Genomic DNA, 134,376 nt, shown 5'->3' with positions numbered 1-134,376 from the left:
GCCAGCTTTGGCCTTAGCCAGCGAGCGGCGGAGGATGGAAAGCAGCGACGAGGCGGCGGTCGAGAAGTGCCGCGTCCACTTGCGCCCCGGCACGCTGCGCGACGCCGCCCGCGCCACGCTGCACCTTCTGCCCTGCGAGGTTCTGGTTAACGGGCCCGCCCCGGTGGAGCGCTTCTTCACCCCAGCCATCCGGCAGGGTACCGATGGTGAGTGCTCAGCTCCGGACTACGGCTCCCGGCAGCCCCCGCGCCCACGCCGCGCTCTCCTCGGCGAGGAGCGGCGCGAGGGCTCCTGGGGATGGTGGTCCAGCGGAGGTGTGGGGAGGGCCCCAAGGTCTTGCCCCGCAAGGCCGGAATCGGGCCCTCGCCGAGACCCTGCGCCTACCTCCTACAGGACTCGAAGTGTCGTTTCGGGGCCGCAGACTACGGGGCGAGGAGGTGGTGGTGCCGCCCGGCCTCGAGGGATACGTGATGGTGATGGAAGAGAAGGGAGAGGTGGTGGGGAAGGACTTCTCGGAGGGTTCGTCGAACCTGCGAGAGGAGCAGGAGCTGGCGGCACCCCCAGAGGCGCTGGAGCGGGACTTTGTGAGCACGGGGGGGTGGGGTGGGGGGTCAGGGCTGGAGGGGGGTGCGGGCGGCAGCGGCGGCCCCGATGTTGAGCCGGGCCCCTTCCTCAGGACCGATTTATCGGAGCCACCGCCAGTTTCAGCCGCTTCACGCTGTGGGGCCTGGAGACCATCCCCGGTCCGGATGCCAAAGTGCGCGGGGCCCTCACCTGGCCCGGTCTGGCTGCAGCGGTGAGTAGGTGGTGGGCCTTCACTCTTCCAGGCCCCATCCATTAGTTACCCTGTGATTTCACGGTTATTCCCTGGGTTATCCAGAATCTTGCCCGAGTGGATTTGGGGCTTCGGGGCTGGGGAGTACAATAGGGCAGATGGAGCTTGGGTCTGAATGGAGGATTAGACTGGTCAGGAGCATGTGGCTTCCCCACCTCAGACCTGTCTGGAAGGGGCTCATTCTGAGTAGCTTGGTCCCTCCGAGAGTGTGTGGGCTACCCAGTCACTGTGTGTCAAAAATCCAGTAGTGACTCCTGTTGCAGATTCACGCACAGGTGCCTGAGGACTGAGAACTGGAACTTGACATTGAAAGCCACCGGTCCCTCCACCCCAATAAACCAGCTCTTCGTTCTGGAACCACTGACTGATTCCATCACCCCCGAATAAACACGCTCTTCACAGCACCTGTGAGTCTGTGGGCACCTTGGGAGTCCCTAAGTTGGCACTGCCCCTTCTCCCACAAGAAACTTCCATGGCTCTGGCCTATAGAAACAATTTATTGCCAAGGGGCAGTGAGGGCAAGAGAGGCCAGAACTTTGCAGCCAGTACCCACCCCCCCAACTCCTATTTTACAAAAGAAATTTTTACAGCCACTGGCCCTCTGTCCAGCGTGCGCCCCCCGCCCACCCCCCCCCCGGTCCCCCCCATCGCACTATACACAGCTGCCTGGCTCCGTAGAGTCCCTGGTTCATAGCAGGCCCAGACCTGCAGCCAGCTGACCTTGGAGCTGACCTGAGCCCTGAGCTCACCTCGGTGCTAGGCACCAGCCAGGCCCTACCAGGCCTGTCCTCTCCTTATGGAGCTGTCCTCAGCCCCACCTCCCTTGGTGTGCCTCTTGGGGGCCCCGATAGGGGTGGGATGTGCTGTCAGCCCCAGTTCTGCTTTGTTGCCACTGCTATGGACAGTGTCTGGTCACCACTTTCCCCTCTTGCTCCAGTCCTTGGGAGTGAAGTGCAGACACTTGGAGTCGATTCGAAGGAGCCGCTTGAGCATAGCTCTTTCATGTCCATCCACGATGTCCTCCGACAGTGTGAGGATATACTGGCCCTGGATGGGAGATGGGGCCAGGGCGAGTCAGCCCGCGCAGGGCCCGCACTCTGCAGCCCTACACACACCTGTCTCCCCCTGCCTGCCTCCCTACCTTGTAGTAGTTGATGAGGTTGAGGTACTGTAGAGTGGAAATGACATCCTCCTTCTTGATGCTGGTGATTTCACTGATCTCGCTGTGGGAGGGCAAAGATCAGGTCCTCTGGAAGCCTTCATCTCCGCCCCAAGCCCCCAGGAACCCCAGGAGTGAGGATGGACCATGCCATGCACCCCCAGGGTAGGAGGTAGGGCCAGGCTCACTTGATGGTGATCTGTGGCCTCTCCCCGCTCTCTGACTTCAGCCCCATCAGGATTTCCAGGATGGTCTGGGACCAGTAGCTCCGGTAGGACAGGAGGCCAAGGTCTGAGAGGGGCTTCTCAGGGGTTCCCGTTTTCCCTTCCACTTTGGAGAGTTCATAGCCTACAGCAAGGGAGCAGGAGGGGGTGGGTAAGCGATCACACCTCTGTGCAACCAACGTTTCAGAATATGAGTTAGAGAAGTAAACTGCCTGGTTTTCATTTCGGCCCCACCGTGTGGGAGTCTGTGCCCTGGCACATGGGGCTTGTCTGCTGCGTCTGTTTCCTCAAAAAGAACTATGGAGCATTCATTCTTCATCTCTGTGCTGTGGAGGGTTCTGAGAGAGCAGCTATAATCCACCTGGAGGAGTACTCAGGCGCCAGGGGAGTGCAGAGAAAATGACACGAAAGGCAAGTGCCTCTGATTTTCATCATTCCAGACTCTGCCTGGGTCTGTGAGAAGGCAGGCAGACCCCCACGTGCGGTCTAGGCCTGAGAATGTTTGGATTTGCAGTCAAATCAGTCCCCCTAGCTGTGACCCAAGGAGCATCAGCTGCTCCAGGACCAGGCTGCCCCAACTAGGTGTTGACAGGAACCAAAGAGAGAGGCACCAATGCACTTCCCAGGTCAGAAGGCGGCCATTCCTCACAGATAACTGACCTCTCCAGGGGTTCTCTCTCTCTGCTCCGCTCTCCTCTACCCTGACTTCTGGCCGCTGGCAGACAGTTCCCAGTGAGCCCCTCAGGCCCTGCGAAACCTTATATAGCTTTGTGTCTTTTGGTAGAGTCTTCATTCTCTCCCTCAGGGTCCTGGGGTGTCTCCCATTACCTCTAGAAGCCCTTCTCCCTCAGTCATAACTATGTTGGGTCACGGACCTTTCTGCCCACCCCTCCCAATCTTTACCAGCCAGCCTGGCCCAGTCTCCTGCGACTTCCACCAAGCAGCCTGGCTGGGAGCAGGACAGAGAAGCTGCTGCTTTAGAGAAAGGCAGCACGGAAGGGGAAGGGGGCACGGCTGGGTTCCCACTCAGCTTTGCTGGGCCCACCAGTGCGTGTGGAGTCCTGACAGATCAGCTGGAGGCCACACACTCGCCTCAGCAGGGAGCTCCCGGCCCCTCCCGGGCAAATATCTACCTGCCCTCAAGGACTGCCTGCAATGGGCACTTCTTCTGGTATACCTGTACGCTCCTGCGGGGCAGGACTGAGCATATCACACTGGTGACCTTGCCCATATCCTGTCTCCACTGAGGTCTGAGCTTCCAAACTTAGATTAATTTTAAGTATCTGCCCATTCTACCAAGCTGGGGGCTTCCTGAGGATGGGACTCCACCTCGGCCTCATTCTATTAATAAAATTCCTCAAATGGACCATGACCTGGATCAAATCAAGCCTCTATGTCTTCACCCAAGAGTTCAGGCTCACTCCTGTCTCTCAGGTCAGAACTTGATTATCCCAAGGGTTCCGTTAAGTGGTGAGTTGAATGGAGTGGGGTAAGCTGCTGGGAAGCAGAAGGGGGCCTTGCAGTTGGAGGACACAGAAGAGTTCATGTACGAAGGGGCAGAGTCGCTCGTGGGCTTCATGAGACGGACCTGCCCGAATCCAAGGAGCAGAGGCTAAAATCATATGAGTCAGTGCTTCTTGCTTTTGCTGAATTAACAGCATTTTAAACATCCACTGTGTGCAAGGCTCAGGCCACAACTAGGGAAACGAAGCACTGGTCCTCACTCAGGAATTTGTATGATGGCCCAGAACCAGACAGATGAGCAACAGGGGCTCACCTGGCTTCTGCCCAGGGCCCTCGGTGGGAGCATAGGAGTCAGACTGGGAAAAGTTGGGTGGTGCTTAGAACCTTAGCCAAGGAAGAATGAGGGGCTGAAAACCTAGCCCACACGAGCAGGGTGGTCACCCTGAGCAGGGAGAAAACCTTGGGAGAGTCCCAGCTTTCTGGCCAGCTCACGTGGTGGTAGGGCTGACAATCACAGCAACCCAGCATGCTATTATGGGGGAGGTGCGATGGCAGCACCGGCCCCGGGCCTGGGCCTGCAGGTGCCGGCCCCCGGCCCAGCGCGCAGGTACTCACTGAACTCGATCAGCAGCTTGCCATAGCCCCGGCGCTGGTAGGGAGGCAGGGTCAGGATGCATGCCACATTGTAGTCTTCTGTGGATTCCTTTTCCTGGAAGACGGGAGTGGTGGGTGAGTGAGGAGGGGACATGGCTCGGGGCAGGGCTGAGAGAGGGGGTCCAGGTGAGTGCTCACCTTGGAGAAGTAGCCCACGATGTGGAAGCCCTTGCAGTCATACTCTGTCATGACATAGAAGAGGAAGGGGTCTGTGTCATAGTACAATGTCTTGTGGTCGAGGAAACACTTGGCCAAGAGACACAGGTTCTGGGAATAACTCTGCAAAGGAAAAGGCCTGTCACCACTCTGGGTACCCTGTCTTAAATGTGGCCGTTATTGTGGTTTCTTTACCGGAGGCTGATACGAGACGAGCCTTCCTCCCTGGGGCCTGACCCATTCTCTCAGTCAGGCTGTCCCTGCCACACAGGCAGAGCTACTTCTCGGTGTTAAGGAGCTGGTGTACCAGCTCCAGGATAGCGTCTGACCAGCAGCCTTGCTGGGGAGCTGGGGCAGCTTCACCCGTTCCCCGCACCTCCACCTAACTCCTGCCGGGGGGTTGGGGGGGGGCTTCCACTGCCCTCTGCTGTAGCAACAACCGTCAACACATTGTGGCATGTCTCCAGGAAGACAGACTCTGCCAAGATTTAGGAGAGCAGCTCTACCCTGGTGACAGTCTAAGGATCAGCATGTCAAAAACCACAACAGTCTCCCGCCTACAGTCACACCTACTGGAGACTGATTTCCTGTCCTACAACGGAGAGAAAGTATTCTGAAATTGAAAGTAACAGCCTTAGGGGCGCCTGGGTGGCTCAGTTGGTTAAGCATCTGCCTTCGGCTCAAGTCATGATCCTGGGGTCCTAGGATTGGGCCCTGCGTCAGGCTCCTGGCTCAGCAAGGGGCCTGCTTCTCCCTCTCCCTCTGCGTGCTGCTCCCCGTTTGTGCATGCGCTCTGTCAAATAAATAAAATCTTAAAAAAAAAAAATGAAAGAAAAAAGAGAAAGTAACAGCCATAGGGGTCACCCCAGCAAAATGATTAATCTTGCCGCTTTGCTTTACCTCTATACATATGTTCTCCTACACATCAGACATGGCTTTTTAACCAGCCTGCTAGGCCCTGCCATCTGGATGCCTAAGTCCACACTTAATAACAGGGCAGTGGTGAAAGCAGCAGTATCTCCCTCAAGCTTCCTCAGCACCCAGGCCAGAGCGCTCCCCTCGGTTCAGGATGCCTCCCTCTCCCTCACTGCCCTCCATGCCCCAGGGGCGGTCTCATAGTCTTAGCTGAATGCATCTACATTATTCCCTTCTTCCTCCCTGCAGCCACAGACTAAGGCAGCTTTGAAGCCCAAAACCTGCAGTGACCCCTGCTCTTCCCCCAACTGATCTTCTTCTCACCAGCTGAGCTCTTGTCTCTTGGAACCGCCTCACCTCCCCCTCTCTGCCTTTAAGCCAGAATGATCTTTACCTTTCACACCATCTGTACATCCATGCCTGCCCTTCAGAACCCCACTGCGTGGGATCCCCTTACCCACCTTATCCTTCATGTCAAGGATCAAAGATCACCTCCTCTGGGAAGCTTTGTGGGCCATCTCCAGGTCCTCATAACCCACCCTTTGTTTCATGACACTTAACCCTGGGATCTGAGTGGATGTTGGCAAATCTGTTTTTTCTGTGGACTGTGAACTCAGAGATTTTGTCTAATTACTGATCATCTTTATACCTCCCATTACCTGCCTTACGGCAGGAACTGAACAAAAATGGGATGAACTAATCTGCGGGCCAGACTACTCAGTGTTTTCCTGAACAGGGAAGAGCTGTTCATTTCATTTCCCCCAGACCACCAGTGCCGATGACTCCCCACTGCCCCTCAGCCACAGACCTTGTTCTTACGGCCGTCAATCTCAAAGAAAGAGATGGTGCCCTTGCGGTAAATCTCATTGCCCGGAGGATGTCGCAGGTCACACTTGGTCTGAGGAAGAAAAGAGGATCAGAGGCAAGGGCAGGGTGGGGGGTGGTAGGAAAGCAGCCCCCTGGGGCCCCTCATACCAAGTGACGCTGCAGACACTTGAGGCTCCGGCCGTATTTGAGGCAGAACTCACAGAGGTAGAGGACGGGCAATGTGGTGAGCTCCTGTGGGTACGGAGAGAAGTACCATGGCTTCAGGCGGTGCCGGCCCAGCTCGATGCACTCAATGTTCTTCATCCGGGTGACAATGTCGTCGTGGCTCCGGTCAGACACCAAGCTGCCAGTCATGCGTGGCGCTGACGGTATTCCATCTGAGCTGTCCTGGGAGTCCTGTCCAGGGCCAGTGGAAAATACCAGGTTACAGGAGACAGCTCAAGCAGGACACCTGACAGCTCGCATAACCCTTCCATAGCTTTCCTTGTTTGAGCCTAACCACCACGCTATGGTGGGGCGGGGGGGGGCTGGTACTGTATTATATCCCCCGCTTTCCAAATAAAGAGAAGGAAACTAGGAAAGTTCTCAATTGCAGTTTGAAAAAGATCACCCAATGACTGACCTGAACCAGCTCTACCTGGTTCCTAATCCTACCAACAACCATCACTGCCTACCACCGCTTGTTTATTTAAAAAAAAATTTTTTTTTATTAAAGATTTAATTTACTTATTCATCAGAGAAAGACAGCAAAGCAGACAGAGAGAGAAGCAAGCTCCCTGCTGAGCAAGGAGCCCAACGCAAGACTTGATCCCAGGACCCTGGGATCATTCCCTGAGACGAAGGCAGATGCTTAACTGACTGAGCCACCCAGGCATCCCTAGTTTATTTAATTTTTAATAATCTCTACACCCAAGGTGGGGCTCGAACTCACAACCCCGAGATCGAGAGTGGCACGCTCTTCCGACTGAGCCAGCCAAGTGCCCCTTCTTGTTTATTTTTAAACCAATCACTGAACTCTCCATCCTGCCTATGTTCCCTCCCCTTTTCACCCATCTTCCCTTCTCCCCAGACCTACCTCGTCAGTGCCCAAGCAATTTGATTTTCGCTTCCGTCCTGGCTGAGCTGCCACTGCCCTACGGGCTGATCCATTCTGCAGGTAAAGTGGTGAGAACAGAAGGGAGGGTGGTGAAGGGAGCCTGAAAGCGGCTGCCAGAGGGGAAACAACAGGAAGAAGAAAAGGGTTTGGGGGACTCACCTGGGGAAAAACTGAGGCTGGGGCTGTCTCGCTGGGCACTGGAGTTGCTGGTGAAACCACCTCCACCTTCCGTTTCTGCAGAGAGAAACCAAGAAAGGTGGGTCAGAAGGTAGGGAAGGTGGGACCTCAGAGGAAAGCAAGGTCCCTGGAATTGCTGAGGGTACCGTTGAGCGGTGGTTGGGCTGCAGGCAGGAGCTGGAGGAGAGCGGCTGGTCAGGCTCGCCACCGGGAATGGCCTCCCGCTCCTTGGGCAGGTTGAAGCGGAGTGTGATCTGGACCGGGATTGGCAAGGTCTTCCCGCTGGCCTGGGCGGAGGCCGGCTGTAGAGATAGGTCCAGGGTCTTCCTCTGGGGTGGGGATGGTGGTGGGATGGGAAAGGGGAGCAGGGGCCCCTCAACGTGGAGTAATCAAGCCCCACCCTCTGCCCTCTCAAGGACATAGGAATAGCTACTGGACTCTGGAAGCTACAATTTGGCCCCCATCCTTTGCAAGCTGAAGCCAGAGTGGAAGGGTGCAGCCTTCTACCCATCCAAAAGCCCCTGAGGCCAAGAGATGAGAAAAGTAGGAGGCAGGAGAGAAAAGGTGAAGCAGGGGACCTACTCACCACCTCTCTCTCTGGAGAGCCGGGGCGAGACCCAGGAAGTCCGTTCTTGGTGGGAGTCTTGGCCTCTTTCTTGGGGAACTGAATCTTCTTTAGGTCCAGCCGCTCGTGGGTCACCCATTCATCCAGGCGTTTGTTGACTGCAGCAGTGGGGATGGCTCAGGAAGGAATGCCAGAGGCTGTCTCCCAACCCCACCCTGCAGCCCTACCTCACCCCAGCCCAGGACTCACAGTCAATGTAATGGACGTAGAAAAGCTTGCGACCACTGATGTCCTTCACGCTCAGGATCTCGGCCAGGGCTGTGGGAACAACACAGGCAGGAGCCTTAGTTGAGCCAGGCGATGAGAATCCACCCTCCTGAGACCTGATCTCCACCCCCAGGCCGGATCCCTAAGCCCCAGCACTTGGAAGCTTTCGCCCAAACCCCCTGTAGTCACCAAGTGCCGCCCCCTCTCCAAGCCCCGCCCTGTTCTTCGGTGCGGCAGAAAGCCATGCCCCTCGGGGGGTATCTGCGCCCCGCCCGCCCCAGGATTATAGAGGCCCCACCCCCTCCCGAGGGTTCGGTTGGCTCCCTCCCGCCCCTCGCCCTCAGGTTCCTTAGCCCCGCCCCCCGACGTCACTCACGCCACTCATCTTCGTTGTCCTGGTTCCGCCGAAGCACGGGCAGGCGGCAGCCCTCGATTATCTCCCCCTGGGGAGACAGCGCGGCGCCAGGGTCGGCTACTGGGGGGCCTCGGGTTCTACCCACCTCCCCTGGCTCCCTCCGCCCCGCCCCGGGCACCGGACTCACCACCTCCGCCATCTTCCCTCCCTCCACTGCCACTTCCGGCCCCTCTGGGAGACGTCACTTCCGGGACTGAACGCGCTGTAGGCCCGCGTCTCCTGAAGCCGCTCTAGAAGAAGATTTTTGAGAGACACCGCTGCCCAGCTGGAAGCAGGCAGCCGTGCCTTTTGGCTGGCGGGAGAGTGGGGTGTTTTAAGTTTCTGTCCGAGTCCTGGGCGGAATCCCCGAAAGGCGCGCAATGATTGGAGGAAAGCTGAGTCCGTCACGTGACGCCCACCGGGTGCGACGCCGGTCACGTGGCTACGGCGCGGGTCACGCGGGACCAGGTTTGTGCTTGGAGGACGGCCGGGATCGGGCGTCGTCGCCAGGAGGAACTGCGCGTGCTTGGCGCCGGGGCCGCGGTGGGGGGGACTGGGGGAGACTGGGAGGCTGGAGAAGTGGGCGGGACTGCGAACCGACGTTATGCCTGGCGGGTTTGTTGACTTCCTTCCTTGGGGACGGGGATGCAGATGCTTCGGCTTGTTTTGTATATTAGGTTTCTCAAAAAATAATATTCATGCATGCATTCAGCAGACATTTAGTGATCCTCTAGCATGTGCCAGGCATTATTCTAGGAGCCTGTAATACATTAGTGAATATGGTAAAGGAGCCTGACCTCATGGAGCTTACAGCCTTGTGGGTTGGGAGGAAAAAGAGAGGTATAGATAACAAGTGTATTTAAATTTAAATTATTTAGTATATAAAAAAGTGATACTATGAGAACACCCTCCCCCCAAAAAGTGCAAGCCAAAGGAGATGGGTAAGGAGGTTGCAGTTTTAAGTAGAGTACTCGGGGCAAGCCTGGCTGTAAGTCTATTATTTGAGCAAAGCTTTAGAGGGGTGAAGGAATGAGCCAAGCAGATATCTGGGAGGAAACTCTCCCCCCAAAACAGACCACGATAAAGGGGAGAAAAGTATGATCATCAGATCATCAGAAGAAAATGTCTATGGTGAACATTTTGGTTGATTGTCTTGTAGAATAGGGGTGGGCAAACTGGCCTGTGGGCTAAATCCAACCCTCTGCTCGTTTTCCTACAGCCAGTGGGATGGTTTTTATATTTGTTAATGGCGGGAAAACATCAAAAGAAGAATATTTTGTGATACATGAAAATTAGGAGATTCGAATATTCCTCATTTATGTTTTATCTATGAGATAGATAAGACTGAATAATTGTGCCTGGGATATGGTCCACAAAACCTAAAATATTTACTGCCTGACCCCTTACAGAAAATGTTTGCCAGCTTCTGCTTTATAGACTGTTGTGTTGTCTGTTCAATTCAAAAGTAGGTTCTTGATTGTGTATATTGTGCTGTTCCCAGTTCATTTGCTTAGCAACATAAATTGAACACTTGTCACTAAATGCTCTGTAGCAGTACTTTAATGGCTACATTGTGTTTTGTTGTTTAGATGCATTTTAGCTGCCATTACTAATTTACTGTTGTTGAATATTCCAAGTTATTTCCGATTTTCCCCTATTACAAACAGTGCTGCAAGCATCCTTCTTTATATGTACAACTTTCTAGATATTCATCCTAGCATGATTTGCGCAGAAAATGTAAATGGGGTAATGATTTTATCTGCCTTTTGGAAATATCACCCTGCTGGCACTGTCCTTGGATTGAAGGAGGTAAAACCAGAACAGGACAAATTGGAAGACTGTCAAAATTGGCCATTCGCTGATAACAGTCAATAAATCAATAAATGTTTATCCAGGGCCTGCTATGTATCACAGTTAGCACTAGTTCAGTCCCTGCTGCCTTGTCAGAGTCACAAGCAACCCATGTTAATCCCATGGCTGCTTCTTAATCCTCTTGGCAGTGGCATTTGGCATGGTTGGTCATTGTCCCGTCCTTGAAACACTCTTGTCCTTGTTTCCAGGATACCAGACCCTCCTGGTTCTTATCCAACTTCCGTGGCTGCTCCTTATCTCCTTTGCTGGTTCCTCTTCCTGTCCATGACCGCTAAATGTTCACGGGCCCCAGGTTCAGCCCTGGATTTCATGTCTGTTGCCACACTCTCCCTTCAAGATCCCCTGCAGGCTTGTGGCTTTAAATACCATTCATGTGCTGAGGTTTCTCAAATTCATATCTTCAGCTTAGATCTCTCCCCCCAACTCAGCCCTCACTGCCCGTTCAGCATCTCTACCTGGTTGTCTAGAGATCATGTCCAAAACCAAACTCCTGGTCTTCCTTCCCAGCTGTCTCCTTCCACTATCTTTCTTGTCTCTGTCAGTGATGCTTTATCCATCCAGTTTCTCAGACCAAAATCCTTGAAGTCGTCCGATTTTCCTCTCACAGTCAGTCAGCAGACACTCTAGGCTCTATCATTTCTCTCTGCCTTCACCACTACCACATGCATGTTACCACCATCTTCTCCCAGAACTATTGCAATAGCCTCATCCACAGGAAAAAGAGGGATCATTCAAAAATATTAATTCACACCCGGGCGCCTGGCTGGCTCAGTCAGTTAAGCATCTGACTCAGGTCATGATCTCAGGGTCCTGGGATCTAGCCCCTAGTCAGGGAATCTGCTTCTCCCTTTGCCTCTCTTCCCACTTGCGCACATGCACACACGCTCTCTCTCTAATAAATTAATTTAAAAATATATATATATATAAAATTCACACCATGTCACCCTGATGATCAAAATCCACCAGTGGTTTGTCACTCAGAGTAAAACTCAAAATCCCTGTATAAATCCAATCCCATTACCACTCTGCTGCTGCTTCTGCTGTTCCCTCACTATGTTCTAGCCACAATGGCCTCCCCATGTTTCCAGGACATAGCAGGAAGTTCCTTTCTCTGGTCCTTTGCTCTTTCCTACCTGCAACATTTTCTCCCCATTTATCCACCTGGCTCAGTCTCTCACCTCATGCAAGCCTTTGCTCAAAGGTCACCTTCTCAGTGAGGCCACCTCTTACCTCCCCAGTTAAGCCTGCCATCCCCCACCCACCTCATCACCCTCCTCCTTTGCTTGTTGTCCTATATAGCCTTGATCACCAGCTGTCGAATCATGTTTTTCTTACTCACTTGTTAACTATCTTTCCTTCACGAGAATGTAAGATCCATGAACACAGTATTTATATTGTTTTGTCCAGTGCTGTTTTCCCACCTTCTAGAATAGTGCCTGAATCATAGTAGGCATTCGGTTAAAAACTGTCAAATGGATTAAGCACATGGTCTCCCCAGGGAGCCAGAGATGTGAACTGATACTTACTGCAGAGAGTGATTGGTCTGGTGAGGTGGGAAGGAAAGCTAGGGCTCAAAGGAGGCACATCCACAGAGGGATCCCAGAGCATCTGATATATGGCCTACAGTTTAGAGGATGAGTAAGTGTTGGCCAGAGAAAGGACTTGGGGATATTCCAGGAAGTGAGGACAGCAGCAACAAAGAGAGTAAAAAAGGAGAAAAGAAACAGCTCGTGAACAGCGCATCAGGCATTCAAAAACATTAATTGAGCACCAACTGTGTGCCACACTGTGCCGGAGCAACTTGAGTGAAAACAGAGGAGATCCCTGTTCAAGGGGGATGGACAAGAGCAGTTCACAAAACAAAACGAAAATAATCCCGGTGGAGGTTGGTAAGTGTCCATGATAAAGCAGTGTGATCTGGCCAAGAGTGAGGCCCGGCCAGTGTGGGCCTCTCTAAGGGCTGTCAGTCAGGATTTCTACCGCCCAGAGTCTCACTGTGCCCTGCTTCCAACTGGTTCAGTGAGGAAATGTCTTGGTCCATGTGGCCCAAAGGCATGCAGGGCTTGAGGATGGCTTCACTGTCAGTGTCCTCAACAACGAAACTTCCGTCTTCCCACTCCAGCCTCCTCATGGTTACCTTCCTCCAACATCAAGGTGGGCTCCTCTCACCATCGAAGGACAGCAGCCCCAGCTGTAGGGCCTACCTGTGTCCAAGGCCATGCCCAAGGAGAAAAATGTCTTACCCAGCTATGGAAGGAAAGTCCTAGGCTTCCCTCAACGTGAACCATCTTAGGGCATGTGTCTCTGCCTCAGCCAATGCCTCTGGCCAGGGGGATGGAATTACACTGGTTTAGACAAACCAGGGTCCATCCATCCAAGCAGCACAGCAGCTGCAGCTGGGAGAGGATAGAAGGGCTGTTGAGGCAGCCAGGATGGCCCCTGCAGGAGATGACATGTGACCTGAGACCTGAATGAGGAGACAGATGAGTGGATAAAGAAGACAGGGTACAAACACACAACGGAATATGACTCAGCCAGAGAAGGAATGAAATCTTGCCATTTGCCACAATGTGGATGGAGCTAGGGAGTATAATGCTAGGCGAAATCAGTCAGAAAAAGACAAATACCGTATGATTGCACTCAGATGTGGAATTTAAGAAAGAAAACAAATGAACAAAGAGAAAAAGAGACGGACAAAAACACCGACTCTTAAATACAGAGAATAAACTGGTGGTTACCAGAGGGGAGGGGGGATAGAGGTGGGGGGGTGAAGAGCACACTTATCACAATGAACACTGAGGCATGTACAGAGTTGCTGAATCACTATATACCTGATGCTAATCTGACATTGTAGGTTAACTATACTGGAATTAAAATTGTAAAAACGAGGAAGGACAGCCATAGAAGATCCGGAGGAGGCTTGTTTCAAGCAGCAGGAATGGCAAGTAAGGAGGTCAAGTTCAGTGTTCTCCAGGAAGGAGAAGCCTGTGTGAATAGGAGGGATGGTGATCTAGGAGTCAGAGAGCTGGCAGGGCCCAATCACAGAGCCTTTTATGGCACATGTATGAGGAAATCAGGTTTGGCTTTAAGTGCCATGGGAAGCCATTGAAGAATTTGAAACAAGAAAAATAAGGTATCTGATTGAAGTTTTAAAAGTTGACTGAGGGGGCGCGTGGGTGGCTCAGTTGGTTGGACAACTGCTTTTGGCTAAGGTCATGAGCCTGGAGTCCTGGGGTCCCGAGTCCTGCATCGGGCTCCCTGCTGAGCAGAGAGTCTGCTTCCTCCTCTGACCTTCCCCCATCTGGTGCTGTCTCTCACTCTCTCTCTCTCTCAAATAAATAAAATATTTAAAAAATATATTAAAAAAAAAAGACTGAGGGAATGAAGGTTGCTGGGGACACGACGCACAAGTAGCAGCCTGAGTACAGCTGGCTCTTACTGCCATGGAGGCAGGGACTGAAGGTGCCTGCAGACTGAGGTGTGGCCAAAAGCATGGTAGAGAAGGCCGTGCCTGGCAGGGACCCGAAGACAGGGGCCTCAGTCCTGTTGGGGGCTTGTGGTTCTCCACCCAGGCCCCAAATCTCTGGGGGTCTCAGATCCTGCAGGAGGAGGATCCTTATGCCAAGAACTCATCTCTTCAGAGGAAATGAACATGGACTTGTGTTTTCCAAAAGCGTGCACTGTAGTTATGCCTCATGAGATCCCAGTCCACTGAAAGGCTTGCTGAACTCAAAGTGGCGGTAAAGGCTGCTTGGCACAGGATCCTAGGCTGAAGGCTTAGGTCTGGGAATCACCAGTGTAGACAGGAGCAAGGCCAAGAAAATGCCCACTGGACTGAATAGTTCAGGAGGGGCTCTTTGCTGAGGTGGTGGTAAGTGAAAGCTAGATTGTAAAGGGGTTGAGGAAGAGGAAGCAGCAGACACCCCTTTAGGGTAGTTTGAGCTTGAAATGTTGGAGAAGCTTAAATGAAAAATGGAAGAAAATTATATAAAACAAACAACTATGAAATGTGGGGCTGAGCCTAGGTGGCTCAATTGGTTAAGCGACCGAGTCTTGATTTCAGCTCAAGTCATGATCTCAGGGTCATGAGATCAAGCCCCGCATAGGGCTCCACGCTGGGCATGGAGCCTGCTTAAGATTCTCTCCCCCCCCCCCCCGCCCCGCGTCGTGTACATGCGCACACTTGCTCTCTCCAAAAAAACAAAAAACGAACAAAAAAACAAATACACTATGAGTTTTTGTTTATTTTTTTGTAAGGAAGATAGTGGTTGGGGGGGAACCAGAGGGGGCTGTAAGGACGAGAAAGGAAGTTTCTTTAAGACATGCATCAATTGGACACTCTTGGTTGTAAATAACAGAAAACCAGGAATAAACTGGTTGAATAAACTGAGCTTCTTACCTCCTTGGAGGTAGAGCAGCCCCAAGACTGCTTAACCCAGTAGCTCAAAGATGGCACCATCACCCCTAGGGTCTCTCCAGACCACCAACTCAGTGGGTTGGCTTTGTTCTCTAGGGGATTCCCCTTAAGGTGGTAGGATGCCTACGGTAGCCACTGGGCCACGGACTTTTGCTTTTACACCAAGCATTTCCACGCAGGAATTCCTTCTCAGCATTTCTCAGGAAATGTGTTTTTCTGAATCCTGAGCAGGGCCAATTTCATGGGTGTGTGGACCTGTGCTGTTACATAGGGCCCAGAGCTTAGAAGGGTCCTGCACTTAGTTTAATGTTCTGTTGACATCTTGAAAATTCTTAATAACTTTTATACAAGGGCACCACAAATTGTGTGCCTGGTCCTGATCCATCAAAAAATCAGGAAAAACGGCACGCCTGAGTGTCTTAGTCAGTTAAGCGTCTAACTCTTGATTTCGGCTCAGGTCATGATCTCATGAGAGATCTTGTGAGATTGAGCCCCACATCATGCTGGCATGGAGCCTGTTTGAAGATTCTCTCTTTCTCCCTCTCCCTCTGCCCCTCCCACCCCCCAAAATCAGGAAAAAGTCTTATAATTCTCCTACAGTGGTTAAAGCTTAGCAGTCAACATGGGCACATTAATGCTTAATGGGCAATCATTAACCCACTGATGCCAAGTCAACAGCAAATGCAGAAATAGGAGTACAAGAGGGAGAAGTCACCATGATGAAATTAGTTTCACTTATAGTTGCTTCCATGTTGCAAGTATGGGCTCGTGGCCCTGTCTCTGCTAACAGTGAGGCATTCTTTTTTTTGTTTGTTTGTTTTAATTCTGGTAAAATATACGTAACATAAAATTTAACATTTTAACCATTTTTAAGTGTACAGTTCAATGGTATTAAGTATATTTACGTTTTTGTGCAACCATCACCACCATCCATCTCCAGAATATTTTCCTCATCCCCAATAATCCCCTATTACCCAATAACTCCCCATTCCCCCCCTTCCCCAGCCTCTCATAACCACTATTCTACTTTCTCTCTCTAAGAATTTAACTGCTCTTGGTAACTCATGTAAGTGGAATCATATGGTATCTGTCTTTTTGCATCTGGTTTACTTCACTTAGAATAATGTTTTTAAGATTCATCCATGGTGTAGCAGGTGTCAGAATTTCATTCCTTTTTAAGGCTGAATAACTTTCCATTACATGGATAGACCACATCGGTGAATCATTCCTGCAACTTACATACTAATAAGTCTATATGCAGAGTATCCTTCATACAAATCCTATGAATGGTGTTCCAAGAGCTAATACCTTTTGGAAGTAAAATAAGTCCTTAAATTTGTCATTTTGACATGGGGTTCCATGTAGTACTGCACATCCTGCTAGGAGATCCAAATGTTACATTATTCAAATACCACCCAATAATGTTCACTGGAATATTCCAGCATTTAAGTATCAGCTGTAGGTGGGGCACCCAGCTGGCTCAGTTGGTAGAGTGTACAACTCTTGATCCCTGGGTCCTATTTGAGCCCCATGTTGGGTACAGAACCTGCTTAAAATAAAATTAAAGATTAAAAGATATGTATATTAGCTGTAGGCTACAGTTCCTTGCAAAAACTTCAAGGGGAGAAATGCAAAGAGATAAAGAAGCAACAGCAAAGCCAAAATCAGAACAAGCAGATAAAAGGTTCTCTCTGTTAAAAAAGGGAAATGGGGGGGTGCCTGGGTGGCTCAGTCGTTAAGCTTCTGCCTTCGGCTCAGGTCATGATCCCAGGATCCTGGGATCGAGCCCCGCATCGGGCTCCCTGCTCAGCGGGGAGCCTGCTTCTCCCTCTCCCACTCCCTCTGCTATGTTGTCTCTCGCACTGTGTCTCTCTCTGTCAAATACATAAAACCTTAAAAAAAAAAAAGGAAATTGACTTATATGAAGGATATATGCCCAAGTTGAAGTTGCTTGCGGACGCCCTTTCAACGATTTGATCAAGGTCAATGTAAATGAAAGAGAGGTTTTTACATCTAGAATATTTGTCAAAAAAATAATTGTCAAGACTATCAAGTAGGCCAATTAATGCTTTGTATGTTTTTTTTAAAAGATTTTATTTATTTATTAGAGAGAGAGAGCACAGAGGGAGAGGGAGAGGCATGCTCCCTGCTGAGCAGAGAGCCCCACACGGGGCTCGATTCCAGGACCCTGAGATCAGGACCCGAGCCAAAGGCAGATGCTCAACTGACTGAGCCACCCCCAGTGCCCCAATGCTTTGTATGTTTTTTTTTTTTAAAGATTTTATTTATTTATTTGAGAGAGAGAATGAGATAGAGAGCATGAGAGGGGAGAGGGTCAGAGGGAGAAGCAGACTCCCCACTGAGCAGGGAGCCCGATGCGGGACTCGATCCCGGGACTCCAGGATCATGACCTGAGCCGAAGGCAGTCGCTTAACCAACTGAGCCACCCAGGCGCCCTGCTTTGTATGTTTTACATTTTCATTTTAAGAAGTGGTAACTTCTAAATATTAAATACTTGTCATATTTAATTCTCAGTAATTGGCTTTTAATTGGCATTGAACTTGTTTCCCTTTTTCTAAGATTTTATTTGAGAGAGAGAGAGCACGTGCATACCTGCACACAAAGAGGGGAGGGGCAAAGGGAGAGAGAGAGACTCCCCACTGAGCAGGGAGTCTGACATGGGGCTCCATTTCAGGACCCTGAGATCATGATCTGAGCCAAAGGACGCCTAACCGACTGAGCCACCCAGGTGTCCCTAAATAAATTTTTTTTTTTTTAAAGGAAATGAAGAGTTCCTGGGTGGCTCAGTCAGTTAAGTGTCTGCCTTCAGCTCAGGTCATAATCCTGGGGTCCTGGGATCAAGTCCTGCATTGGGCTCCTTGATCATCGGGGAGCCTGTTTCTCCCTCTGCTGCTCCCCCTGCTTGTGTGCACTCTCTCGGACAAATAAAATCTCTTAAAATTTTTTATTTATTTATTTATTTTAAAGAAAGAGATTGCATGAGAAAGAAGGGCAGAGGGAGAGGGAGAGAGAATCTCAAGCAGACTCTGTGCTGAGCGTGGAGCCCAGTTCGGGGCTCCATCCTATGACCTTGAAATCACAACCTGAGCCAAAACCAAGAGTTGGATGCTTAACTGATGTGCCACCCAGAGGCCCTTCATTTCCCTTCTTTTAATCTTTTCTCTCTTCAAATGTCTGAATCAGATGGAGATTATTTTTAGTTGTCATTGACATATACAGTCTTGTGATATATTGGTTCATAATGATAAATCTTTCAATTATTATATCTTTTTTACAGAAAGCTCTGAATCTTTTAGTCTATTACAGGAAATGATTCAGTGTTTCTGTTCAATCATTTTTATTTAAAAATATATAAAATATTGGGGCATCTGGGTGCCTCAGTTGGTTAAGTGTCTGCCGTTGGCTTGGGTCATGATCCTGGGGTCCTGGGATTGAGCCCCACATCGGGCTTCTTGCTTGGCAGGGAGCCTGCTTCTCCCTCTCCCACTCCCCCTGCTTGTGGTCCCTCTCTCGCTGTCTCTCTCTCTGTCAAATAAATAAAATCTTAAAAAAATAAAAATATATAAAATATTGTGAAAGATACAGAATGACTTGTGGGTTTGGCAGGATCATACATGGGAAGGGAGGAGTACATAGGTGAGAGAAAGAAAGAAGAGGGGGGTGGGAAGAGAGAGAGGCCCCCTAGAGGCTAGAGATAGGCAAGGGTTGTTGCCTCTCACAGGAGGTCCAGGACACTTCCCTTCCCACCTGGAGTCCTTCCTCTGACCTTTCTCTGCTCTTCCTCTTTGCCCCCTTGATAGTGTGATAATGCTTTCTCAGCTCAGATGACTCTTCCTCTGGACCTCATGGCCCAGGTTGCTTGTCATCTGGTGACATGTCTCTTTCCCTCCCCACCTTCCCAAACTCAGGCTCTTTGGGGCCAGGGACATTTCTGTGTTGTCTGTCCCTATTTCCCCAATGCCTGCAAAAAGGAGGCTCTCAATGAACATTTGCTGGAGAAATGAATCTGACCCCACAATTACCCTCAAATGGGGTTAGGTGCTGTACCCCTTTGACAGGTAAACCATGAAGGCTCAGAGTTTGGGACTTAATGAAGCCATAGGACCAAGGATTAGCTGAGACATCATTTGAACACAGACACTACCTTCCAATCCTCTGTCCAACCCACTGCCAGCCCTGCTAGGAAACCCAGAGCAAATGGGGCAGGGACCCCGGGAGCACAGACCCCACCTCAGCAGAGAGTCTCGGGGAGTTGTCTGTGTGGCTACAACAGTGGCTGCTGGGCAGGAGATCCTTTAAGTATTGTCTGTCATCTTAAAGTTCATGTGAGATTTTCTTACCCTAACTGAACAAGTTGGACTTTCGTTGTTGTTATTAGGAAGCATTTATCTGGTGCTTGCTCCATTTGTCCTAATAAACACACTTTTGCATGTCAGGTGGTCTTCTGAGCCATAAGGTTGACTTGGGCTCTGCCTAGAACCCTCTTGAAGATGGAGGGTTCAGGAATGCTTTTCAAAAGTTTTATTTCACCTCATGGGTGCTTGGGTAGCTTAGTCAGGTAAGCGTTCAACTCTTGGTTTTGGCTCAGGTCGTGATCTCAGGATCCTGGGATCAAGTCTTGCATCGGGCTCCACACCCAGCATGGAGTCGGCTTGGGGTTCTCTCTCCCCTCTCCCTCTGCCCCTCCCCCGTGCGCTCGCTCACACGTGTGCTTTCTCTCTCTCTTCCAAATACATAAACTAATTTTTTAAAAATTTTTATTTATTTATTTGACACAGAGAGAGCGAGCGAGATCACAGGTGGGGGGGGCAGAGGGAGAGGGAGAAGCAGGCTCCCAAGGAGCAGGGAGCCCAATGCGGGGCTCGATCCCGGGACCCTGGGATCATGACCTGAGCCAAAGGCAGATGCTTAACCAACTGAGGCACCCAGGTGCCCCCATAAACTAATTTTTTAAAAAGTTTTATTTCACCATAAATATACTTTTTGCTTAAAAATATTTCTATTCTTGGGCGCCTGGGTGGCTCAGTTGGTTAAGCAACTGCCTTCGGCTCAGGTCATGATCCTGGAGCCCCGGGATAGGGTCCCGCATCGGGCTCCCTGCTCGGCGGGGAGTCTGCTTCTCCCTCTGACCCTCTTCCCTCTCATGCTCTCTGTCTCTCATTCTCTCTCTCTCAAATAAATAAAATCTTTAAATATATATATATATATATATATATATATATATATATATATATACACACACATATATTTCTATTCTTGGGGCACCTGGGTGGCTCAGTCGGTTAAGCGTCTGCCTTCAGCTCAGGTCATGATCCCAGGGTCCCGGGATCGAGCCCCGCATCAGGCTCCCTGCTCCACAGGAGCCAATGCTTCTCCCTCTCCCACTCCCACTGCTTGTGTTCCCTCTCTCACTGTGTGTCTGTCAAATAAATAAATAAAATCTTAAAAAAATAATAAAAATAGTAAAATATTTTTATTCTTGGATGATCCACAACCATTATAAAGCCTGGTCCACCTCCAACAATGTTACCCTCCTGTTGGTTTTGTTTCTCTGGAGAACCTGATGAATACATGATCATAACACGTGTGTTTTTATGCCTATATAGGATTGTAAATATGTGCCAACGTCTATACACAGGATGTGTTTTTGCTTGGTTTCTTAGTCATTTTTAGTGCTTTGACCAAATGCACTTCCCTCACTCAGCAGTACCTCGTGGGACCCCCTTCAAGCCAGGTGCTACGGCCCTGCTTTACTCTGTAATGCCTGCAATATCTCACAGGTGGAATTCAGCTCTCTGGGGCCTTTTGCTTTGTTCTTGGCCTTATGCCAACATGAACACAGCTACAAAATATCCCTTGGTGTCTAAGGGATGGGTTCCCATGAGTGGGATTGCTGGGTTGAAAGAATTTTCAGTTTAACTCAATATTCGCTAAATGTGTGGGGTTCTTTTCAAGCAATGAAAAATGTATGGAAATTCCTGCTTCCCCATATTCCCATCAGCAACAAGTCTTAAAGGCCTTTTTAATTTCTGCCAGATTGGTGAGTCAAGTGATGCAGTAGCATAACTTGAATTTGCATTTCCCAGCCTTTTGTCAGTTGAGCATCTTTCCTTGTGTTTGTTGGCCACTGGAGATTCTCTTCTGTGAGTTGCCTCTCTATATGCTTAGCTCATTTTCTGTTACGTTGTTTGTCCCAACCTTGATTGGTAAGAACTTTGCTTTGCAAATATCTTTTCTAAATCTATCCTTTGGGGTGCCTGGGTGACTCAGTCATTAAGCGTCTGCCTTCAGCTCAGGTCATGATCCCAGGATCGAGCCCCGCATCAGGTTCCCTGCTCCGCAGGAGCCAATGCTTCTCCCTCTCCCGCTCCCCCTGCTTGTGTTCCCTCTCTCGCTGTGTCTTTCTCTGTCAAATAAATAAATAAAATCTTAAAAAAAATAAATCTATCCTTTGTCTCTTTACTTTGTGGCTGACATCTTTGGCATGGGTACATTTAAGGGTTTTTTATTAGGTCAAAGATGGCAATCCTTCCCACAATAACTTCTGGGTTTGCAGCCTTGGTTAGGACGGTCTTCTCATCTTTTCAAGTTTCTTATGAGATTTTTATTATGTTATTTTTAACATTTAAGTGTTTGATCCTTCTAGAATTTATTTTGGTCCAGATTAGCAGTGAGCTGTGTGCCGGCATCTCTCATTACATAATTCAACTCTTTCCTGCTGAATCAGAATACCCTATGTGTCATATATTAATCCTAAAAATGGATTGGGACCCAGTTCTATGTCCCTGATTTGGTTCCATAAATTTGTTTGTCTACTTCTTTGCAAATACTATATGGATTTGATCATAGTATCCTTTTTTCTTTTTTTTTTTTTAAAGATTCTATTTATTTATTTGACAGAGAGAGAAAGAGCACAAGCAGGGGGAGCAGCAGGCTCCCAGTGAGCAAGGAGCCTGATGCGGGGCTCGATCCCAGGACCCTGGGATCATGACCTGAGCCGAAGGCAGACACTTAACCGACTGAGCTACCCAGGTGCCCCTGATCATAGTGTCCTTATAATGGCTCCTTTCTGGGAAGGCAAGGCCCCCTCACTATTCTTTTTTATATATTTTGACTATTCCCAGGCTTAGTATTCTTCAAAATAAGCATTAGGATCATTTAAACCATTTAAAAGAGAAAACTTGTTAGAATTCTAATTTAAATTGTATGAAATGTATCTATTAATTCGGGGACACATGACCATTTTATGCTATTTTGTCTAGCCATCCCAAAACCTGAGATACCTCTTTGTTCCATTTTTATTTATTTATTTATTTTGAGAGAGTGGGAGGGAGAGAGAGAGAGAATTTTAGTGCATGGGGGGGGGCAGAGGGAGGAGGAGAGAGAGAATCTTAATCTTAAGTTGCTCCACGACCAGCACAGGGCCCGACGTGGGACTCTGTCTCACCCCCTGAGATCATGACTTGAGCTGAAATCACGAGTCAGATGCTCAACCAACTGAGCCACCAGAGTCCCGTGTTCCATTTTTAAAGCATCTTTCAATGTGATATTATAATTCTGTTCATATTGGTATGTGCTTTCCTTAAAAATTTAGATTTATCTTTGATCCATTTTGAGTTAATTTTTGTACATAATGTAAGTTGAGGGTCTGACTTCATTCTTTTGCATGTGGATATTCAGTTTCCCCGACAGCATCTGTTGAAAAGACTGTCCTTTCCCCGTTAAATGGTCTTGACACTTGTTGAAAATCCATTGTCCATATATGTGAGAGTTTTTTCTGGGTTCTCAATTCTTTTTTTTTTTTTTTTTTGAGATTTATTTCTTTATTTGAGAGAGAGAGCACAGGGAGGGGCAGAGGGAGAGGAGACAGAGAATCCCCAGTAGACTCTACACTGAGCTGAGCATGGAGCCCTGCTTGGGGCTCCATCCCATGACCCATAAGATCACAACCTGAGCCGAAACCAAGAGTTGGACGCTTAACCTACTGAGCCACTCAGGAGCCGCCTGGGGTCTCAATTCTATTCCAATCAGTCCATATTTCTGTTTTTATGCCAGTATTACATTATTTTTGGCTGGTTTGGTTTTTTTTAACCTAATCTCGTAATTTACCTTTTATTGCAAGCATTTCAGTCCCCACGTTTAGTGTAATGAATGATATACTTAGATTATATCCTGTCAATATTACTTTATGGTTGGAATTTATTTTACACTGTTATTCTTTTACTTTTGTTTTTTTATTTAAAATAAATCTTATCTTTTTTTAAGATTTTTTTTTTTATTTTATTTGACAGAGAGAGACGCAGCGAGAGAAGGAACACAAGCAGGGGGAGTGTGAGAGAGAGAAGCAGGCTTCCCGCCAAGCAGGGAGCCCGATGCGGGGCTCGATCCCAGGACCCTGGGATCATGACCTGAGCCGAAGGCAGACACTTAACGACGGAGCCACCCAGGCGCCCCAATCTTATCTTTTTTTTTTATTTTTATTTATTTATTTATTTATTTTTTAAAGATTTTATTTATTTATTCATGAGAGACAGAGGAGGAGAGAGAGAGAGGGAGAAGCAGAGGGAGAAGCAGGCTCCCAAGGAGCAGGGAGCCCGATGCGGGACTCGATCCCAGGACCCTGGGATCATGACCTGAGCCGAAGGCAGACGCTTAACCATCTGAGCCACCCAGGCGCTCTTATCTCTTTTTTTTAAAGGATTTTATTTATTTGAGAAAGAGAGAGAGAGCATGAGCAGGGTTAGGGGCAGAGGGAGAGGGAGAAGCAGACCCCCAGCTGGGCAGGGAGCCCAATGCGAGACTCGATCCCAGGACCCCGAGATCATGACCTGAGCCGAAGGCAGATGCTCAACCAACTGAGCCACCAAGGCCCCCCAAATCTTATCTATCTTAAAAATGTTTTAACGTACTATTGAGTAAAAGTGATGTTTCAGAAAGAATCCCTGCTCTGCCCCTTACTAGCTATCTGATTAGATAAGTGATTTAACTTCCCTGAGCCTCAATTTCCTAATCTATAAAGTGTGAATAATCATACCTCTTTCAGTCAGTAGTTGTGACAGATAAATAACTATCGAATGTAAAGGTCTCAGTAGAGTAAGTACACAATGATAGTAGCTAAAATAAATTTGGTTGTTGGGGCGCCTGGGTGGCTCAGTCAGTTAAGCGGCTGCCTTCGGCTCAGGTCACGATCCCAGGGTCCTGGGATCAAGCCCCACATCGGGCTCCCTGCTCAGCGGGAAGCCTGCTTCTCCCTCTCCTACTCCCCCTGCTTGTGTTCCCTCTCTTGCTGTGTCTCTGTCAAATAAATAAATAAAATATTAAAAATAAAATAAATTTGGTTGAATCAAGGACTGCATGGTTAGCTTGTGATGTCATGGGACCTTAGCACTGCTGAGGTCTTGTGAGGTTTGAGAACTTCTTGCTTGGTCTCTTTTTTGGGAGGGAGTGGGAGACCAGGTGCTTTGTTGAAGGTGTGCATGGGTGTAGAGGCCAAAGGAGGTGTGGGTTTGGAGCAGTTGACAGAACTGGAGAGGGAGCTGTCCAAGGGGTGGCCTGAGATCAGGATGCAAAATGACTTCACTGTGGCATTCAGGGGGCTTCTGGGGTCCTCAGAAGATTGATCAGAGGGAGTAGGGACTTTGCTGGGCAGAGCGTGGAGGACCTGGCCAGAAGAGGATGTGTGAGAGAATCTGGAAGAGTTGCTAGCTGAGAATGGTTTAGAAGTCGAGAGAAGCTGCTGCTGGGGAGGAGGCTGACAAACGGGGAACACGGGAGGAATAGATGGATATTCTATCTAATGTCACAGACAAAGGATAGCTTTGTCTGTGACATTAAAGAGCATCCATCCATCTATCCATCAATCCTTCCATCCATGCAGTAATCCCAACACTGTTGAGAAAGCAGAGAACCTTTATTTTCTCCACAATTCAGCTGAATCTTTGTTTTGAGATCCATCGTGCCTGGAGGGTGGGGAAGCTAATCTCAGTAATTTTTGTGATGTGGACTTGAATCTAAGGTAGAGATGGAGGGAAGAGGGGCTTACCTGGAGCCGTGATGTTAGTCATTTGACCTGGCAGTTGAGTGCTATACTTCTCTTTGGAACAAGAAATACTACCAGGGATAAAGAGAGACATTTTATAGTTGTAAAGGGGTTATATCATCAAGAAAACATAGAAGTCCTAATTGTATGCATTCAATAAGAGTTTCTAAATACATGAAGCAAAGGCTGACAGAACCAAAAGGAGAAACAGAAAAATCCACAATTAGGTACTTCAGCACTCATCTCTCAGGAACTGATAAAAACAGGTACAGAAGATAACAGTAAGTATATAGAAGACCTGAATAATACTATTGACCACCTTGACCTGACTGATATTTATGGGCCGAAGATAGTGTCTTTTCCCACGTCAGAATGAAAGACTTCATAATACATGGGACATTGGGTCCTAGATGGGTCTTGCCTCCGTAGTGAGGAATAATTAGCCCCAAACTAAATGCTGCTCTGGTCTTAGATGCTCACATCTAATAGATCTGTGGTATAATCAAAAATATATATTTAGTCTTTGTCCTGGTTCCTGGCACAGAGCTCATAAACCCCTTGTGATTTACTGAATGATAGGAATGTCTTTTGTTATTCATAATGAGTCCTTAAAGTGATACTCAAATTTGGGCTAACGAGGTGACTATTGGTGGGCCCCTTAATAGCTTCAGGATGGGAGCTGGTAGCCAGAGGAACCAACCATGTGATTAGAGGATTAGAACTGTTAGCCCCAACCCCAACCCTGAAAGAAAGGAGAGGGTCTAGAGGTTGAGTTAATTACCAATGGCCAATGATTTAATCATTCGTGCCTACATAGTGAGATTTCCATAAAAACTCCCAAACAACAGGATGCAGAGTTCTTCCAGAGTGGTGAACACCCAGTGCTAGGAAGGTGGTATGTCCAGAGAGTGCGTGGAAGCTCTTTAACCCCCATACCTTCCCCTATGCAGCTCCTCTATTTGGCTGTTCCTAAGTTATGTCTTTTATGATACACCAGTAATTCTAAGTAAAGTACCTTCCTGAGCTCTTCTGAGTTCTACTAAATTATTGAACCTGAGGGAGGGGGGCCATGGGAACCCCCAAATTTGTAGAAGGCCAGGCAGAAATGTGGGTAGCTTGGGCATCCCATCTGCAACTGGCATCTGAAGGGGAAACAGTCTTGTCAGACTAAGCCCTTAACCTGTGAGGTCTGTGCTAACTGCAAATAGTGTCAGAACTGAAATGAATAGTTGGACATTCAGTTGGTGTCAGAGAATTGGTTGGTGTGAGGAAAAAAAACTCAAGAAATTTTAAAAGCAAGACTCAAAAGGATCAAACCATTTCAGAGTAATTTAACTGTGTCCCAAAACACAAGTCAAGTATATTTATAGGGATACAAAAATACTCTAGTGCCCAAAAAGTAAAATTCATATGCCTGACATCCGACAAAAGATTACAAACATGCAAAAATGTAGGAAAATATGACCCATAGGGAAAGAAAAATCAGTCAATTAAAACTGACCCAGAATGAACAGATGTTAGAATTGGCAGATAAAAACATTTAAAAATATAACTATTCCATATGTTTAAAAAGCTGAGACATATAAGATACAAAAATTCCCATATCAAATTTACTGGGATGAGAACTACAATGTCCAAGATGAAAAATATGCTGAATGGGATTAATAGATTAAACACCGCGGAAGAAAAGATTAATGAATTTGAAGATACCAAGTTTTATATCTTTATATCTTTGATAAAAGAAACAATCCAAGGGCGCCTGGGTGGCTTAGTTGGTTAAGTGACTGCTTTCGGCTCAGGTCATGATCCTGGAGTCCTGGGATCGAGTCCCGCATCGGGCTCCCTGCTCAGCGGGGAGTCTGCTTCTCCCTCTGACCCTCCCTCCTCTCGTGCTCTCTCTCTCTCATTCTCTCTCTCAAATAAATAAAATCTTTAAAAAAAATAAAAAATAAAAAAAAGAAACTATCCAAAATGAAACAGAGAAAAAGAATACAAAAACTGAAAAGTGCATCAATGAGCTGAGACAACTTCAAGTGGCCTGAGACGTGTGATTGGAGTCCCTGAATGAGGAGAGTGAGACAGAAAATATTTGGAGAAATAATAGCTAAGGATTTTCTAAATTAATGAAAACTGTAAGCTCATAGATCCAAGAAGTTCAACTTCCCTCAAGCACAAGAAACATGGTGGGGGGGAATCTCAAAATCAAGTCACATCATAATCAAATTGTTCAAAACCAGCGATTAAAGGAAAAGCTTGGAAGCAGTCAGGAAAAAAAAGTAGATTCGTTATGTATAGAGAAATAAGGATAAGGGTGGCAACAGATTTCTCGCTGGTAACAATGCAAGCAAGAAAACAGTGAAGCAACATCTTTAAAGTGTTGAAACAGAAAAGCTGTCAGCATAGTAGAATTCTGTACCCAGCAAAAGATGTTCAAAGATGTTGACAAAGACTTTTTAAGACATAAAATTCACACCATAAGAAATGTTAGGCAAAAAAATGTTAAGAAGTCCTTCAGGTGGAAGGAAAATGGCATCAGATGGAAGTGTGGGTCTACAAAGAGGAATGAAATACACCAGAAATGATAACTATGTGGATAAATATATAAGATTTTTTATTTAAATCTTTTTAAAAGATAAAAAAAGGGGGACGCCTGGGTGGCTCAGTTGGTTGAGCGTCTGCCTTCAGCTCAAGTCATGATCTCAGGGTCCCGGGATTGAGTCCAGCATCCAGCTCCTTGCTCAGCGGAGAGCCTGCTTCTCCCTCTCCCTCTGCCTGCTGTTCTCCCTGCTTGCACTCTCTCTCTCTTTCTGACAAATAAGTAAATAGAATCTTTAAAAAAAAAAAAAAAAGATTAAGAAGGATAGCAAATAAATATTCTGAACACTTTATGTTAACATATTCAGTGATCTATGTGAAATGGACAAATTAAAAGACACAAATTACCGGAACTGATTCAAGAAGAAATAAAAAATACAGAATAGTCCTATGTCTATTAAAGAAATTGAATCCATAAACTAAAACCTCCCCACAAAGGGAATGCCAGGTCCAGTTGGTGAATGCTATCAAAGCTGAGGAAGAGAGAATACCAATCCTACACAAATCCTTTCAGAAACAGAAGAGGAGACACTTTCCAGCTCATTTTATAATGCCAGCATTTCCGACACCAAAACCATAGCTATCACAAGGAGAGAACACGTGAACCAGTATCCAACATGAATAGATACAAAATTTCTTAACAAAATGTATCAAATAATCCCTTTTCTTCATTACACTTATCTCTACTTGATATATTGCCTCTGAACTTGATCTATTACCTGTATCTTCCAAGTAGAATATAAGTTCCCTGAGTGCAAGGACTTTGTTTTGTTCCTGGCTATTCTTCCCACACCACCATCCCAGCATTTAGAACAGTGCTTGACCAATACTAGATGCTAAATAAATATCTGTTGACTGAGAGATGGACTCCCAGGTGATTTCAAGAGACACATTGTTGACCTCGTGAGCCCAAATACAAACTAAGATAATGGGGCACATTTTTTTAACCTTTTTTTTTTTTAAGATTTTTATTTATTTCACACACACACACACACACAACACAACACAACACAAACGGGGAGTGGCAGGCAGAGGGAGAGGGAGAAGCAGGCTCTCCGTGGAGCAGGGAGCCGGATGTGGGGCCCAATCCCAGGATCCTGGAATCATGACCTGAGCCCAAGGCAGACGCTTAACTACTGAGCCACCCAGGTGCCCCAATGGGGCACATTTTAAAAGGATTAAAATAGGGGCGCCTGGGTGGCTCAGTCGGTTGGGTGGCTGCCTTTGGCTCAGGTCATGATCCCAGGGTCCTGGGATCAAGCCCCACGTCGGGCTCCCTGCTCAGTGGAGAGTCTGTTTCTCCCTCTCCCTCTGCCTGCCTCTCTGCCTGCTTGTGCTCTCTCTCTATCTCTCTGTCAAATAAATAAATAAAATCTTTAAAAAATAAAAAAATAAAATAAATAAAAAGATTAAAATGAGGAACCCAGTTCTGGCCCATGCTTATACTATTCCATTTTTAAACATAACTAAATATATGCCATTAATTTATTAATAAGGGTTTACTTTTTTATTTTGGTAAAATATACATGGCATGATATTTATCAGTGTAACCATTTATAAATGTACAACTGAGTGGCCTTAAATGCATTCACAATGTTGTGTAACCATCATTACTATCCATCTTTTTCATCATCCCCAACATAATCTCTGTACCACAAACAGTAATTCCCCATTTCCCTTTCTCACCCCTGGTAACCTCTATTCTATTCTTTCTGTCTCTAAGAATTTCCCTATTCTAGGTACTTCATATAAGAGGAATAATACAATATTCGTCCTTTTGTGTCCGGCTTACATCATGTACAATCAAGTCTTCAAGTTTCATCCATGCTGTAGCATGTGTCAGAACTTCCTTCCTTTTTATGGCTGAATAAAATTCCATTGTATGTATAGACCACATTTTGTTTACCCATGCATGTGTTGATGAATATTTGGGTTGTTTCTGCCTTCTGGCTACTGTGAATAATGCTGTTATAAACACTGGTGTACACCTCTCTGTTTGGGTCCCTTCTTTCCATTTTTTTTGGATATATACCTAGGAGTGGAATTGCTGGATCATATGCTAGTTCTGTATTTAACTTTCTGAGGAATCACCAAACTGTTTTCCATAGTGCCTGTACCATTTTACGTCCCTACCAGTGAAGCAAAAAAGTTCCCATTTCTCCACATCCTCACCAACACTAATTTTTTAATAAGGATTTAAGTTTAATAATTATTCAGATTACACTGTTTGGTTGCCCCATGGCTACAATTCATAATTATATATTCTAGAAATTTGATTAAAATGTATACTGTTGGAATGCCTGGGTGGCTCAGTTGGTTAAGCGTCTGCCTTTGGCTCAGGTCATCATCACAGGGTCCTGTGATTGAGCCCCGCTTTGGGCTCAGCAGGGAGCCTGCTTCTCCCTCTCCCTCTGCCTGCTTGTGCACTCTCTCTCTCTCTCTCTCTCTCTCTGTCAAATAAATAAATATCTTTAAAAAAATGTATATTGTTTCTAAGCCTTTCATTTTGAGAATGAGATTCAATTTTATAGATTCGGAAAAGAATCTCAATCAAAATTTCAGCAGGCTTTATGGGTAGAAATTGAGAAGCTGATTCTAAAATGAATACAGAAATTCAAAAGGACCTAGAATAGCCAATGTAACTTTTGAAAAAGAATGGGATCAGAGGACTTAAAACACAGTGTAATATTAGCGTAAGAATAGAAACATATATCAAAACAGATTTATGGAACAGAAGAGAGTCCAGAAATAGATCCACACATATACAGTTAATTGAGTTGAGACAAAGGAGTCTGGATAATTCAATGAGGAAAAGACAGGCTTTTTAACAAATGAAGCTGGACCAGCTGGACATCTGTTTGGCAGGGGGGAGGAGGGAAGGAGCTTTGATCCTTAATTCTTAACCTATACAAAAACTAATTCAAAATAGATCATATAGGGACACCTGGGTGGCTCAGTCGATTGGGCATCTGCCTTCGGCTTGGGTCATGATCCTGAGGTCCTGGGATCGAGTCCCACATGGGGCTCCCTGCTCAGCAGGGAGTCTGCTTCTCCCTCTCCCTTTGCCTGCCACTCCCCCTGCTTGTGCTCTCTCTCTCTGACAAATAAATAAAATCTAGAAAAAAATAGATCATATACCTAAATGCGAAACTACAAATATTAAAGTATAAACTATAACTATAAAACTTCTAGAAGATAATGCAGGAGAAAATTTTTGTGACCTTAGGGGTCTTTGATAGGACATAACAAGCATGAACCATAAAAGAAAAAAAATGATCAAATAAATAAAAATCCATTCTTAGACATCATTAGCAAATGAAAAGGCAAACCACAGCCTGGGAGGAAGTATTTGCAGTACTTGTATTGCAAATTCAAGACTTGTATCCAAACATATAAAGGACCCTAAAAACTCAAACAAATAAGGAGCAAAAAATTGAATGAAAACTTTACAGTAGGGGACACATGAAGGCAGATACAAAAGAGTACTCATCATATTGTATGATTCCGTTTTATGAAATTTTAGGAAAGACTAATTGAATTAATAGTATCAGAAAGCAGATCACTTAGGCCTGGGGCATGGGATGGGTGTAGAAATTGGGAAGAGGCATAACGGAGCATTTTGGAAAAATGGAAGTGTAATGTATCTTGATTGTGGTGATGGATACATAGATGTGTATGTTTGTCAAAATCCATTGAACTGCACACTCAAAATATATGTATTTAGTGAATGCAAATATATCTTAATAAAATTGATTTTTTTTAGTGAAAATACCTGCCCTGCCATTTTTGTATTGTGTCAAGTGGGTGTCTTCACCTCTCTGTGCCTCAATTTGCTCATCTGTAAAATGGGAATAATAGTATCTCACAAGGTTGTTTTGAGATGTAAACGAGCTCCATTCACATGAAGTGTCACATTGTGAACACTCCACAAAGGCTAGGTAATGTTATTATTGGGGGAGGGCATCCAGCCCCTGCTGGCACCTATGGGAAGCCCACTTGGTCCCTTCTGCATTTTTGCCCTCCCTGCCCTGAGGTCAGGGCCACTCCAGGTCTACCAGCTCTTGACGCCAAAACCATACAACTCTTGGTGGCAGGAGTTCTATGCCCCATTCCTCTCGATGCCCAGGGACTCTGTGAGATCCCTTGGATCACTTTCCAGGCTCCCACTGACCATCATCCTTGAGGACATCCTTGACCCTGGCTCCAGCCCAGAATCACGACACAGGCATGGGGCTGTCAGCAACCCAATCTCTCTGGATCCTGTTTTTATTTCTGTACCTCAGCCAGGGTGGGGGCTGGTGGGGGGGTGAGATACAGAGGGAGACCCCAACTTCTTGGATCCTTTCTGAAACCTCTGCTGTTTGTCTTCTCTGCTCCTCATCTTCTCGTGATTCTCCTCGGTGGGCATTCATTCTCCGACATCTATTGTTAGGACACTGAAACCAGAATCATGACTTCTTTTGTTCCAATGTGTCCTGAGTCAGTGACGAGGGAGAGTCACGGGATAAAAGGAAATGTGTGTGTGTATGTGTGTGTGTGTGTTTGACCTGGATTCTATCACAGATGTCCTCCTATTCCAAATACCCGTTGGAGTAGCACTGGGGAGGTGAACAGGAAGGGTGTAAGTCTGAGGGAACAGTGCCAACACTTGATGTTGGGCCATGGCTGAACTGGAGAGAGATTTGGGAGGTGGAAGAGGCCAGAAGACTGGGGGAGGGGAAAGGGGGCTGAGACAGGGAGTGGGAAGTAGTGAGAACAGGCAAGGAAGCTTTGGGCTGCAGAAGCTCGGAATGTGAGAGGAATGTGAGATTAGTCGGAAGTTCCCATGCGCTCTGGCTAGGGGAGGAGCTGGGGACAGGTGCAAGAGCTAGTTGGCAGGGGCAGGAGTGGAGACTCTGGAGTTTGGAAGAGGGTAGGGAGGCCAATGAATTGGGCCTGTCCTGCTGCCTGCTTGTTTGGTGTATGGAGATGGGGAGACACAATTTTCTTTCCTTTATTGCCAGGACTGGGACAGAGTAAAACTTTGGGATTACCCTGGATCTAGGGCCCCTCCAAAGGCTGGAAACAAGCCAGAACATCTTGCATGGGGTCATCACAGCCAGCTCCATGACCTTGTTCTTTGTACAGCTACCTCATCTGTACAAATTTACAAATCTGTACACATTTTCAAAGGACCTTGAATCTGGAAAGCTGGAATAATCCAGAGAGACTAGAAGGGTGTGTGTGTGTGTGCGCGCGCGCGCGTGTGTGTGTGTGTGTGTGCACGCGCGCGCGCACGCCAACTCCACCAAGGTTACAACTTTGTCTTGTTCACTGCTCTGTCCCAGGCACACTGTGGGTACACAGTAAATATCTGGTAAATGAATGAGTCAAGATCTGAGGGGATTCCCTAGGGTGGGGACTAGCCTAATGTCTTCTTTAAGGCCTCATAGGGCAAAAGGCTAACCATCTAATGGAAGCCAAAGGGAGGCAGATTCTGACCTTACATCAGAAAGGACCTTGAAAATCCAGAGCTGCTTCGAGCATCCTCTTGCTTGAGGTGACTGAGTTGGAGCCAAAGGTAGACATGGAAGGACACTAGGGAAGAGACTTGCTTCAAAGCCGACCTGAAGGGCCCCAAGGGTCCTTCCAGCCACTGCATCTGGGACTTGGCTCCCTGGTCACACTGTCGTAGGTAATTGCGACAAAATGTCAGCTCTCAGGTCAGACAGAACTGGGTTTAAATCTTGGCTTCTCCAGAAGCTATGTGACCTTAAGCATGTTACCCGGTGTCTTTGAACCTGCTACTTCACATGTAATGTGGAGGTGAATGGTACAACACCTAGCTCAAAGACTGGCTGTGAGCATTAGATTCAAATGATCACCCATGTACGGCATTTAGCTCAAAATCTGACACACAGTCAATGCGCAATGTTAGCTATTGTTATAATGCTGGAAATGGGCCAGGGGAGCTGGTTCCCAGGGCCCAGTGAACTAAGACAAATCACACGTAAAGTAAATCAACTGGCTGGTGGCCAGAAAGATGTAAAGCAGTGATTTCTTTACATATCCAGGTGTACTTTTCTAGTTTGATACAATTTCAATTCATACATTCCCAAATTACCACTGGGAGGAAAATCCAAGAGATAGGGAAGATGTCATTTTTTTTAAAGACTTTATTTATTTATTTGACGGAGATAGCAAGAGCAGGAACACAAGCAGGGGGAGTGGGAGAGGGAGAAGCAGGCTTCTGCTGAGCAGGGAGCCCGATGTGGGGCTCGATCCCAGGACCCTGGGATCATGACCTGAGCTGAAGGCAGATGCTTAACTGACTGAGCCACCCAGGTGCCCCTGGAAGATGTCATTTTTAGGAGAGTTACAGAAACAGATATTAAATCCATAACCGGTGCAGATATTTCCATATGTGTCAGAAAAACTGACAGATAACTTGTTTCTAAGTTCCTTATTTAAACTGGGAGGTTTGGGGCCCCTGGCTGGCTCAGTCGGTAGAGCATGTGACTTGATTTTGGGGTTGTGAGTTCGAGCCCCACGTTGGGTGTAGAGATTACCTAAAAATAAAATATTTTTTAAGATGTAATTTATTTATTTGACACAGAGAGAGAGAGCACAAGCAGGGGGAGCGGCAGGCAGAGAGAGAGGGAGAAGCAGGCTCCCTGCTGAGCAGGGAGCCTGATGCGGGGCTCGATCCTGGGACCCTGGGATCATAACCTGAGCCGAAGGCAGACGCTTAATGACTGAGCCACTCAGGTGCCCCCAAAATAAAATCTTTTAAAAAGCAAATAAATAGGGGCAACCAGCTCCCTGGGTGCCTAGCTGGCTCAGCTGGTAGAGCATACGACTCCTGATCTCAGGGTCATGAGTTCAAGCTCCACGTTGGGTGTAGAGCCTACTTAAAAAACAACGGGGCACCTGGGGGTCTCCTCGTTTAAGTGTCTGACTCTTGATTTCAGCTCAGGTCTTGACCTCAGGGTTCTGAGTTCAAGCCCTGTGTTGGGCTCCATGCTGGGTGTGAAGCCTACTTAAAACACACACACACACACCCCAACAACACCACCAACAACCAGCTCCAACAAGAAAACTATTTATATGGTTTTATAGACAATATTTACATTGTTTTATTAAACTCTGTGTTCATATTTGTGTTCATCTTTGTATTAAACTTTGTATATTAGTCATTTCTCTGATGGCTGTTATGCTGAGCATCTTTTCATGTGCTTATTTGCTATTTTATATCTTTAGAGAAATATCTGCTCATTGCCTATTTTTGAATTGAGTTTTTTGGTGGTGGTTGTTGAGTTTTAGGAGTTATTTATATATCCTGGATATGAATATTTATCTGATCATGCCTTGTAAACATTTCTTCCCCTTCTGTGTTGCTTTTTTACTCCGTTGATAGTGTCTTCTGATGCAAAAAAGTTTTCAGTTTTGACAAAGTCGAATTTATCTATTTCTTAAAATCTCTTTTCTTTGTTTGCCTGTGTTGTTGTGTCATATCCAAGAAATCACTGCCAAGTCCAATGTCATGAAGATTTTCCCCTCTGCTTTCTTCTAAGAGTTTTATAGTTTGGGACACCTGGGTGGCTCAATTGATTAAGTGTCCGACTCCTGATTTTGACCCAGGTCATGATCTCAGAGTTGTGAGACTGAGCCTGGCATTGGGCTCCACGCTGGGCATGGACTCTGCTTAGGATTTTCTCTCCCTCTCCCTTTGCCCCTCCCCCCACACTGTGCATTCACTCGCTCACTCTCTCTCTCTCCCCCTCTAAAAAAGAAAAAAAGAGTTTATGGTTTTAGTTCTTTAAGTCTTCAATTTATTTTGAGTTAATTTGTGTATATGATGTAAGGTAAGGGTCCAACTTTATTCTGTTGAAAGTGGATATCCAGTTTTCCCAGCACCATTTGTGAAAAGACTGTTCTTTCCTTACTGAATGGTCTTAGCACTCTTTTCCAAAATCATTCAACCATATAGGGACGTCTGGTTGGCTCAGTCAGTTAAGCATCTGCCTTTGGCTCAGGTCATGATCCCAGGGTCCTGGGATGGGGTCCTGCATCGGGTTCCTTGCTCAGCGGGGAGCCTGCTTCTCCCTCGGCCTGCTGCTCGCCCTGCTTGTGCACTCTCTCTCTCTCTGATTAATAAAAAAAAAATTTTTTAATCATTCAAACATATATATGAGAGTTTATTTTTCTGGGCTATCTATTCTATTTCATTGATCTATATATCTGTACCACATTAGTTTGATTAGTATTCTTTTGTAGTAAGTTTTGAAATCAAGAAGTATTAGTCCTCCAACTTTGTTTTTCTTTTTCCAGATTGTTTTCGCTATTCAGGGTCCCTTGAGACTACATATGAACTTAAGAATGCATTGTTCTATGTCTGCAAAAAGAGAATTGAGTTGTGTTTTTTTTTTTAAACACAGGAGAAATACATAAGATAATTGAGGTTAAGTTAAAACCCTGTGGTCCTAAATTTGAAAAGGAGATATCAGGGGGCGCTTGGATGGCTCAGATGGTTAAGCATCTGCCTTCAGCTCAGGTCGTGATCTCTAGGTCCTGGGATCGAGCCCCACATTGGGCTCCCTGCTCAGCAGGGAGTTTGCTTCTCCCTCTGCCTCTCTCCCCTGCTTGTGCTCTCTCTCTGTCTCTCTCTCAAATGAATAAATAAAAAATCTAAAAAAAGAAAAGGAGATACCAGTGCGAACTCCTGATGCATTTATTTTATATATATAGCCTGTTTATTGAAAAGATGTACAATGACTCACCCAGTATCGATACTTATTGATACTAGCACTAAGACTGGGGTCTCTAAATACCATTTCCCACTAAGAAGAACCAGGCTCTTCAGAAAGCTTTCCAATTCCAGATCTCGGAATTGTGGAATTATGTCAAAAGTCCTGAAGAACAGAGTTGAAAAGATTTCCACTGGTCAGAGATGGAACAATTTGAACTTCAATAAGAATAACAATAGATCAGGGGTGCCTGGGTGGCTCAGTTGTTAAGCGTCTACCTTCCACTCAGGTCATGGTCCCAGGGTCCTGGGATCGAGCCTCGCATCGGGTTCCCTGCTCCGCGGGAAGCCTGCTTCTCCCTCTCCCACTCCCTCTGCTTGTGTTCCTGCTCATACTATGTCTCTCTCTGTCAAATAGAATCTTAAAAAAAAAGAATAACAATAGATCAAATATTAACAGATCAAAGCACATCAAATATGTTTAAATCTATGCATTCATTAAGATTTTTTTAAAATGCCTAGGCACCTGGGTGGCCCAGTCGGTTAAGCCTCTGACTCTTGATTTTGGCTCAGATCATGATCTCAGGGTCATGGGATTGAGCCCTATATCAGGCTCAGCACTGAGCTCAGAGTCGGCTTGTCCCTCTCCCTCTGTTCCTCCCCCTGCTGGTGCTCTCTCTGTGTCAAATAAATATATAAAATCTTTAAAAAAAATTTAAAAATTTAAAAATGCCTATTTATCAATTTTGGAGAATATGAGAGAACTAAGACCTTATTTAGAAAACTGATAAAGGGAAATTCTATACCCTAATAAATCACTTTTGGGTATGTACCCCTCAAAAAAACTCTGGATACATGTACAACAGGACACATACACAGGAATGTTCTTAATAACACTGTTTATAATAGCAAAAAAAAAAAAAACCACCACAGAAACCCATGTGGCCATTCTCAGGATGAATAAACAAACAAACCATGGTATATTCACACAACAGAATAGTATACAGTAGTAAAAAGTGAATGAACAATGGAACAGATGAATCTTAGTAATATGTTGAGTAATAAAAGCAAATAACCAAGGAAAAGTAGTATGATAAGTCTCTTCATAGAAGTTCAGAACTCATCAAAACCAAACAACATATTGTGTAGGCCTGTATATGTGAGTACTTCTTTTTTTTTCTTTTAAAACATGTCAAGGCAGTAACACAGACTACTGGGTGATGGTGCATGGGACGCCAGTGTAGGGGGATGAACAGGTGGTGGGTGGACACAGTCCTGGTGGTATTCTACCTAGCCCCTTAAGTTTTGCAATGGGCACAGTGCAATTCCACGTGTTAAGTTATAAATATATGTGAATTTTTAAAAGAGGATCATGCAAGGATCACTAATTGTGTCATTAACCAAAGATTGTAATTAATCCATTCTGTCGACCTCAAGTCGGCCTCCTCAAAAAAAAAAGTGAGCTGACTCTTCAAATCCGGGCCAGCCAAAGGAGAAACTGAAATGAGTGGGAGGGGTGGTTAACTGTTTTCACTTTTCTCTTCCTGTTTTTTCAGAGCCTGGGAAAGCAAGTCAGAATTTCCAATCTTTTCCAATTCCCACATGATTCCCTAATTTAGAACGAAGTCAGTCTTTCTCCATTTGGGGAAGAATCCGCAGCCTGCCACCGGGGCATCTTCCTTTGGGGATGAGCAAAAAGCCTGGAGTTGGGGGTACTCCAGCCTCCTCCCTCACCCCGCATACGCATATGGGCTTGGCCTTGGGGACGATACCCCGCCCCCCGCCGAGAGGTCACTTGATGGGTAATTAGTGGAAATGTTCTGGTCAACGGTTGGACCCTAACAGTAGGCCCTGGGGAGATGGGCGGGGGAGAGGGGGAAATGACCCTGCCGGTTTAAGCGGCACCAGGGGTCCGGGACCTTCTAAGACACAGACATCTGGCGGCAGAGAGGAGGCTCTGGATATTTACCCCTGTCCATCCATCGTCCCCCCAGGACCCGCAGTATGGATGAATCGTAAACGCATATGCATCTTTTTTTTAAAACTTTTTATTTATTTATTCATGAGAGACAGACAGAGGGGGGGGGGCAGAGGGAGAAGCAGGCTCCCAAGGAGTAGGGAGCCTGATGCGGGACTCGATCCCAAGACCCTGGGATCATGACCTGAGCCGAAGACAGACGCTTAACCATCTGAGCCACCCGGGCGCCCAACGCATATGCATCCTAAACCTACGAGCCCTCCGGCCCCCTGGCTAGCGGCAGCCGACTCAGCGCGGCCTCGGTCGCCCCTGGCGTGCAGCCCGCTCTGCGAAGCCCACGGTCCAAGCACTGCCAGGTGGAAAAGTCCGGTCGTTCCCTTTTGCCCCCGCTGCGTTCAGATTGGGGTGGATGGCAAATTAAAAAGTGCTTCTGCGGCGACAACTACCATGAAGCACCTTTGGCGATTAGGAAACCGTGTGTTCAGCCACCTGGCCTTTGCAGGCGAAGCAGGCCCGGGCCTTTCCCTGCGCAGGGAAGGCGGCCGCAGCCAGCAGCCCTGGCTGGGCTCCAGACCGGGCCTGGTGACATCACCAAACTCCTCCGATCAGCGGGAGGGGGCCCCCGAAATCCCCTAAAAACATTGTGAGTAATCGTCGGGCCCGCCCTCCAGGCGGGGCCCAGACCAAGGAAGGGAGCCCAGCAGCCCCGCCAGCCCCAGAAGCGGCGTCGGGACGAGCAGCTTCTTAGTCCCCCGAGCGGCGCGCACTTGTTCCCAGCCTCCGGCAGCGGCGGCGCGCGCGGCCTCCAGTCCTCGGCGGGGCGCGCACCTGGCCCCGCGCGGGTGCCGACGGCCGAGTCGGCGGCGGCGGTAGCGGCGGCGGCGGCGGCGCAGCGCGCAGGCGCGGCCGGATTCCCGGCAGTGACGCGGCGGCGGGCGCGCGCGGCGCATTTCCGCCTCTGGCGAATGGCTTGGCTGTAGCGCGCGCTGCGGGCCCAGCTGCGACCCCGGCCCCGCCCCCGGGACCCCGGCCATGGACGGTGAGGGCGCCCTCTGACCCCGCGGGGTGGCCGCGTCGGGGCCGCGGGGACGGCGACGGGAGACCCCGCGCCGCCTTCCGCCCCTTCCTGCGCCGGGGCGCTACGCAGGGAGCGGCCGGCCGGATGGTGGCGCGGGGCGGGGCGGGCTTGGAAGGGTCTGACTCAGTTTCCCCTTTGGGTGGCGGGGTCTTGACAAAGTATCCTCCGGGGAAGGGGGGCGGTGAGCTTTGACTCCGTTTCAGCCCGGGGCCATGGGGGCAGTTCTGACTTAAGTTTCCTTGTTAGGGGAGAATGTATCTGACTCAGTTTTCTCTCAGGGTGAGGTGTGGGGAGTGCCCTCCCTTAGTTTTCCTTATGGAAGTAGAACGGGCCCTGACTCCGTTTCCCTCAGTAGGGAGAGGACGCTGTACCCAGTTTTCCATCAGGAAACAGGTGTTTCTGCCTACTTTGCCCCTTCTCCTTAGTTTCACCGCAGGCTTTCCAGGGAGCAGGCCCTGACTCAGTGCCCTTGGGAGGGAGGGAGTCTGGCTCCATCGCCTCTCCGCGGGGCAGCAGGCCCACCGTGGTAAGGATGGGAAGTGGGCTTGTGCTGACGCTTGTCTCCCTCTCCTTTCAGACCTGTTTCCCCTCATCTTCCCGTCTGGTAAGTGGACCACCCTTTCTCAGTGAGTCGGGAGGAGCTCCCCGGGGGTTCGGGACAAGGAGGGCAGCCGCCTGATTGGGGCTGGTCGGCGTCTCGCCTGCAGAGCCTGCCCAGGCCTCCGGCCCCTATGTGGAGATCATCGAGCAGCCCAAGCAGCGGGGCATGCGCTTCCGCTACAAGTGCGAGGGGCGCTCCGCCGGCAGTATCCCGGGCGAGAGGAGCACTGATACCACCAAGACCCACCCCACCATCAAGGTCAGCATGGCTGTTAGTGGTGGTGGGGGGGGCGGGGGCGCACAGAGTGGGTTTGCGGGAAGGAACTGCGGAACCCCAGCAGGCTCACCTCCAGGCCCTGGGTGCAGTCAGCGTCTGGGAATTGGGACTGGAATTCCCAAGTCTCTAGATGTTCTCTGTACTTTGAACAGATCAATGGCTACACTGGGCCAGGGACAGTTCGCATCTCCCTGGTCACCAAGGACCCCCCTCACCGGCCTCACCCCCATGAGCTTGTGGGGAAAGACTGCCGGGATGGCTTCTATGAGGCTGAGCTCTGCCCAGACCGCTGCATCCACAGGTGAGCTCCTGACCAGCAGGGTATGGGGGGTGACGTCGGGGGACAGGAGGCAGGGCCGTTATGTAGCTGGACACGGGGCAGAATCCCTCACTCCTAGCTCTGCAAGCAGATTCTCTTTGCCTTGAACTTACCTGTTTGTGCATCTCCACTGTCAAGTAGATATGAGCTCCATGGGATAGGGATGGACCCCGTAATCACCTCTGAACCCCCAAAGTAACCTCACTGATGAAAATAAAAACAGTTTTAGGTTGGAAGAATAGCCGACTGGTGGAGGGGAGGCCGGGGATTGTCAGGAAAGGCCTCCCAGTTAAGGCTTGAATAGTGAGAAAGAGCAGAGAAGCATGGAAAAAACATTCCAAGCAGAGTGAACAAATGCAAAGGTCTCAAAGTGGGGGGTGAGTTTAGTGTGTTTGGAGAACAGAAAAGAAGCTACTGCGACTGAGGGGGGGGGGGGGTGGCCAGCAGGGACTGTGGCTAGGGCCAGGCCGCAGGGCACAGGTGCTTGTCAGCTAAGGTAAGGAGTGGGTTTCTTTGCAGCACCGTAGGAAGCCATTCGAGGGGGTGAAGCACAGTGGTGATCTGGTGAATGGGTATGGGAAGGAGGGGCAGACTGGGCAGAGACAAGGGGACTTATTCCTGGCGGGGGGACTCAGCTTCCAGAACCTGGGGATCCAGTGTGTAAAGAAGCGGGACCTGGAGCAGGCCATCAGTCAACGCATCCAGACCAACAACAATCCCTTCCAAGGTGAGGGGTGAGGGAACAAAGGCTGGGACCTGCCTGAAGGACCCCCACCCTCTGTCATCCTTTCGGAGCCACCTTCCTTGCATCTCTCCCTCATTGGCCAAGACTCATAGTACAGATGGAATTTTGCTGCCCATTCAGTACACACTCCCATTTTACCACTGGGGAAACTGGGAGCCAGTGAGGGGACATGACATCCAGGGTCCCAGGTGGGTCACCCAGGTCAGTGATGGGTCTAGAACCTTCTCTCCCTCCTCCTTTAGGACTCCTACTGTTTGACACTCACTCAAGCAATCCCCCTGGCCCAGAACTCCCCACCATACCTCCCGATCCCCTGACCATCTATTTTTGTGACAGTTCCCATAGAAGAACAGCGTGGGGACTACGACCTGAATGCGGTGCGACTCTGCTTCCAGGTGACAGTGCGGGACCCGGCAGGCAGGCCCCTCCGCTTGTCACCTGTCCTCTCTCATCCCATCTTTGACAACCGTAAGTGGCCAAGGAGCCATGGGAAGGGGAGAGGGACGAGCCTGGGAGGAGGAAGGGGGTTGGCTGGGAATGGCCTGCGAGAGGAGCTCTGGCTTCATTCAGGCATCTTGTGTATTTGTCATCTCTTCTATGTCCAGCTCTGTGCTGGCTGAGGGGACAAGGCAGAGAAGACCCTGAGCTGCCCTTGAGGCATAGTTTCCAGGCTGGCAGGGAGTCCAGTGGAAGACAGGCACTCTGAATAGGTGATGAGAGGATGGTGTGCCCAGAGCTGTACTAAAAACTCCAGGAAATGAGCTCCCAGGAACAAGATGATTCAGAGTAGTAATTCAGTGATGAAAGCTCACGGGAAGTTCACAGATGAATTGGGCCAATGTTGATCAATTGCAGTCTTTTAAATTATGTAACCAGCCAAGATGAATGAAAATAAAAGGGATAGGAAACCAGGATGAAGTTGAAGTCAGGAGGGGTTTGTTGCCAAGCATACTGGGCCTTGAAGGTTGCTTGGGTGTGGTGGAAAGAGAGGAGGTGTGACCAGATTGGTTCCCCTGGACTATAAGCTCCATGAGGTCAGAGATGTTTGGGTTTTGTTGTGTTCTCTGTGCCTAGAACGGTGCTGGGTACATAGTAGGTGCTAGTACGTAAACAGTTGCTAAAGAAGTTGGGAGCGAGGAGCCATGGGATCGGTCGAACCTTGGCTGCAGAGGTGTGGTCAGGAAGCTCTGGACAGCCTTGACTCTGGGATGGACAGGGATGTTGCATCTCCTGCGGGCCAGCACTGGAGACCTCTGATGGTTCTGGGCTTCCTTCCTTATTCCCACACCCTCAGGTGCCCCCAATACCGCCGAGCTCAAGATCTGCCGAGTGAACCGAAACTCTGGGAGCTGCCTCGGGGGGGATGAGATCTTCCTGCTGTGTGACAAGGTGCAGAAAGGTATACACCAGGAAGAGGGCTGGACTCTGGAACAGGAGGTGAGGGGCAAGGCTAAGCAGAGATGGTGAGTGTCAGGAGACTGGCTTTAAACACTCCCGCCAACACCTCGGGGGCAGCAGAGTGATGTATCTCAGGAAACAAGTCTCAGCAATTGTGGGGGGCTGGTGAGCTGTGTGAGTTGAACACAGTGACCCACATTGCTGCCCCATCTCCTGCAGAGGACATTGAAGTATATTTCACCGGACCAGGCTGGGAGGCCCGAGGCTCCTTTTCTCAAGCTGACGTCCACCGACAAGTGGCCATTGTGTTCCGGACACCTCCCTACGCTGACCCCAGCCTGCAGGCCCCCGTGCGTGTCTCCATGCAGCTGCGGCGGCCTTCAGATCGGGAGCTCAGCGAGCCCATGGAATTCCAGTACTTGCCAGACACAGGTACACAGCTGGGGAGGGAAGCAGCAGGGCTGTCGGACTCCCGCCAGTGAAAGTGAGGCCAGGGCTAGACGTGGCTGTGGGTGAGGGTCACACACTGGAGTTGGGCAGGGATTTATGCAATAGCCAGATTCTCTTGCTTGCCTCAGTTCATAGTAAGGGCACCCAAGACACTGAGCCCTTATTACGTGTTTGGTCCTATTCCAAGCATATCAGTGAATTACCTGATTTTAGAACATGGTGTCTAACTTGCCCGAGGTCACATTGATAGTCGCAGAGTTAGTATTTAAACCCAGGCTCTCTGGCTCTAGGGTCCTGTGGGCATGCTGTGTGTCTCTTGTCACGACGACATCGTCATGATTTGATACAGGCTTTTGGGCACCTGACCACATTAGGAACAGCCAGAATGAACTTCAATCCAAAGCCCATCATCTAGCCTGAGGGTGTTTTCTGCCCTCGGGACAGTCTAATAGAGTTTGGAAAGCAACCCGTGAAACAGCCATCGGTTCTTTCCACAAATAATTACCGAGAGCCCAGTTGGTGTCAGGGCCCGTGCTAGGGAGTATGAATACAGAGGTGACGGAGATGTGTTCCCTGCGCTCCAGAAGCTCAGTCACATGAGAAAGATAAACACGCAGAACAGATTCTTAAGTGACAGAATGACGTGTGAGATGGAGGGAGGCGTGTGCAAAGAGCTGGAGATGGCCACGTGGAGCAGGAGCATTTAAGGTGGAGAAAGACCCAGAAGTGCATTCTGTAGGCAGGCGGACAGGCACCTGGAGGTGCAGGGGTGTTGGAGGGCGCCCACTGTGTTTGGGGCAACCTCGCGGGAGCTGCCAGTGAGCAGCGAGCCTTGAGTGTCAGACTCAGGCATTCATCCAAGATTTTGTCCTAAAGGTAGTGGGGAGCCACCGAAGGTTTAAGCAAGGAAGGGGCACCAGTGGATCTGGAACCTCACTCTGGCAGGGGTATGTAGAGGATTGGAGAGGAGAGACTGAAGGCAGGGAGGCCATTGCAGGGAAGATGCTGCAGTGGTCCAGGAGATGTGCTGTGAACCTTGTGGAGCGAATGGCCAAGTTCCCCTCCACCGCTGGCCTCCCTGGGTCCTCCCCAGGACCTGCTCTCCAGCTGTTGTCTCGGCTTGAAATGCTTCGCCCCAGATCCTCACACGATGGGCTCACACCAGTGCTTCCGTGGCCACCTCAACTCTCCAACCTCACTTCCGGTTCTGTTACATCACCCTGTGTCTCTTCCTCAGAGCTCCTATCACTTGTGTATGGTTGTGTCTCTGCCCCCCGTCACTAGGGTGTCAACTTTTGGGGGAGCAGGAGTCTCGTCTGCTTACTCACAGCCATATCCCCAGTGGCCAAAACAGAGCCTGCATGTGGTGGGTGCTTGGTAAATGTGTTGTCAAGTTAGTGGGTGGTGGGAAGTGAGAGAAAGGAAGATGTTGAGGACGATCTCAAGGTTTCTAGTTTTGGTGACAGGGCAGATGGGTGGTGAGGGGACCCTGGAGGAGGAGGAAGCAGATTTTGGAGGTGAGATGATGAGGTTGGCTTTGGACTGAGGGCTGTGGAGTTATCCACGTGCCACGGTACGTCGGCAGTCTTGGAGGCCCCGGGCTGAACTAGCCAACCGTCCGAGGTAAGAGTGCGGGTCTCTCGTTGGTCTTCCGCAAGCCTGTCGTGCCGCAGCTGCCCCAGAGCACAAAGCTCTTGGCCAGGCCTGGATCCAGGCTGGGAGTGAGCTAGGATGTGGGCGATGCCAATAAGCTGGAGACAGGGTCCCCCAAGGGCTCCTGCCCCCCCCAGAGCTTGGCCCCTTTACTTGGAGGCGTCCATGTGGACTTTGGGGGTTGCATTCAGCCAACAGAGGCCGTCTCGGAAAGCTGTGGGATTCTCAGAATTGCTGTGTCTCACAGTGTTGTGCGGCTCTTCTCATTGGCGGGGAGGGTTTGGAGAAAGGGTCTTAAGGAAAGCTTTTCTCATCATCATCTTCCTCCTGAGCGTCCTTTGAAAGCTCTGAGGATCCAAGCAAGCTCTGGGGGTCCAGCTGAAAAGAGCAAGGCCCACTTCTCCCCATTTCTTTTCTAGATGATCGTCACCGGATTGAGGAGAAACGCAAAAGGACATATGAGACCTTCAAGAGCATCATGAAAAAGAGTCCTTTCAATGGTGAGAGGGGTAGTGGAGAGCATTAGAGAGAAGGTGGTGGACGGGGGAGGGAGACTACGAGGGAGCTAGGAACTGGGAGCTAGGGACTGACCCAGTCTCGCCCCACAGGACCCACCGACCCCCGGCCTCCACCCCGGCGCATTGCTGTGCCTTCCCGAAGCACAACTTCCGTTCCCAAGCCAGGTAAGGATTTCCTGTTGCCCCACTGGAACTACAGGCTCCAATCTGTTTGGCCTGTGGTTTAGACACCTGGGCTGGGGGGACAAGCAGTCAGCTTCCCCAGCAGGTGTCTGAAGCCTGCTCTCTGTTGGGCTCATGTTTCCCAGGGCTTGAGGCCTAGTTACCTACATCCGAGCCGTTAGGGAGTGGTGAAGATGTGCATTCCTGGGTCCCGGTCCCATCACTGACCTGTGCAATCGGAGGCTTCGGAAGTGTGGCCCAGCCCGCTGATGCCCTTACCAATGAGCACTGCGGGCTGAGAACCACTGTGTCAGCTAAATCCCGTATTGGATTCCTTGGGAAACAGTTTAAAAATGCACTCTTTGCCTTCAGCTTCCAGTTGAATTAGGGAATCAAAATTTCCTCTAAGGTAGCAGAACGTACGTGCTGTTCTGTAGCTCAAAAAAGAGTAACGAAGTGCCCTGCTTCAGGCCACGACACTGGATGCTCCTTGGTCTCGTGGTCTCCCGAGGTTTCGTTTTCAGCTGTAAAGTGCAGTTGTACCAGCTGATCGCCGACAGCATCCCTTCCTCTAAGAAGCTGGGAGAGCTGTGGGGGCTGGAGGGGGTGAGGACAGAACCGCGTCGACCAGGCAAAGGACGGAGCGGGGTGCTGGCAGAGAGCTCCTGGGGAGGGGCTGGTGCACAGACGGGGTGGGTCTCTGAAGCTCTCTCTGACCCCTGACTCTGTCTCTCTCTCCCCAGCTCCCCAGTCCTATCCCTTTACGCCGTCCCTCAGCACCATCAACTTCGAGGAGTTCTCCCCCATGGTCTTTTCTTCGGGGCAGATCCCAAACCAGACCTCTGCCTTGGCCCCGGCCCCTGCCCCAATCCTGGCCCCAGCCCCTGCCCCAGCCCCTGCCCCAATCTTAGCCCCAGGCCTTGCTCAGGCTGTGGTCCCCCCAGCCCCCAAGACCACCCAGGCCGGGGAAGGGACGCTGTCAGAGGCCCTGCTGCAGCTGCAGTTTGATGCCGACGAAGACCTGGGGGCCCTGCTGGGCAACAGCGCTGACCCTGCCGTGTTCACAGACCTGGCATCCGTTGACAACTCTGAGTTTCAGCAGCTCCTGAACCAGGGTGTATCTGTGGCCCCACACACAGCCGAGCCCATGCTCATGGAGTACCCTGAGGCAATAACGCGCCTGGTGACAGGGTCCCAGAGGCCCCCTGATCCAACTCCTGCTCCCCTAGGGGCCTCTGGGCTCCCCAACGGCCTCCTCTCAGGGGATGAAGACTTCTCCTCCATCGCAGATATGGACTTCTCAGCCCTTCTGAGTCAGATCAGCTCCTAAGTGGGTGACACTTACCCCGCCTGGAGCACTGGGTTGCAGGAGATTGAAACCCTCCCAAAGCGAGCACTTATGGATTCTGGGGGGGAAGGGGTGTGCTCCAACTGCCCCCAACTTCTTTGGGTAATGTCTTCTGGGGGGGTGCATTTTATTCTTTTATTGGCAGTGTCTATCTCTCTCTCTTTTTGGAGGTGCTTAAGCAGAAGCATTAACTTCTCTGGAAAGTGGGGAGCAGGGAGGACTCAAACTCTTCCCCTATCCTGATGTTCAGCCCCTTTCTCTTTATAGGGAATTCTGGGGGCTCCCATCCCTACCCTCCAGCTTCTAATACTCTCCTAGAGAGAGGGACAGGCTGGAGCTATGGCCTTTGAGGCCACAAAGCCTTATCACCAAGTGTCTTCCTCAAATCCTGGATTATTCCCACCTTGTGCCAAAATAATGACCCTTACCAGCCCCTCTGTGGTGCTGGCATTGTCCTTGAACTAACACCAGCATTTGAGGGCCTGGCCTGGCCCCTCCTAGGATCCAGGGAGGTTCGGTCTGAGACTCCTCTGTTTCCCCTTTTCTCAAGTGCCTTGATAGTAGGGCTAGTTGTTTGGAGAGTAGGGGGGAGGGCAGGCTGGCAGCTCTCCAATCAAGAGGCTCAGTTTTTACTGAAGAATCGAAGCAGTTGGACTCTTGCTCTTTCTACTCTGAACTAATAAATTCATTGCCAAGCTGGCTGGAGATTTCCCTTCTTTCAGCAAACAGCACACTCTTTGCTGGTCATGTCAGGCTGGACATTAAGTGATACAGAGCTGGATGAATATTTGCATTGCCATCTAGAAGCCTGCAGTCTGAGGATGCCCTGGGAATGAAATGCGGGGGCATGAAAGCAGGCAGCTGATGTGGATGGTGTAGTGTGAGGCCAGTAGGGCCTATCGGCTGTGGGGATGGAGTAGTTTCCGGAAGGGCGTCACAGAGGCCCTATCAGCTTTAGGTCTTAGATCAACAGAGCAGGGTGAGTCTTTACAGAGCGGCTAGCAGCGTTTGAAAGTGAGGAGGGTAAAAGAGGCAATGTTGGAAAGGTTTGATGGGGCCAGGCTATAAAAGATCAAGGATACTGGACTAAAGAGGTTTGAATTTCATCTCTCGGATGGGCAAGGGAAAGTCTGCATCTGTTGGGGAAGGGGAGATTCCAGGTAAAGGCCTATGCTGTGACATCCTGTTCTGCGAGGGCCGAAGAAAAAACTTGCAGCCCAGCGAGGCCTAAACAAAAGCTGGGCCACAGCCCGAAGAGGGGGAGTTGGACGTACTTCCGGCTTGGCCCGACGCAGGCGCAGTAAAGCAGTCTTCGTGAAAGGCCTTGGCCCGCAAGACCCTGCCTTCCCGAGTGCGCACGCGCAGAGATAGCACTCTGCGAGGGGCGGGGCAGGTAATGCGCCGCGGGGAAACCCCTGTCCTGAGTCCGACGGCGTCTAAGCTCTGGGCTTCGCACGGCTGCGGAAGGGTGAAGGCAGAGGCCTGTGGGGTTGTCAGTGGGGCTTGCTTGGAGCGTGTCCCCTGGGAACAGCAGGCCCTGGCTGCAGACTCCGATGGACTGTGCCTGCAAGGAGGACGCCAGCTGGCCGCGGAACGTCGGGGTACCAAAACACGTCTGGAGAGCCGAGCTTGCGCTCCAGCCTCTTGCCCGGGGGGCGGAGTCAGGGGTGGGGCCCGACGCAGGTGGGCCACTCAGGGACCAGGCCAAGCTGCGCTTCCGGCAAGAGACTGGCGCCCCCCCCCCCCCCACGCCCCGATCGTAGTGGCCAGGTCAGGACCCCTGCGAACAGGCGGGATGGCACCCGGAGAAGCGGGGCTTGATGGAACCCCCGCACCGGGGGCGTGGCTAGGGGGCGCCCCAGGAGGGACCCGGAGGGGTGAGAAGGGGGGAGAAGGCTCCTAACCGGAGGAAGCGGTCGGCTTAGCTAAGCGCAGTGTGCCCAGCCTGAGGCCCCAAGGGGTACGAGTGAGCCCTAGTTCTCCCGCCCAGGCCACGCCTCTCCCTTGGCTTCCCCAGTGTCATACAGTCACCTCTTGGGGTCAAGGGAGCGCCGGCCTACAGAGAAGAGATGCGGCCTGTACTGGGGGGCAGCGCCTGGAAAGTGAGAGGGCCTTTATATCCGGCATAGTCAGGCTCTCGTTGATCCCTAAACTCCATCCCTCCCCTGCCCTGCAGGTCCACCTCTGTCCCTCTGCCCCTGATCTCCGTCCCTCAGGTTTGGTTCCAGGGCAAGGCCCGGGCTGGGCCTGGCTCCCATAACAAAGCAGAGTAGGTGCGGGTGTGTGTGACCACCTGCTTCCCAACAGACCAAATAAATGGGAGGGAGAAGCCAAGGGGTGACCCAGCTTCAGAGAACCCCTCAGTGAGTGCCAACCTAACCCTGAGCGAATGTTCCAAAGGCCTGTCCTTCTAAGCGGTCCTGGGAACTTGGCTGGAGCCTCTGGGGGCAAAACTCCTTCCCCGGTCATATCATGAACAGCCGCACAGACACAAATAGTGGTGGCTTCTTTACTCCCTGAAGTCCCCTTTTCTCCACAGAATATTTACAAACAGGGACGGGGTAAGGGCGACTTGACCACCAAATAATGGGCGGGGGAGTGGGGCAGTGCTAAGACGCGCCTCCAAGCGCAGGGAGCGTTCCTGAGGTGGGCCCAGGGCCCTGCTGTGACCCAGACACCCTGAAGGGCCTGAGCAGTTGCGAGCAGGTCCACAGCCAGGCTGAGGCTGGACCAGCCGGCTCAGGCCAGGTCGGTGGTGGGTGAGCCCAGCTGCTTGGAGGCCAGGAGCAAGCGGGTGGCTGCGCTCTCCGATTCGGCCTGCAGCCTCCGGTTGTTGTGCCGCAGGCTCCGCACCTCCTCCTCCAGGGCTGCCCTGTCGGCCTTCTCCTGGGGGGGGGGGGGGGGGCGGCAGGTGTCACGGGGCTGGCTCCTTTCCCAGGGCAGCCCTGTAACTCCCTGCCGACCCCCAGCCCACCCCGTCACCTTCTGCAGGTCCTCCTGCAGCTTCCTGAGCATGGACTCCAGGTGAGAGACCTTCTCGGACAGGCTCCCCGGTTCTGGTCTGAGGACAGAGGGGTCAGGTCACGGCACCAGGTAGGCCGCAGCACCCCTGGCTGGCTCCCGGACCCACTTAAATGAGACGGGCCCAGCCCCTGTGTTCACAGACTTATATGTCGGGGAGAGCAGAGCCCTGCCTGGGACAATGCTTAGCTCTCGTGTATGGGCACCGACGGCGATCACACGCGTGCACGTGATCCGCACAGGGAGGCTTACTCAGCATCAGCCTTTGGAGTTCCCTTGGCCTCTCCATTCTCCGGGATGGGCTGTCCTGTGGGGACACAAAGATCATTTGGGCAGGGAGGTAAAAGGAGAAAGAGCCCCACCCTATCCCGGGTCCGACACCCAGCGCCCTGGTGGCCTCACCCTCCCGGGACAGTGACTCCAGGATGGTGTTGCAAGTGGAGGCGATCTCCGAGATAGACTGCCACTCGTCTTCCAGGGTCTCACTGCCTGCCTCAGACATGACTATGGGCACAAGGACGTGGGCTCAGCCAGGGAAGCCCAAGCCAGCCCCTCTGAGCCCCCCACCCCCCCACCCCAAACCTTGCTCTAGACTCACTTTTGCTGATGGAGTTCCGCAGAGACAAGGTTCGTGGCAGGAAGGAGGCCCTCAGCTCTGGGGCCGGGTCGTCCCTGTCCTCACAACCACTAGGGCTGACTGGCCCGTCCTGGGGGGTTATTAATGGGTACGGATACAGTGACGTCCGCCATCACCACTGTGCCCACCCCTATTCTTTGGGCTCCAGAGTCTTGTTTCTGCTCACCTGGGTGGGGGGTGTCTCTCTGCCAGTACTGGGTGCTGCCGGCTTGGCCGTGGCAGCCAGGAGGAGGTCTGGGGTGGTGTTGGGCAGGACTGGAGCCTCGTCTGACAGGGAGCTGGGGAGATCAGGGACAGCTCAGCAAGAGAAGCTGCACGCCCTGGCCCCTGCTTTCACGGGCCTTGCCTGTCCAGCCTCCCTGGGCTACAGAAGAGGGAAGGCCGAGAGGGGGGCACCTGCGGGGTGATGGTGAGTTCTGGCTGTGCAGGAACTCAGTCCTCTCCTCAGCCAGATCCCCAGGGCCTGTGGGACTGCCACCATCATGCAGGCACACTTGCAGCAGCTGCTTCGGCACGGGCAGCAGGGTCATGGCCCCTGGGGCCTCATCCTGCGCCGGCTCTGGGGCCCCCCGCCGGCTGGGCTCCTGCAGAGAGAGCGTGTACAGCTCCGAAAAGCTCCTGTGGGGAGGAGTGGGGGCAGCGTCAGGCAGGAGGCCCCGGCCCCGTGTCCTGCGTCTCCAGCCCCACTCCCAGCCGTGCCCCAGGCTCACTTCCAGCAGGAGAGCTCTCCGAACTCCCTAACGGTGAAAAATGTTTGCCTGACTACTGGCCATTTTTCCAGCCCCAGGGCTGCCCCTGTGTGTCCTGGGCAACTCACTCGGACACCGATTTCTCCAGCTGTGAAATGGGGATAACAGTACTGATTCATAGGTTGCTGGGAGGCTTTAAATACTAACACAAGTAAATCCCTTAGCATCAAGATCTAAAACCTACTGCCCAAGAACCAAATCCAGCCCGTGCCTCTTTCTGTTTTAGCAGGTGTGACTGTTTCCTGTACTTCTCTGAACCAGGAGTGGTTTTTACATTGTTCAATAGTTGAAAGAAATCAAAAGAATATTTCATGACACGTGAAAATCAGGAGAATTCAAATTTCAGTGTCCACAAATAAAGTTTTCGTGGCATAAAGAAAACTCATGCATTTACAGATCGTCTGCGGATGCTTTTGTGCTACAGCAGAGCTGTGTACCTGCAGCAGAGACCAGAGGGCCCAGAACACCTAAATATTTACTACCTGGCCCTTTACAGAAAAAGTTTGCATATCCGGGCTTAACGCAGCAAGTAACCTGTGGATGATCTTTAAAGAAAAAAAAAAAAAGATGGGGCTGTAGGGGCGCCTGGATGGCTGAGTCTGTTGAGCATCTGAATCTTGGGTTCGGCTCAGACCTGGATCTGAGGGTTGTGAGATCCAGCTGGCATGGGCTCTGCGCTCAGCGGGGAGTCAGCTTCAGATTCTCTCTCTCCTCTGCCCCTGCCCCTCCCCCGGCTCGTGCTCTCGCACTCTCTCAAAATAAATAAATAATTTTTAAAAACTAAAAAAAAAAGATGGGGCTGGCTATTAGATCCTGAGCAGTGAAGACAGCCTGCTTAATTGGCCTCACTCTGCGTACGTGACTCAGAGAGATTACGAGACACGGCATTCTCTCTCTCGAGAGCCTTCCTCACGGTTGGTATTCTCGGGAGAACGCTAATGGTGACCCGAGAGGCACAGGCTCCGCGGTGGCCAGCGGCCAGGTCCTCCCACCTCCCCGCGTCCCGGCCCTGACCTGCGCGGCCGGCCGCTCTCGTCGGGGGGCAGGACGGTGACGCAGACCTTGGGCGCCGAGCGCAGCAGCTGGGCGGCGGCCTCGGAGCCCAGCGTGGGCAGCGTCTGGCCGCACACGCGCAGCAGGCGCGCCCCGGGCCGCAGCCCCGTCGTCTCGGCGAACGTGAAGCGCTCCACGTGCGTGACGAAGCCCTCGGCGTCCACCTCGAAGCCCAGGCGGCCTTGGCCGTCGCGGGGCAGCGCCAGCTCACGGGTCTCGCAGCCGCGGCTCACCAGCTGGGGCGGGGCGGGGCGTGAGCGGGGGCCGCGCCGCGCCACCCCCACCCCTGGCCCGGGTCCCAGGCCGCACGGACCTGCCCACACCCACCCGGCAGACGAGGGCCTGGGGCTCAGAGACCGGGAGTCACCTGCCCGAGGACCTCCTCCCTCCCTCCCCCCGCCCCGCCCCGCCCCCAGTTCCAGCTTTGCCAAGCGCCCCGGTGTCCCCTTTCTTGGGAGAGGCGGCGGGAGCGAGGCCTTCCACCGCCCGCTCCGCCCCCGAGGCGCGGAGGGACCCGGCGGCAAGTGCCCGCCCTGACTCCCGGGCCTCACCTGCAGGCGCGCCACGACCTCGCCTACGGCTTGGCCGGGGGGCCCGTCGAACCGCAGCGTGATCGCCTCCCCGCGGCCGTGGTAGAGGTCGAGCCGCTGCTCGGAGAAGGTCCAGGCCAGCACGTCGCGACAGGCGCAGTTGAAGACTACGCGGCCGTCGCGCGGCGCCACCAGCACCAGCGCCTCAGCCGAGATGCCCAGCAGGCAGGGCACCTCGGCGTCGTCGGGACCGCCGGCCTCGGCCCCGGCCCCTGCCGCGCCCCGCGCCCCCGGCGCCGCGCGCACGCCCCACACCAGCGCCCCCGCCGCCTGCAGCTCGGCGCCCGGGCCCCGAGGGGGCGCCCGCCGCCTCCCGCTCAGGGAGGGCAGGCCGAAGCGCGAAGCCGAGTCCAGCGACGTAGTGGTCACCTCGTTGGTGGCCAGGTCCTGCAGGTACTGCTGACGCGTGCGCGTGGCCATGGCGTGGAACTGGCGTGCGTGGCCCGCTGCCTGCTCGCCGTTGAGTGCCTTGGCCAGCAGGAAGGCGCGGAAGTCGGCGTTGGCCGCGAACGGGCCTCCGCCCTGGGGCAGAGCTGGCCCAAAGGCCGGGGTGTCCTGGGTGCGGCTCACGGCCACCCTGAGGGGAGGGAGGCGGGAGTTAGGGGCAACCGGGAGGGCCCCTGACAACGGCAGAACTGGAACCGCCCAGGCACCCACCTGTACGAGGTGTGCGGCGTGCAGGGCGCGTGAGCCCGCACCACTAGGAACACGTGCTGGAAGTGCGAGCGGATGGTGGTGGGGCAGAAGGGCTTGCTGCCGGGTTCCTGGAACACTATGGTCACGATGTCGTTGCCGATGTGGCGTTTCCGCAGGAGCTGGGAGTTAGATGGTGGGGGGGGTGTGAGCTGGATCTGTCTGTCCCCCAAGCCCCTCCTCATTCAGTCAGGGCAGAGCCTGGGCGTCAGTGGCTCCCCCACCTGCCCCTGGTGAAGGTCGGGGTGTTTGTCTTTGGGGAGAGTTGTTAAGGCTCAAGAGAACTCATGCCAAGGCTCAAATGCCACCGCCCACACAACACCCCTGCAGGGTTCCCCAGGAGCCCTTGGCCATCCCCCAGCCCCATCCTAGCCCCCGCACACCTGCTGCTGGTTATTGGGGGTGTAAGGCAGCATCGTGGACACGTGGAACATGATCTCGTGGTCCTGGTACGTGGTGTAGAGGGAGTGCGTGCCTGTGGAATCCGCTGTGGCCAGGGAGTTGGGGACACAGAAGGAGAGGAAGGGGAATCTGCTGGAACTTGCCATCCGTACCTGCAGCCTAGAGCTCCCGTGCTCCCAGCCAACAGGTGGACAACCCCTTCCTGCCACTGGGCCATGAAGTCTAAGGGCCTCAGCCTTGGCTGCTCCCCTCCCCTCCCCACCACAGGCTCCAGCCTCCAGCCTCAGGTCGGAGTGGGGGTGCTGAGGTGGAATGAAAACCAAAATGAGGAATGGCCTGCTATGAGGGAGGCGGGGGTGGAGGTCCCGGGAAAGGACAGATGTTGGCCCCAGCACCAGCATGCGGGGAGCAGCTGAGTGTGGGAGGCAAGGGGCCCTGGGGTGCTTCCAACCAGGGAGGCAGGGGTGCTCCCCACGAAGCTGGGCTGGTGGACTATGTGTGTGGTGTGGGGAGTGGGGTGCCCAGAAACACCGTAGGTGTCCAGCTCAGGCAGTAGGGCATCAGGGCCTTGGGGGACAATCCTGGTCCCCCCTTCCAGCCTACAGCTTGCTTGGCTTCTGCAGCCCCTGACCCGCGTCCTCAGCCTACCCAGAGAACTCTGCAACCCCGAGCCCAGGCCCAGGCCAACACGGGACAGAGAAGTGACAAGGCAGTTGGTTCTCACCAAGGCTGTCTGCCCCCATATCCCAGCCCCCGGGCCTCACTTTTGGTGTCCAGCTGGGCCCTGTAGCTCTCAAAGCCTTTGAGCCGCACCACGTCGCCCAGCAGATCGAGGAACTGCATGAAGGCTGGTCCCGCCTCCTGGTTGTTGTACATCTCCTCCTCCGAGCCCTGGCCCGCGCGGCAGTACAGGATGCCCACCTTCCGCTGGAAGCTCAGCTGCAGGGGGACGCACAGACGGAAGGCCCAGGCCTCAGTCTCTCGGGCCTTGCGCCCACCGGGTCTTGGGGAATGACTTGGGGGCCGGGCTGTCTCTACATGCGGCCCTTAGCACCACCCTCCCTAAGCCTCCTCTCCGTTTCCACGTATAAGAGGGTTTGGTAGGTCCTGCTGCCAGTGCTCGGGAGGGCAGAGAAGTCACAGGTGGGAAGGGACCGGGGGGGGGAGGGGTTCTCATGTGACCAGAGAGGAGGTAACTCGTGGAAAGGACTCCAGGCAGGGTGTGCTTGACCCCAGCAAGCGTTCACACTCATCCTCCTTAGCTCAAGGCTAGCCTGTCCTCCCCTCCCTCGAATCCTAGGCACCGCCAGCCCAGCCTAGCCTCTGGAGGCCTTGAGCCCTGCACCACCTTCGCTCACCCTGCTCCTGGCTCCTTCGGCTCCTTTCCATCGGGGGTTAATCGTGAAGAGCTCAAGGTGCTCTGGCCCTTCCAGCTCTGGCCTCCTTCCTTCATAGGAGACTTGTCTACACCCACAGGCCCCACTCTGAGTTCATCCTTCCGAACCCCTGCAGCCCCCCTCCACCCCAGCTCCCCCTGACAGCCCACGGGCATGGCTTCCTCCTGGCACACTCTCACCGTAGCGGGCACTCGGAACAACTGGAACTGCACTTTGCCTGAGACCCTAGCGACCCCACTGTCTCTGGCCTGGGCCTCTTCTCCACCATGGTCTTCGCCCTCAGTGACTGCAACAGCCGTCTCCATGGGAACACGCTCCAGTCTCTGCCTCCAGCCCAGACCTTTCTTCTGAGCTCCAGACACACTTCTCCAGCTGCCCAGATGTCCCATCCCTCACCTCATCTCCTCCCTGGATGCTTCCATCCCACCCTCTACCCCTGGACTGTCCCCTCCCCTTCACCTCTGCCATCACTGCCAGTCTGGCCTGGATGACTGCAACAGCCGTTGGCCTGGCCTCCCTGCCCCCATACTGCAACCAGAGGGCTGCTCTACCTCTCATATCTTCCATGGCTCCCCAGTGCCTCCACCACCAAATGCAAGCCTTCCCCACCCCTTCCCCCCAAGCACGACTCCAGCCACACAGAACTGCCTACAGGACCCCAATGTGGCCTGCTCTCAGTCTCTAAGCTTTCACATAAGTCATTCCTTCTGCCCAGAAAATGCCTGCTCTTCCTGACTCAAATTCTTACATTTCTACCATGATGCTAAGCCCCTAGCCAAGGCAGGACTAACCTTGGTGCCCCATGGAGCCTTTAACATTCCCCTTTCACTGCTCCACGATCAACCACGATTCTCTGTGGGGCTCCCCCCACCCCCCGCGGGCTCTGAGCTCCTCAAGGACAGCACCTGGTCTGGACAGGTCCCCAGCATCCAGTCTGGGGCCTGGCACCAAGGTGTGAGGAAAAGTTTGTTGAATGGCTGACAGACTGAATGACACAGAGAAGGAGAATCAGAGCCAGTGGGCAGCTTTCAGCACAGGCTAGGGAAGGACTTCCACTGTCCCACAGTGAGATAGGCAGCCCCAAGGCGTAAGCACCCCACACCGAGAGGAGACTAAGCAGCACCTTGCAGGGCAAGTGGACAGGGGATGAGAGGGGCGTGCCCAAAGGGGAGCCGGTGGTCAGAACAGTGCTTCTCAGCTGAAATGTACATAGGAATTAACTAGAGATCTTCTTAAAGTACAGCCTCTGATTCAATAGATGGGGGTCAGGGCCCAAAAATCTGCATTTCTAACAAGTTCCCAGACAATGTGGCTGCTGCTGGTCTACAAATTATCCTTGGAGAGGCAAGGTTCTGGATGACCTCTGCTGCCCTCTCTGAAAAGCCAGCTCTCCTGGGTCACCGTCCAGCCCCAGATCAGGGTCAGGGCTACGCAGCTGGGAGCTGGACAGACTGGGTTCCGATCAGGTGTAGCCACTGGGCTGGGGCGGGGTGCTCCGCGGGCCACTCACCACTTGCTCGTCCAGCGTGAGCAGCGTGCGTGGCACCTTCGGTGAAGCCGAGCCCAGGCGCAGGCAGGTCGGGCTCAGCCGCGGAGCCACGTGTTCCAGAAGCTTCCTAGGGGACAGGCCCCGCGGGGGCCCCGGCGGCAGCGCATCCTCCGAGATAGTGCCGCGGAGGGTCCGGAGCTGAGGAGGGGTGTAGGGACGCTCAGAATCCATACAGGCTTCGAGGAGGCCATCCGCGATCTGATCCCATGACCCCGGCCCACCTGTGTGGTCCGCACGATGATGCGGTAGCTGTGCAGAGTGCCCCCTCCGCTGCCTTCCTTCTCTTCCCGCCGCAGGCTCACTGCCACCGGACCCAGCACCTCGTCCAGTCCAAAGAAGTTCTGATGTTCTAGAGGGGAGGGCCCCCCCCGCCCCCCGGGCCGTAAATGACCGGGTCCCCGCCCCCCCCCCCCCCCGGGAGTCCCACCCGGGCTCGACCATGCCCATCGCTAAGCCCCGCCCACGCCCCATCTGATCACCTAGTGCATAGCCTGGACTAAGGCCCACTCCCTCCGCTGCCCCGCCCACATCCTACCGGGCCAAATCCCTTTCCGTGCGGGCTCCCTGATGCTTGGCCCTGTGCCCCGCCCCCTCGGCGGCTCCGCACACAGCACATCGTGCCCCCGACGACGCCGGGGGCCGAGGCCCGCCTGCTTCCAGGTCTAGATCCTGCGAGGCCCCCACACGCCACGCCCATGTTCCGCGGCAGGATGTATGCGGCCCTCCCTCCTGGCCACTGACGAGAACAAGGTTCCCACAAGGGTGAAGAGGCTTTCAGACCTCAGTTTTCACCTCACAGAAATGTTAGTAGGAAATCTCTCCCCAGCCCGGAGGGGTAGGAGGATGAATCTGACGGAGGCCGAAGGCCTTGGGAAGGTGGCTAAAGCTAGGCTCAGCAAGGGCAATCTTGGCCCCAGACGCAGAGCATGATCCTTCATATGGCCAGGAACTTAACAGGGAAAGGACAACTCATGAGCCCTCCTGTGTGCTCCTCAGGTGACAGGGGCTGCCGCCCAGCCAGGCAGCCCCCCCCCCCCCCCCGCCTTACCTTTGCCATAGAAGTATTTGCGGTAGTAACCAGCGCCCAGGTCTGCATGCTCCAGGCTGTAGGCTGAAGTTCGGTTCTGCGGCTCCTCCAGGACGGACACGGCGGCGTTGGGCAGTGCAGGGGGCACGGGTGGGGACACGGGCCCACCCAGGCCCAGCTCGCCCTCACCCCCGAGCTCACTCACAAAGCCAGGCGCCTCGAGCAGCAGGTCCGAGCTGGCAGATGGGTCCTCGGCAGAGGCCGGAGTCCCAGAGCCGGCCTCTGCGTGGCCCCCTGTCCCCCGAGGCTTTGGAGCCCAGTCAAAGAGCAGACTCTGCACGTCATAGTGGGCAAACCAGTGGGGCTCAGGCACTGGCGGGAAGGCGGGCTCCGGCTCCTCGGCCGGCAGCCCCAGCAGGGCCAGCGGGTCAGTGAAGAGCCGGGTGGGGCCCGCGGCAGGGCGGCTGGCCTCCTCGTGGCTGTGGGCACGGGCACGAGGGCTGGCTGGTGTGGGGGGCCGGGCCTCGCCGGCATCGCTGCCACTGCGCAGGAGCGGGCCCCGGGCTGGCCTCGGCTCGAAGGTGTGCGGTGTCAGCGGCGGCCGCGCAGGCTGGCGCAGCTTGCGGGCGAAGAGGTCATCGGTGGGCGCAGGGGCCGCGCCCCGCCGCGGGCTCCCCACGCCGCCGGCCCACATGGGCTTGCTGTGGGCCTGGCTCTCCGGGGGCCGGGTCGCATTGGCGGGCACGGGTGGTTGGTGCCCAGGCGGCAGGCCAGTTCCTGCCCTGAGGGAGGAGGGGTCTGCTCAGAGGGGCCTGGGGAGAAAACAGGAACCTAGGCCCCCAGCCTGGTCCTCCACCACGCCGGTTGGCTTCCGGCCCCCTCCGCAACCATCAAAGCCGCTTCCGCTTTCCTGGCCACTTCCTTGTCTGCCTTAGGCTGAGGTTTCCAGCCCCCTCCTCCAGCTAAGCGCTGGGCAGGGCCAGGGGCTGGGCTGTCCCGGCCTTGGCCCCGGGGGGTCTTGGAACCTGGGCAGCACTGGGGCTGCCAGGGTCCCTTAGTACCCACTCACACACCTTGGCTTTGGCCTGGGCCCAGATGAGGGTCCCCATCAAGTCCTGGGCCAGTCAGATGGATGATTTGTCCCAGCACGGACGGGAAACCCATGGGGCCACTGGTGTCTGGGTCCGGCCCACTTGACAAAGGGAGGACGTCCTGTCCCCAGAGACCTTCCTCCCTGCCCCTCCCACTTCCTCCAGTGTCCCTGAGGAGCTGAGCACCCAGAAGTCGGGTCTCAATGCCCTGGCCCTCATGGCCTCAATACCTCAAGGACACAGGGGTTCCCAGGGGGCACTGGCAGGGCAACAGAAACGACAAGAGGACTTCCTTCGGTACAGGAAGTGGCCCCAACTCTGAGCCCAGCCCCCTGCTCAGCCCCATATCCTGAGGAAGGTTCTGGGGTCACACCAGTGCAGGCACGGGACCCGTCACCCTGGCCTGAAGGACAGGCCCAGCCAGGCCCACTCTCTGCAGGTGACTGTGGCCATGCCTGGGGGCAGGGGAAGGAGTCACACGGATGGAGCTCCTTTATAGGAACTGGGACCATGGGACCTCCGCCTACCTGGACTCACCGATGCTGACGGGGAAGTCTGAGCCCCATGTGACAAATGGTTAAATTGAGGTCCAGATAAGGGGAAGCTCTTGCCTGAAGTAGTTCCACATTACAGCTAGGATTTGAACCTGGGTCTGTCAATCTCCCAGGCCTAAACAGTGCAGTACCTGCCCACTCCTGTCCCTGTGTGTGTAGTGTAGGTGTGAGGTGAGTGGGGGTTGGGCTGAGGCTCAAAGTCTTACAGGATGTAAGACTGAGACACCCAAGGCGCCAGGGACCTGCTAAATGCGGAAATGTGTCAAGACCAAGGGCAGATGCAAAGGGTGGTGTGAGAAAGTGGGGAGGGGAAGCCACCCCAGGTGAACCCAGGTTGGTGTGGGCAGGCAGGGCAGGGATGTGGGACCCTCCACTGGGAACAGAGACAACTGCAGGCCGGGCTTCGTGCATCCTCCAGTGACACTGTGTGTGGCTGGGCTAGGACAGGGTGGGGGCAGGGGCTCCGTGCAGCCCTCATCTAAAGCTCCAGGACCACGCAAGAGTAGGCCTCCAAGCTCGGGGTGCTTCCTCGCCTAGTTTCTCCTAGGACAACGTCTAGCCTCTGTTCTCTCATCTCTAAAATGGGGTTAAACCTTCTACCCTTTGCCAACACCACTGGGAGACTGAAAGGAGGTTCAAGAGTGTGAAGCTGGCCACGTGTTAAGTATGTGGTGGTGAGGCAGGCGGTCCCTTGCTCTGTGTGCCAAGCTCTCGGGCCTGGGCTGTGATGTGTGTGTTGGGGTGGGAGGGGACATGAGAGAGGGGAGCTGTGGAGGCCCCTGCTCCGTGTGGGCTGAGCTCTGTGTACGTGTGTGTGCACAGCCCAAGGGCTGCCTCTTGTTCTGGCCCAGTGCTGGGCTCTGGCCCTGCCTTGGGGGGTGTTCTCGGGCTCTGCCCCCCACCCGGCAGCTTCACACAGGGTCCATTGAGGCCGGGACATTCCTCGCAGCCTGTGTCACTGGGGGGAGAGGGCCGGCCCCGCCCCCACAGATCCGGAAGGCCTGGCTGCCCCAGGAGGAGCCGCTGGACGCTTCCCAGCACATCTGGAGGTCATGACCCCATTTCTGCTGCCAGGGGGCGCGACAGATGTTTCCTCCCAGGCCAGACCCGAGACTGGGGGGGGCGGTGGGGGGTGGCGGTGTGCAAAGGCTGGGGAGGAGGCCGCCCTGAGATCAGGGGAGCCCCAGGACAGGGGGAGCCCCGCACACAACCGGCAGCAGGGGCAGTCGCCAGCGCCGCCCAGAGGAGTCGGGGGCTGCCGCATCCAATCGCCCTCACACTGGCCGGGCAGGGCCGGGCCGTCACGCAGTGGGGGCCGCCGGCCGGATGCAGGGGACTGGACGTGCTGACTCGGGACTGGAGCCCGGACGGACGTTAGGAGGGTGCAGGCGGCAAACGCGGCAAGGACCCTCCTTCCCCATACACACCACCCGGGCCCACGCCAAGCCACCTTTTCCCCTGTCCGGCCCGACCGCGGTGCTTCCACTCCCCCGCTCCCGCCGGTACCTCTGGGGCTCCCGCCTGGGTGGCCGCCTCCCGCGCAGGGGTCCCGCTGCCTCTCCCGCTACTGCTCCGGCGCTGGCTCCGCCTAGGGGCGGGGCCGGACCGGGGGCGGGGCCGCCGCGGAGGGGGCGGGGCCGGCCTGGGAGCAGTCCGCGGCGGGAAGCCCCGAGGGCGGGGACTGGAGGCCGGGCGTTGGTTAAGGCCGGCGCGCAGTCTGAGCACCCAAACAGAGCCAGGCCCAGGCCGGCGCGCAGTTGCGCCTCCAGCCTCAGCTGAGAAACGCGGAAAAGTGTACCTGCCTTCCAGACCAACTGGGAGGGCTACAGCAGGATTCCTAGTGTTTAGCAGCCCCTCCCCTGGGCTCGCCCCAGAACGCAGCAGGTGCCCAGAAACAGTGACTATTTATGAGCACTCACTGAGCACTGGACCGTGCTCTCCACACGCTCTCATTCTTAAAACACCTTAGGTGTCCTCTCTTCTTTATAAGCTGGAGAACTTGAGGCTCAGAGAAAGGCTTTCGCCAAGGTCAAGGCCGATAATGTCAGGCACTAGCCTCATGAGCTGGAAGTCTTTGAAAATATAGGGGTGAGAAACTGGACAAAATGCACTTCAGATCAAGGCTTAAAACGGAATAGGCTTGTGAGGAAGGGGGCCTAGGCCTACCTGAACCCCACCTGGGTCTTACCGCTATCTCCATCATAACCCAGCCCCACATTCTTTATCCCACTCTCTCCGCTCATCTACCCTGACCTGGCCACCCTCCTCTACCCTCCACCCAAACATTCCCAGTCAGAAAAAGAAAACACCAACCAAAATCAAAAATAGTGTTATTAATTCTGGTGTCTCCGAAGCACGAAAAAAAAAAAAAAAGAAAGAAAGAAAAGAGAAAAAGAAACCACCCTTCCCACATTTCAGCCCCAGGTCCAGGCCAGGGGGCTGCCCCTGCAGGCAGTGCAGGCCCAGGGGCCAAGTCAAGTCAGTCCTGGCCTCGGGCTCGAAGCGGGACCAGCCCATGGGTTTGGCTTTTAGGGCCTGGCTGGGAAGCTGCCTGCCTCAGTTTGGGGAGCCCAGGCCCTGGACTAGGGATAAGAGATCAGGGATCAAGGTCAGAGATCTGGGCCACTTAGTTCTGATACTCTGGCTAAGGCAGCCAGAGGTGAGGATTCAGATGTGGAAGCCAAAGCCACTCAGTTCTGTGGTCCAGCAAAGGGGCCAGAGACCAGGGATCCAAGTTACTGAATCCTGGAGCTGGGATCCAGAGGGTACCAGGCTGCTCAGTACTGATGCTCCAGCAGGGGCTGGGCAGCCGGGCTCTCGCGCTCCTCAGCAGGGGCAGGCCAGTCACCCAGGGTCCCAGTGGGTGTGCCACTCTCAGGAGCACTGCTGTCCAAGCACGGAATGTCCTGGGCTGCTCTGGGGGGCGAGGAGGCGTTGGTGCTGATATCTGGGCTGAGGCTGAGGTCTAGGGGCGCCTAGGAGAGGGGAGACAGATTGATGGAAAAGCAGACCTGAGTAGCTCAGGACCCAACCCTTCCACAGGACCCTTACCTGAGATTTGGGAGTGCCTCCTTTGGGGCTCCCTGAGGCTGGCTCCGCCTCAGAGCCCCCCAGCCCCTTCCGACCCCCCAGGCTCCACTTCCCACTGGGACCCTCAGAACTGAGGTGACCAGGGCCAGGAGGCCTTGAGGGCCGGGGACCCTCAGTGGGGGCGGGAGAAGCAGGGGTTGGTCCAGGGAGCCGAGGGGGCGGCCACTGCAGCAGAGGAGGGGGGCGCCCATCACCAGAGCCGCTCAGGGAAGGCCGAGGGCCCCAGCCTGGGCCGGGAGGGAGGGCTTGGTCACCACTGCCTGTGGGAGACAGGTAAGAGGGTCAAGATCTCAGCTAGGCTGTTCTCGCCCACTGGCTCAGGCCGGCCTCGCCAGCTCACCTGCCGTGTTCTCAGGTGTGGGGTGTGCCGGGGGGGGGTTATTGCTGAGGGAGGTCAAGCCGCCACCTCCGCCACAGTCCGAGTCGTCCACGTTCCCACCACTGTTGCAGCCGGCACCGCAGCCCTTATGAAGCCTGGGATGGGGGCGGCGGGGAGGGACAGGTTGGCAGGGGGAGGGCCCGAGACCGCAGAGGCGCAAGTACCCAGCTCTAGGACAAGCCAGCTAACATCGCTGAGCCCCAGGATCCCATCTCTAAGAGATTTTGCCATCTACTTTGCAGGGTCTTCTAAGAGAGGCATTATCGACGGCTCTGAAGGCGAAAGGCCACCTTCAACTGTGGGAGCGCAGCATGAAGGCGGGTCAGCTCTGGGATGGTGTCGGCTCTGAGGGCCCAGTCCTGGCTCCAGCACTTCCTCACTCTGAGCCCTAGGAGGAAGTTGCTTCACCTCGCTGAGCCTCTGCTTCCCACTCCAGGACCTCAGCCCCGCGGGCTCAGGGCGGCGTGCAGGGCTCACCTCTCCCAGCTGTGCAGAAGCCAGCGGGCAATGGCACTCAGGCTGACGGGGCCGCCCCACAGTGCCCGCAGCTGGGGGTGGCTGCCGGCCAGTGAGGTGGTAAGGGGCGACACGTAGATGGGGTAGCCCAGCGGCTGGTCACAGGAAGAATTGATCATGTTGCGGAGCGCCTGCTTGGCGTTCTGGATACTGCCACGTTCAGGGTTGCGGTTGCGCAGAAACACCAGCTCCTGCTGCTGCCCGGCCCACAGGCCACGGACGCACTCGCGGTTCACCTGCGGGCGGCCCCGCAAGAGAGTCAGGGGGCCGGGGCCAGGCAGGGGGGCCGGGCCGGGGGGCCGGGGGCTGAGGGGGAAGGGCCCTCCCTCCCCACCTTGATGACTCGGAAGCTGAGGTGGCGCCGGTTGAGCATGATGATCTTGTACTCGTCAGAGGCGTCATCCAGGACATGACGCAGAGCCAGCAGTGAGGGTGTGTTGCTGAGGATGGCGCTGCGCCAGGCCGGGTCACCCTCATGCGAGATGACCAGGCGCTCCTCGTTGGCAGCGATGGCATCGTACAGAGCGGCCGGCTCCTCATACTCATCGGGGGATGTGAAGTGGTCCTGCGGGGCCAACGGGGTGCAGGCTGGGTCAGTGGCCCCTGCCCTGGGGAGTGGCTTCATCCCCCAAATGCCCACCCTACCTGGGCACACCTCTCCCCACCTGGTGAAGCTTGAGGGCCATGCGAACCCCGGGCGCCACCACACGATGAAGCAGGTCCATGTCAGCAAAGACCCACTCGTCACGTGGGGAGGTGATGCGGAAGTCCCCCTTGAACAGGGCGTGCAGGCCGTAGAGGAAGGGCTCCAGGCTGGGGGAGAGAAGGAACAGGGGAGCGTGAAGGTTTCGGAGCTCTGGCGCTCCACACAGGGGTCTGAGGTGAGACCATTCCTCATGGTGGGCCTCCGCTTCCCCATCCTGACAAGGTTGGTCTCTGTCTAGGGCCCTCACGGGGTGGTGAGGAACGGGCATGGTCTAGAACTGGGAGGCGCCTTGCCCACGGGGAGGAGCCGCCCTGAAGGAAGGGCTGATGCGGTTCCTGGGGGCTGCTGGCCCAGAGCTCTTCGCAGAGGGGGTAGAGGAAAACACAGGAGGCCCGGCTGGACCTGTGGCACTCACCTGGCAGACATGCTATGCGAGGCTGTCCCCAGGGCCCGTCGGCCCAGCACACACAGGCCAAAACACAGCGTGACCAGCGGCGAGTTCCAATCTTGGTCCACAGGCTGCAGCACAAGGACCCCGTCCCCAGAGCCCCACTCAGATGCAGGACAGGGAACTTGCAGTGGGGGCTAGGGCCCAGACCAAGGGAAGCTGAGAGCAAGAGGAACACGTACAGGGAAGGGAGAACTGGGGGGTGGGGGGGTGGGGGCAGGGGGCAGCCCCAGGGTAATGGGGGCCGGACCTGGCTGCGCCGGGAGGCACAGTACTGGATCCACTCCAGGTGCACCGCACAGAAGGCAGGCAGTGAGAGGCCGGAGAGGCGAAGGTCATAGTCCTCATCCACACTCAGTGAGAACGTGGGGTCTGAGTCAGCGTAGCCCGGCGCCCTCACGGGCCGCAGGGCTGCTGCAATGCCCTCATGGCTGAGCCACGCCTCCAGCTTCGGTGAGCGGCTCACGTAGTAGATGATGCTCTGGGAGGAGAGGGCAGGCATCAGAGCTGGGGCCAGTGACTGGGGTCATGCCCTAGCCACGGAAGAGAAAGCACCAGGATGTGGCCTAGGACACCCACCTCGTGTCTCCTCTGAGTTCCCTGAAGCTACACGGGCTAGTCTGCTCCCCTCTCCGAGGCCAGGGAGGAGGAGTGAGAAAGCTGCCAGGAAGCAGCCCCCGCTTACTAAACATCCCCTGGAAGGTTCTGCACTGTGGCAAGTGCTCGCCTGCTTGCTTCAGCAGATCCCCCATTTGTAAGAGACTGAGGTTCAGAAAGACAGCAGACTTGCCTGAGGTTACACAGCAGGGCAGACTGAGCTAGGATTGGAGCCCCCAGGACCTTCCACACCATTCCGCTGTGGGATCCAGATCTCAGAGGCCTTGGAAGGTCAGGCTGAGGTAGTGGGGCTGCCTACAGGCCAGTGGGGCCTAAGTGCCTGTGGGTCATGGGTCCCTTTAGGCAGCTGAGGTCTGACAGCCACAGGTCATTCCTCTCAAAAAAAAGGCAAAGGCACAGCAACCTGTGTCCAAAGTCAGAGGCTCCTATACCCTTTCAGGGGATGCTCGTTGCTGAACAGGGGTTTGAGCCAACGGAGAAGAGCTTCTGGAAGGCAGACAGGTAGGACGAATGGGCAGTGTGAGGCTGGCAGTTGGCAACCGGGAAGGTTATTGGGATTCCATGGGCCACCCTGGGATGGAGCCGATGGGGCTGGCCCCGTGCCCGGGGACAGGGTGGGAAGTCCAGGGCTGGGGAGGGTGCTGCAGCTGGCCACGAACAGAGGGCCCCCAGGCAGTAGGAGTAGGAACGTCCAGCAGGGTAGCTCTGGTGGGATATGCAGGCCCCGGAAGCTGCCCTCAACAGCTGCCACCCCCCCACCAGGCACTGCCCCTGGCGGCCCCAACTCACCCTTCCAAATTTCAGCCCACACTCTGTCTTTGGCAGAGCATTCCCCAGGTCCTCCGGACACCACTACCCTGCTCTGACCGTGCCCAGCCTGTGAGGCAGCTGTAGCCGTGGCCGGTGAGCTCCCCCATGGGGCGGTAAGCTGGGCAGGGGTGGGGCTCATCGCAGCCTGCCAGCCTGGGCCTGGCTGGGTGCCTGGTGCATGGCCACGAGAAGGCCGCGCTGGCCTTGAGCTGGGCTCGCAGGAAGCAGCAGGGTGACCTGCGTAGGGGCACTTCTCTGACAGTGGGGGAAGACGGTGGACAGAACTGTGACCCCGGATGACCTGAGACTGGCAATGTCCCTGTCTGGACCACAGTGTCTTTCTTGGTGAAGGTGAGGGGCGTGAGGCTCGCACACCCTTCCCTAGGGGTGGCTGGGTGGACGGGAAAAACGACAGAGGAATTACAGCTTCTCTTGGTGCGTGCCACAGATGGGACGTCCACGGAGACAAGAGGACAGCCAGGAGGTGCAGAGGACTGCCCGAGAGAGAACCTCAGGTGAGCAGGCTTCCCTGGGCCCCAGCATGCCTCCGCCCCGCCCCGGCCCCGCACAGGGAGCCCCAGGGCAGCTGCTGAGGGCAGAGGGAACGTGGGCAGGAACCACCCTCACCTCACTGCCGTGGTGCCCTTCCTCTGGGGGCCATCATTCCTGTCTGCTCACAGAACTACAGGGACCCCTCCTCCTCAAGGGGATAAACTGAGGCACAGCAAAGGAGGTGACATCCCAAAGGAGGCTTCCCAGAACCCAGTCCAGGGCTCCCACTGGATCCCACACTGTGCCTCACAGCCCTCAACACCGCCCCCAGGCCCGGGCCTGGGTCTGAGCTCAGCTCCGCCACTTTCTCCTGATCCTGGGGCCTCGGGCTAATCACTTCGTTTTGCCAGCCAGCTTCCACAGCTGAGACATCGGGATCTCTCTTGAAGGGTGTGGTGGGCTTCACCCAGCTCAGGAGTGGTGCCTGGCACAGAGCCTGCCCCCTGGTAGTCACCACTGCTGGGGGCAGCCACGCCTATGGTTATCACTTACCACCGTTAGCATCACTGTCCCTCTGTGCTGATGGGAGGTGGGCGGGGTGCTGGGGTCTAGAAGGCTGGCCTCACCAGCTGCCCTTCCCAGGACCAGCAGCCCAATGAGGGGCTCCATGCCCACGCTGCCCACCTGCCTCCATACTCACTGTCCAAGTTGCATCTTCCAGAGGAGGGTGACAGCGAGCCCCCCGCCCCTGCCCACTCCACTGTTGCAGCCACACACAAGCTGCCGGGGCCCCTGAGGCCTGCCGTCCCATGGTAGGTGGCATCTCGGAGGATGCTTAAACTCTCAAAGGCCTCTGCTTCCCTTGGGCAAAACGGTTCCCCACCAACCAGAAGATGCCACCCAGGACGCTCCCGGTCAGTGAGCGATCGTTAGCAGGGACCCCTGCCGCCCGGCCACCCGCCGGCCGTACCTTGACGTAGTAAGTGATGAGGATCTTGCGGAGATCAAAGACCTGCAGCATGGAGGCCGCATTATTGTCGCTGATGCTGTAGCCCTCCAGCACGTACTTGCTGGCCGTCACCTCCCAGGCCAGCCAGCGCTGCCCGAAGGCGGCATTGAAGGACAGGACCCGCGGCAGGTGGCCGGGCTCGCAGCAGCAGCAGCCCTCATCTTCCTCCACGCCCTCCGTGATGGCCTCGACCTCGCGCTGCTGGCAGTATGTACCTGCGGGGGCGCGGCGCACGGTGAGTAGGCCCCGGGGCCTCCCCACCCGCCTTCTCCCCAGCAAGGGCCCGGGTCTTCACCGTGCCCTGCCTGTGGATGCCGGGAGCAACCGTTGCTAGATGCACGACCCTTCCTCCTCCAGACTCCCAGAGGCCACGGCAGAGACTGAAACTCCTAGAAGTGACCCGCTCAGGTTCACAGTGCTCATGAGCCGTGCCTCGAGCCCCTCTGTACCCTGAGAGGCCTCTTCTGAAGCTCGCGTCCGGCATGTGCGTCTTCCTGAGGGCAAAGAGCCAGCTCACCCACCAGGGGCTTTACGGGCCACTCAACCTGAGCCAAGCCCAAGACCAGAGAGCAGGCCAGGGCAGCTGATGGGAGAACCCAGAGCTCCAGGCCCACACTTCCGCCAGGGCAGCCTGCTCGGTCCCTGTGGACCCCGAGTCAGGACAGGGACGCAGCTTGGCCAAAGGACACCCTGCCATCTCACCACTCATACTGGGAAATCCAGGCCTAGGGAGGAAGAGCTCCTTGCTCAAGGTCACCGCGCAAACCAGGGCAGGGCTGGACTAGAACCCAGCCCTCACACCCTATGAAACGTCAGGCCCAGGCCCCGCGGCTCACCCCGGAACTCAAGGCCACGCAGCTGGAAGGTGACGAGGCCATTGCCAACCTCGATGAGGTGCACCAGGGCGTTGAGGTAGTCGGAGGCCAGGACGAAGCAGTCGCCAGGGCCATAGTTGCCCCAGCGGCCCAGCACCAGGTCCCCACACAGCGTGTGCTGCAGCGAGCGTGTCAAGTGCTCATAGAAGATGGAGTTGAGGTTGTTGTCGTCAGCGCCTGAGACCCAGGACAGACAGACAAATGAAAAAAAATGACAAGCGAGTCCCCCTCCCCAGGGAGGCACCACCCTAAAAGGCCCCGGATGGCCGAGTACACACCGGGGTTCCGATCCAGCTGGGTGACCAGGCGGGTGTTGGAATGATCCACACGTTTAGTGCTGCTCAGACAGAAGGACAAACACAGTCGGCCGACAGGTTCAGAAAAGGGAGTCCCTCCCGCCCGCCCGCCCACCACTGCGGCCTCGGAGCCCACAGCCCTGTTCTCTGCACAGATGCCATGAGAGTCCCATTTCACAGGAGGCCGAGGCTCTGGGACGTGAGGGGCCTCCCCCAGGACCACACGGCCAGGAAGCGCAGCGGGTGAGCCCGAGGCTCGGACAGACTCAGGTTTTGTGCTCATCAGATTAGCCACCCGAAGCCCGCCGTGCCCAAGCACGTGCACCCCTGCTGCGGCCCCTCTCTGCGCCCCGCCGGGGCCCCAAGCTCCCCTTCCTTCCGAGGACCCCCTGGGTGACCCGCCTGCTCCCTCAAGACTCACTTGTAGTCGCGCTCCCAGAATTTGAGGGGCCGCGCGTAGGACATGATGAAGACGGCGCTGCCCAGCAGGGGGTTGAGTGGCGTGGAGAAAAGCGCTGAGAGCAGAGCTTGAACGAACAGCATGGCCGAGTCTGCGCACGAGTCAAGGAGGTGGCGGGCACACAGGAGCCTCCCGAGCCTTCCTCACCACCCCTTAACTCTCATCAACCTGCCCCGCACGCCCCCATCCAGGCCGCCGTCCTCCCCGCGCGCCCCCCCCCCCACCCCCAGGCCGCAGGCAGCAGGCTGGGTACGAGGCACGGCAAAGGGCTGGGCGAAAGCATGGAAAGCGGAGCCCCAGGTGATCTGCCAGGGCGCGATGTAGGTCAGCACAAAACGCAGCTTGTACAGCAGGTCCCACAGCTGGCGGGGTCGGAGAGGGAAAAGGAAAAGATACACAGGTCACTCACAGAGGTGGGGTCAACCAAGCACCCCATGCAGAGCCTCAGGGCTACCCCAGTGGCTGCCCGTGTGGGAGTCAAGCTCAACATCACTCCCAGCCCTCTCTCTCTGGACCTGGCTCAAAGCACCTGTTACCGTTAGCAGACCCTCTAAGGGAGTGTTAGCCGACTATTGGCGGGACCACCCTGGGAGCTTCCTATTCTTGCTCCCTTTTGCAGATGGGAAAGTTCAGAAAAAGCAGGGTAGGACGACGACTTGCTCAAGCTGTCAGTGATGAGCCTGGGCCTCGACCATGATATTGAAAGTCGAGACGGGCCCTGCCCTCAGAGGGGAGCACAGTTTGGATCTCTACCATCCTGGACCAGACCAGAAACCAGACGAGAATGCCCACGTAAAAGTGAAAATGGCTCAGGGCCATGCTGGGGTCCCGCGGCAGAGACCACCACAGGCCTCCGGGACAGTGTCAGGGAATGGCTCTTTGTTCAGTGATTTCCCCCACTGAACCCCACATCAGGGGGTCCCACAGTCTGGCAGAGCAGTCTAGATCTATCCAGGCCCTAGGGGCTTTTAAAACTCAGCTCTTAACTGCTCCCCAGGGCTGTGGCTGGCCAAGGGGCAGAGCTCAGAGGCTGGTTTCCAGAGGACAAGGCCAAATCTTAACTACCTAGTAACTGCTCACGAGGAAGGTGGTGAAGGGCCATGACTCCAAGAACAGGCGGCGAAGTCAGATAGACCTGGATTCCAGTCCTGGCTGGTCACCAATTCTCTGGGGGACCCGAGGCACGTCACTTTGGTGCTTCCTCTGTGCCCCTGGGGCACGCGCTGCGAAGGCCCACGGCGGGGCCGACATGGGGCAGCAACTACAGGGCTGCAGGCCCCTGGGGAAGTTTTCCCCACTGCCAACGCAGGCAGGGTCTGCTCCCGCTGCACAGCCTAGAGCCTGCAACATGGCCGCCAACTCACCTTGCTGCAGAACAGGGACATGAGGAAGTAGTCGAGCAAAAATCCCTGGGAGAGGCGTGGGTAGTCGAAGTGGAAGAGCAGGACAGTGAAGGCCAAGGTCAGGTACTGCTGGGGTGGGCAGCAGAAGGCTGAGCGCAACAGCTTCAGACCAGCCACGGTCATCAGCAGCGCCCGGCAGCTGTGGATGAGGAACAGGCATTAGGTGGCAGGTGGGACTCGCGGCGGGGCGGAGGGGGTCGGGGCCCATCCCTCCCTGGCCCTGGCCTGGGCTCCACCGAGCTGGGCCCTGCTCTTGTGGGCAAGGGATGCTCAGTCTCTGCTCCCTAAAAAGGTCCCCCTTTAAAGACACATCTGGGAGACACATCCGTTTTCAAAGAGGCAACTGTCTCAACAGACTGTCAGGAGCTCGAAAACTGCTTTCGCTTGCTGGGGCAACTGAGGCAGGCATCATTCCGTCTGTGGGCTTCGGTGTCCCACGTGCCCCATGGGAACGTAGATGGTGGGATGGGGCGGGGCGGGGGGGAGGGGCAGTCCTCACTAGAGGCAGAACTTGTCCGGATGGCTGACGACGGCATGGGCGTCCACCGTGAGGGCATTGAGCACCACGGCGGGGTAGATGAGGTACTTCTCGATGCACTGAAGGCTGGCATACAGCTTCTCAAACCACATCACCTGCGCAGCGCCTGCAACAGGAGGCAGGACTGTTGACCCCTCGCGTTCCCCTCCCACTGCTGGGCCAGGTCAGGTGCACACCCGGAGGGGGCCTGGAGGGAAGGCAAAGCACGGCTCTGCAGGTCCCCAGAGACTTTGTGGCAGCTCAAATGAGGGCGAGGAGGCCCCGGCAGGACATTCAGGGTCTCAGGGCACACGCTTTGCCCATTCTGCTGTGTGGAAAAACAAAGCTAATGAGGACATCCCCGATGCCCGCTGAAGCCAAGGCAGGCTGGGTGAGGCCCACACACACGGTGACCTCGAGCTACAGCCCCGTCATCACGGGTCACTGCCCCCTGGCTTGGGCTGACTATAGCCACGTGGGAACGCTGGCCCAGTGGGCAAAATCTCTCATCGCTTACGCAGAACAGGGCAAGTGGAACTTCGTGTTAACAGATCCAGGTGATGAATCCGAGGCTTAGAGGCGCTTTCATCACACAGCCCAAATGAAAATGGGCCTGGCAAGACCTAGTCTATGGGCAACCAGTCAATCCTTCCGGACGACAGAGCCCCTTAGGGCCTTGGAATCCTCCATCCTCCATCTCCCCAGAGAAAGCAAGACAAGCAGAGAAAGAGCAGGGCGGGCAGGGTGGGAGGCAAGCGGGGGCCTGGCCGGGGCGCAGCAAGCAGGACGAGAGGGCAGGCAGGGCTGCCCCAGGGCCGCGTGGGGACCGGGGCGTGGACAGAGGCTGCCCCCTGCTGGCACTCTGAGCTCTCACCGGGCTGCAGGGACCTCCCCTGCCAACCCCCCCACCCCCCGCCAAGGCAGGGGGGCAGGTGCGGTGGAGGGACCCCAGCCCCCCCGGCGGGCAGGCACTCACCCCGCACTTCATACTGACTGTACTCCGACGGCTTCAGCACGGGCTGCGACAGGCAGAACCAGGGCAGCTGTTTGCGGAGCTGCGGCAGCAGGTAGTGCGTGAAGAAGCCCACGGCCCCGGCCAGCGCGTACAGCACGAAGCCCAGCACTGACTGCAAGAGGGAGAGGCCGGGGGCTCAGCCCAGGCACGCGGGCCATGGGGCCCACGGGGCCGGGACACAGGCCTGGGCGGAGAAGGACATGAGGCCACGGTGGCCCGGGGCCCTCAAGCGCAGCAGGCTCCTGCGAAGAGCGAGGGGGGAGGGGTGGCCCAGGCCACACGAACCTTCAGGGCGATGAAGACGGTGCTGGCGCTGATGGCGAAGGTGAGCACGGCGATCACCACACACATCACCAGGTCGGAGTGCAGGACCTCACGCTGCAAGGCCGGAGACACGAGCGTGGGTGCCCGCCAGCCCGGGGCCGACCGCACCCCGGCAGCCCTCCGCCCTGAGACTAGAACCCCACGCTCCAGCCTCTCACCACCGACTGGCGCATCTTGTCTGGCAGTGGGTCTGGGGGCTCAGCCCGAGCTGTCTCCAGGCTCCGCTCCTCCAGCTCAGGGAAGAGCTTGCTCCTGATCAGGGACCTGGGGTGGGTGAGAAAAGGCAGGGGCCCGGGTCTGCGGAGGCCGCCCCTCCGGCCGCGGGCTCCACGGTCAGCTGGTGACAGGCATGCGCACAGGTCCCCACCGCCAACTCCTGCCATGCACACTCGCACAAACACACACGTGCGCACGGACAGGCACATGCGGGCACCCACCAGAGCACAGTGGGGTCACTGCTCTGACGGCTCAGGTGGTAGGACAGTGCCACCAGGAGGCCACAGAAGACCGAGAAGAGGACAGGGACGTGCTGCTCCGGCCAAGGAGTCTGGGGAGAGAACCCATGCTGGTCAAGGGAGGCAAGGGTAAGCGTGGGGGGGCGGTGCTGGGGGGGGCTGGGGGGGCCCATGGGAGAAGCCACTGCTGAGCCCAATTCACGGTCCTGCCCCAATGACCCCCTGGGCCTCAGCATGCCCCCCACCCCACCGGTCATCCCTACCTTGATGGCCCCGAGGCAGAAACCATAGAGCAAGGCAGCAGCGAGCAGGCTGCGGGAGAGGCTGAAGACAGCCGTGAGCGGGCTGGTGGCAGCTGTCAGGGGGGAGGAAAGAGCAGGTAAAGACCAGCTCCTACCTGCTGGCATCCCACCCCAACTCCACCCTGCTGCCCCGCAATTCCCACAGGCTAACCTCCCTGGGACCCATCCCCAGCCCACTGCTGTCTGCTCCCTGAGCCCTGAGAGGTCCCCAGAGCTTCTGGCATCCTTGGGTTTAAACCACTTGCTTGGGGGGAGGAGAGGGGAAGAGACGGGCTCTTGAGATCCACAGTTTAAACACAGGAGAAAGATCAGCAAAAGGCTGGAGCCACGTATCTAAGCCACAGCCCCTTCAGGGCCCCACGCTGCCTCCCGACCCCCAAGCCACCTATGGGCCCCATACCTGTACCCCCGAAGCCATGCATATCTATCTGCTCCAGCAGGTACATGAGGCAAGTGTTGACCTGGGGCAGGAGACCCAGGAGGAAGACGAACGGGAAGCACAAGGTAAACACTGGCAGGGAGGGAAAGCAAAGGTCCGGTCGGTCAGCCTGCAGGCCACCCCTTGGCCCGTCACCCTTGGGGCCTCACTCCCCCAGGGCCACCTCAACGCTGCCCGATCTCACCGGTGGCCACGTCACGGGCACAGAAGAAGAAGGAGGCGGAGAAGAGCGTGAGGCCGTAGAGGGAGACGGGGGGGAAGGGCTGAGCTGAGCCCAGGGCGTCCAGCAGCCAGATGAGCAGACAGCAGATACAGAAGTAGACAGGCCGGCTATATGCGATCACCCAGTTGTGGCCCTAGGGAGCAGGACAGTGAGGGGCCAGGTCTCCCCAGCCGACCACCCCGCACACACGTGCACGCACACACACGCACAGGCTCATGCCTGCTCCAAGATAGAAAGCCTGGCAGGGTGAGGGCAGCAGGACTGAGGATCCGAGGCCATGGGGGTGGTAAGGGAACCCTGCCTCTCCCAGACCCCTCCACACCTGTCTCAGGCCCTACCCAGGGCCCACACCCGAGCCTCGTGGGGAAAGGCACTGGTACTCACGTGCATGGGAGATGCCGCATCAGGCTGGACGCTCTGGAAGAGACAGGAGCTACGTTGGCAACGAGAGCCAGAGCCCAAGGGAGGGTCAGAGACCCCAGGACCTGCTCAGTTCCATCACCGGACTGTCAGGGGTGGCCAGGGCAGGACCCTACACCGTTCTGGGCCTCGGTTCTCTCATGGGTAAAATGGGAGGCTGACTACAGGGGATCTTAAGCACCTTCTCCGCTTCCAAGCTCACACCCCCCAAAACAGGTTGCAGGCATGGAGATATCTGGAAAGAGGTGGGTGGGGGAAGGAAACGCAAGGAGCAACGCCTGACCTTCAGCAGGGAATACTGGCAGGAGGCGATGACCAAGCAGAACTGGAAGACCCAGATATCCGTGAAGAAGCCCTTGAGCAGCAACAGGTACCCCAGGAAGGCGACGAGGCTGCTCAGGCCAACGCCGAGTATGTTCTCCACCAGCCCCCGAGTCCTGGAGAGACAGCAGGGTCAGGGCACACCCATCTCCTTCCCGGCTAGTGGAGCGAAGACAGGTGGAGTGGGGAGGACAAGACCCAGTCACAAAGGCCCACGTCTGAGCCTGTGCCCAGACCACCCCTCCTCCTCTAAACATTCGAACCTATCCCTTTCAAAGACGGAGCCAGGTGGCCCCTGCTCCTGGAAGCTGCCCCACTGCTGCCCTACATCCCGATCTCGGCCCCTTCCGGGCCCTGAGGCTCCAAGGACCACCACTGAGGGGCTTGCGCGTGTGCGGCTCACGCATGCCCAATCAAACATGCCGCGTATGCACACAGGTGGTGCCCGACACACGCCCACGGCAGTGCCACGAGGAAATCCAGAGTGTGGGAAGCCGGGCCACAGGTTCTAGGCCCAAGCCATCCACGCAGACAACAAAAGCCATCTGACTTCCCTCTCTGGCTTCCTGGGCCTCAATTACCCCTGAGAAACGAAAAGACTCGGATAAAGGGTTTATGAGCTTTTTTAGACGACAGAACTCAATTTCGTCAACTCTAACACCAAAGCAAATAGAAGCAACAGACTGGATGGGAATAGTCGGGAGCAGAGCTTTCGGACAGGGAGTAACTAGAGCACCACCCACTCGGCCACCTCTTTATACCCCAGAAGGACCTAGTCAAACCCCACCACCAGACCTCAGCCCCTGAGGCACCTTCAGTGGCCCCCGCCGTTAGGTTCTCTGATGCCGTGATGGGCGCCACACGTTTAGAGGGTCCGCAAGGCCCGGGGCCAGGCACTCACCGGTCCAGCAGGGCCAGGAGGGCCAGCCGCTCATAGCGCACGGAGGTCCAGCGGCCAGGAAGGAGCCAGTACTTGTAGCTGTGCTGGGACCGCGGCGGCGCCTCCTCCATCAGTGTCTGCTCCTGGGATTCGTGCAGGGAGTCCTGGTCCAGCAGGTCAAACTGCGGTCCCCACAGCCGCAGCCATCAGCCCCTCGCCCCCCAACACAGTCCCTTGCCACCACTCCCCTTCCCGATGCACACTGGCTGGTCAGCCATCTCCTCCAGCACAGAGAGTCCCCGCCACCTAGTGGCCCTGTGGCCTGTCCTGCTCTGTCACAGAGGCGTGCTCCTCTCTCCAGGTGCCCGGGACATGGCTCAGTGGCTGCTGGGGACTGCTGGGGCTGCCGAGGGCCAGAGTCACCCGCGCCCACATCTGTCCTCCCCACTCAGGCAGCCTCTCCTGCCTCTTCCTGGGCTCAGTGAAGTCCACCCTGTCCTCTGGGACCCAGTACAAATGGTACCGTCTTCCTGGACAGAGCCATCACGGATCACTCTGACCACCCCACGCTGAACACATAGCGCACCAGCCCTGACGACAGGCCTGGGTGCCAACGGCTGTGTTGTGAGGCCCTAGGCAAGCTACTTCGTCTCTTGGAATTTCTTGTGCCCTTCATTCAGCAAATACTCAGGGGGCGAGCTATGGGCCTGGCCCTGTGCCAGGCCTTGGGGATACCATGCAGAGCCAAAGATGCACGGCCCCTGCCTCTGGATGTGGCCATCAGCTGTATCAGGACCATGGTGCCCCTCCTGTGTGACAACTAAGGAAAATAAATGCATCAGAAAGGGATACATGGGGCTTCTGGGCACTGCACATGGTCTGTGACCCTGAGCGTTAGGTGTGTGGGTGCCCCTTTTACCACAGTTCTTTAAGTTCTGAGTCTGCGTCTTGCACGTCCTTAAAACTTCTGTTGTTCCTAGACTGACCACGCAAATTATTATCCAAACCGGGACACTTTTAGGAGTGAAACAGGAGCTTATGGTAACGAACAGGGACAGATTGCCCGGAGCCATGCCATGCACCCAGGCCTAGCACAAGGAGCAGCAGGCCACGGCCGGGTAAGCTGATGTCTTCTGTGGGTTTCACCGCAGAGACCCACCATCCCCGCTCCCTCTGGGCCCCTCTGGAATAAAGAAGATACTCCATACACGCTTGGTGAATAAACGAATGAACGACTCCTTGGGCCATAGACATCCAGAGCCTGCACACCCAGGGCCAGCCATCAAAGGTCAGGACACAAATGCGGGCCCCCAGAGCCCTCACTTGAGCGGCCTGTCCCTCTCGGTACCTGGGCTCCGCAACCTGCCCTGCACCCCCTGCCGCCGCGGCCCCTCCTACAGGTCCTTCCCTGACCACTGGCTCCTCACCTCCGGGATCTCCAGGGGCACGCGGCGCACCTGCATGCCCTGCAGAACCACGGGCCTCGGCTGCAGCAGGTTCAGGCCACCCGCTGCCTCAGGGACATCGGCCGAGTGGAAGCTGGAGGAATGCGAGTGGCGGTCCCTGTAGGAACAGCAGCCATGAAGATCGGGGCCACTGGAGAGCCCCAGGACAGCGGTGGGACTAAGACCAAAGTCAGGCCATAACTGGGGACCTCAGGGGGCTGCTCAGATACCCAAGAGGATCACAGAGGATCCAGAGGAAGCCAGTGGCAGAAGTGCCTGCCTCCCAGGCCCTGGGCTTCTTGGAAGCCTCCTGCCCAGAAATATCACGTTCCTACAGTGTCAAAGGATCCCCGTAGGCCTGCCCTCTGCTGCTTCCCACTCTCTTCTCCTGAAGGTTCTGAGCTGTCCCTGCCCCAGCACAGCAAAGAAAAGAGAAAATCCCCAGAAACGGCAACCCGCCAGGCTGCTCGCCAGGAGAGCCCCAGCTTGGAGACTCACCAAGCTCCATTGGCCGCCTGCTCCCCCTGCTGCCCCACCGGGTTCTCGTAGCCGCCTCCAGCTAGGCCGAAGGTGTAGGAACGCCGCACACCTGGGCCAGGGGTATGGGACACAAGGCAGCACGTCAGGGACAGGGACACCAAGGCCTCACCCACACGGGCCACCTGGTGAGGAGTTCCCATGGATGGCAGCCCAGCCCCTAGGAACCCCGAGCTGGGGAGGAGAGGGCCTGCAGGTCAGCCTGCCCTGGGTTCGGGTCCCTATTCTGCCACTTGCTCTGCTGTGACTTCAGGCCGTGCCTCAGCTTCCTCCCAGGCAGAGCAGGAATAACGAGGCCACCCACGTCTCAGAGAGGCTGCAGGTTTGATGGCGGGCAGCACAGGGAAAGCCGTCACCACGGGCTGAGCGGGTGGTCCGTGGCCAACAGAGCGAGCACTGCCACTGGGATGACGAAGACCCTCGGCAGGAGGGAAGGGGGTGCCAGGCTCAGGGGCCGGGCCCCTGGACTCGGGGAGGGGCTCACCACTCTCGTCGTAGAAGTAGTGCACAGCACCCTCGGACGTGTCGTCAAAGGTGCAGGCCTCGTGCACGGTGGCGCCGGCCCGCGTGAGCAGCAGGGAGGAAGCGAAGTGCAGGGCGGAGGGCAGCGTTAGCGCCCGGGAGTGAGAGGCAGCCCGGCTGCGCTGAGCCTCCTGCAGGCTGCTGAGGAGGGGTCAGCCCGCGGGTCAGCGCCACTCAGAGCCACTGGCCCCCGCTGCCCTTCCGACCGACCGGCAGGTGCTCACCTGGGCGGCGAGCCCATGACAGAAGCCGGAGGGGTGGGGTTGCTGCCCGCGTTGTGGCGCCTGCGGATCGCCTGAGTCCGCCGCACACTGCTCGTGCGGTCCCGCTTGCCAGTCTCGTCAGCTGCTGCCCAGGGAGAGGCCCCGTGCATAAGCCACAGAGGCTCGGACACAGCCTTGGACACGGGGGTGGGGGGATGGGGGGGCGGCGCTGGCAACTTAGGTCAGGCCTAATCCAACCGTGTCCTGCCTCCGGGGCCTAGCCAGGTCACCTAACCGCTTGTGCCTCAGTTTCCACATTTAGAAATAAGGACACAATCTTGCCCTGCCCCGCTGGTAGCCCAGGAGAATGAACGTGGACGCTCAAGAGTCCCCGATGCACAGAGGCTCTGTGCTAACTGCAGGACCTGGAGCCGGGTGTCTGAGATCTCCCAGCCCTGCTCATCTGAGGGGTTCAGTAGACATCACTCAACCACTCAGTCCACATCCACCTGCTGCCTGAGACAGAAGCCGAGCTGACTCTGACCAGCTCCACTCCAGCCTGGCCTTTGTCCAAACCCAAGCCCATACCTAGCTCACCGCCCCCACCCCCCACCAGAGCGGGCACTCACCTCCCCCCACAGCACCTTCCTCTTGCAGCTCCCCCCGCCAGCCGGGCTGGTTGGCGGCAGGTCCCCTGTGGGCCTCAGCAGGCAGCACAGCAGGCTCACCAGAAGCCAGCTCCACCCCCGCCTGGGCCTCCAGCTCAGCCTTGGAGCCAGCCAGGGGGGCCCTTAGGACATCACCCCCAGCCCCATCCATGCTCAGCACGCGGGCATGCGTTTTGGCGCTGGCGGTACTAGGCGTCCGCTGGGTCCCATAGGGCCGCTTGGGGGGCACAGCAGTCCCCTCCTCAGCCCCATGGGGGGCCCGTCGCTTCCGGGGTCCCCCTGCTGCACCACGGGGGCTCTCGGGGGAATAGCACGAAGTGGAAGAAGAGCTGTCAGTACTGTAGCGGCGCTGAGAGCGGAGGCTGGAGGCTGGGCTCAGTTCGCTGCCCTCGCTGGTGTCTTCGTCCTCAAAGAAGCCCCCACCTTCAAGCAGGGGCCGCCGAGGGGCACGGCCAGGTGGGGAGTGTCTTCGCATGGGGGGCCGCCGTTTGGTAGGCCGGAGCAAGGCCAAGTCCTTGGGCCGCACAACCAGGAGTGGCTCAGCTGGGCCCGGTGGCGTCCCTGCTCCTATGACCGTGTCAAAGGACCGCAGCGTGTCATCGGAGGGGACTCCGGCATCTGGTGATGCGGGCAGCTCAGCCTCAGAGGGTGGGTCTGTGTCGCTGCCCTCGGGGGCTTGCCCACCGGGAGGGCTGTCCAGATGGGTTGAGTTGGTCTTCTCGCTCTTGAAGCTGCTCAACGTCTCCCTGTCAGTGCCACTGAAGCAGGAATCCGAGGAGCCCGCTTTCTGGGGTGTGGGCTCACCGGAGCCCCGCCGGTCCAGGGGCTGGTAGCCGCCTGCTCCCCGGCGTTGTTCCCGTCGACTGCTGGTCCTCACAAGGGCCCGCTCAGGCCGGGTCAGGGTCAGGAAGCTCTTGCTCAGCTCCTGGCTGAGGCTCCCCTTCAGAAGGGGGCTCATGGGAGTGTCGGCCACACTGCTCCCACTCCAGGGGGCTCCATCCCCAGCCAAGGGAGAACGTTCTGAAGAGTCTGTGCTGGGGAGAGAGGGATCTGGGGCAGCCCCCGGGGGTGTCTGGGGAAGGTCTCCAACTATCAGAGAAAAGGAAGACAAAATGAGGAAAGGGCATGCTGCAAAAGGAACCAGCCACTAAAGGGGTCCTGTGGCCACCACTTCCCCAGAGCCCAGCTGGGGCAGGACGAGAAGGCCCCATCCTGAAGGACAAAGAGAGTTCTGGGGAAGCAAAAGTTGGGGTGACTCGAAGACAAAATAGCCAATCCTCCCCCCAAGCCCCTGCCAGATCATGCCCACTCACTCAGTTTCTCCTGTGAGCTTAGCTTCAGCATCTCTCGATCCGCTGAGGTCACGATCACATTGTTGCTGCCCTGCTCACGCACCAGCTCCTTGATGTCTGCAACCATGGCCCCACAGGCATCAGCACGATTTCAAGACATCGGGGTGCCCTCTCATTCCACACAGCCAGCAGCCACCTACCTCTGAGGGGCCCAGAGTCCTCCATCCGGGGCAGCAGCTCCTGAGCAGACAAAGAGAGAAATGAAGGAACAAGCAGGGTAAGAAGTAGGCTCGGGACATACCCCAGTGCAGACAGGCTCCCAGGAGAGGAGTGGGACAGGCCGAGGGTAGGGACCACTCACCGAGACCTGGTTGAAGCCAAACACAGAATGCTGGGAGCTACAGCGTACCGGAGGTGTGGAACTCACTTTCCGAAACACTGTCATCTCCACACCAGGGTCCCTAGCAGTGGAGAAAAGCCTCAGCTTTCAGCTAACCTCCCCCTCCCTTTAGATTATACTTCCTCCGCTATCCCCAGCACTCCTCTCTTCTCAAGGGTCCTCTCACAAGTCTGGGGCTGACCAGAGAACAGGTGCTCACCTGCTCCTGGAGCCAATGTCCCTAAGGCTCCGAGGCTTAAGCTCAGGCACTAAGGCCCCTTAATTCCCAACACAGCCCCTCCCCTACTCACCTGGGCAGACTGCTGTCCCCCTGCGCAGGCTCCTCCTCTGGCTCCCCCATGGTCGAGTTGCGCTTCTCCACAATCTCGCCCTGATCGAACATAGCGTGTAGCCGGTAGTTCACAGTCTTGATGGTAGTGAAGATGACAGCCACCACAAGGCAGTACACACCGGCCACCATCAAGCTGGGGGGCAGGACCTGGAGGCGGCAGCAAGTCAGGTTCCTCCTCACACAGCCCTGTCCCCTCTCCCCGTGGGGTAGACCTACCACCACAGTCAGAGCCAGATTTCACAAAGTCACAAGACCTCCTCACCCATCCCTTAGAACTGGCACAAGGACCCTGTCAGGGGGTTCTATCCTCTCACTGGAGAGAAATCAAATGAGAGGCTCAAGGTCACCCAGCCCAATTAAAGAATAATTTGGCCACTCCTCCATATACCCCAAACTCTGCAGTGAGTCCTCTCTCCACCCCCATAGCGCCGAATCCCTGCCAGGCTGGCACCCCTCCGTGACATCGGCCCTCCCTTTCCCCGGCGGGAGTTACAGGTGGCGGCAGCATCTCACCATGTACAGCAAGAAAGGAAAGGTGAGCAGGAAGATCCAGACGTAAAGGTGGAAGCAGTTGGAGAACGTGCTCTGGTGCGGGTCGAAGAACCAACCGCCAGTGAGCGAGGCCCACACCCCTTGGCGCAGGATCTGCAATACCTGCGACCCCATGGCCCCGCCGCTGCTGCGCGCGCCCCCCTCCCGGGACCCTCATGGGGGCGGCCGCTGGTCCATGCCCCGCCTGGCGCCCGAGGGCCCCGGGGCCCGGCCTCGCGCTCACGCCATGGCCTCCCCCAGCCGGGGAGAGGGGTCGGCCGGGCGAGGGGGCGGGCAGGGGGCGGGGCCGACCCGGGCAGTCAGCGGTGCGAGGCCTGGACGCGGGGGTGGAGCCTCATCAGGGGCGGGGTCCAGGCCCCCACCCCCGGCCCAGAACTGCTCCGAGGGGCCGAGCCGGTAGGCAGGCGCGGGGCACGGGCCGGACACCCGTCGGCGGCATCCAGAAATGGGCGTGGGGTGGGTGTTCCGGGGGTGCAGGCGACGGCTCCCTCGGCTCCGGCCCGGGGAGAGCCCCGGGACCCTGAGGTCCACTTCCGGGGTTACAGGTCACTCGCTTCGGTCTCCGCGCTCGCCCGGCTACTGCGGGACCCGGCCCAAGGGGGAGGCCGGAAGGAGAAGCGAGCCGCCAGCTAGCAGTGGCGCATGCGCCCGACGGGCCTAGTTGGGACCCGGAAAAGGAAAACTTGAAGGCATGAAACTCGACGCACGCGCAGAAAAGTGGTAGAGCGCTAAGACGCGGGGGATCCCTTTGGGCGTGCGCAGAGTCCCGGTCTTAAAAGAAGAGAGGTCCAAAAGCGGTAGCGCTGGGGCGCATGCGCACACTTAGGCGTTGTCAACCCAGTTGACACCACTGGGCGGAACCGAAGGGATTGTTGAGTGGCCACTGGGTAATGGCGGAATTAATTGGCACAAAACTCTCCCAGTGAGTTACAGGAGGCGTGGACTTCCCAGGGCTACAGCGACCGCTCGCCACCAAAGCACGCCCCTTTCGGTCCGCCCCTTTTTAGCGCCGGACCTCAAGCCCGCACTCTCGCCCCAAGCGGCCTCTACTTCCGGGTCACAGCTCAGACTTAGCGTGTAGAGAGCAACCCTCCAGAACAGACATGAGTAATAGAAATAGGATAACGTCGTTTTTCTTAAAGTGCCAGGTTCAAGGCAATTGGGGGGTCAATCCAGCGGTTGTGAGGGCGATTGAGCTATTCTGAATCCAACCACTGGGCGAAGTTCAGGACGACAGTCTCGGGTTTCCGCCCACTTGGTAAGTGGCATGAAGTGGGTTGTTTCCCAGGTGAGGGGAAGAGGACAGGCTTAGACAACCCGTTCCAAGAGCTTGAGATGCAGCCAGTTCTGTCTTCGAATCTTCCCCACTCCCAACCCAAACTGCAAAGCCGAGCTTCTGGGCCCTATGTCAGGTATGAAGGGAAGGAGGCGAAGAGAGGATGAGTCACACAGTCTTGCAACTTCGGAGCCAAGACTAGACTCAGGTTTGCCCCACTCCCAAGTCGGGTTCTTTACCCTGTTTTGCTGATGCGGATGCGGAGGGGATGGCCTGTCTTTAGCAAAGACCAACCTTGACCCTGAACCTTCTGTGATGGGCGTTCGGGGCTACCCATCCCCTCCTGCCCTTCATTGCCCGCCTACCCGGGAACTCCCGGGACCAGCGCCGGCAGCCTCTGGGAGGGGAGCAGTGCTACCCGACCGCGTCATCTGATGCTGTTTCCTGCAGGAGGGAGAAGAGCGGAAAAAAGTGAAACTCCACCCTCCACCTCTGCCTCCCGCCCCCGGGGCCAAAGTACAAAGGGAGGAGGAAGAAGGGAACGGGGTTGGAGCCGTCGGGCAGAGGGAGCCGGGCTGGGAAGCGGCAGCTCAGGCCAACTAGGGACACTCCAGCCACCTCCTGCGCAAAAAGACCCAACGGAGTCCAGGCGCTGCCCATTTTGGCCCCACCTTGCACTTGGCGAGTGCCGGAGCCAACCTCCCAGGACTGCTCCGGGACTGAGGGACGTTCGGGCCCCTCCAAGCTGGCCATGGTGAGACGCCGGAGGCCCCGGGGTCCCACCCCCAGAGCCTGACCACACTGCCCTGGGTGGCCCTCTAGAAGCCCGAGATGCGGGGGGCCGGGAGTCAGTACTCCTGGCTCCCCAGAGAGGTTTGGGTCTGGGGCTGAGGGCCAGGGCCCGGATGCCCAGGTTCCGGGACTAGGGCCTCGGCAGCCAGCAGGGGTGGGGACCGGGGGCACCCAGGGAAGGTACTCCGCTTGCCGCAATATCAGCTCCCAGCCATGGAGCCCTTGAAGAACCTCTTTCTCAAGAGCCCGCTGGGGTCATGGAATGGCAGTGGCAGTGGGGGCGGTGGGGGCGGCGGCGGAGGCTGGCCAGAGGGGTCCCCGAAGACAGCGGCTTATGCCAACCCAGTGTGGACAGCCCTGTTTGACTACGAGCCCAATGGGCAGGACGAACTGGCCCTGAGGAAGGGCGACCGTGTGGAGGTGCTGTCCCGGGATGCAGCTATCTCAGGCGATGAGGGCTGGTGGGCGGGCCAGGTGGGCGGCCAGGTGGGCATCTTTCCATCCAACTATGTGTCTCGGGGCGGTGGCCCGCCCCCCTGCGAGGTGGCCAGCTTCCAAGAGCTGCGGCTGGAGGAGGTGATCGGCATCGGTGGCTTCGGCAAGGTCTATCGCGGCAGCTGGCGAGGTGAGCTGGTGGCTGTGAAGGCAGCTCGCCAGGACCCCGATGAGGACATCAGTGTGACAGCTGAGAGCGTGCGCCAGGAGGCCCGGCTTTTCGCCATGCTGGCACACCCCAACATCATTGCCCTCAAAGCCGTGTGCCTGGAGGAGCCCAACCTGTGCTTGGTGATGGAGTACGCGGCCGGTGGGCCCCTCAGCCGTGCCCTGGCTGGGCGGCGTGTGCCCCCCCACGTGCTGGTCAACTGGGCTGTGCAAATTGCCCGTGGGATGCATTACCTGCACTGTGAGGCCCTGGTGCCCGTCATCCACCGAGACCTCAAGTCCAACAACAGTGAGTTTTGGGGAGCATGGTTGGAGGGCGGCATGGCCCAAGCACACAACTGCCAACTCTCAGCTGAGCCACCTGGGGATCTACTAGAGGCAGGAGCTCCTGCCCTAGGGGAGTCCCAGTTGACTTGGGGTGCTATGGGCCCATACTGGCCCCAAAGCAGGAGACCCGGGCACCAAACAGTCCTTCACGTCCCAATCTCAGAAGGAGTCCTTGACCCCAGCTCCCAGCCACCAGATTAGAAAATTGGGATCTCCCGGTTGAACCATAAGCATCCTGCCTAACCATGGGCACCACTTCAAGGAAGTAGAGTTCTGGATGCTGGCACTCATCTTCCTCTCCCCTAAAGTTCATCCTTGTGCTGTTGATGCTCTGCTCTCAGGGTAGGAAGCTCCTCCAGAACAGAGATCCTGGAGAGAAAAGCCCCCCCACCCACTCCCTTACCCCTGGTGGTCCAGGCTGGGGACAGGGCTGGAATTCTGGCCCCGCCCATATCCCTGACTGCAGGACCTTTAGGTGGTTATTTCAACTCAGAGCCTCAATTCTGGACTCTGTAAAAAGGGAGTGACCAGGAACGTGAAATGGCGTAAGGGACTGGGCAAGCCTGGTGTCTGCTGCCTGGCATAGTGGGTCTGCAGCTATGTGGGTGAACGTTTGAGGGCTGGATCACCAATGGGGCCTTGCCTGGAATTAGCGCTTGGGGTGGGCGTGGTGGGGCTAAGGGAGACTTAAGCAGTAAGGTAATCCATCTCCAGCCATTTTAGGCCCAACACACTGCCCAGCATGGACCCAAGACAAGCAAGTGATAGGTTCAGAGGGCTTCCTGGAGCAGACAAGCTTCACACCAGGCCAAAAGCAGACGGGTTCAGAGAGGCACCCAGTTGAATGTTCGGTCAGGGCCTGGCCAGAGCAAAGGCAAAGATGCAGGACCCAGCACCACATACCCTGCCCCTCAGTAGGGGGGACACAGGGCCGGGGCTGATGGGTTATTGGAGAGACATGGGCAGCTCTTGGTGGGGAGTGAGCGTGGATATTTTGGGTCTCCTGGTCTGGGCTGACCATATACAAGTGGCTTGTGGGGAGCAGAACGCCAGGACCCAGTAATATCCGAGTCCTTGCCAGGCCTGGAGGGGTCAGGGGAGGCCTGCCGCCACCCCACCTACTCCTCTCATCCAGTGGGGCACTTCCCACTGCTCAGCCTTCCTCCCTGGCCCTAGCCCTCCAGGGACCCCCACTCCCTGCTCCAACCCAAGGGAGATTCCCCGAAGGCCTTGGGGGAGGGGACTCCCTTCTTCTGTTTTTCCTCCAGTTTTCTTTCCAGAGAAAATGGAACAATAGCCTAGGCCCCTGCTCCCCACCCTCCCCACTGCTTCCTGCGTTTCCTGCTGCCCCTGAGCCGGCTTCCTGCCCTTGCTCCAGCCTCAGCTCCCTCCCCAGCCCAGCTGCCTGCAGGGGAGGAAAGGGGGGGGGGCTGTGGGAGAGGAAGGAGCCAGGGATTGCATCCCCCCCGCTTCCCCTGTTTCTCTCCCAGAGTCTGGGTGGTGGTGAAGGGCAGGCAAGGTGCCCTCAGCCTCTCTGAGCCTGGCCTCCCACCTCGAAGACCCCAGTCCTAGGCCTGGGGTGCTGTCTGCGGGATGGTGGGGGGAGTCCCTGGGTTGGGGGGGGCACAGGCAGGAAACAATGGCGTGATTTTCCTGGACAATGGGGGCCTTGTGAGGAAGCCTGGCGGGGAGCGGAGGGGGAATTCTCTGGGCCCACGAGTCACAGGACTGACCAGCCAGCCCAGCCTGGGTCTGACCTCCCCCAATTCTCCCCCAAAGGACTGCCCCCCCCCCCCAGTTGGAGACCTGGCCCAGGCCTCCCAGAAAGGAGAAGTAGGGACCATGGGAGGGAAGCGGAAGAGGTGTGAGCTGCCTAGGCCACTCCCTAGCCCCACAGAGGCCGGCCTGGGGAGGGGGCTGGGGGCCAGAGCCCTTTCAGAGGCCAGGAAGCGCGCAGTGGGGACTGAGAGCATGGGATCTCCAGCCCCCTCTCCTCCAGGCGGCTCCTGACCACCCCTTCCCCAAGGTCTATATCAGCTGCCAGAGGAGCAACTTGGGTTGGGACAAATGTAAGGCACTTGGAAAAAAGCAGGGGAGGTGGAGGTGAGGGTGAGGCTTCAAAGGTGTCAAGCCAAGTTGGGGGTGGGAGGTGACAGGCCACCAGGACAAAGAAGTCCCAAGACTTTGGATGAGAGGCTGCCTGTCTCTGGGCCTCAGATTACCTGCTGGAAAAGGGGAGGCTGGCCTCCCAGCCAGAGATGCTGGTGCAGAAAGTGCTTCATTGGTCTGTGAGGTACAAGTGGCCAGTCGGTCTTTAAGAGAATGGGTGGCTCCTGTCACCAGAGGAGACTGGAGTCCCTCTCCAGCCTCAACACACAGACCCCTTTGCCTGGTCCCACTCCAGCCACCTGCCCCCACCCTGTTGCGGTTCTGCTTTGGAACGAGCCTGTGTAGCGTTTACTGAATGGTCCAGTTCTGAGCCTCCAGCAGCCCGGCCAGAGGCTGTTGCAAAGCAGGGAAAATCTTGTGACAGGACAGCTTGGAGAGTCAACACAAGATGGTAGAGGACTAATCTTTAGGATAGCCGACACAGTGTCCTAAAGTTGTCCCACCCTGTGTGAAGGATTTAAAAAGTGTGATCTTGTTGGGGGCGTCTGGGTGGCTCAGTCAGTTGAGCGTCTGACTCTTGATCTCAGCTCAGGTCTTGATCTCAGGGTTGTGAGTTCAAGGCCCATGTTGGGCTCCACGCTGGGCATGGAGCCTACTTAAAAAGAAAAAAAAGTTTAAAAAAAAAAAGTGTGATCTTGTTAAATACTTAATGATGATCATCTGAGGTGGGTTTTGTTGTCATCCTTAGCTTTATTAACTGTTCAGGACTCAGCCCCAATCTGGCTCCAGAAGACGAGAGGGTGGATGGCAGGACCATTCTCTGAATTAGGAGAAGTGGCAGGCAGACTTGCTGGGCACGGTGGGATGATGAAGGTGGTTTTTGAGGGCATTTGGACGTCAGATAGGGCACTGATGGGCAGCTGAACTGGCTTCTGGCCTAGAGCTCCAAATGTGGGAGAGGCCAATGGGGAGGGGGCAGCGGGCACTTAGGAGAGACCAAGATAGCCTGGGGGCAGTGGGCAGAGGTTGAGGAGAGGCCAGGCTCTGATGGACCACTGACACTGAAAAGGCTGAGCATGGGGAGGCCCTAAGGAAACAGCACACACAGGCAGAGGCCCCAGAATCAAAGAAAGAAGGGAGGGGGTGGACAGCAGTGCCAAATGCCCCCACAAGGCCCACAGAGCTCGGCCAGCAGTGGGATCGCGGGGTTATGGCTTTATGCCTGGAAAAGTGAATACCCTGGTTCTGCCACCTCCTCTGAGAACTCCCTTTCGCCAGGCGGGGTTAGGTGCCCATCCCCTCTGCCCCACGCCCAGGACCCTAAGCTGCCCCCAGAATGGTGCTGTCACCCTGGACAGGAGAGCTAACAGGTGTGTGTGCCCTGAAATGACATATGTTCAGAAAGGTAGTTGGCTTGGATGTTGCTTCAGAACTAGGAAAGGGAGAGGCCTTTTCAAACCCTTGATGATTCTATGACTTTATCATCTTTCTGTTCCTCAAGACCTTCTTTCATTTGAACCATGTTTGTCCTGATGAGATTTGTTAAGTCGCTGCTTCTCTCTGTACAGAGTATGGTGGCCCCACCAGGGTCGACACCACGAACCCCTGCCAGATCTGACCATCCACTCCCACATTTTCCCAAGCTCCTCCTTTCTGCCAAGAACCTTCACTTCTTGGACCCCCTTGTTCTTCACATCCAGCTGCAGCAGTAGACATCTTTGGTCGGAGTCTCTCTCTCCCCGGGGAGTGGCTCTATAGCCAAGAGGGGGTATGGGCACCAGGGACTGCTGGGTTTCCTTTCTCACCAAGGGGTTCCCTCCTGCTCCCCATCCCAAGGGAGGTCCTAATTCTCACACTCGTGCCTCGGCAACAGGACAAGACATGGGGTTTCTATTCAGTGCAGCATTAGGGAAAAGTTAGAACACTGGCTTTAGAACCACACAGACCAGGTTGAAACTGTTCTTTATTTGCATATGATCTCGGCAAGTCGTTTCTCTGCCCAGTTTCCTTTTCTGGAAAATTGGGATGATGATGTGTACCTCAGAGATTGTTTTGGGAGTGCCAGAGCTGAGCGTAAATGCCCGGCCTCAAGGAGCCCCTCCATAAACATTTCCCAGCATTTTGTCTGATTCTACCCCAACTCTCCAGAGCAAGGCCACCTCTGTGCTCCCAGGACCTAGCCAGCATGTCTGTCAGATGATGGTTTGCTCCTAGAGCCTCCCTTGTCCCCACGACCTGAGTGTGGAGCACCCACAATCCTGCCTCCCTCCTCCCCAGTTCTGCTGCTGCAGCCCATTGAAGGCGATGACATGGACCACAAGACCTTGAAGATCACTGACTTCGGCCTGGCCCGCGAGTGGCACAAAACCACACAAATGAGTGCTGCAGGCACGTACGCCTGGATGGCTCCTGAGGTTATCAAGGCCTCCACTTTCTCTAAGGGCAGCGATGTCTGGAGGTGAGGCCTGGGTGGAGACTGGACAAGGCCATCTGTGGGCTGAAGAGGGCAGCGGTGGCTACCCAAATCTAGGGCTGGGCAGAGAGGCAGAGCCCAGGGGGAGGGACCCAAATCATTTGGTTCCTAGTTGCTCTGGGGTGAAATGGCAATGAGTAAATAGAGGAGGGGACACAGACCCTTTGTCTTGCCTACAGTTTTGGGGTGCTGCTGTGGGAGTTGCTGACTGGGGAGGTGCCCTACCGTGGTATCGACTGCCTTGCTGTAGCCTATGGAGTAGCTGTCAACAAGCTCACGCTGCCCATCCCATCCACCTGCCCTGAGCCCTTCGCACAGCTCATGGCAGGTAAGGGAAAGGGGCTGGAGGGTGAGGGACAGGGCTCCTTGGCACAAGACACATCCACCCACAGACCCCTTCTCATTCTGTTCCCCCTCCACCCCGTGTCCCCAGACTGCTGGGCGCAGGACCCCCACCGCAGGCCCGACTTTGCCTCCATCCTGCAGCAGTTGGAGGCGCTAGAGGCGCAAGTCCTGCGGGAAATGCCGCGGGACTCCTTCCATTCCATGCAGGAAGGCTGGAAGCGCGAGATCCAAGGCCTCTTCGACGAGCTGCGGGCCAAGGAAAAGGTGGGGGTCACGGGATTGGAAAGAGCCACCGGGAAGTGCCGCCCCATCTCCTTGGGGCAGAGAGCAGGGGCCGACGCTAGGGTCCGTACCGGACTGATCCCACTGCCTTCACTGTCCCGGGCACAGGAACTTCTGAGCCGCGAGGAGGAGCTGACCCGCGCGGCGCGTGAGCAGCGGTCACAGGCGGAGCAGCTGCGGCGGCGCGAGCACCTGCTGGCTCAGTGGGAGCTGGAGGTGTTCGAGCGCGAGCTGACGCTGCTGCTGCAGCAGGTGGACCGCGAGCGGCCGCACGTCCGCCGCCGCCGCGGCACCTTCAAGCGCAGCAAGCTCCGCGCGCGGGACGGCGGCGAGCGCATCAGCATGCCCCTCGGTAAGGGGCGGGGCCCAGCGCACCGCCCAGCCGTTGGCTGCGTGGGCGGGGGGGTGGGGTCAGGCTTGTGCCGGCCGCACTGGGATTGGTCGGGGATGTTGGTGGGCGGGCCTGTGAGCTGAAGGCTGGAAGGGGTGGGACCGCGAGCGCTGTTTTCGTGTGTGGGCGGGTTCTGGCAGAAATATTTGCATGGCGCCGGGGGAGGGGTTGTGCCCGTGGAAGGGCGGGACTCATGAAAGATCTGTTAAGGCCTTGGGGACCCGGCGGGTGTCCTCCCGGGGGAATCTCCGTCTCCGTATAGCTTCTTCGGATGGTGGCGTCCAGGCCGTTCTCTTTCCCTACCGGGAGCCTGATTGGGCCCAGGAAGGTAGTGATGCCGGCCCCAGTCACAAAGCCACCGTGCCAGGCCGGGTCCCTGCACTGCCTCCGTGGCCTGGGACCCAGCTGACGGCCCTGAGGGTTGAACGTGGCTCTTCTTTACCACAAACCTACACCCTGCTTTCCCCCCACCCCAGACTTCAAACACCGCATCACTGTGCAGGCCTCACCTGGCCTGGACCGGAGGAGAAACGTCTTCGAGGTCGGAGCTGGAGATTCGCCCACCTTCCCCCGGTTCCGGGCTATCCAGTGTAAGAAACCTCTCTTCATGCAAACCCCCCCACACACACCCGTTATCTAACTTCTGTCAAACTTTACCTTAGGAGGTGGATGCCACCCATTGTCTCCTCCTCTAACTCCCAGCACCCTGGCTCCCTCCCATGTCTGTGGTACCTCTGAGTTCTCTTGGCAGCATTCGTCTTTATCAGAGTTTTGTAGATGAAAAAAGTAACTTGCCAAATGTCACACAACTGACAAGGGGCAGGGCCAGAATTCAGACACAGGCAAGCTTGCCACAGGGTGCTACTAAGCACAATGGCAGCTGAAGGACTAGGTGAGATGCCCCGCCCCACTGCTAGCCCCACGACCCAAACCCACCTTCCCCATCTCCGTTCTGTTAAGATTCTCTGTGCCCCAAAGCCCACCCTTGGAACAGAATGGGTTCCAGCTTGATCCCCCATCCCCTAAGAAGTCCCTGGTGCCTGACTCCCATGATGGGGCTCTTGACCTCAGCTCAGAGTCCCCGGTTTTCCTCCTACAGTGGAGCCTGCAGAACCAGGCCAGGCATGGGGCCGCCAGTCACCCCGACGTCTGGAGGACTCAAGCAATGGAGAGCGGCGAGCATGCTGGGCCTGGGGTCCCAGTTCCCCCAAGCCTGGGGAAGCCCAGAATGGGAGGTGAGTGCCTGAGTGCCCCCACCCCGCCATCATCTGCCTCCCAGTGGTCTCGAGATTCATGAAGCCGAACTCCCCTCCCCTCCCCTCCCCAGGAGAAGGTCCCGCTTGGATGAAGCCACGTGGTACCTGGATTCAGATGACTCATCCTCCTTGGGATCTCCTTCCACACCCCCAATGCTCAATGGTGAGTGGCCTTGTCTACCCTCCTGCAGACTCTTGCTGCACTCCTGTGGGTACTGTGGGGAGAACTACAAGAAGTTAACTGTAGGGTAGGCCGTTCCTAGAAGCCACATCTAACCTATAGGTCCACAGCTGAGCCCAGGCTTCAGGGGGCCCAGAGTGGGGTCCTCTTGTCAGGCCTGGCATGCAAGAGGGCTCTGTCATGGCCCTGTGGCAGCTGTTGTGCCTCGGCAGGCTGTAGGGAGGGAAGGAAGACGGGGAATGGTACTCCCCCTCTGGGACCCAAGGGAAGCTGGGTCCAGAGAGGGGAGGGAAACTGCCCATGCATAGTGGAGCCAGGCAGGTAGCTGCCACACTGTGCTTCTCAGAGTCCCTTCTGGGGGTCCTCTAGGTGGAGAAGAGGATAAGAAAGCTGAGCAGGGCGTGGAATCCAGGGCCTGCTTTCACTGCATCCAGGGTAGTTCTGAGCTTTTCTGTCCTCCAGTAGGATAGCTGTAGTTACTGGGCTCCAGGCATGCCATCTGAGCAACAACCCATTGAGAGACATGCTATTACTATTGTCATTTCAGAGATGGGAAAATTGAGGCTCTGAGAGGGAAAAGTAACCTACCTAGAGCCCTCACCTGAGGATTTGAACTCAGAGAGGCTTAGAAGCTTTCACCTGAAGCAAGGATTGGGCACATACACACTGCTTGGGAAGCTAAGGGGCTGGGCAGAGAGCAGGGCTCCTGTGTCAGAGGGATAAGAGCTCAGCTCAGGATTGGCAAGGGGTAGAAAGCTGCATCCTTCCTTGCCTCTGGGTCCCATCAGCGCCCCTGTCACCCCACCCAGCATATCACCCCCATCATTATTGAGTTACATTTTCATAGTAGTAACAACGGGTAACATTTACTAGGTCCCTCCTATGTGCCAGGCAATGCTGTGAAGTGGGTATTATTATTAGCACCGTCTTACAGAGGCGCAGAGGGGTTGTGTGGTTTGATGTAGTGCACACAGCAGAACAAGAGATTTGAACCCAGGTCTCACTCCAGAGGCGGGACCCTTGACCCTCATCTGCCACACCATTCTCCACTCCAGAAATCACACTGCCCCAAGCTGGCTGGGCTGCAGGGACTGAATTGAGAATTGGAAGGCCAAGGGGGAATCTTGGATTCACCTGCTTTAGAAGGTACCAAGCTAGAAGGGCCAGTAGAGAACTTAAAAGTCCTGTCAACCCAGGTGTGTAGGTTGAGGCAGCCCCTACTATGTTCTGCAGAGCCCTCTGGCCCTGACCTTCCCCAGCAAGCAGGAGTGGGACACAGGGGCCTGAACCCAATCCTTCTCAAGCTTGACCCCTATCTGGAAGGATCTCACCTACCCCAGCCCAGTTGCTGGCCGAGCACCTGGTTCCCTGAGCACAAGCCCACACTCCAGTGGCCATCTTGGGCCCAGGAGAGTATATAACCTTGATCTCTCAGCCACCCACAGAGCCAAAAGGCTGGCTGAGAATCAAAGAAGACCCTATGAAATTGCCCCAGGCATACGCCATACTACTGGGGAATGTGTTGCGGTGAGTTGCCTGCTGGTGGATGCAGTCAGCCTACACTGAAGCAATAGCCCTTCTGATCCTCATGCCCCAGAGGTTCTGGTTCAGGTTCAACATGAAGCATGTTGCCCTGGAGCTACTAACGACCACATGGCACGTCCTTGCTGTGAGGCCCCACGGAAGCAATTTCACCTTCATCTCTGGGTCCAGGATGGCTGTACTGCTTTATCCTAAACCACAGGGATGCCAGCTCCTCGTGCTAGGAAGCTTAGAGGCAAGTTCAGGGAACTCCTTACTGAATTACCTTGAGCAAGGCCCTTATCTCTTGGAAACCTCTGTTTCTCAGGCCATTGACCACAGGAATGTCTTTACACTTTCATTTTGTGTACTGACTTCCATCTCCCCTGAACTCTATCTCATTTCTCCTGCCAGTTTGAAACATGTTTGTGCCCTGTTTTGCTTAATATCATTATAAATGGTCCATTTCTTCACCCGCAAAGTGGTATAGTAACGCTCACCTTGTGTGGCTGTTGCAAGGATTATAAGAATGGATTCTTCCATCCAGCGTGTATCGATGCATTTTATGAGCCAGGCATGGACCTGTTCGAAATCAGCCCTGCCCTGCCCTGGGGGCGGGCCTAGTCTGGTGGACCCTCGTGCACCAGAATCAATCAGCTTATGAAGGAACAAGTGCAGCGGACAGCAGGGAGTGGCCGAATCAGGCCTGACGTGAGCCATGACTGCTCCGATGAGGAGGCTTCCAGAACCTTCTAAAAGAGGAAAGTGCCACTGACTCCACTGCGGACACCAAATGTGTAGTTCACGTTCGGTTCTGACACAGGCTGGTTGGGGTTAGCGTCAGACCCCTCAGGTTAAGGGCTCGGTCCCCACAAGGCCCAGTTGCCCCTTGTTCTGACCACCCAGCTCTAAATCGGAGGATCCCGTGACCTCCTCAGGTTTGATCATTTGCTAGAACAGCTCAGAACTCAGGAAAACAGCTTACTTACTAGATTACCAGTTGATTATAAAGGATACGGATCGAGAACAGCCAGAGGGAAGAGATGTGGAGGGCAAGGCATGTGGGAGGGGGCGTGGGGCTTCAGTATCCTCTCTGGGGGCACCACTCTCCTAGCACCTCCACATACTGACCCACCTGGATGCTCTCTGAACCCTTTGGCTAGGGTTTTGATGGAACCTTCATTATGTGGATGGCATCAGTTGATTAAACCATTGGCTATTGGTGATAGACCTCAATCTCCAGCTCTCTAGTCATGTGGTGCGTGCCCCCAGCAACCAGACCCGATCCTTATGGGCTTTCCAAAAGTGACCTCATTAATCTGAACTTAAAAGTGATTAAAAGGCTGGTTAGGAAGAGCAAAAGATGCCCCTTTTATTTATGTCAATCAGTCACTTAGGAAGATCTGAGAGTTTGAAAAGTTCTGTGTCAAGAATGAGATGAAGACCTGATGGATATTTTTTATTGTAATTAACAGTATCACAGCTTCACAGAAGCCGTGCCCCTTCACATAGGTCTTAAATGGTGAATAAGGGATCATAGGAAGCCAAGGTGGGAAAGGTGTGCTGGGCAGAGGGAATAGTGTGTGTGCAGGCACTGGGCTTCCCACACCCAAGGGAGAGGAAGCCTGGCTGGAACTCGGAGGGGAGTTGAGAGCCAGGGAGTTGCAGGCCCCAGGTAGCACGTGGGGGGCCAGGCCTTCGTCTCCTGGGTCTGTGGGGCCCAGCCCAGTTCCAGCAGATGTCGGTTGAGTGAATGAGTGGGTAAAACTGGAAAAGCAGGCAGGAGGCAGTTCAGGAAGGGCCGGGAAATGAGGGGGAATTTAGCCTATTTGCATTTTAGAAGGCCGGGGCCTGGGGGGGGGTGGGGATAGGTCAGAGAAACTGGGTAAGAGTTGTAGCTGAGAAAAGGGACCCTGAACTGAGTCCTGGTTGTAAAAGCTCAATTTCCCCAGCATCGAATTTCTTCCTCAGGACACCCAGCCCCATGTCCAACTCCAGACCTGGCCCAAGGTGGAGTGAGGGAAGGCTTTGAAAGCCCAGCCAGGGAGCTTGGACTTTATGTTAGTGGTAATGGAGAGCCATGGCAAGTTCCAGAGGCAAAGAGGACTTGACAAAATTGGGCTTTGAGGAGGCCATCACAGGCCCATAGGACCCTACCACCACCACCTTCTCAGTGTCTAGACCACTGGTGGTCTAGAATGGAGTCGGGCCAAGCTTAGGCCCATAGGCAGGACACTGATGTCCTGAAATCCAGAGCAGGGTCTGGTTGGGAAGTGGCGGAGAGCAAAGGCTTTACTGCCTCCACCTGGAATGAGGCCATCTCCGGCCCTCACTGGCTGTGCAGCCTTAGACACAACCTTAACCTCTCTGAGCCTGGAACCCCTGGGGAATGAGGATCGGGTAACATAATGCCCCTAAATCACTGAGCTCCGGCCTGGCACAAACAACCGACCGCTCTGAGTCTCAGTTTCCTCATTTCTAGAATAGGGACCAGGACGCGTGCCTCTCGGGGCTGTTGTATACATTGGAATTGACCTGTGTGCCCTGTACAAGCTACTCATGGAGTTGGGGCAGGTGGGCAGAAGGACCGGGGCTGACCAGCCAGGGAGGAGGTGGGCAGAGGGCACAGGTCCCAGGCCTGTCCTTGGAGCCCTGCAGATGCCCCTGGCTGGCCATTAAGGCCACTGAAGTCAGATGGGATCTGACCTCAGCTTGCCTCCTGGTGGACTCACCCCTGGCCCATCTCCCGGGCTCCCAGGCTTTGCTCCTGCTGACTACACAGCCTCCCATACCCGCGCCTTCTGAAAGGCCAGAGAGAGAGAGGGAGAGAGAGAGAGAGAGAGAGTGTGTGTGTGTGTGTGTGAGAGAGAGAGAGAGATGGGGGGAGGCCCCGTGCCCAGGGAGAGACTGGGTGGGGGAGTAATGGAGTCAGGGAAGACGCTGGTGGGGAGCAGACCTCGGTCCTTGTTCCAGGGCCACTGAGGGGTCCCCGTGGCCCCCGCCCGAAGACGGCCTAACGTGTGCCCGCCCCCGCTGCCAGGTAACCCCCCGCGGCCGAGCCCGGAGCCCGAGGAGCCTCGGCGCCCAGGCCCGGCGGAGCGAGGCAGCGGCTCCGGGACGCCCAAGCTGATCCAGCGCGCGCTGCTGCGCGGCACCGCCCTGCTCGCCTCCCTGGGCCTGGGCCGCGACCTGCAGCCGCCGCCGGGGGGCCCGGGCCGCGAGCGCGGGGAGACCCCGCCGCCGACGACCCGCGCGCTGTCCACCACGTCCCCCGCCGAGCCGCCCCCCTCCCAGCTCATCCGCTTCTCCCCCAAGACACCCGACGCCCCCGCCTCCCCGCTGAGCCTGGACGCCCCCGGCCCGCCCACCCCTGCGCCCCTGCTGCTGGAGCTGGGGGTCCCCGTGGGCCAGCTGTCCGCCAAGAGCCCCCGACGCGAGGAGGAGAGACGCGGTGAGTGGCCCGAAGCCGAAGCCGGCCTGCTGCAGGGGGACAGAGGGGAGGAGGGGCTGCTGGGGGCCTGCAGGGCAGTAAGGCGGGGGAACGCCTGTAAGGACCTGAGTTCTAAGTTCAGCCACCCAGTGGTGGGGGGATGGGGTGGCGCCCGGCCAGGCGGGTTGTGAAATAATAGGAATAATCATCGTGAGCTGAGGTGACGATAGCTAGCTAACGCCTACTGGTTGCTAACTTGCGCCAGGTACTGTTCCTATTGCCATAGAGAGAGATTTGTCTCACTTAACCACCCTGGCGACCCTGTGAGCAAGATACTCCTGTTACACCCAGGTTCTAGATGAGGAAGCTTAAGGCACAGAGAGATCAAGGGGCTCAAGGCTCCCACCAGTAAATGGCAGAGCTGGGATCCAGGCCCAGGCTTGCTCTTAGCACTGCGTAAACAGATGCACCACAGAGCAGAAAGGGCCGTGGACGTTCTGAGTCGAGCAGCTCCCTGTGCAGGTGGGAAAACTAAGGCACAGAGCCGGGCAGTGCCTCCTGTGGACACCCAGGATTTGGTGGCTGCCTGACCCCGGTGCCCCCTCCCCCCACTTCCTAGGAAGCACTGTCTCACCCCCACCGGGGATATCACGCTCCGCTCCTGGCACCCCAGGCACCCCACGCTCACCGCCCCTGGGCCTCATCAGCCGACCCCGGCCCTCACCCCTTCGCAGCCGCATCGACCCGTGGAGCTTCGTGTCAGCTGGGCCACGGCCTTCGCCTTTGTCCTCGCCACAGCCTGCGCCCCGCCGGGCACCCTGGACCTTGTTCCCAGACTCAGACCCCTTCTGGGACTCTCCACCCGCCAACCCCTTCCGGGGGGGCCCTCAGGACTGCAGGGCACAGACCAAAGACATAGGTGCCCAGGCCCCGTGGGCGCCAGAGGCAGGGCCCTGAGTGGGCCGGGCCGCTCCCCCGTGCTCCAGCTGCCCTAGAGAACCCACGGTATACACTGGAACAGGAGCCCGGCAAGCCTGGAGCTGCCCGGTTTCCCCCAGGGACCCCACCCCCTTTGGGGGTCAGGAACACTACACTGCACAGGAAGCCTTCACACTGGATGGGGGGCCTACACCCCCCCACACACCTGCAACCTGTGGGTCCCCCGACTTACCTGCCCCACTGGGGCCCAACACTGTACCCAGCTGGTTGGGAGGACCAGAGCCTGTCTCAGGGAATTGCCCCCAGGGGTGGTGTAGGAAGGAGGGGAAGTGCAGGAAGTGCAGGGGAGAGGGGCCAGCCTCAGCTGTCACCAGCACTTTGGACCAAGCCCTGCTACTGTGGCCCCTGCCCCAGGGCTTAGTGCCTGGACCCCCCCCACCCCCACCCTGGGGGTCATCTGGGGCCAGGACTCTCTGGTGCCTTCCTGCTGCCCCGGCCAGGGTTGGGGCCTCGGCCTCAGGATCCAATGAAGCCAAATAAACTCCCCAAGCTGTCTCCCCAAGCATAGCCTGTCACCTTTTTGGAGGTAACCGGGGGATCCAACCTGTCACGCAAACCTGGTGACTTCAAGCCCCCAGCACAATGGGCAGTCGGCCTGGGCCTCGGCTGGGGTCCAGTCCACTGGCATCGGTCAGGCGGTCCAGGCCCTCGACGTCCTCGGCACCCACCCTTTCCCCACCCTTGCCAGGCCTTTCCTGCCATTTCAAGGGACGTTTGGTCCTGATTCTTCCTGCTGCTGGGCAGTCCCGACTTATCCTCAGGGCCCAGCTGCAACATCACCTCCTCTGGGACACCTTCCTTGGCCATGCGGCCCCCACCACAGGCAGCTCGCTGAGCTCGGGAGGCTAGAGCCCTCTGGGCAGCATCTTGGGGTTTGTCCTGGGTTTGTCTCTAGTTCGTGGTCTGGCGCCGGGAGGAGCGACCTGCCCTGGCACAGGGCCCTGCCCACCTCTTAACTGCCACGGGGCTCTGTGGGCAGCCACCCCCACACCATGCCCCAGGGCAGGGCCCCTCCGCGGTTGCGGGGAGCAGTAGCCTAGGCTCCCCCACCCCTGCGCACTCCGCAGCAGCCAGACCCACCTGGTCCCCAGTGTTAGGGGGCGCCCAGCACAGAGGGTTCTCAGGGAGGACTCAGAACGGAGGTGTGAGAACATCACCTGTCCAGGGGCCGCTGGGCATCCTTGGCTCCTCTCCACGCACCACCCTCCCTGCCCCTACCTGACCCATCCCAAATCCTGTCACTCCTCTCCCCTCCTCCTCCCAGGACGCCCGAAGTAGCCCCCCGCAGGTCTCCTTGGACTACTCTTGTCCTCAGGGCCCTGCGTCTTTACCCCCTTTGTCCCCCCACAGCCAGCCCCCCGTTCCTCTCACACCCCGAGCTCTCTCACCCCTTGCCTGGCCTCTCCTGTTCCCCAGCTGCAGTGTCACCCTTCACTCCTCCGGGAGCCTCCCGGAGGAACCCCCCCCCCAGCAAAACTTCAGGACACATGTGACCATGTGAACTTGCCATGTTTCCTCGCTAATGGGTATCTTATGGCGACACCAGGAGGGAAGGGACCTGTGTCCTCTTCTCTAGTGTCCTCAGGATCGAAGCACTCGCTGAACGGGTGAATGGAGTGTGCGTGACCGAGCGCCTCCTCGAATAAGCCACCGCAGCGTGATTTTGAGCCAGTCACTATCTCCTCGGGCCTCACCCCGCGGCACCCCACCCGCATCCCCCCAGCTGCAGGGAACTGGCCCCAGAAGCCGGGAGGAGGGACCCCGGTCCCCTCCAAGCTCATTGACACTCTGCCTCGCTGCGTCCCAGCCGCCCACGCAGCACCTCCTCCCAGCCGCGCCCTGCCCAGCCCTTCCCCGGTGCCTGCGGTTGGAGCAGTCGGCACTCGGCCCCCACAGCACCTCCAACCCCAGACGGCTCGCCATGGGGGCTCTGAGGCCCTGGGCCCGGTTCCCACTACTGGTTGTGGCCCACCTGCTGGCCCTGGGGATTGGGGCTGCTGCGCTTCAGGCCCTGGAGGGGCCTCCAGCACTCCGGCTCCAGGCCAAGCTCAGGGCCGAGCTGGCCAATTTCCAGGCAGAGTATGGGGCTTGCCTGCCCCCCGGGGCCCTGGAGGAGCTGCTGGGCACCGCCCTGGCAGCCCAGGTACACGGGGTCTCCAGCCTGGGCAATGGCTCAGAGGCCGGGAAGTGGGATCTGCCCTCGGCCCTGCTCTTCACTGCCAGCATCCTCACCACCACGGGCAAGGCCGCCAGGCGGCCAGGCAGGAGGGGGCTCCTGGGGGCCCTGGGGGTGTAGCCCTTCTCCCAGCCCCCACATGCCAGACAGAGCCCGGGCTTGATGAGGCCTGACGTCACACCCGGGGCTTCCCACACCAACACCCCAACTGGTGCCTCAACTTCAGCTGCCAGGTGGGGTGTGTCCTCCTCAGCCACACCCCCTGCCACCCCCTAAGACCCAGGAGAGATGCCCAGACCCCAGGGCCTGAGGCAAGGTCAGGGGACAGGTGTTGTGGGGTGAATTCTTGGATGGAGGAAAATGGAGTGAACCCAGGAGTACAGATTAAGACCACCAACTCAGGAGAGAGCGTCCAGGGGGAGGAAGTCCTAATGAGATAGTAACCACGGCAAGAGGGCACAGAAATGAGGGATGAAGGAATTCCTGGCAGGGGCAGGAGCATGTGCAAAGACCCAGAGAAATAAAGGAATGGGACCCACAGCTCTGGAGGTTTTTCATCCTGCAAAGTGTCTAAGTGTTTTTTTAATGAAAGTCTATATTGCCCACTTCTGTTGAACAATCAGGCAACCTATTTGCTTTGGGCTAGAATCCGGCGAGGGATTCTGTATTGTCTGGAATAGGCCCGTTCTTCGGGGCAGAGCACATCCTCTCCGGGCCAGCCCAGTCCCCACCACTCCCTCTTGTCTCCCATCTTGGCTCATCTAGGCATTTGAGTTTACAACCTCCGGACTAGCCAGTCCTGTTCTCCGAGCACACCCTGCTCTCCCACCTCTCCCTAAATTTTCCTGCCTGTCTCTGCCACCACATGGCAGGGGCTGGGCAGACCCAGATGCCAGTGCAGGGCCTAGCAGGGGAGGTCTCAGTACACCTTCAGGAAGTGAAAGAGCGGGTATCTTTCTTCCTAGAGGATTTGGAAGTATTGTATTGGTCAAGGGCAGAGCTGAGGAATCAGAAAACCAACCTTCCCCTGGGCAGGACAGTAGTTCTCAGAACTATCCCAGCTACAAGAGGCCTAAGGTGACTGCCTCCTCTAATCCTTACATTTTCCAGAAAAGAGTGGCCAGAGAGGTTTGTTTGTTTGTTTGTTTGTTTGGGAGTGGGGGAAGTTGGGGGGGGGGACAGTGCCCAGAGGCAGGAGAGAATTTTAAGCAGGTTCCAGGCTCAGCACAGAGCCCCACATGGGGCTTGATCTCATGACCCTGAGATCATGACCTGAGCTGAAATCAAGAGTCGGGACACGTAACCAACTGAGAAGAGTGGCCAGAGAGGTTAAGCGACTTGCCCAAGACGCCCAGCGAATGAGGAGCAAAGCCAGCCGGCCCGAGCCTGGGCCTGAACAGTTCCCACCATCTCGGCCACCAGGGGGCAGCCTTCTGCCAGAGGCCTTGTTGGGGGAAAGGGGGCTCCACCTGGCATCGCACTCAAGTGTTCATTGCCTAGCGCCTCTCTCCTTTCCAGGTTATGGCTACATGGCCCCACTATCGGCAGGTGGAAAGGCTTTCTGCGTGCTCTACGCAGCCCTGGGGCTGCCGGCCTCCCTCGCGCTCCTGGCCACACTGCGCCGCCGCCTGCTGCCCCTGCTCAGCTGCCCAGGTGCCTGGGTGGCCGGCCAGTGGCGGCTGGCCCCGGCCAGGGCCGCACTGCTGCAGGCGGCTGGATGGGGCCTGCTAGCGGCTGCGACCCTCGTGCTGCTGCCGGCACTGGTGCTGTGGGGTCTGCGGGGTGACTGCAGCCTGCTGGAGGCCGTCTACTTCTGCTTCAACTCGCTCAGCACCCTGCGCCTGGGGCACCTGCTGCCGCGCCGCGGCCGTGGCCTGCACCCCGTGCTCTACCACCTTGGCCAGCTGGCGCTTCTCGGTGAGTCCAGCTGCCACGGAGTGGGAGGGAGAGGAGACTGGGGAAGGGGAGCCGGGACCAGGACTCCCATCACGGCTGGGGAGGCTGAGCGCACAGGTGCAGGGCCACGGCCCTAGAGTGTGGTGTGCGAGTTGTGGTTGGAAGAACCCTGATGGCTGGGTTAAGTGGATTGAGTGGCACCCGGTGCCGGGGGTGGCGGGTCACCTGCCTGGGAGGGGGGCAGGGAGCATCCCTGGCCCCCCAAGAGCTGCCCTAGCAATCTCTCCTCGCCAGGTTACTTGCTCTTCGGGCTCCTGGCCATGCTGCTGGCTGTGGAGACCTTCTCAGAGCTGCCACAGGTCCGTGCCCTGGTGACATTCTTTGGGTCCAGTGGCCCGTTGACCGCTGAAGACCAAGGCGACATCCTGGGCCAGGATGAACTGGCTCTGGGCACCCTGCCCCCCTCGGCTGCAGCCCCAGAACAGGCCCCAACTTGCTGACAGGGGCCAGGTGAGGGAGTTGAGCTCCTTTCAGATGGACAAGACTGACGACGACGACGATGAGGAAGCCTCCAGAGAGGGGAGGGGAGGGAGTAACTGTAAGGACCTCAGGCTATAGTGTATTTTAAAAGGGGGGGGGGGCAATAACCCCGATTGTTTTCGTCTCTTTTCAACATGGGACCTCTAAAGCGATCAACGACCCAAATCCCATCATCCTTAAACCCCACCATCCTTGGGCGCCTGGGTGGCTCAGTCGTTAAGTGTCTGCCTTCAGCTCGGGTCGTGATCCCGGGGTCCTGGGATCGAGTCCCACATTAGGCACCCTGCTCAGCGGGAAGCCTGCTTCTCCCTCTCGCACTCTCCCTGCTTGTGGTCCCTCTCTCGCTATCTCTCTCTGTTAATAAATAAAATCTTAATATATATATATATATTAAAACAAACAAACAAACCCACCATCCTTTGAAGGTGAGGGCCGAGCAGGGCCCCCGATGCCTCTGGGAACCTCAAAGCCCGCACGGGCCCCACTTGGGCTCGCAGACAACCTTATCGGCCCCAGCCCCACCCCCTTCCGTCTATTGAAAACCCCAGTCCTGAGAAAGGCCGGCGCTGCTGTAGCCTCGTCCAACTTTATTGCTCGCGACGATCAGGAAAGGGGGGAGGGCGGGGGCGCAGCGGTTCAGCCGCCTTCCCTGCTCGCCCAGGCGGCCGGCCCGGGCCCTGCCGTCGGGGAGGGGTTGTTCTGCGGGGCGCTCCTGGGACCCTCCCCCCCGCCCGGCCCCGCGAACACACGCACTCACAAGGACAAATAAATACGGCCCGGACGGCACGGCCGTCCAGCCGCTCCCGTCGGTCGGGCCCCAGGGGCCGCCCTCCTCCGCCCGGTGCGGGGACGGCGGCGGCCCCCACAAGCGGCGCGCTGCGGGCCGTGCGGCCCGGGTCCCCCGGAGCGCCAGCCCCGGGCGGCGACCCCGCGCGGCGGCGACCAAGCCTGCGCTGCGAGCGGGCGGGGCCTCAGCTCAGCGAACAGCGCTCGCGCCGGCTCAGCTGCCGGCTCAGCTTGCGGCGCCGCTGCTCCAGGCCGCGTTCCAGGCGCTCGTCCTCCTCCAGGGCGCTGCGAGGGAACGGCTTCAAGTCAGAGTCGGGGCCCCTGGCCTGGTTTGCCTCCCCACCCCCCCCACCCCCCCCACCTCCCAGCGCGGACCCTACTCCACTCACATCCGCTCCTTGTGGTCCAGATCCCGGACCAGCTCGTCGCGCTGGTTCACCAGCGACACCAGCTCCTCCAGCAGAAGCTGCTCTCGGTGCTGCTGCGCGGCCGTTTTCAGCCAGTCTGAGGGCGGAGGAGGCTGAGGGTCAGGAGGCGCCGGCCCCTGCTCCGTCCTGGCTCTCAGCCCCTCCCGCCCCATCTCCCAGGTCCCATCTCCCACCTTCGATAGCGAGCATGGCCCGTAGCTCCCGGCTCAGCAGCTCGAACCTCCGCTCCAGGTCCTGCTCCTCGATGCTGGGGTGGGGGAGGGGGTGGAGGTGGGTCAGGGACAGCGGAACGGGAGGGGGAGGGGTCCCAGGGCTCTGACCGCTCTCCGTGCCCCCATCCTACCTCATTACCCGTTGGCCGGGAGGGCTGGGCTGAGAGCGGCGCTATACCCCTGTCCCTGCGCCAAATCAACTTCCTTCCAACTGTCCTCCAAATGCTGGATGTTTATATTGTCTCCTCCCATCCCCACTGCTCTTTTTTGTTTTCCAATTAAGAAACAACCTTGCAGGATTATTTGGATGAACATTAATCATAAACAGCAAGTATTAGACTAGAATTATTCTGAAAAATGATCCAAAATGCAAAAGGGAAGCAAAACTGCCTTCATCCTGCAGGACTAGAAAAACAGTCATGGCCCAGAGTCGCGTTTGACCCCACTTGGGAAACCAGCTCAGATCTCCCTGAGCCTCGGTTATCCTTACTGTAAATAAACAGGGTCAAACTGGGGCACTCAGCCCTGACCTGGTGCCTGTACCACGTTTTTCTCTGGGCCTTGGTTTTCTGATTCATAAAAACAGTACCAATTTAAAAGGTGTACAACTTATACAGGACTTTTGAGGGGAAAAAATAAGATGACTGAACAATTTTTCAAAAAGATCTTTGCAGAAAGAAAGAAGCAGTGAATAACTGTAATCGAAGCAGCCAAGAGTCCCTCTGTTCTGCGGGCCCAGGATTGGCTGGGGTTGGCACCTACACTGGGCGGGGCCAGCCTGCACTCACAGGAGCTGCAGCTGGTCCTGCCTTCGGATGAGAGCATTCTTCTTGTTGACCAATGTGAACCATTCCTGAATCAGCACCTCCTCCTGCAGCTTGTCGGCACCTTGAAACAGGCCAGGACAGTCACCAGGCCTGCCCCCAAACCAGGTGGCAGGAGTAGGGTGGCTGGGGAGTGGGGAAGGGGCTTGCTTCCTTGTGGCATCCCAGAAGCCAGAGCCGTGTGCCTCCAGCAAGCTGCTTCCCTTGCCCAGCTGCAAATGGGGACAGTGACCCCTGCCTTGCCTCCTCCCACCTCCTCCCCAGATCAGGAAGGGCTGCAGGGCTAGGCAGATCTGGTAGCATGTGTTGGGGAGTGGACTCCAGATGCCTGCCCCACCTGACTCCATAAGTCTCCTCAGCTGTGTCTCCACCTCGGCTGCCCGCCCATCTATCTGTCTCTGCTCCTGTTCCAGGGCCTGCAGCTCTGCACACACATACTGACTTGTGTCCTGGAATCTTTGCTGCAAAAAAGGGGGGCAAAGGACAGAGTGGGCTCAGCCCAGGCTCCGCCTAGGAAGTGCCACCCACCAGCTCCACCCACCACAGATCTCCTTACCAGCCCAGCCTCTTCCCCTGGACTTGGGGGCGGCTCCTCTGATGGGGGACTCCCACCTGCAGACAGAGACCAAGCTAAAGCACCTCCAACTGACACCGGCCCCCGAGGGGTTCCCCAGCTCAGGATCTGTGAACAGCCTGAGCTGAGCTGGGCCGCTAGTCCTGCAAAACTACTCACCAGGGGACTGCTGTGGGGCTGTGGCTGTGGGTGGGCCAGGGGCAGGGCCGGGGTCAGGGCTCAGGCCTTCCTGTGGAGAAAGAGGCCAGTGAGGTCTTGGAGGGGTTTCCCAACAGCCCCGCCCTGGGGCCAGCCAGAGCCTCTTGCACACATAGGGCAGGAGGGGCCCGCAACCTCAGGCCCTGCCCACTCAGCTGCTTCTCCAGTCCTGCTGCTACACAGAACTCCACCCCCACCTCCTCTAAGGAAAGTGCCTCCTCAAGCAAAGGTCACGGCCTTCACCCTCCCTGGTCCTGTGGTCCTGGGCCAGTCCACTCCCACGCTTGGAGCCTCACAGTCCTCATTCCCGGGGCTGGGCTGATGACCCTGGCTTCAGGGGCTTTTGTGAGAGTCAGGGCTGAAAGGCTGAGAAGGGCCTGGCTGGGGCCTCTCCTTCCCCCTCTCGCCCCCTCCTCCATGGAGCTCCCCCAGGCCACCTCCGACTCCCATCACCTAGTGCTTGCGTCTCCATCATGGCCAGGGGCCACACAGTGACACCGTGACACCGAGCTGACCTGATGCACCTCGTCTCCGAACCTAGGCCATCCTGAGCCGGCACCTCCATATCCTGGCCAAAAGGGGGCACCCTCCCACCTTATCAATGTCCATGCCTAGAGCCTGCTGTGCTCTCCACAGAACACTCAGCAAAGGTCAAGTTGGCGGGACCTACCCATTTTAGCCTGGAAAGGCAGGGCTGGTCCTTAATGTGCCCCACCCCTGGCCACCTGCTGGGAGAGGCAGCTCTGGGGGCTCAGGTCCGCCGACAGCCCAGCCCCTTTGGATGGGGCTCCTGCTCTGGCCAACCCTTCTGGGTCACAGGAGGAAGGCGTTGACCCACCCCACTGTCCACGCCACCCCGCACTTCCCTGAGAGGCACCGCCGGACATATCCCACTCAGGTGCCATCCTCTGTGGCCCAGGTCGATGGCAGCCTCCTCACCGGCCACTCCCCACGCCCTGCCTGCTGACTCTGCCCTCAAGTCACAACTGAGGGGTCTTCCTAAAACCTTCACCTGCTGGTGTCACTCTCCCCCGGCCCCTCTCAGCCCCCAGCCTTGTTGTCAAGGCCTGGTGGCAGCTCCAGCCTCAACTCCTGCTACCCCAAACCGCCCCCGGACACCACCCCCTAGCCACAGGCACGGACTTTTCGCTTCCCCAAATAGCTTCCTCAGCCTGGGCTGGCCTCTATCTGGGGCTGCCTCACATCAGCAACCTTCATGACCCAGCTCAGCTCCACCTCCTCGAGGCCCCTTCGGGCTCCCACACGACTTTCTGTCCCCCTTCCTGACCTTCACACCTCCTGAAGCCTCACTGATCCCCAGGCTGGACAGTGCTCCCGCCATGGCTTCCCAGGCCTTCCCCACCACAGCCCCCACCCCCTCATGGCTGCTGGTTACCCATGTCTCCCCTGCCTAGAGGTAGCCCCTGCAGACAGAGTGGGGCCCAGAGGAGGCACTCGGGGCCCACCTACGAAAGGTCATTGACTAAATATTTATGCGTTGGGTGCTGCGCACGTATTGACTCCTTTAGTTCCCCCAACAACCTTGACCTGTGAGTCAAGGGTGATTACCACCCCACTTCACAGATGAGGAAACTGGAAGTCAGAGATGAGGCTCATACAGAGCCTGGCTTAGGACCCAGGGCTCTCCAATCCAAAGATTTGTTCCCAAGCTTGGCCACCAATTTGCTCTTTGCCTCTGGGCCAGTCATACCCACTGGGCCTCTGGTTGTATCTTTGTATGTGGGAGAAAGTCCAGCCCTGTGTAACCTGGGGGTTGCAGAGCTCCAGAAAGGCATCTGGGGGAGAACACAGTTCCCCTTTTTTGACAGCACCCTGAAGTGGTGTCTCAAGACCACCCTGCGAGAAACTTTCATGCGTTTGTTTCTCATCCTCAGGGAAAGAGCACAGAGAGGTTAAATGGCTTCCTTGGGGTCACACAGCCAGTCAATACTGCAGGGCCTAGTAGAAAGTGCCATTTAAGAATTCTGGATTCACAGGTGAACCTCAGCTTCCTCTGCCTCTTTCTTCATCTCCGTGAGCCTCAATGTTCCCACCTGCAAAACGGGGTAATCGTTCCTCCCTGGAAGGGGCATTGTGCGGAGTCAGTTAGGAGCAGGCAGAGGTAGGAAAGTGAAGAAGAAACCCCAACCTCAGCAACAACTGAGCTTACTCACACCAGCCCTGATGGGAATTCCAATACTTCCTCATGTCTGACCCCAATTCCCCTTTCTACACCCTCATGTGTGGCCCCTCCTCCAGGAAGCCTTACTGGGCAGAGGCACCCTGCTCTCCTCATTCTGCTGCTTCAGCCCCACCCCAGCTTCAAGGTGCCTGACTTCATCCCATCCAGGAATTTGGGAGCTCCCAAGGGCAGGGACGGGCCTGACGTCCTCCCACCTCATGCACGGGGCATGGGGGATGGGAATGGCCAATAAGGAGGAGTCCCGGGGCGCCTGGGTGGCTCAGTCGGTTGAGCGTCCGACTCTTGGTTTGCGCTCGGGTCATGATCTCAGGGTCGTGGGATCGAGCCCTGCATCGGGCTTGGCGCTCAGCACAGAGTCTGCGTGAGATTCTCTCTCTCCCTCTGCCCCCCCCCCCGCTTCTCTCACTCTCTCTCTAATAAATAAATAAATCTTTAGGGGGGGAAAAAAGGAGGACTCCCTTCCAGGCCTATGGGTCAAATATCTCCTGTGGGACAAGGGCTGGAGAGGGGCCTGGCTTGGAAGGACCAGATGCTGGGACTTGGGCAGAGAAAGGTGTAGGATGGAGCCTCCCCTTTAAGATTTAAAGAGCCACTGACACACATCAAGGAGGCTGTGGCCAGAAGCCAACAGACCGGCCATGGGTGGCTGTGTCTGACCCCTGCCAAACATCTCCTATGGGTGCCTCCAGTGCTCTTCCTGTCTCTCATTCACAATGCCGTGCCTCTGACTCTGTATTCAAGGCTCCTGCTCTGCAAGCCAGCCTCATTACCACCTGCGGGCCTTCCGGGAGACGAGTGGCAGGCAGATCCCTAAAGGAAACCTGAGCTTTCCTGCTAACACACTTTTACTGCAGCAGGTTCCCCCCACTTGAGAACCACCCCCTCTCAGTTTTCATCTGGGAAAGCTTGCCCACCTTAGCAGCCCTGCTCACATGGCTGCTTCTTCCAGAAAGACTGTCCCAGTTTGTGCGCTCCTTTCTTTAGAACTTAGGGGTCATCCCCGGGCAGCTGAAGGCTTGGGTAGCCTGACAGAGCTGTCCCTGCTGTCGCAGGCAGGACGGGTGCAGTGGGCAGAAGGAACCCCAGCTAGGAAAGCCACTTCAGCGGCTCTGAGTCCCTGAGCAGATCCCTGCCTTCTCCGGGACCATCTCCCCTTCAGTGCAGTGACCATGTGACACCCTGAGAGCCCCTAACCTGAGACCTGCAGGGGCTGGGGTGGGGGACCTCGGCACCCGGCAGGGTCTACGGTCTCCATCCTCCCGTTATCAGAGAAGAATGGGTCTCCAGGACCTGGAGTTAAAGATCCAAGTCAGAGATACTTGGGGTTCGGAGACCCTGGATGGTCCCACAGAAGCTCTGTCCCCGCTTACAGGGCAATGGTGGCTCCTGGGTCCACCCCTGCAGGGAAAGAAACGCCCCAACCCATTTTACAGTCCATAAAGAGCAGTGCGCTGAGTGCTGAAAACATGGAGCCTTCTAGGAACTTCCTACTCCAGCCCATGATTCTACTACTTGGGTGTCAAGCATTAAAAACCATTAGCATATATCCCAAGGCTGGCAACAGAGGTGGAAACTCTGCCCTGGCCGCTGCTCCGAGCCTGGGGGGCCTCGGCTTCCATGTGTCCCCGGAGCAGGAGCTCACTACCTCGCCGGCGGACTTTTCCGTGGCTCCACGGGCCCTCCGCTCAGAAAGCGCCTCGCCGGGTCCAGCTGAGTCCTGCTGCCCTGAAGCGGCCACCCTGGGCCAGCTCTGCCCTTGGGGCCCCTCCAGGCCCGTGCTTCTCGGGCCTGTGCTTCTCTGCCCCGCTCCCCCGGATCCCCGCGCCAGAGGAGGGCACTCACTGCAGCCGCGGCTCCGGAAGCTCTGGCCGCTCCGGCCGCTCCCGAGTCCGCGTCGTCCACCGAGAAGGAGTTGCTGTTCCGCAGCCGCGAGCGCCTCTTCTTTAGCAGGTCGGCGTCGCGCACGTGGGAGAAGGAGCCGTGCGCGCGGGGCGGGGGCACCGGCCCGGCCTCCCCGTTGACCGACGGCCGCCGCAGCCTCACGCCGCCCCCGGCGCCCGGCGCCCCAGCCCCGTTCACCAGCCCTTCGGCCGGGGCCACGGACGCCCGGGCTCCGGGGCCGCCGGCGGGGGCCTCCGCCGCGCGCGCCTCCTGGGCGGCCTCGGCACCGTGGTCCTTGGAGGCCGCCTCGGGAGCCGCTCCGTCCGCGCGGTTCTCGGGCTCCTTGGGCCCCTTGGGCCCCTTGGGCTCCTCCGGCGCCTCGGCCCGCTGCTCGCGCAGCCGCTGCGCCAGGCCCCCGGCGTCCAGGCCGTCGGGCGGGCTCGGCCGGGCGCTGGCCACACAGTACGTGCCAGCGCCGCCGCCGCCCTCCAGCTGCACCAGCTGCAACTCCTGCCCGGTGCAGAAGGCGCGGATCTGGCACAGGTAAGTCATGACGATGAGCTTGTCGGGCACTGACAGCAGCACCATGTCCGCCGGCTCCAGCAGCCGCGACACGCCCAGGGCCGCGAAGCCATCGAAGGCCTAGGAACGGTGGCCTGGGGATCAGCGGCGGCGGCGGCGGGCGTTACCCAGCGACGCTGCGGCCCCGCCCCGGACCGCCCGAGGAGTCCCCGCGAGCCGCACGCCGGGGTTGGCCTAGCAACGCCTTCTCCCTTCTATTGGGGGAGATCTAGCAGTAGGGCCCGCCCCCACGTCACCCAGCAACTGCACACCAAAGGGTGGTTTCGGAAAAACCATCTGGTGGAAATATGCTTTAAAACAAAACTAAACTAAACTACGGAAAACGAACAATTTAAAGCCCAAGAGAGTATAAAGTGGCAGAACTTCCAAAGTCCACGGCTGGGGCCCTGCAGCCCACAGATTCCTCTCCTAAAGACTGACCGGCCCTAAATCTTGGTCCTACCGCCTGGCTCTAGAACCTTTCCCTCCAGGCACGGCTCCCTCCCCATCTCACCTGCTTGTTGTTCTGTTTGATGTTGAGTGGATCCAGGGAGGCATAGTCACTGCCGAGCGCGAGAGAGGGCTGGTCAGAGGCTGGCCTCACGCTGCCCTCCCGGGGGGGCTCCCTCCTTCATTCCCACCCCCACCCCCCTGGCAGCTCACATCTTCTCTGGGTAGAATCGGTGCAGGATGGCACAGAAGGCCAAGCCGTTGCGCCACGATGTAGTGAAGTTAGTGACTCGGACGCCTCGGTAGCCAGCAGTGACTTCCTGGCACCACTCCAGCAGGGATTGACTGGAGCTGACTGGGGCAGGCGGTGCCTAAGGACACAAGGATCGGCTCAGGGAATGTGAACATAGGACAGTACCCTCTGCCCCTCGGGCAGAAAACAGCCCCAGCTCTGGGTTTGCAGGAGTCACCAGAGACCACTGGCCAGAGCCCTGGGACCAGGCAAAAGGGTTTCCTGCCCTGTGGTTATCTACCAAGGTCACCTAAAAGGTCAGTGGCCCCCAGGCAAGATCAGAGGTCACCAGCAGCCACACCTCAAGGTCAGCCCAGAAAATCAGTTTAGGGGTGTCCGGCTCCATGCAGCCCAGGGAAGACAAGATGGGGGAGCCAGGGCATCCTGAGAGAGGAGAGGGTGAGGGGGGCTCCTTGAAGCTGAGCCCCTGTCCCACCACACCCCAGTCGACCAGGTGGGTCCATGCAGAGCCGCCGTTAGCTCAGCCCCAGGTTAGTGGGAAGCAGCAGACTGGGCCCTCGGCGGCCCCCATCCCTACCTGGCTGCCCGGCAGCCTCCCGTCCTCTTCAGGCTCCTCTGGGGAAGAGGCCCCCGAGGGCTTGGGCACCCCGGCCCCTGCCCCACTGGCTACCTGCTCCTCAGTCAGGCTTGCCTCTGGGAGGTTTCCCTCAGCTTCTTTTCCCTTCTCAGTCCCTGAGACCCCAGCTTCTGCTTCCTGGGCCTCCAAAACCCTGGATTTGTTCTCTGGAGGCCCTAAACCCTCCATCTCTGCTTCCGGGATCCCCCAAGCCCCAGACTTGGCCTCTGAAACCCCCAAAACCCCAGCTTCCTCCTCCTGGACCCTCAAAACTGTAGTCTCTGCCTCTGCTTCTACTCCCTGGGGCCCTAAAACTCCATGCTTAGTGATGGAGTCCCGTAAAGCCTCATATTTGAGGGTCCCCCCGAGCCCAGTCTCTGCCTCCTGGATCCCCAAAGTCTTAGCCTTCACCTTCTCAGCCTCTAACACTGTAGTTTCTGTCTGTTCAGTCCCCAGGCCCTCAGCCTCTGCCATCCCAACCTCTGGCCCTAAAACCCTTGAATCCGCCACCTCTGTCTCCTGGACTCCTGCTGTGTCATTCCCTAACCTTGGGACCCCTGAGGCCCCAGCTGCTAGCTCCTGGGTCCCCAGTGTCTCAGCTGCTGCTGTTTCAGTCTTGAATCCTGGGACCCCTGAACTGCCTACCTCTGTTTCCTGGGTCCCTGCTATCTCAGATTTTATTCCTGAACCCCCCATTTTTGGCTCTTGGGTCCCCAATATCTCAGCCTCTGCCCTCCCAGCCTCTATCTCTGGCATCCTGGAACCTCCCACCTCTGTCTCCTGGGCCCCCCATATTTCAGATTCTGCTTTCCCACGCTCTATCCCCCGCACCCCTGAACCACCAGCTATCTCCTGGGCCCTCAATATCTCAGTCTCCGTCCTCCTAGTCTTTGTCCCCAGAAATCCTGAATCCCCAGCCTCCGTTTTCTGGGTCCCCAGTTCCTCAGACTCTGCCATTCCAGCAGCCTCTGAGTCCAGGACCCCTGATCCCATGGTCTCCGTCTCCTGGGCCCCCGACAGCTTAGCTTCTGTTGTCCCAGTCTTTCTCTCTGGGAACCCTGATCCCCCCACTTCTGTCTCCTGATTCCCCAGTACCTCTGACTCTGTTCCCAGGACCCTCAAATCCCCAGCCTCTGCCTCCCAGAACCCCAGACCCCTAGACATTACTCCCTGGTCAGCTGCTGGTGGGGCGCCCTGGGGCCTGCTCACCTGGGGCCTGACGCTTGCTGTTCCAACAGAGGGGCCCAGCTCCGGGCCCGTCCCCCCAACACCAGGAGCTCTGCCTCTCACCTCTGCACCCCCTCTCTCCTGGCCTGTGGCAGCCCTGGCCCCCTTAAGGTCACCAAGATGCCTGGTGTGCCCTGCAGGCTCTGCTGGGGGTGTGCTCGGAATTGCGGGAGCCTCATCCCTGGTCCTGACCCCTGTCCTCCCCTGAGAGCCCCTTGGAGGAGCCTCGGGAGTCTCCTTGAATCTTGCCTCAGACATCACCCCTATAGCCTCTGGTCCCTCAGTGTCCACATGTCTCACCTTTGGCCTCTGCTCAGCATCCACTTGACTCACTTCTAAACTCTCTCCAGCCTTCCCCGCTCTGATGTCTGACCTCTTAGCGTTCACCTCTCTGACTCCTGACTCCTGCTCAGTGCCCACCCCTCTAGCCCCTCGCCTGTCCCCAGGGCTCCCCTGCTCCACCTTGGGTTTCTGCCCTACCAAAGGGTCTCTGGAGTCTCCATCCTCAATGCCTCGGCCCAGCCTGGCTCCCTGAGCCTCTGTCCCTTCCTGAGGGCTTTCCTGGGCCTCGGTCTCCCCAGAAGAACCCACTCCTGCTAGGGGAGGCCCTGAGGCTTTGGGAGCCTCGTCTTCCCCTTGGGCGCCTGGGGGCCAAGGGGCATCAGAGCCTTTCCGGAGCCGAGGTGCTGGGGTGGGCGCCACATCCTGGCCTGGCTGCCTTGAGGGCCTGAGGAGAGACCAGGAGAAAGCATTGGGGAACCCATGTGGCTCCCCACTGTCAGCCCCATCCCCACCCTTCAGATTGCTAGGGCACTGGAAAGGCAGGTTGGCAGGGGGAATGCAGTTTTCTAACAGTGGGGCAGGGGATGGAGGTGGGGCTCACTCCAAAGCTCACCTCTTCTCCGGCGGGGTTCCTGGGGGTCTGGGGGACTTGAGTCCCACCTGGCCCCCTGCTACAGTAGCTGGTTCTGACCCCTGGCTCCGGGAGGCCCTGGCTGGGGGCGCAGGGGCACTCACAGGGGCTGGGCCGGTATCCTCCGCACTAGAAGGGCTGGCAGCTGGGGAGGAAGGAAGGGTGAGGCGCTGAGGCCTGGGCCCTGAAACTGGAGGTCCGTTCCCTCCCCAGCCCCAAACCCAGCCTGGGCCTCACCTGCCTGCCGGGGCTGTACGCGGCCCTCCTCCTCCTCCTCATGAAGTGTCTTCAGCTCCCGAGATTGGTCTGGGGTGGGGATGGGGGGCAGGTCAGCCCAGGGAGGGCCCTGCAGGTCCGACCCCTTCCCCCCAACCAGAGTCTTGGGCCTACCTGGGAAACGCCCCAGCCTCAGGGCGCCGCCCCGGCCTGCGAGAAGAGACAGGCCCTCCGATGCAGAGAAAGAGAGAGAGAAAACCACAAGGACAGACAGAAACAAAGCCTTAACAAGCCAAAGGGAGGGATGAGGAAGCTAGTGGCTGAGCACCAGGGTGGGTGGTGAGGACTGGCGAGACCGGACTGCATCTCCCCACTGTGCGCTTGGCCCAGCCAGCTCAGGGCAGGTACCGACCTGGGCAGGCACCCACTTGAGGCTAAGGAGAGGGCCTGAGGGACTCAGCTAAGGACCCAGGCCGCCATGGGACCAGGAGCCAAGTTTGGACAGTCAGAGCTGCCGGGCAGGTTGGAACTGCCTGGGCAGGAGCGAGCCCCCAAACTGGGCATGCGCACGCGGGCCCTGCACCCCCGCCCCCCCGCCCCCCCCCCCCGCCCTCTGCACAGCAAGCGGCTCCCACCCAGCTTATCCCCTACCCTCCCTAGGTCTTGGTGATCTCATCCATGGCAGGCTGTGAGCCCACCTGGCTGGGGCACACGAGCCCGTGCCTCGGGGGTCCCCGGGCCATTAGCCTCCTCCTCGTCACTCTCAGCGAAGTCGTCCAGGTTGCCCACATCGCTTGGCTTCACGCTCATGAGGCTCGCGAGACTCTGCATGTCATCGTCCCTGGGGAGGTCAGAGGTCAGGGGTGAGGGCTGGGGTCAGAGGTTGCAGACCAAGGCCAAGGAAGGGGGGTGGGCACTCACGTGGCGCGGCCCTCCCGCAGCAGAACCCCGGAGAGCGTGAGGCTCAGCTCGGCTTGCACCACCTTCACTGACTTGGGCTTCAGCCGCAGCCGCAGGGGAACTGGGGCCGGCACGGGCCCCGCGTGGTGGGCCAGGTCCACCTCGGCGGTGGCCAGCACCTTCCGCTGCCCCTTGGACTCCTATGGGCCAGGGAGAGGGGCCGGGGGCAGGGGCATCAGTGCTGCCCCAGAGTCCCCAGGAGCCCAGGCCCCAGCCTGCCGGGCCACTCACATTCTCAATAACAAATGTCCATTCTTTGGCCTCGTACTGATCCACGTGAGGGTCCTGGGAAAAGGAGGCACTGGTGAGTACTGGGGCTCTGGGGCAAGGGCCATGCTGTCTCTCCTACTGCACGTGGCAAGTATGCGTGCATGCTGCCCCCTCCAAGGAGAACTCCTGGGCCACCCCCACCCCCGTCTTGGTTCTTGGTCTCACCCCTCTGTTCTCTCCTGTTTGGATGGATAACCCACTGGGGATCCCCCATGGCTGCCTGGGCTGTCATCGCCCCCCCCCCATTCCCGCCTATGCAGAAGGGCTAGGGACTCACCCTGTAGAGGGTCACAGAGATGTCCACGTTCTCCGGCACCATCCACACCACGGTGCCCCGGTATGGGTTCTGGATGCCTGGCTGCCAGCTGTGGGCCTGCAATGAGCGGTCTGAGGCCTCCCCTGACTCACACTCTCCCCTGGCCCCCTGCCCTTGGCTCTAGACTCGACCTCATCTTTCTCTCCCTTCTATGGATTCCGATCCAAACCTGAACCTGACTCCACTCCCCCATCAGTCCTCACTCACCCACTTTCCCTGCACCCTCTGTTGGCCTCACCCCCAACCTGGACCCCCGCCCCCAATTGATAACCTCCCCAACCTTGGAGCAGATGCGTCGGTTCCGCCGGGTCCACACCACCACCAGCTTATCCGGTTGCCTGGGGGTGGGGAAAGGGGGGGTCTACTCAGTCAGGCCCACCCACCCAGCCTCTCCATCTCCTCCAGGGTCGTCCTTCTGCCCACATCCCCCTCCCCCAGGAGAGGGCTTGGACAGCTCCTTATCTGGAGCCACCAGGAGCAGGGTGAGGCTGCTCAGGCAGGGTGGGGCCCTGGGCAGAAGGGCAAAGGCCCCATGTGGGGCAGGGATTATGAAGACAGACAGAGAGACAGAGGCGTACAGAGAGACAGGCACACACAGAGACAGAAAGATACACATAAACCCAGCAAGAACCCTGCAAGAGACACACAGACTTAGAGACACTGAGAGAGACAGACTCGAAGTAAAACAAAGCCGTTCACTCACAAATATTTGGGGAGTGCATACTGTAAACCCAGCCCAGTTTAGAAGGCAGAGCAGAGCAAAGGAGAAGCGAGACCCTTCAGGGGCTGAGGACAACAGAGGTTGAGGAAGAGTGCCAGCCAAGAAGGAAAATAAATTAACAAGCTGACTTCAGGGAGATGGGAGAGAGCCACTGGGGTCTCCTTGAGGTTGGGGTGTCTGAGCAGAGGCTGTGCGAGGGTCTGGAGAAGGAGGGCTCAAGGAAGAAGGAATGGCAAGTGCAAAGAGGTTGGGGGGAGGCTCGGGGTCAGAGCAAGGGGTGGAGGGGGGAGGGGGTCACAGAGACAGAGGATCAGCTTGTCATCAGACACCCACCCAGGGCCCAGGGGCCCTGAGAATCAGCCATGCTCCCCACCTCTCAAACCCCGAGCCCTGGACTCTAGCTTTGCAGGGCCCCTGACTCCCACAAGGGGCATCAAGGAAAAACCTCCGGAGGGTGACCTGCAGGCTGAACTGCATATGCCAGGGCGGACTCAGAAGAGAGGCAGAGTTGTGAAGAGACAGATAACACAAGAGCGAAGAATTGCCTGGGCAGGGCCCAGCCCCACAGAACTGACACGTGGCTGGGCCTGGGAGGGAGAAGGCCCTCTCGGGTTAGAGGGTCCAACTGCTGCCCAGGAGGGTGGGGATGGTTGAGGGGATCATGAGGCCGAGAACAGTACAAGAGGCTTTCTTGCCTGTGTCTAGCCCCATGCCAGGACACTTAGGTCCACCCACCTCACCGCCCCTCTGCAGGCTGAGCCAGGATAAATGGCTCTCCAGGCAACCCCTGAGGATGCTGAGGCCCAGAGAGGTTGGGAGCCAGGCAAGGTCACAAAGCGGAGCCCAGAGCCCTCCGGCGTGCAGCCAAGCTCCCCTTCCCAACCCCAGACTGCTGGCGATGGCTGAGCCAGGGTAGCCATGGGGCCTTCCCAGAAAGGGGAAGCAGACAGGGGGTGCCCAGAGAGGGCGGGGCCTGGCTAGGCAGCCTGACTCAGGCTGGGCACTCCCTCCTGGGGAGCCAAGACCTGGGTAGGGGCAGCTTCCTAGCCTGGGCTCCCTGCTAAGAAGCCCAGGAGGCCCTGCCTACCCCTGTGACTCAGAAGCACTGACACTGCCCGCACCCCAGGCCTGCTCTCTAGGACCATGCCCAGCGTCCCCCTGGCCTCACCCAGGATGCTGGGGCAGAAGGCAGAAGCCAGAGGCCAGAGTTCAAGTCCTAGCCTTGTGCTGTGTTACCTTAGCCAGCCCCTGGTCTTCCCTGGGCCTCGCCAGATGCAGTGAACGGCCCTCTGGCTGGCGCAGTCAAAACCGGGGATATGGCGGCTGCCCAGGGGACCCTAGCCTCCTGCTCACTCCCCTCCCTTTGGACCCCATGATCCCTTCCTGCCCCTGCAGCTCTTCCTCTTGGGAGCCTAAATTTAGCCCCGCCTGGCGGGTGAGGCCCCCACAGCTGTGCCCTAATCCAGCCAAGGGAAGCTGACACCAGAGAACACGTATATTTAGGGTGTGACGCAGGGGTCCGGGCAGCTGCGGGGGGAGCATGTGAACAAGATGCCCCCGGGGCCCTGAGGAGTCCGGGCCAGGTCCTGCACTCTCTCTCACATATCTTCCCCGACCGGGCCACCTCTCCCTCCCCAAGCCCTCTCCTCCCAGACTCACAGCCTTCTAGGCCCTCAGGCCCCTTTAAGCCCAATCCCTGCCTCCCTCCTCATCCCTCCCGGTGCTCAGTTTCCCCTTTTAAGGACATTGTGGAGACATCCAGCCTCCCAGCACCCACTGTGGCTGAAGTGTGTGTGTGGGTTCCTCTGGCCCAGCAAGTGGGCAGGGGAGGAGCGGGCAACATCCTTGTTCTGAGCAGTCCATGGGGGTTTCTGCCACAACCAGGCCACCCGTAGACCTCCGAATTTGCTCCCTTTTCTGATGTTACCCTGAACCATCCCTCTGGTCACAAAAACATGAGGCCTCCCTTCCCCCAGGGCTGAGCTTGGATGAGGAAGGTGTGGGCACGGACAGATGCTCAGGCCTGCAAGTTCTGACCTCCATTCCCCAAAAGCGACCCACACCCCCAACTCCAGGGGTCCCACAAGCTGCAAAGGCATTTTTGAGTCTCTGTGTCTGGGACACCAGGGCTCAGGGTAGGGGCAAGGGGCCACCGGGCTAGGGGCAGGGCTCTTTCGGGCTCCAGCGGCCTCATGGGGTCCCGGCGAGTCTGCGGAGGCCCCGGGGCCTCCCTGCCACTCACCATTTCTTGGTGCACTCCACCACCAGCTCGTGGTAACAGGCCACAAACTGGAACTTGGCGGCCCGCTTGCCCACGCGCTGCAGGCGCTTCCACACCGAGGTCATGGCCCCCGCCGCCGCCGCCGCCGCCGCCTCCTCAGACTCGGGGCTCCCGCTGGCCCGCTACCGCGGGCCGGGCCTGGGTCCCCATGGCCTCCCGGGCTGCTCTCCGCGCTGCCCGCCCCGTCCGTCGGAGATGTCCGAGGCTCGGACCCGGGGCCGATCACCCCGCTGCCCGCGCTGGGGCCCGCCGGGTGGTCCCGCTGAGTCGGCCGGGTCGTCCGGGGCGCGTCGGGTCCCGGGAGCGCTAAGCCGCGAGCGCGCCGTTTCCTGGAGCCGCACCCCCGTCGGAAGGCGGGCGGGGCTCCGGCGGGGGGCGGAGGCCGGGGCCGGGGCGGGAGCGGGGGGCGGGGCGGCCCGGCTTCCGGGGCCTCGCGCCGCCACCGCGGTTGCGGAAGGGGGTGGGGGGGCGTACCAAGGGGAACGCCTCGACCGCAGCGCCCGCTCGTAGGGCGCGGAGGCGGTGTGGACGCGCGGGCCGGGGAGAGAACTACCAGCAATTTGGTGCGGCCCTGGCGAGCACTGCCCTGGCCGCCACCCTTCCTGCCCTCAGCCGTGGGAAGTACGTACTGATGGCCCCATTTCACAGATGGGGGAAACAGAGCCCCAGAAAGAACAGACTTGCTCAGGGCCACACTGCGAATCTGGGCCAGAGCCAACTGTCAACACTGGGGTGGCAGACTCCTGCTGTCACCCAGGTCTCAACCTAAGTGGGAAGGAGCAGAGTCGGGGGTCAACCTGGGTGGCCCTACCTGTGGGCAGCAGGGAAACTGACTCCTTAGCTGCCAAGTGGGAAGATAGTCCCAACATCCCACAAGCAGCTGATTTCCAAGTGTGTGACCTTGGGCAAAGTAGTAACACTCTGAGCCTCAGTTTCAACCTCTGTTAAATAGGGATAATTATAGTTCTGACTCTTACACAGTCGCTAAGAGTATGAAATCTTGGGAAGCATTCAGTACGGAGACTGGCTGATTTCCGGAGGTATCATTGAACGGAATCCCTTATCGCAGGCTGGAAAGTGTGTGTGTGTGTGTGTGTGTGTGTGTGTGTGTGTGTGTGCGCGCGCGCGCGCCTGCACACACGTGTTTACTCTCCCTCCCCTAAGAAGCCTGCCGCAGGCGTTAGCCGCCTTGTTCACACCTAGATTAGAGCCCTTATCGCCTACCCGCTGGCCCAGCATGGTAATGAGCACCTGCAGGTATCAGGCCCAGAGTTAGAGAACTACCCTGGGGCAGCGCATCAGCTTCTTTCCCTCCCTGCCAGCACTCAGCAAGATTTGTGAAAGGACTGCAACCTGGTGCTTAATAGATTCTCGGTTTGAACAGGGTATCTGATCTGCCGAGAGTGCCCGCTGTTGTCTCCAGAGGCAAGTGCCTGTGCACAGGGCGTGGGGGTGAGCAGCCTGCACGCCTAAGTGTGTAACTTCGAGGTCCTCTCCTCTTCGTCTCAGGGAGTTGTGGGGGTTTTATGTGTGTGCCTGGAGGTCTGAACACCCACCATCCCCAAATGTGCAGGCTGCTTCCGGCGAGCCTGACACGTGGGTTTGGCTCTCAGGCCCAGCGGTGTGGTCCTCGGTTTCCTCTGTAAGAGAGAGCCCCTTACATACAGGCCTAAAGGCTCCAAGTGCTGTGGGGTAGCCAGGCGGCCCGTATGAGAGTTAAGTGCAGAATGGGAGCCTCTGGCACCCAATCACACCTCACCGAAGGTGGATCTCATGCCCTGGAGCGCAGGGCCCTGCCCCCTTCCCCCCGCCCCCTCGCCCAGGGCTTATGTGGCCTCTAGGGAGGTGTGGGCCAACGCAACTTCACCCCCTTCTGCCTCTGCAGCTGTTTCCTCCCACCCAAAGGGCACTCACTAGCTCCCGGGCCCTTCCCGGAGGCGCCTTCCCCTCTCCCGCCGAGGGGCCCCTAGGCCCGCTGGCTCAGGCCCACCCATTTCCTGTGCCGCCCCAACCCCGCCCCCACTTGGGGTGGAAAGTTTTTCTCAAGATAGGCGGCTCCTTCTCCTTCCTTCCCGGAGGACCAAAGCGAGTTGGGGATGGGCGGGGGGAGGGTTGGGCTCCCAGATCTCCGGCCAGAGGGGAAGTTACTCGCCCGCCGTCGCAGACCGCGGTACTAGCTCGGCCGGCTCCGCTTGTTCCCCAGCCCGGTCGGTGGAAGGAGGATTCGCACTCCGTCGCGGCCAGCCTTTCTTCCACTCCGGGGTCTTGGGCGCCACCTGCCGGCGGAGCGCGGGACCGCACTTTCCAGAAACTATTTCCCTGCCCCAGAGCCAGGCATTCAAAACACAAGAATGCAGAGAGAGTATTTATTTACCTATGTGCCCAAGAGTCTGGCCCCTAAACTTAAATATCCAGCACGGAACCTTGGCCCTCCCGGCCGTGGGTGGGTGCAAGAATGGGGATGCCCTGGTCTAGAGCAGTGGAACCCAGAGAGCAGAGGTGGGATGCCCCTGAGCAAGCAGCTGCCAATAGCAGCAAAAGGTGAAAAGGAGATGGGAACCAGGCACTCATCCCAATCCCAGAGACGTCGAGGGGAGTGCCAGATGCTTTGGGCCCCACCACCAGACTGACGGTTGGCCAAGCTGGGGTGCACACATGTGAGAGTAGAGGAGGTCCAGTGCCAGGGGCAAAGGCTGTAGCCCAGCTGCCTGCCCCAGTACTAGCTAACCAGAGTCAGGAGAGGGGGGTTGGCAACTTTGCCTCTGAGGGTCCCAAGGCTTGCCTTCTTGTGAAGTGAGGTGGTACAGGGGGAAGCAGGCACTATAAGTCTGAGTACCTAGTAAGGGGTGAGTTTCTGAGCCTTTTGCAGGGGTGCACTTTCCCCCCACCCCCAGCTCTTCAGAGGCTGATGTGAAAGGCGTCCTGCAGCCACTGGTCCCGGGCATTGTGTGTCTGGGGCACAGTGAGGGGTGGCGGGTCCGGGGGCAGGCTGGCATCAGGAGGCTCATCGTCATCAGACAGGCCAGCATCAGGTGGATAAGAGCTGTCTGAGTGCAGGGAGGATGACAGGTCCTGGCACAGGCTCAAGTCTTGGCACAGGTGCTTATAGTCTTGGATTGACTCGTACAGGCCCCACAGCTGGCACAGCAGGGACATGTCCAGCTGCCGCAGCCCCACCTGCAAAAGACTGAGGGTGGGCTGGGGTTGGGGTCCAGGCCACCCTCAGCCCTAGCCAATCTTCCTGCACCTTTCTAAGCACAAAGTTTTGTGGACAGCAGACGCCACCTGCAAGCTGTGACTCTAGGCAATCACTGTAAAATGGGGATAACATTTACCTAGGAAGATGGAATGAAATAACACGAAAAGAGCATTGAAAATACATGGTAACTATTGCCATAAACGGTAATTATAATCATTGTTACTATATTCCCTCTGACCCAACCGGCTTCTGCAGTTCTTCTGAGACTCAAGCCATGAGTTCCCGGTTCTGTGCCTCTGGCTGAGCTCCGCCCGGGGACCCTCACGCTCAGCGGCAGCCCTCCGCCCCGCTGGCCCGGGGCCCAGCCACTCACCATCTCCTTGCGCAGGGCTGCTAGTGCTGAGTCGAGATTGACAGGGCGACGCGGGCCGAGGGGACCAGCGGCGGGTCCCGCGTTGGTGGCGCCCGCAGCGTAGCGGGGCCCATCTGGGATGCGGGCCGCGCGGCTCAGCTCGTCGTGGATGCGGCTGCGCTGGCTGTAAACGCGCTCCAGCTCCCGCCACGAACCCCCGCTTGCGTTGAGGAGACCGCTGAGGCCGCGCGGTAACGGAGGGAGCCCGGCTAGGGCGCAGGCAGCGCCGCCCGGCGCCTCGGCCGAGGGCAGCCCATTCATGGCCCAGCCGGCGCGGACGGCGATGCTGCCTCGTTCCCTTCAACGCTCCGCCCGGGCCGCAGCCCGCAGGCCCCGCACCGCGCGGCCCCGCCGGCTGAGCCAAGCCGCCGCCCGCAGGCCGCGCTTTGTTCCTTCCCCGACTCCTCCGACTCCGCCCCTGCCCCACCCCCTTTGCATGGGCGGGGCCTCTCTTAAAAGGGCTACGGTGGTGGAGCCACACCGTGAAAAGCAGAGAAAAGGAATGGGGCAACCACAGGAAGGGAGCCAGGAAAAGGGGCGGGCGAAAAGACCAAAAGCGGCGAACGCGGTTCCTTTAAGGTTCTTTTTCGCTCCCCCCCCCCCCGCAACAATGTGTTTAATTAATCTGCTCAATTTTAACTCCCAAGAGAAAGGATCTAACCCCCGGGGGTGAAGGATCAAGAGACTTGGGTAAGTCCATACTTGGTCCCTAACGGTCAACCTGACGCCCTGTCAGTGTCTCAGTGTCTGAGTACCTGGGCTGGGCATGAGGTGGGTCAGGATGATGGTATCAGAATGCTCAGGGGAAGGAGAAGGTAACCAAAGGGGACTGGAACCCAAAATCACACTCAAGGGTGGGAACTGGGCACTGGATGGCCGAGGAGGCTGCAGGGATGCCACAGAGGTCCACCCCTCTTGTTCCTGCTTTTGAGGGAGGCTATGACCTCCACCTCAGAAAAAAAAGTGTCACATAATCCTCTCCCTCCTCCCTCATTCGGAGTGGGGGAAACCAAGCACAAACAAGCCCAACTAATCTCTCAGGGCATCAAGGAGCGCAGACTGGTAGGGTAAGAGGCAAAGGTAGGAAAAAGGCGAGTGGAGGTGGAGCTGGCATGCACACTCAGAACCAAGAAAAGAACAAACCACACAAGAGGACAGCTGTTTTTCTGGACAGGGTTTTTCTCAGGAGGGGCCTCTTAGTGTTGCAGCTGCCGAAGGCTGCGCAGAGCCTCAGCACAAGCCCGGATTAGGCTACACAGCTGGATGCTAGTCTCCAAGGAAGCGCTAGAGCCCAGCTCAGCTGAGGCCCAGGTCAGCTTCTGCAGGAGGGCCTCCTGTGTGCAGGCCAGGACATCTGCATTTGGAGGCACAGCAGGAGGGGGTGGCCCCTGGGCTGCCTTGAGCCCTGCTGCAGCTCCCTCACAGTGCTCTGGACGGGGTACTGGGGGCTGAGGGGCTGGCCGAGAGCCCAAGGGGAGCTCCGAGGCAGAGGCAAGCTGGTGTTCCCGAGCTTGGGAGAGGGCAGCCTGGGCATTCAGAGCTAAAAGAGGAGAAAGTGGGGGGAATGGTCAGGAAGCCTGTCCCCCATCAGCCCTGGGCCACCTCCTTATTCCTTACTGCTCTGCTCTTTCTATGCTTGAGATGTTTTTCCTGCCCCTCTATAAAGTAACTCATCCATTTTCTTCTTTGTGCCAGAGTTATTTATGCCCTTGCTTCATCTCTCCCATCAGGACTATGCCCGATTGAGCTCAGACTCTTTATAGTGTCTGGCACACGGGTATTTAGTGCTCCTACTGAGTGAATGGTCCTCTCTAGAGCCGTAAAGGGAAAGTATCTTACCTCCGCCTCACCCAGACACTCCACTGTCCCCTCCCAAACCTACTGTTCCCGGGCCTCTCTCACCACGCAGCTTCTCCACCAAGCATACTCGGCCTCTCACCCGGATTATCTTTATCCACGTCTGAGTCGAGCTCCTGACAAGCCACGCAGTAGATTTTCCGCTGTTTGTCTTGGAGGAGGATCGTCTAGAAGCAGAGTGCACGGGGACACGGATGAGACGCAGGGCGATGGGGTCCAGAGGGGAGAGTTGGGAAAGGGCCGTGCGGCCTGGTCCGCGGCCCCATTCCGGATCCCACGTCCCGAGCCTCTCCTCACCCCGCAGTCCGCGCACGTCTCGCCCAGCATGCGGTAACCACGCAGCAGGTAGTCGCCCATGAGCCGGGAGATGCGATCCTGTCTCTCCCTTCGCGCTTGCAGAACCTTCGTTTCCGCTTCGGTTGGGGGCTCCCAGGAGAAATCGTCGGCTTCTGGGGGAAGAGAGGCACAAGAGACAGACGGGTCTTGCCCGAGTGGGATACCTCCTGCACCCCGCAACCACAGGCCCCCAACAGCCCAAAGCCTCACCAGCACCGTTCAGAGCCATGTTGCCGTTGTCGCCAGTGGGCTCACCGGACGTGACGTACAAGCAGAGCGCTTTCCGCTCGGCTCCGCCCCCTCCATTTAGGCCTAGGATGAGGGCGGAAATGGCGCCTCTCAGACGTCAAGTTGCCCATAGTGGGGCGTGTCTGCTGCAGGAGACCCTGGCCTGTGGGCGAGCCCCTCAGCCAGAACCCGGTAGACGATCTTTGGGCTGGCGGGCCGCAGGAGGGGAGTCTCCGGGGTAACGCCGCTCGGGTCGCAGGACCTGAAAGTGGCTACGCGGGCTCGCCCTTCTCGCCCGCCGCAGATGGAGAAGACCACTTGGCATGAGAAATCCCCTCTGGCCTCCATCTCCCCTTGGATTTCCCTTTCCGCACAGGTCAGACCCGGGGCAGGCGGGGCAGTGGCGTAATCACCAACACCCTTGATGATAACAAGTGGTCCCTTGAGCGCTCGTACAGCCTATTCAGTCCTCAGTGCTTCTCACTTCCACCGGCAAGGCAGGCCAGGCGGGGGTCGTTCTCCCTTTCTATACCTTTCAGCCTATTTCAAAACACCCTCACCCCCTTCTGCATGTTTGGAGGCCCAGTCTGCCGATCCCCTTAACCCCAGGGCCTGGGACTGACGCGAAGTGCGCCCCTCACTTTTTTTTTTTTTTTGAAGTTTAAGCCCCGAAAACGCTGTACTGGGCATGCGCAGGTCCGGGTCCAGCAGTTGCGGAGGGATTCCCGCTGGATGGGTGAGATTGAAGGACCTATAGTTATGCTTATGACCGTTATGCTTTTTTTAGGTGGGTCTCTGTTAAAATTACTAGTGCTCCCTAAACACTGGCCTTGATTTATCCCCCCCTTCCGTGTTCTTTTTCTTTCCCTTATTAGATTTGGAGAAGCCAGATGGGGCAGACAATGGTGCCCAGATGTGCAGCCTGAAGTGCCTTAAGGCGGTACACCTAAGGGCAGGGGAGAAGGAGCTAGGATTTAGACCCTCTTAATCTCATTGGCAACCTCCTTCTTTAACTAGACAGCACGTGCTTCTGCATTCTTACCTGAAGATTGAATGCCCTCCTCCTGGCCCCATCTTCCTTCTACATAGACTCCCTGGAGCAGCCGTTTTCTGACCCTTATTGCCGCCTGCTTACTTGGAGAGTCCTGTGCCCCTCTTCACTCTCTCCATCTACCGGCAGGCTCTTGGGCAGCAGTGTTCCTGACTCAAGGCCTGACCCCAGGTCAGTTCCACCAAGCTGACTAGAGGAACTCTTGGACCCTAGCCAGCTTGTACAGACCCTCCAGGTCCATACTGTCTTCAGCTCCCAGCCCCATCCTAAATTCCTCAGTGCACCCTTCTGTGTCATCATCATGGCCAGTGTTCACTCGGCCAACAGCTTCTTCTTCCTGGCACCAACTAAGACCCTGGCACTCATTCTCCTGTTTAATCCCTGTCATTTACTCCTCATGACAGCCTTATCGGGAAGGTACTACTGTTATCCCCATTTTACAGAACAGGAAACAATAATTCTTTTAAAACATAAATCAGGAGACACCTAGGTGGCTGTTGGTTAAGTGTCTGCCTTCGGCTCATGTCATGATCCCAGGGTCCTGGGATCGAGTCCCACATCAGGCTCCTTGCTTGGTGGGGAGCCTGGTTCTCCCTCTGCCTGCCGCTCCCCCTGCTTGTGCTCTCTCTCTCTGACAAAATAAATAAACTCTTTTTTTAAATCAATCAGTCAATCAGAGGGTGCCTGGGTGGCGCAGTTGGTTGAGCATCGGACTCTTGGTTTTGGCTCAGGTCGTGATCTTGGAGTGGTGGGATTGAGCCTCACATGGGACTCTGCGCTCAGCTCCCTCTCCCTCTGCCCCTCCCTGCTGTGCTCTCTCTCTCTCTCTCTCTCTGTCAAATAAATAATAAATAAATCCTTAAAACATAAATCAGGTCATATCACTCTTTTGCTCAAAAGTCTCTGGGATCTCCCCATCACACTTAGCCAAAAATCCAAAGTCCTTACTATGGTCTCCAAGGTCCTACAAATCTGGCTCCTGGCCCCCCTCAACCCTTCCCCCCCCCTCCCTACAATCCCCTCCCACTACTCAACAGAATTCCCATCACCTTTCTCCCCTCCAAGCCCCTCCCTTGGACAAGGCACAGGCCTGGAATCAGGTTGGCCTGGGTTTGATCCCGGATCCGCTGCTTACTGGCTATGTTACCAGGAGTAATTCACTTCACGTCTCTGGACTTCAATTCCTCATCTGTGAAACCAGGTCAGTTATACCTACTTGGCGCGGTTGCCGTGAGGATTTAGTGAGATGTGAGGAAAGAGATGGTAGGAGGCCATTGACTCCTAGTCTCTCGCATGAATGCAGTTGCAGCAAGCAGAGACACTACCTTGGTTCTGGACTTTTTCCAGGATGTTTGTATAGTGAACAGCCTTGGACAGTAGAGATAACTGGCTCCCTCTAGAGCAAAGGGCAGGCATACTTACTGCCCATTATAAAATACCCGGATGCCCCAAGGTCAGAGTTCCTCTACTATGACACAACTCAGCCTGTGTGTAGGCATCCATATGAGTCCACCTGCCTTGTTTGGCGAGACTTGAGGGTAAGGGGAAGTGACAAATATGCTCATGTTCATAACACTTGGGTGCTGTGAGGACGCCTGGGTGGCTCAGTTGCTTAAGCAACTGCCTTCGGCTCAGGTCATGATCCTGGAGTCCCAGGATCGAGTCCCGCATCAGGCTTCCTGCTCAGCAGGGAGTCTGCTTCTCCCTCTGACCCTCCCCCCTCTCATGCTCTCTCTCTTCCATTCTCTCTCTCTCAAATAAATAAATAAAATCTTGTTAAAAAAACACGTGGGTGCTATGAATAATAACGTCTTTAATCTCTGCCTTAGAAGTCTCACGTCTTCTGCCAGTATCCATGAAATTGTGTCACCATAACTTGTTTATTTGAAAATAGGGTGAAATGAGTGATTTGAAATAGGGTGTTTATTTGAAAACAGGGCTAAACTCTTTCACAGTTCTTGATTGTTTGGGCACTGAGGATGAGATACTGACAGAAACACGGTTTTTGGTATGAGGAAGTATGAGGACCTCATGCGTTTACTAACAAGTTTGGAGGGAAGGCCAAGGGAATCAGCAGTACACACGTGGACCAGATTATATAATCAACCAAGCAATAAATGGGCTTCAAATTTATTTCCTGTTCGTGAGAACAAATTGGGGAGGTAGTTGCCGGTGGAGAACCTGGACGTAGATTCAAAGTCAGCTGCCAAACGTCATCCAGGTGGTTGCTAACTCTCCTCTGGGTGGGACAGGGGAGTGGGGGGGTCAGCTTCAGGTCTGCCCCATTGTAACAATCAGTACTAAGACTCATCTGGGGCATACAGAAGTTTCTATCCCCTTTCGGACGGCACACACACACACACACACACACACACACACACACACACACACTAAACCTGAATGGAGGGAAATTTACTACCACTACGGACGAAAACCAGATGAATCATTAGAATTTTGCTGGCTCACTTGGGAGGTGAGGGGAAAGACATGTGCTGCTTGTTAAGGAAGAATAACAACAGCTGAGCCATCTTACAGCTCAGTTCTTCCTACTGTCTGTCACGCCAATCTTATACTCACTCCAAGATGACAGTAAAAGGTCTCAGTTTTGTTTTTTTGTTTTCCTTCCAGTGAGTCCTGGCTGCTATAAGGGAGCTTTATCCCACCCAGGGAGACTCTCTTGAGACAGACCAACTCCCATAGAAAACCACGATGAGTCATCGATAACTCTTAGGGTTCTTATTGTCTTAGTTTGGGTTTACGACGCTGCCTAAGGTGACACAAAGAGATCTAGTTAACTTCTTGTGATCAGCTCCACTGTCATAGAAAACGCTCCTAGCCCTTACATTAAAACCAGGCAAAAACAAGATGTCATTATCACAGCGAGATAGAAATAGCCTCTACCAAGGTAGACTCCTTTATTGTGCTTCTTTTTTTAAATATTTTTAATTTATTTATTTGAGAGAGAGAGAATGAAAGATAGAGAGCACAAGAGGGAAGAGGGTCAGAGGGAGAAGCAGACTCCCCGCCGAGCAGGGAGCCCGATGCAGGACTCGATCCCGGGACTCCAGGATCATGACCTGAGCCGAAGGCAGCCGCTTAACCAACTGAGCCACCCAGGCGCCCTCTTTTTTTTTTTTTTTTAAGTAGACTCCATGCCTAGCATGGAACCCAACGTAGGGCTTGAACTCATGACCCTGAGATCCAGACCTGAGCTGAGATCTAGAGTTGTACACTTAACTGACTGAGCCACCCAGGCGCCCGTCAAGGTAGTCTCCTTTAAAAGAAAAGTCACAGCTGCACAACTCCAGCCCAAGTCCTGACAGACATCTATAGAAGAACACTCTACCCATGGGGCGCCTGGGTGGCTCAGTCGTTAAGCGTCTGCCTTCGGCTCAGGTCATGATCCCAGGGTCCTGGGATCGAGCCCCATATCGGGCTCCCTGCCCAGTGGGAAGCCTGCTTCTCCCTCTCCCACTCCCCCTGCTTGTGTTCCCTCTCTTGCTGCGTCTCTCTCTGTCAAATAAATAAATAAATAAAATCTTTAAAAAAAAAGAAGAACACTCCACCCAACAATAACAAAATGCATATTCTTCTCAAGTATACATGGAACATTCTCCAGAATAGACCATATGTTAAACCATAAAACAAGTCTCAGTAAACGTAAAAGGGTTGAAATCATACAGAGTATGTTCGCAGACCCCAATGCAATGAAATTAGCAATAACAGAAGGAAATTTGGGAAATTCACAAATATGTGGAAATCAAACAACACACTCTTAAATAACTAATGGGCCATGGAAGAAATCACATGGGAAATTAGAAGCTTCTTTAAGATATATGAAAACAAAAACACAACATACCAAAACTTATGAGATGCAACGAAAGCAGTGCTTAGAGGGAAATTTATAGTTGTAAAATCTTATATTTAATAAGAAAAAAAAGACCTAAAATCAATAGAAAATAGAAAAAGAACAAACTAAACTCAAAGCAAGCAAAAGGAAAGCTATAATAAAGATTAGAGAAAATCAACTCACTTACAAATTAGTTCATTGAAAAGATCAACAAAATTGACAAATCTTTATCTAGACTGACCAACTCAAGCCCAGCTTAGCCAAAGGGTATGAACCTTGCAGCTCCAACTGGAAAGCAATGTGGCTGGGGTTGCCACGTCAAGGAGTCCCCAGATGTGAGGTAGATAACGTCAGTGATAGTAACCCTGCCACCCAATAGAGGGTTTTGGATGGTAACGTTTTCAGCTAACTGGAAACGAATCACAGCTGACTAGTCGAGGTCACTTATATAGATGCCCATGCTAATGGGCTTTATTCTCTAATGAAACTGACAGGAATCAAGCTGTTGATTAAGCCTGCATTGCCCAGATTGTCTCCATTTCTGCCTGGATCCTTCATCATACCAGACATGGCAACATGTCCACCAGCATAGAGGGGGGACAAAGTAAAGGACTCTGTGCTTTTTTTTTTTTTTAAGATTTTATTTATTAGACAGAGACACAGGGAGAGAGGGAACACAAGCAGGGGGAGTGCGACAGGGAGAAGCAGGCTCCCCACTTAGCAGGGAGCCCGACGTGGGGCTCAATCCCAGGACCCTTGAATCATGACCTGAGCCGAAGGCAGACGCTTAACGACTGAGCCACCCAGGCGCCCCCAGATTCTGTGCTTCTGGTGCAGAGGCCAGACATGTGATTCCTGCCGACGTTCATCCGTTTGTCCTGGGACTAGAGAGGCCACAGTGTATGCAGTGTTGCCCCTGTTCACTCCTGAGGGGTTGAATACATAGAACCTCTTACTCCTTCTTGAGGCTATCGGTGGTGCCTCACAATTTTTTAGGTTACAGTGGTGCTGCTCCAGTCCAATCAGCCAACTTGGGCCACATTATTGTGGTTCTTGAGACTAATCTGTGTTTTGTACTTTCCGGATGATCTAGCAACAGTGCAACTTTTATCCCAAAAGCTACTCAACAATGGGCTGATAGTCTAGGTTTTTGGTGGCCCTTTCAAGCTCTCTATCATCCACAGGCATGTGGTACTGTTGAGTATTGAAGTAGCCTCCTCAAATATAAACTCAAAAAGCACACAAGTCTTGATCTCCGGGTTGTGAGTTCAAGTCCAACATTGAGGGTAGAGTTTACTTAAAAAAAAAAAAAAAACACACACAAAAAAACCTCAAAAAGATTTCTGACCCTCCATCCTGGTCCACACACCTCAGTTCAGCAGTTCAATCACTGAATGTGGCTGTCCCCAGGATGGAGCCATCTCCCCTTGGCCAGGTCCTTTGTCATGATTAGGATGAGAGGGGTGGAGTTTAGATAGACCAATTTTAAAAAATTCCCTGGGGTGCCCGGTTGGCTCAGTCAGTAGAGCATGTGACTCCTGATCTCAGGGTTGTGAGTTCAAGCCACTAGGTGTAGAGATTACTTAAAAATAAATAAAAATTCAGGCTTCTACACTCACCATTCCTGGACATATGATTCTTTCTTTTCCCTAACACTAGCCCCAGCCTGCTTGGTGCATCTCCTGGGTGGCAGCTCAGTCAAAAGGGGGCCTACAGGGCTCCTGGGTGGCTCAGTCGGTTGAGTGGCTGCCTTTGGCTCAGGTCATGATCCCGGGGTCCCGGGATCGAGTCCCACATCGGGCTCCCTGCTCGGCGGGAAGCCTGCTTCTCCCTCTGACCCTTCCCCCTCTCATGCTCTCTCTCTCTCTCTTTCAAATAAATAAATTTTAAAAAAGGGGGGCCTACAATTGTGGTTCAACCACCTAGGTGCCCTTGTTGGGACTTACATGGTCCAGGATCCTGAGAATAACTGGAAGGCTCAGTGTGTACACCTCTCTGAGTCCCCATCAGTGACCCACATGCAGACTGGGGGGCATAATGAGTCTCTGTAAGTTTTATAAAAATGCCCTTGTCCTTCTCGCACCAGACCCTTCCAGATGAAAGGTATAAGAAGGGAATGACTGGGAAAAGGTGATGTTCTAGTTACTGGAAGAGAACAGATTGATTTTGTAACAATGGAAGAAAAACAACCACCTGGCAGTTGGGAAAGGAGGACCTCAGATACAGGAGGCATGGAAGAAGGAGAGACATTCGTAATCTTTGCCTTTCCAAGCCACCTGGAACCTCCCTTACTGACGAGAACATCCTGGTCCAACTCTCCCAAACTGTCGCAAGTGCCTTAAATTTAGCTGACTGCTGGGCCTGCTGTCCTCCACTAGACAGCTCTGACCCTGATTTGACTGCCATTCTGCTTAACTTTCCTGAAAGCCTGGAAGCGGCAGGGGGCGGCTTCAGCTCCAACATTTCCCACGCAAAACACCCGCCAACACCAGCACCCCCAGGCGTCTTCCTCGTCCCCAGTCCTGTAGCCGTCATCACTCACAATTCCCTGGGACAGATGAATGCCATCTGGCTGGTGGCATGAACAAACAGGACAAGGTGGGCCCTTGGTCAGTCCCTCCAAACACAAGAACTAGACTCAATTATTTGGCTTGGACTGGGAACTTGAAGTCTCCTAGCGTGTGGAGAGGCCACACCGGAGGCATTATCAACCTGTGCTCCCCAACTGATAGAGGTCTGTTCCACTTGGGGGTGCGCCAGGTTTCTTCCCAGAAGCACCATGTGCACCCTTGAGACTATCCAACTTGTGTAGAAGTCAAACAGTAACTTGCCTCTTTCTTGAAAACAGGATGACTTGAAATGTATCCCCGACTTTAGCTGAAGTAATCAATGGCACCACTTTGGCCTGGAAGGCTTTTAGGAGAGCTTTTGTTCACTAACTAATGTTGCTACAGATGATAGAATTTCCCTGGACTTCTTCCTTGCAGGCCAGGGCAGAGTCTGCGCAATTGTTAACATATGCTGCTCTACCAGGATTAACACTTTGGCCAAGTGAAGGAATGGGCCCAACTGCCCATATCAACTGGGTTGATACAGACAGCTAAGGAGCAAGCAACCTTGCTTTTTTCAGGGAGATCTGATGCTTCATGAATTTGGTCAGTAGGACCTCCTGAGGGGCCTACTTGAAGTAAGCACTATAAATTGGCCTCATCCTGGGCTTGAGGTCCTGTTAAGAGCAGCCTTAAGTAATGCTGTGTGTGACAAATTGAACAGATTTGGTCCCAGACTCTGTTGATCAGGTTTGCCAATAGAGTGGTGCAGTCATGGGAAAATCGGCCAAAATCAAAGACAGTTCCGAAATGAGGGTTCGTTATTCTTGCAAAACAATTCTCCAGGAGGCTCTTAAGTTTCTGCACATTTTGCAAAAGAGGCACCGCCTCCCTTGGCCTGGACTCTTCTCAGGGATGTTGGGATAGTGAGCAGCCATGGGAGATGGAGACAATGTCTCCTCCAGAGCAAAGGGCAGACATGCTCACCGGCCACTAGAAAAGATTTGGGTTCTCTAAATTTAGAGTCCTCTCCACACTGCGATGCACTGTGTGCAGACATCTGTCTGGCCCATTGGCGCCACTTCTATGGGAATTAGAGACAAGGGGACTGGTGTCAATAGGCTGATGAGCACACTGTTTACTATGCCATGGGTAATGAAGTCCTTTGTCTCTGACCCAAGAATCTCGTGTCCTCTGCCAGCATGCACAAAACAATGGTGGGCTCACTTGTTGGTTTGCAAGTAGGGGACAATCTCAGCCCCTTCCCAGTCCTTGACAGGGGTACATAGAAAATCCTAGAAAAACTGGTGGTAAAGCCAATTCACAGCAGTCATGGTGGGCAGACCAGTTGTCTGGGAAGCAGTGGGCTTGGGCTCTTTCAGATTATTCCCTCACCAAAGAATCTATCATACCTTTATGTGAGCCAGCCCACCATCTGTCCTTACCTGTCGCACTGGTGATGGGGTGGCAGTTGGGCCCATTCCTCAGGGGTAGCAAACATCCTGGTGGCATACATACTCACACAACTCAATTATAGCCACCGCTTGACTGCCTGGTTTGGAGGTCAGGTTCACATGGTACCAAGTGGCCTATGCTGAACAGCTGTGACCCTGAAAAACACAACTTATGTTATTGTATTTTCACACCCGAAAGGGGTCAGCTTTTCTTCTTGGTTTTCACTGCAATGTGAATTGGCTTGACATTTCTGTGAAACAAGAACGAGCTAGATGATACGGTGACAAAAATAATGCTATTCAACTTTTCACATCTGTTTTCTTTGGGGTGGGCCCTGGGCTAAGGGCTTTGCCTGAATTATCTCACTTAATGCTCAGGACAACGCTGGGAATTAGGTCTTCTCATCATCGCCAATTTACAGATGAGGAAGCTGAGGCTTGGGCAGGATAAGATTTCTCCACGATCACTCAGCTGGGATGTGGCAGGGCTGGGACTCCATCCAGGCAGCGCACCTCTAGAGCCTGATTCTCAGAGTCTGAAAGGTGGAGAAGGGTAGCAGGGCCAAAGATGCTGTCTGATTGATCAAGCATGAAGAAAGGCTCGTTTCATTTTCCAATCCCATCTCTCAGTGCCCTTCATCTCTCAGTGGCACGTCGGAGGGACTCAGGAAGAGCCACTCGCAGTAGAGTGTCTTGGGAGAGAGGTGCTTCAGGGCAGAACTGTCCCCTCCAGGCCTCTGAAACCTCCCACCCTCATCTTCAGAACTGATGCGTAGCCCCACCCCCCTACCCCCCAGAGCCAGGTCTTTCTTCAGAGCCCAGAAGCGTCGCAAAAACATTCAGAACCGTGAAGGTGGTACAGAGCCCCTCTTTCAGTGGTTGTGGCCCACCTCCGCACAGGCAGCCTAGCTCCCACCAGCCAGCCCATCATGGTTCCCAGACCCAGATCGCAGGATAGGAGCTAACACGTACTGTGTCCTTATTCTGTGGCCAGCGTCCACTAAGGGGTTCCTAAAAGGCAGCTCATTTGATTCCCTCTTCAACAACGAGGAAATCGAGACACAGAGAAGTTGAAGAATTTTCCCAATTCCCATAGTAGTTACAGGATGCAGCCAGGAAAATCTAAGATCGCTGTGCTATGCCACCTCCTGAACTAGAACTTCCTTATGCAGTGTGCTGCTGCCTTGTCCAGCCAGTTCCCCTAAGGAGGCATCAGGAGCCCTGGGTTCGAGTCCGGGCTCTGCCGTTGACCG

The 134,376-nt window shown here is 56.2% G+C and overlaps 11 protein-coding genes across 23 annotated transcripts in view; 5 read left to right on the top strand and 6 right to left on the bottom strand.

Annotated features, from left to right (window-relative positions):
• RNASEH2C (ribonuclease H2 subunit C) overlaps positions 1–1,192 on the top strand; it is a 1,210-nt gene extending 18 nt beyond the window's left edge. The window contains exons 1-4 of the mRNA XM_027580963.2: positions 1–206; positions 394–584; positions 677–796; positions 1,099–1,192. The exon at positions 1–206 is cut by the window's left edge and continues 18 nt beyond it. Coding sequence (XP_027436764.1) covers positions 35–206; positions 394–584; positions 677–796; positions 1,099–1,125 — 510 coding nt within the window. The 5' untranslated portion in view covers positions 1–34 and the 3' untranslated portion in view covers positions 1,126–1,192. The remainder of the gene's footprint in view (positions 207–393; positions 585–676; positions 797–1,098) is intronic.
• Positions 1,193–1,312: 120 nt separating this feature from the next.
• KAT5 (lysine acetyltransferase 5) lies at positions 1,313–9,092 on the bottom strand. Of its 4 annotated transcripts, XM_027580959.2 has the most exons (14): positions 8,883–9,090; positions 8,717–8,783; positions 8,323–8,391; positions 8,095–8,231; positions 7,655–7,810; positions 7,491–7,565; positions 7,311–7,385; positions 6,383–6,631; positions 6,216–6,305; positions 4,475–4,615; positions 4,298–4,391; positions 2,183–2,342; positions 1,977–2,058; positions 1,313–1,882 (listed from the first exon to the last, which is right to left on the bottom strand). In XM_027580959.2, the coding sequence occupies exons 1-14, from the start codon at positions 8,892–8,894 to the stop codon at positions 1,748–1,750; spliced, it is 1,542 nt and encodes a 513-aa protein (XP_027436760.1). In that variant the 5' UTR covers positions 8,895–9,090; the 3' UTR covers positions 1,313–1,747. The 4 variants fall into 4 exon arrangements, with proteins under 4 accessions (XP_027436760.1, XP_027436759.1, XP_027436762.1 ...); XM_027580958.2 differs by having other exon boundaries at positions 8,717–9,092; XM_027580961.2 differs by lacking the exon at positions 7,655–7,810 and having other exon boundaries at positions 8,883–9,083.
• A 30,189-nt stretch (positions 9,093–39,281) lies between these two features.
• RELA (RELA proto-oncogene, NF-kB subunit) lies at positions 39,282–47,629 on the top strand. The gene is made up of 11 exons (XM_027580575.2): positions 39,282–39,420; positions 40,037–40,063; positions 40,167–40,318; positions 40,489–40,637; positions 41,291–41,382; positions 41,737–41,868; positions 42,695–42,799; positions 43,018–43,230; positions 45,321–45,401; positions 45,510–45,584; positions 46,325–47,629. The coding sequence occupies exons 1-11, from the start codon at positions 39,414–39,416 to the stop codon at positions 46,909–46,911; spliced, it is 1,620 nt and encodes a 539-aa protein (XP_027436376.1). The 5' UTR covers positions 39,282–39,413; the 3' UTR covers positions 46,912–47,629.
• A 1,795-nt stretch (positions 47,630–49,424) lies between these two features.
• SIPA1 (signal-induced proliferation-associated 1) lies at positions 49,425–61,284 on the bottom strand. Its single transcript, XM_027581127.1, has 16 exons — positions 61,199–61,284; positions 58,069–58,829; positions 57,242–57,369; positions 56,982–57,158; positions 54,839–55,013; positions 54,056–54,159; positions 53,637–53,794; positions 52,941–53,556; positions 52,351–52,625; positions 50,984–51,205; positions 50,754–50,865; positions 50,549–50,657; positions 50,353–50,454; positions 50,203–50,257; positions 49,912–49,990; positions 49,425–49,815 (listed from the first exon to the last, which is right to left on the bottom strand). The coding sequence occupies exons 2-16, from the start codon at positions 58,739–58,741 to the stop codon at positions 49,669–49,671; spliced, it is 3,132 nt and encodes a 1,043-aa protein (XP_027436928.1). The 5' UTR covers positions 58,742–58,829; positions 61,199–61,284; the 3' UTR covers positions 49,425–49,668.
• Positions 61,285–62,025: 741 nt separating this feature from the next.
• On the bottom strand, positions 62,026–82,263 carry PCNX3 (pecanex 3). Of its 5 annotated transcripts, none has more exons than XM_027578491.2 (35): positions 81,602–82,263; positions 81,048–81,235; positions 80,719–80,818; positions 80,558–80,597; positions 80,379–80,474; positions 79,027–80,154; positions 78,419–78,542; positions 78,157–78,332; positions 77,634–77,724; positions 77,118–77,253; positions 75,712–75,872; positions 74,773–74,926; positions 74,454–74,486; positions 74,031–74,202; positions 73,808–73,918; positions 73,369–73,460; positions 73,088–73,197; positions 72,809–72,914; positions 72,612–72,704; positions 72,288–72,438; positions 71,294–71,438; positions 70,756–70,933; positions 69,645–69,753; positions 69,353–69,482; positions 68,914–68,972; positions 68,597–68,812; positions 67,722–67,975; positions 65,082–65,312; positions 64,799–64,902; positions 64,343–64,490; positions 64,012–64,242; positions 63,639–63,913; positions 63,123–63,256; positions 62,744–63,042; positions 62,026–62,667 (listed from the first exon to the last, which is right to left on the bottom strand). In XM_027578491.2, exons 1-35 carry the CDS (start codon positions 81,752–81,754, stop codon positions 62,470–62,472), a joined length of 6,126 nt encoding a protein of 2,041 aa, XP_027434292.1. In that variant the 5' UTR covers positions 81,755–82,263; the 3' UTR covers positions 62,026–62,469. The 5 variants fall into 5 exon arrangements, with proteins under 5 accessions (XP_027434292.1, XP_027434293.1, XP_027434290.1 ...); XM_027578492.2 differs by having other exon boundaries at positions 78,419–78,539; XM_027578489.2 differs by having other exon boundaries at positions 78,157–78,335; positions 81,602–82,262.
• Positions 82,264–82,761: 498 nt separating this feature from the next.
• MAP3K11 (mitogen-activated protein kinase kinase kinase 11) lies at positions 82,762–98,539 on the top strand. The gene is made up of 11 exons (XM_027578495.2): positions 82,762–82,898; positions 83,367–84,660; positions 89,085–89,265; positions 89,460–89,608; positions 89,714–89,889; positions 90,016–90,259; positions 90,775–90,888; positions 91,398–91,533; positions 91,626–91,717; positions 96,297–96,707; positions 97,306–98,539. The coding sequence occupies exons 2-11, from the start codon at positions 83,922–83,924 to the stop codon at positions 97,641–97,643; spliced, it is 2,580 nt and encodes an 859-aa protein (XP_027434296.1). The 5' UTR covers positions 82,762–82,898; positions 83,367–83,921; the 3' UTR covers positions 97,644–98,539.
• A 563-nt stretch (positions 98,540–99,102) lies between these two features.
• Positions 99,103–102,321, top strand: KCNK7 (potassium two pore domain channel subfamily K member 7). Its single transcript, XM_027580486.2, has 3 exons — positions 99,103–99,925; positions 101,380–101,778; positions 102,052–102,321. The coding sequence occupies exons 1-3, from the start codon at positions 99,607–99,609 to the stop codon at positions 102,255–102,257; spliced, it is 924 nt and encodes a 307-aa protein (XP_027436287.2). The 5' UTR covers positions 99,103–99,606; the 3' UTR covers positions 102,258–102,321.
• A 548-nt stretch (positions 102,322–102,869) lies between these two features.
• On the bottom strand, positions 102,870–118,540 carry EHBP1L1 (EH domain binding protein 1 like 1). 6 transcript variants are annotated; one of them, XM_027579947.2, is made up of 20 exons: positions 118,149–118,540; positions 115,466–115,523; positions 115,147–115,242; positions 114,831–114,884; positions 114,561–114,739; positions 114,338–114,480; positions 113,814–113,849; positions 113,661–113,729; positions 113,406–113,568; positions 111,245–113,237; positions 110,628–110,785; positions 110,479–110,527; positions 109,365–110,045; positions 105,281–105,350; positions 105,104–105,159; positions 104,885–105,008; positions 104,512–104,611; positions 103,685–103,758; positions 103,473–103,587; positions 102,870–103,368 (listed from the first exon to the last, which is right to left on the bottom strand). In XM_027579947.2, the coding sequence occupies exons 1-20, from the start codon at positions 118,250–118,252 to the stop codon at positions 103,269–103,271; spliced, it is 4,422 nt and encodes a 1,473-aa protein (XP_027435748.2). In that variant the 5' UTR covers positions 118,253–118,540; the 3' UTR covers positions 102,870–103,268. The 6 variants fall into 6 exon arrangements, with proteins under 6 accessions (XP_027435748.2, XP_027435750.2, XP_027435751.2 ...); XM_027579949.2 differs by having other exon boundaries at positions 112,493–113,237; XM_027579950.2 differs by having other exon boundaries at positions 112,991–113,237.
• On the top strand, positions 118,251–118,697 carry LOC118356116 (translation initiation factor IF-2-like). The gene has a single exon (XM_035723146.1). The coding sequence runs from the start codon at positions 118,251–118,253 to the stop codon at positions 118,695–118,697; it is 447 nt and encodes a 148-aa protein (XP_035579039.1).
• A 1,842-nt stretch (positions 118,698–120,539) lies between these two features.
• FAM89B (family with sequence similarity 89 member B) lies at positions 120,540–122,097 on the bottom strand. Its single transcript, XM_027580694.2, has 2 exons — positions 121,760–122,097; positions 120,540–121,364 (listed from the first exon to the last, which is right to left on the bottom strand). Exons 1-2 carry the CDS (start codon positions 122,057–122,059, stop codon positions 121,086–121,088), a joined length of 579 nt encoding a protein of 192 aa, XP_027436495.1. The 5' UTR covers positions 122,060–122,097; the 3' UTR covers positions 120,540–121,085.
• An 806-nt stretch (positions 122,098–122,903) lies between these two features.
• On the bottom strand, positions 122,904–124,341 carry ZNRD2 (zinc ribbon domain containing 2). Its single transcript, XM_027580693.1, has 4 exons — positions 124,202–124,341; positions 123,953–124,104; positions 123,738–123,822; positions 122,904–123,338 (listed from the first exon to the last, which is right to left on the bottom strand). The coding sequence occupies exons 1-4, from the start codon at positions 124,218–124,220 to the stop codon at positions 122,995–122,997; spliced, it is 600 nt and encodes a 199-aa protein (XP_027436494.1). The 5' UTR covers positions 124,221–124,341; the 3' UTR covers positions 122,904–122,994.
• Positions 124,342–134,376: the final 10,035 nt, after the last annotated feature.

Source organism: Zalophus californianus, chromosome 11 (genome assembly GCF_009762305.2).
Source record: "Zalophus californianus isolate mZalCal1 chromosome 11, mZalCal1.pri.v2, whole genome shotgun sequence".
NCBI lineage: Eukaryota > Metazoa > Chordata > Mammalia > Carnivora > Otariidae > Zalophus > Zalophus californianus.
This window is presented reverse-complemented; position numbering and strand designations above follow the sequence as displayed.

Coding starts and splice junctions, on each gene's coding strand:
- KAT5 (XM_027580958.2), bottom strand. CDS start 8,894: ATGGCGGAGGTGGTGAGTCCGGTGCCCGGGGCGGGGCGGAGGGAGCCA. Junction 8,392..8,716: donor GGACAACGAAGATGAGTGGC/GTGAGTGACGTC, acceptor TTGTTCCCACAG/CCCTGGCCGAGATCCTGAGC. Junction 8,232..8,322: donor CTACGTCCATTACATTGACT/GTGAGTCCTGGG, acceptor CCACTGCTGCAG/TCAACAAACGCCTGGATGAA.
- RELA (XM_027580575.2), top strand. Junction 41,383..41,736: donor CAACAACAATCCCTTCCAAG/GTGAGGGGTGAG, acceptor TTTTTGTGACAG/TTCCCATAGAAGAACAGCGT. Junction 42,800..43,017: donor GTGTGACAAGGTGCAGAAAG/GTATACACCAGG, acceptor CATCTCCTGCAG/AGGACATTGAAGTATATTTC.
- SIPA1 (XM_027581127.1), bottom strand. CDS start 58,741: ATGTGGGCCGGCGGCGTGGGGAGCCCGCGGCGGGGCGCGGCCCCTGCG. Junction 57,159..57,241: donor TCATCGTGCGGACCACACAG/GTGGGCCGGGGT, acceptor ACCCCTCCTCAG/CTCCGGACCCTCCGCGGCAC. Junction 49,991..50,202: donor ACTCCAAAGGCTGATGCTGA/GTAAGCCTCCCT, acceptor CTCTGTCCTCAG/ACCAGAACCGGGGAGCCTGT.
- PCNX3 (XM_027578489.2), bottom strand. CDS start 81,754: ATGGGGTCGCAGGTATTGCAGATCCTGCGCCAAGGGGTGTGGGCCTCG. Junction 78,336..78,418: donor GTCATGGGCTCGCCGCCCAG/GTGAGCACCTGC, acceptor ACCCCTCCTCAG/CAGCCTGCAGGAGGCTCAGC. Junction 70,934..71,293: donor CCGGACAAGTTCTGCCTCTA/GTGAGGACTGCC, acceptor CCTCATCCACAG/CTGCCGGGCGCTGCTGATGA.
- MAP3K11 (XM_027578495.2), top strand. CDS start 83,922: ATGGAGCCCTTGAAGAACCTCTTTCTCAAGAGCCCGCTGGGGTCATGG. Junction 90,260..90,774: donor GCGCATCAGCATGCCCCTCG/GTAAGGGGCGGG, acceptor CCCCCACCCCAG/ACTTCAAACACCGCATCACT. Junction 90,889..91,397: donor CCGGTTCCGGGCTATCCAGT/GTAAGAAACCTC, acceptor TTCCTCCTACAG/TGGAGCCTGCAGAACCAGGC.
- KCNK7 (XM_027580486.2), top strand. CDS start 99,607: ATGGGGGCTCTGAGGCCCTGGGCCCGGTTCCCACTACTGGTTGTGGCC. Junction 99,926..101,379: donor CAGCATCCTCACCACCACGG/GCAAGGCCGCCA, acceptor TCTCCTTTCCAG/GTTATGGCTACATGGCCCCA. Junction 101,779..102,051: donor TGGCCAGCTGGCGCTTCTCG/GTGAGTCCAGCT, acceptor TCTCCTCGCCAG/GTTACTTGCTCTTCGGGCTC.
- LOC118356116 (XM_035723146.1), top strand. CDS start 118,251: ATGGCCCCCGCCGCCGCCGCCGCCGCCGCCTCCTCAGACTCGGGGCTC.
- EHBP1L1 (XM_027579947.2), bottom strand. CDS start 118,252: ATGACCTCGGTGTGGAAGCGCCTGCAGCGCGTGGGCAAGCGGGCCGCC. Junction 113,850..114,337: donor GGCTCGTGTGCCCCAGCCAG/GTGGGCTCACAG, acceptor CTCTTCTCGCAG/GCCGGGGCGGCGCCCTGAGG. Junction 110,046..110,478: donor TCAAACAGAACAACAAGCAG/GTGAGATGGGGA, acceptor CACCGTTCCTAG/GCCTTCGATGGCTTCGCGGC.
- FAM89B (XM_027580694.2), bottom strand. CDS start 122,059: ATGAATGGGCTGCCCTCGGCCGAGGCGCCGGGCGGCGCTGCCTGCGCC. Junction 121,365..121,759: donor CAGCCCTGCGCAAGGAGATG/GTGAGTGGCTGG, acceptor AGTCTTTTGCAG/GTGGGGCTGCGGCAGCTGGA.
- ZNRD2 (XM_027580693.1), bottom strand. Junction 123,823..123,952: donor AGACGTGCGCGGACTGCGGG/GTGAGGAGAGGC, acceptor CTCTGCTTCTAG/ACGATCCTCCTCCAAGACAA. Junction 123,339..123,737: donor CGTGGATAAAGATAATCCGG/GTGAGAGGCCGA, acceptor CTCCTCTTTTAG/CTCTGAATGCCCAGGCTGCC.